General features: G+C 45.0%; 1 protein-coding gene across 1 annotated transcript; it reads right to left on the bottom strand.

Moving 5' to 3' along the window:
- Positions 1-258: 258 nt before the first annotated feature.
- Positions 259-63,182, bottom strand: LAPTM5 (lysosomal protein transmembrane 5). Its single transcript, XM_030219340.1, has 8 exons — positions 63,027-63,182; positions 23,689-23,782; positions 22,449-22,525; positions 21,325-21,453; positions 19,648-19,773; positions 15,411-15,503; positions 6,727-6,825; positions 259-3,187 (listed from the first exon to the last, which is right to left on the bottom strand). Exons 1-8 carry the CDS (start codon positions 63,114-63,116, stop codon positions 3,113-3,115), a joined length of 783 nt encoding a protein of 260 aa, XP_030075200.1. The 5' UTR covers positions 63,117-63,182; the 3' UTR covers positions 259-3,112.
- Between the last annotated feature and the right edge of the window lie 58,714 nt (positions 63,183-121,896).

The raw sequence follows: 121,896 nt of genomic DNA, 5'->3' as shown, positions 1-121,896 counted from the left end.
TTTGTAGACTTGCCGGCACATGAAGATTCACTAGTGTGTGCAGCACTCGTGCTCCCTGAAATTTCCAAATGTGGGGCATCGAGGTTCTGTGACCCCCATGAGACAAGTTTTGCAGATATTAAATTACGGATCATTCCCACCAAGCGCTCAGATTGAGAACAGAGAGTAATGGCATGCCAGTAATATCAGGGATCACTTTGAAGCGTGAGGCTTCAATCTTTGAAAGCTTATCTTGGTAAGAAGAAAGAGAGAAACAGAATACATCAAGCTGTTTATTCAAAATGAAACTTTGCTCTACAAATTCACACATCAGAAGCATTGCAGACTTTGATAATTCATCTCTAACAGCCTTTAATTCAAAGATAAAACCTGACCTGCACTAGAGATGGGCAGCCAGAAAGTGTTTGTGTGGTGTTGTTTACAGGAATTTTCATTTTATTCATTTTTGTTAGGCCATTATGTCGTTTTGTCAGTTTCTGATAATAGTGTGCACACTGGAAATAGTGCTCATTATATGGAAAGAAAGGTACACTATTTCAGAAAGAGGGCACACTATTTTCCTGATTTGTGCATACGCACTAGTTTGCACATGCACAATGGTGGCAATTCCACTATGGGGAAATAGTGTGCATTATTGCTGGAATAATGCTCAGTATTTCCATATAGTGTGCACTATTTCAGAAACAGAGTACACTATTATCCTGATTTGTGCATACACACTAGTTTGCACATACACAATGGTAGTGATTCCACTATGGGGAAACAGTATGCACTATTGCTGAAATAATGCTCAGTATTTCCATATAGTGTGCACTATTTCCACATATCCCCTCAATCTATAATCTTGCACACATAGTTTAATGCTTAGCATGCAAAATTAAGCATGCAGGTTATACACCAGGGCCAGTTATGTATGGAAGTTAATTACCTAATTGGGTGTGAATTGACAGTAGCAACCAATAATCAGCAATTAATGAAGTTAATTGACACTAATTGGCCTTAATTTGCAGTTATGCATAAATTCACTTAGGATCTTTTTAATAATGTTACCCCTCGATATTCAAAGCTATATAACTGTCTGCTGACTGGTTAAATAGCATATCAGTGTCTAACCATGGTTATTCAGTGGTTGATAATCAGTTATCTCCTGCTAAATATCCTTAGTTAGTGGCTAGCTGCTAACCGACTAGATCGCATGACATAGCCAGTTAGGTGCAAATATTGAGCGCTTAACCAGCTATGTTCAGTGGTTAAAATAGGCCACATAAATACCCGGCCTATGTTTAACAGCTAAACAGTTAACTGGTTAGCGCTGAATATCGTCTTAACCAGCTAATGTTTTAGCAGTTTAAAAAACCCTGGATATTCGACGCCTTTTCCTGGAAATGGCCTGGCATGAAATATCTGCCGTCGGATGGCAAAAGTGCTGCCCTCTGCTGGCTGAATATCAGGCCCTTATTGTCTAAATTGTATAGCATATAACTGTGAGAGGGGCGTGGCCATGGCAGGGGCGTGTCACACACTTATGTGCCACATTTAGGCATGAGCATTTACATCTGCCGTAGAGCTAGCGTAATGGCAATCGTTTACTTGTCATTGTAGAATTCACACGTAAGGATATGACGCCAAAAACTTCAGCAACAAAAAAAAGCGCTATTCTATAACCTGCGCTCAAAGCTAGGTGCGGTTTCTAGAACAGCGCTTACACCTGGGAATCGCTGCTAAATTTAGGCCCAGTCGTTTGCACCAACGGAAATGTGGTACAAATGTGCATACCTCAATTAGACGCATATCCCCTTCATGCTATAACAACGTGTATAAATGTTAGAAACACCCCCGTTCAGCCCATGACATTTCCATACCCCCTTTTTGAACTCACGCATAAAATTTAGGCACGGATCTCATGCCTAAATTTAGGTGCATATATTTCAAGTAAATCTAATTAGTGACAATAATTGGTTAACAAGCCAATTATTGATGCTAATTAGCTTGCTGTTCAATTAAACTGTGCGCGTAATTTTTAATGACTTTTATAGAATGTGGGGGTTAGTGCACACACTTTAGCCCCCGGATTCTGTTCAGGATGCTAAAACATAGGCGTGCAGATTTGCACCTGCTGGGAAGATGCGTGTTCAAATCAATTAGATGAGGCATTAGCAATCAATAATTGGCACCGATTTGGATTCGCACGCATATCTTGCTATGAGCGCTTCTATACAAATGTGCACCCAAATCCCATGGCATGGGAGGGGCACAGGTGGGTCGGGGCGTGGGCGGCTCCGGAAATTTGCACACAGCGTTACAGAATACCGTGGACGCATGCCCAAATTGTGCGCTAGGAATTATACCTGGTTTCAGCAGGTGTAACTCCTGGAGCCCGAATTTGGGTACGGGAACTGACGCTATGTACTATCCAATAAAGGTTACTCAACTCAGAGTACTGGGCACTGATTTTTACAAACACACAAATTTAAGTGTTTTTTTTTTCTGTTTGATTTTGTTGGTAATGGCTTCCTATGCTGTACTTATCCTGTAAGGGGCTGTGTGAGGAAAGCTTGTGTCTTATTGAACTTAATAAGCCACTGTTACATAACAAGGTGGTGTGTGGGTGGGTGTGGGTGTGGGTAGGTGGGTGGGTGGGTGGATGTGAAGCTTGCATTCTGTTTGGTGGGGCAGAATGTTTGTGTATGGGGGGCAGGGGTGGGAGGAGGAACTTGGACTGCAGAGTTGCACATCTTCTATGGAGGAACATATCTCTTTTGTTTCAAGCGTTGTCCACCCAGCACCTTCCACAAGCGTGAAATTCACAGCGATAAATTGCTAGCTGTACAGCAGACCCTCTGGAGAAAAAGGAGTCCTGCTTTACCGCATGTCACGAAACCGCGCCTATCAGAGCAACACGGCAGCCCACGGCCTCGCAGTGGCTTCCCAAACAAGGCATGCTGGCATTCTACCATCCAAGACATAAAAACATTAGAAATGCAGGACTCAAAGCTGGTGGGTGGAGAAGATTTTGGCACCGTGGGGGCTGCACAGATGGCAGTTTCCTCAGTTCATGCTGGAAAATGCTTTTATGGCACAGGTGGTGAGGGAGGAGGCAGATGTATGCAACTTAAACAGCTACGTAGGGAGGGGGAGGTTCTTTGGAAGGTAACTTCATGGCTTCCTCGTACGATGGCAGCACGATCTGCAAAGTGAAAACAATGATAAGGGTCACTCCACCATCTCCTAAAACATGGTGTGGTTTGTTTTGCTACTCACTTCCTTTCAATTTCCAAAAGTTATAAGGCAGGTCAGCAAATTAGTAGAGGATTGTGGTTGCCATATTAACCCACTATATATATATATATATATATATATATATATAGGTTACTATGCAACTTTGGAAGTCTATGTGCTTTGAAAATGAGCCTCTATGTGCCCTAGGTGTTATTCTATAAGGTAACATAGTAACATAGTAAATGACGGCAGATAAAGACCTGAACGGTCCATCCAGTCTGACCAACAAGATAAACTTATTTTACATGGTATGTGATACTTTATAAGTATACCCGAGTTTGATTTGTCCTTGCCATTCACAGGGCACAGACCGTAGAAGTCTGCCCAGCACTCTTCTTGTGCTTAAAGTTCTGAAGATTCTAGAATCCTAAATAGTTACAAGATTCTGGAATCCCAATTAGTAGCAACATTCCATGTAGAACCCCAAAGAATAACATAGAGGGGCATAATCGAACTGGGCGCCCATCTTTAAGGGCTTCCCGGCGAAGAGGTGGGGCGTCCCGTATTATCGAAACAAGATGGGTGGCCATCTTTCGTTTCGATAATACGGTTGGGGACGCCCAAATCTCAACATTTAGGTCGACCTTAGAGATGGCCGACCTCATTTTTTGCCTATAATGGAAACCGAGGACGGCCATCTCAAATACGTCCAAATCCAAACCATTTGGTCATGGGAGGAGCCAGCATTCGTAGTGCACTGGTCCCCTCTCACATGCCAGGACACCAACCGGGCACCCTAGGGGGCACTGCAGTGGACTTCACAAATTGATCACAGGTGCATGGCTCCCTTACCTTGGGTGCTGAGCCCGCCAACCCCCCCCCAAAAAAAAACCCACCACCCACAACTATACAACACTACCATAGCCCTTAAAGGGTAATAGTGGGCACCTAGATGTGGGTACAGTGGGTTTTGGGTGGGTTTTGGAGGGCTCCCATTTACCACCACAAGTGTAACAGGTGGGGGGGGGGATGGGTCTGGGTCCGCCTGCCTGAAGTGCACTGCAGTACCCACTAAAAACTGCTCCAGGGACCTGCATACTGCTGTGATGGAGCTGGGTATGACATTTGAGGCTGGTATAGAGGCTGGAAAAAAATGTTTTTTAATTAGTTTTTTTGGGTGATAGGGGGTTGGTGACCACTGGGGGAGTAAGGGGAAGTGATCCCCGATTCCCTCTGGTGGTCATCTGGTCAGTTAGGGCACCTTTTCGAGGCTTGATCGTGAACAAAAAGGGACCAAGTAAAGTCGGCCAAATGCTCATCAGGGACGCCCTTCTTTTTTCCATTATCGGCCGAGCATGCCCATTTGTTAACAACGCCCCCGTCCCGCCTTCGGTACACTGCCCTTGCAACGGAAAGCAGTTGAGGACGGCCAAAATCGGCTTTCGATTATGCCGATTTGGGCGCCCCTGAGAGAAGGACGTCCATCTCCCGATTTGTGTCGGAAGATGGGCGCCCTTCTCTTTCGAAAATGAGCTGGATAGTAACATAGTAAATGACGGCAGGTGAGATAGTACCTTACTGTAAGGGGGTGTAGATATGGTAGGGGCATGGGCCAGCTATGGGCATGTCTCCCAGTTACGCGCATTGGGGCTGATATTCAGACTGCGGGATGGAGCCCTGCTAACTCCTGCAGTCTGCAGTCAGCCCGGATATTCAATGTCGGACTGTTTCCGGAGACCGGCATTAAATATCCGGTTTATTTTTAGCCGGTTGAAAGTTAACTGGCTAAGTCGATATTCGAAGATAGCTGGTTATCTTTAAACTGGATAAAGATATACCAGCTTTTTAAGTGGTCAGATGTGGGGATAGCGACTATATCACGCGATATAGCCAGTTATCTCCTAGGCGCTAATTGTGAATATTCAGCGGGGGATAACAGTGGGCACCTGGTTAACTGTCCCCCCCAGTTATGCCTCTGAATATCGGTGGTACTCAGGTAACCCCCAGACCCACATATTTAGTGCCGGCACCCAGTTAATGACCGATTCTGGTCTAATTCAGTCAGCAGTGGCCAGCGTTTAAAAAATTGCTGACAAGATTCCAGCTCCCGAAGTAGCTGCTGACTTTTTTAGGTTTCGATTTTAATGTGGTATTGATCATATTTAAAGGGATAATGCTGGCAACACTGGATCAATAAAGACCTTGAGAGAGGGGTGGAGACCTCGAAGATAATGATTTTGGAATCTAGAATGCCAACGACCAAATCCTGATTCTCTCACTGGATTTCACACTACTATTACTATAAATCATTTCTATAGCGCTACCAGTCGTACGCAGCGCTTTACAATTGAACATGAAGAAAAGACAGTCCCTGCTCAAAAGAGCTTACAATCTAAATCAGGACAGACAGACAGGACCAATAAGGATAAGGGTAGGACAGACAGACAGAAGGACACATAGGTAAAGGGACTATTGAAGAGAGGAAGACAAGATAAAGGTTACGAGCAAGTGACAAGTTAGGAGTCAAAAGCAGCATCAAACAGGTAGGCCTTTAGCCCGGATTTGAAGGCGGCCAGGGATGGAGCTAGAGGTAACGGCTCAGGAAGCCCATTCCAGGCATAAGGTGCGGCGAGACAAAAGGAACAGAGTCTGGAGTTAGAGATGGAGGAGAAGGGTGCAATTAGGAGAGATTTACCTAGTGAACGGAGTTCCTGGGAAGGAGTGTAGGGAGAGATGAGGGTGGAGAGGTAGTGAGGGGCAGCAGAGTGAATGCACTTATAGGTTAATAAGAGGAGCTTGAATTTTATACGGAAACAGATAGGGAGCCAGTGAAGTGACTTCAGGAGAGGGCTGATATGGGCATAACGACTTTGGCGAAATATTAGTCGTACAGCAGAATTTTGAACATATTGAAGAGGAGAGAGGTGGCTGAGCGGAAGACTTGTGAGAAGCAAGTTGCAGTAATCTAAGCGAGAGGTGATGAGAGTGTGGATGAGGGTTTTGATAGCGTGTTCAGAAAGGAAAGGACGAATTTTGGCGATATTATAAAGGAAGAAATGACAGGTTTTAGCAATCTGTTGAATATGGGCAGAGAAGGAGAGGGAGGAGTCGAAGATGAAGATGCTTCTAAGAACCTGAGACACCTACTTAAACTGTAGGATCTTTGAAAGAAGACTTGTTAGTACCTTTAAGCATTCAAACTCAAGGCATGTGAGCCTTCTTTAAAAGCTTACGATTTAAGCAAGTGCGATGAGACAGATCTGAGGGAAAGAGAAGGGACAAGAGCAGAAGACAAGAGAGAGAGGTGGAGTGGGGAGAGAGAGAATGGTATCATTTGATTTTCATAAGATCATTGGGGAGGAAATGCAACCAATTTCCCCCAGCATGTCTGGAGAGACTCAAGTTTCAGGGTGAATTGCTTTCAGTGCAAACAAGAGACTCTGTCGCAGTCCTGCACCACCTAATCGTACTAAAGAAATGATAAATGTATTTCCCTTAACTTCTCACCTTTTCAGGATCACAAATGTCAGGGGCAACCTTCACCATGGCTTTCTTGCTGACTTTGATGTACTTGAAGCATCTCCAGACACAGCGAAGCATGTGAACCTGAAATTTGAAGAAACAAAAGAACATTGTAAGCCCGCCAACACCTCCTGGAGAAGGTCACCTCACACACAATCGACCGCAAAAGGGGAGGAGCAAGAACATTATCGTTTGTTTACTATACCATCACTTATTGCATAGCAGGCAAGAACAGTTTACACGTCAAAAACGTACAACAACATACAATGTAATTTAAGCTAGGAAATCCATTATACGATAGGACACAACAGACAACTTCCGTACTGAAGATAATATCACTACATTAGTCATACACAATTATCTAATTATCTTTTACTAAGGTGCGCTGAAAAATGGCCTGCAGTAGTGTAGATGAGTGTTTTGGGTGCACACAGAATCATTTTTTAGCGTACCTACAAAAAACGCCTTTTTTTTTGCTAAAATCGGATGGGCACGTCCATTTTGGGTCTGAGACCTTACCGCAAGCCATCGACCTAGCGTAAGGTCTCACGTGGTAACCAAGCAGTAATGGTCTACGTGCATCAAATGCCACTTGACGCACGTAGCTGCCACGCGCCAGAAAATTAAAAATATTTTTCAGACGCCCATAGCGGACACGCGCCAAAATTGAAATTACTGCAAGGGCCACATGGTAACCGGGCAGTAACTCCAATTTGGCGCACATTGGGTGCACGTAGGCGCCTACACGGCTTAGTAAAAGGGTCCCCTAATGATTTAAGTCTCCTTGTATAGTGTAAAGCATTTTTCATACCTGTATGGTCTTCCTACTCAAATAATGCTATATTTAAAAAGCTGTTTGGTAAATGTAAGGTTTCAGAGATTTACGGAAAAAAGGCTGAAGCACGGGTGGATTCCCATCTAGCCCTTGAGGGTGGTGGGATCAACTAATCTATTGTCTGTGAGTGAACAGAGCATTCGCGATGGTGTGTATGGAATAGTTAAGGTCGCAAGGTAAGATGGGGTAGCTGAATGAAACGCTTTTATATGTCAAAATTAGAACCTTAAATTTTACTCTTAAGTCTATTGGTATCTAGTGAAGACGACGTAAAAGAGGCATGGCTCTATCGTATTTTGAGGAAAGATTTTTTATTTTTTATTTGTTACATTTGTATCCCACATTTTCCCACCTATTTGCAGGCTCAATGTAGCTTACATAGTACTGTAAAGGCGTTCGCCAATTCCGGTATGAACAAATACAGTAATGTTGTGGTAGAATAAGGTTCGTGTGTACAGACACGTTAGGGAATCGTAGAGAGGAAGAGAATCGTAGAGAGGAAGAGTTATTATATGTCCATTACGAGCTTTGGTTTCGTTGTGTTGCAGGGTACAGGCATTTAAGTTGGGTCGGTAGGGTATGCCTTTTTGAACAGGTTAGTTTTTAACGATTTCCAGAAGTTTAGGTGATCATAAGTTGTTTTCACGGCTTTTGGTAATGCGTTCAATAGTTGTGTGCTTATGTAGGAAAAGCTGGATGCATAGGTTGATTTGTATTGAGTCTTTTGCAGCTTGGGTAGTGGAGATTTAGGTATGTTCGTGTTGATCCTGTTGTGTTTCTGGTTGGTAGGTCTATGAGGTTTGTCATGTATACCAGGCTTCGCCGTAGATAATTTTATGAACCAGGGTGCAGATTTTGAAAGCAATACGTTCTTCAATTGGGAGCCAGTGCAGTTTTTCTTGGAGGGGTTTGGCGCTTTCGAATCGTGTTTTTCCAAATATAAGCCTGGCTGCCGTGTTTTGAGCAGTTTGAAGTTTCTTTATTATTTGTTCTTTGCATCCTGCATAAATTCCATTGCAGTAGTCTACATGGCTTAGTACCATTGATTGTATCAAGTTGCGAAATATTTCCCTGGGGAAGAATGGTTTCACGCGTTTGAGTTTCCACATTGCGTGGAACATTTTCTTTGTTGTAGATTTCACTTGGTTCTCTAGTGTGAGGTTACGGTCGATTGTAACACCGAGAATTTTCAGGCTGTCTGAGATAGGGAGGGTATAATCTGGGGTGTTTATGTTTGTGGGTTTGTTCATATTGTATTGGGATGAGAGGATGAGACAGTGTGTTTTTTCTGTGTTGAGTTTTAGTTGAAATACGTTTGCCCATGAGTCCATGATATTCAAGCTGAACAAACAGTTGAATTGTAATTAATGTCCTGTCCAGATACTGGAAGTTGTCGCTAAGGATAAGCATGTCTTGTGAAAGAAAAGGGAACTGAAAAAGATATACATCCTTAACCTCATATCCCCAGATCCTTCAGCATGCAGATGTCTAACGTGTGCTAGCTGCAAAGAGAGTTCCTTATTCTAAAATAGCCAGACTCTTTACTGGAATTGTTTACTGCTGCTGAATTTTGCCTTGAATCTCCACTGACCCACTGATTTTAGCACAACATAACCTGAACCAATGATTAACAATAGTTTGTAGCTTATGATTTGATGTAACTCTATGGACAGGTTAACCTATGACTTAATACGTTTTTTTCAATATAAAGGGTGAAATGATTATGTGGAACATGTGACTCTCTCCCTAAGGCCTTTGCTATATAAAAACCCATCTGTTCAAGCAAGCCTACCCAAATGTCCCAAACTAATCCTATGAACCCATCTACCCAACACATATCCAGAAGACAACGACAAAGTCCCAGACTACATCTCCCAACAAACTTCCCTATGCTTATCTCGTATCCCATCCCCCTCCTGCCCCCTCTACCCCTCCTCCCATGCTCACCTACCCTTGACCATTCTCTCCCAACTCGATTACCCCTTTCCCAATACTCACCCACCCCTTGCTCACACCTCCCTTACTACTTTCTCCCTTGCCCTTCTCTACCTACCTATCCCTTTTACTACTCTGCTATATTTAACTTATATTTTCTCTAACAATACTCTGTATTCCCTATTACTATGTAAGCCGCATTGATCCTGCTTTGAGTGGGAAAGTGCGGGGTACAAGTGTAATAATAAATAAATAAATATACTATCAGTGGGTTGTGTGTGTGTACACGTACGTGTGTACATGTGTACCTGGTGCAGAGATGACTGTATATTTTAATTCTAAATGCTTAGAAGAAGCTTGAACAGAAAGAGGCAGTGGTGTGCTGGAGGCGGCTTGGTCCGGCTCGCAAAAGCCGCTTGTTAAATTTTGACAGCTCTTGCGAGCCGGTTGTTCTTGGGGGCGAGCCGGCTCCATAACGGGAGGTAAGCATGGCAGGAGGGCGCCATCACAGGCCATGCTTACCTCCCCTCCTGCTCCCAAACATGTCAGCGATTGTCCTTCACCCCCACCGTCCCCTCCTGCTCCCATCCATCTTTTTTATTACCTCTCCGTTGAAGCGCGCGTTATTTAAAGCCCTGCTGCCCGTCTCCAGCCTTCCCTGTTTGCTTCGATGAGTTCGTTCGTGCCCTTAGTCCCGCCTTCTGACGTCTTAACCGTGATTGGATAGCAGAGCCGGTAGTGGGAGGCGGGGCTGGAGGTTGGGAGGCGGGGATAGTGCGGGGCAGACTTATACGGTCTGTGCCAGAGCCAGTGGTGGGAGGTGGGACTGGAGGTTGGGAGGCAGGGATAGTGCTGGGCAGACTTATACGGTCTGTGCCAGAGCCAGTGGTGGAAGGCGGGGATAGTGCTGGGCAGACTTATACGATCTGTGCCAGAGCCGGTGGTTGGGAGGCGGGGCTGGTGGTTGGGAGGCGGGGATAGTGCTGGGCAGACTTATACGGTCTGTGCCCTGAAGAGCATAGGTACAAATCAAAGTAGGGTATACACAAAAAGTAGCACACATGAGTTGTCTTGTTGGGCAGACTGGATGGACCGTGCAGGTCTTTTTCTGCCGTCATCTACTATGTTACTATGTTATATATGTAGATGAACCATTGGTCTGACCCAGTATGGCTAGTCTTATATTCTTAGGACAGTTTAGGAAAAAGAAAACAATCTTAATAATATAAGTAATAATAGTTTCCTGGGAAGATTTATCAGCACTTCTCTGTTTTAGCTATCCCGTCAGATTTTGTCTAGAAACAATGACAGTTGAACAAGAATTTCATTAAGATATACAGCCACATTATCTAACATGAAGCCTGGGCTCCCATCTGACTGGTGGACAGATGTAGACAATCAGCGCAAGAGAGGAATCAGATATTGTGGTTTGCCTCAGCAGAACAGACTGGATGACCCCAGACTGAAATTCATTTGAAATGTATACACTCTGGACTAAGGGCAGATGTTACAGTCTATCAATACCTGTAATAGCTGTTAAGGGCAGGTTTCTCTGGTCCAGATACTTCTAGCCCCTATTCTTAAGAAATTTTCAAATGTTGTCTCTCTGAAGCAGTGGCGTACCAAGGGCGGGGCGGTGGGGGCAGTCCGCCCCGGGTGCACGCTACTGGGGGGTGGGGGGGTGCCACGCGCCTGTCAGCTCTGCTGGTTCCCTGCTTTCTCTGCCCCGGAACAGGTTACTTCCTGTTCCGGGGCAGAGGGAGCAGGGAGCCAGCGGAGCCGAGAGCTGCGCGGCTGCTCCCCGCAGGTAAAGATGCACCCGGGGGGGGGGGTTACATTTGTACCTTGCGCTTTCCCACTCATGGCAGGCTCAATGCGGCTTACATGGGGCAATGGAGGGTTAAGTGACTTGCCCAGAGTCACAAGGAGCTGCCTGTGCCTGAAGTGGGAATCAAACTCAGTTCCTCAGTTCCCCAGGACCAAAGTCCACCACCCTAACCACTAGGCCACTCCTCCACTGTTGCTACTATTTGAGATTCTACATGGAATGTTGCTATTCCACTAGCGCAACATTCCAATTAGAAGTCGGCCCTTGCAGATCACCAATGTGGCCGCGCAGGCTTCTGCTTCTGTGAGTCTGACGTCCTGCACATATGTGCAGGACGTCAGACTCAGAAACAGAAGCCTGCGCAACCTTCTACATGGAATGTTGCTTGTGGAATAGCAACATTCCATGTAGAATCTCCAATAGTAGCAACATTCCATATAGAATCTCCAATAGTATCTATTTTATTTTTGTTACATTTGTACCCTGCGCTTTCCCACTCATGGCAGGCTCAATGCGGCTTACATGGGGCAATGGAGGGTTAAGTGACTTGCCCAGAGTCACAAGGAGCTGCCTGTGCCTGAAGTGGGAATCAAACTCAGTTGATGCGCTGGGGGGGGGGGGGTGTCATTTCGCCAGGGGGGGTCTTGCTGCACCAGGGGGGGGGGGGTGCGCATCGGCGATCCACCCCGGGTGGCAGCCGACCTAGGATCGTCACTGCTCTGAAGTTAATTCTATGAAAAGGCTCCTTTTGTTACTTGACAATCAGCTGCCTATTTGACACCTATTCTAAGAAGGAAAGCAGATGCCTGTTTCTCTTTTGTAAAATATTAGCGTAACACAGAGCTTCCCAAACTGTGGGTCGGGACACCAAACCCCCTAATTCTATAAAAGTCACCAAAAATTGCATGTGCATTTTAATTGAATAATGAGCTGATTAGCGCCAATAATTGGCTTTTTAACAAGTAAATGTGGGGTACAAATGTAACAAATAATTATTATTATTATTGGCATTAATTAGATTTAATTGGAACCAATGCACATTCATTTAAACATAGGAATACCGCCTAACTTTTACGCGTGAGTAAATAAAAGAGCACAGCCCACACTAGCCCACTCCTCAAGTCACTTCACTGGCTCCCTGTCCGCTTCCGCATACAATTCAAACTTCTCTTACTGACCTTTAAATGCATCCATTCTGCAGCCTCCCATTACCTCTCCACTCTCATCTCTCCCTACATCCCTCCCCGTGAACTCCGCTCACTGGACAGATCTCTCTTGTCGTCCCCCTTCTCCTCCACCGCTAACTCCAGGCTTCGTCCCTTTTCCCTCGCGGCACCTTATGCCTGGAATAGACTCCCTGAGCCTGTACGTCTAGCTCCATCTCTACCTGTTTTCAAATCTATGCTGAAAACCCACCTTTTCACCACTGCTTTTGGCTCCTAGCCACTACTCAATTGCCTCCCCTTGTTCCTTCTTACCCAGTACTTTCCTCGCCCTTAATTGTCTTGTCTGTCTGTATTATTTTTAGATTGTAAGCTCTATTGAGCAGGGACTGTCTCTCTGTGTCAGGTGTTCAGTGCTGCGTGCCTCTGGTAGCGCTATACAAATGTTAATAATAATAATAGAAATGGGAGCATCATGGGCCGAATGGGGGTGTTCCTAGCAATTATACATGTTGTTATAGAAAAAAAAGGGGGGGGGGAGTTGCATCTAATTCAGATGTGTACATTTGCACCACATTTCAGTTGGGGCAAAGGGCCACACCTAAAGTTAGGCACAGCTCCTGGACATAAGCCTCGTTCTACAAAGTGGAGGAGTGGCCTAATGGTTAGTGCAGCAGGCTTTGATCCTGGTAACCTGGGTTCAATTCCCACTGCAGCTCCTTGTGACCTTGGGCAAGTCACTTAGGGGTCCTTTTACTAAGGCGCACTGAAAAATGGCCTGCATACATAGGCACCCCGTATAAGAGGCTTGGGGAGGCTAAGCCTCCCCAGCCCAACTGTGACCTTCTTCGCCTGCTGCCCCCACCCCGCGACGAGCTGCAGGCTTCCCCGCTCCCCAGGTCGTCCATCCCGTCTGCCCTCAGCTCCCCCCTAGCCCTCGTTTGCTTCCTGCCGCTGCCCTACCTTTAAATATTGCATTTTTCTTCCAGTCGCGGCGCCATTATTAAAAGCAGAAGCAGGCTCGGCTCCAGCCTTCCCTCGCATGGCTCCGCCCTCTTCTGACGTATTTCCTGTTTGCGTGAAGGCGGAGCCATGCGAGGGAAGGCTGGAGCCGAGCCTGCTTCTGCTTTTAATAATGGAGCCGCGACTGGAAGAAAAATGCAATATTTAAAGGTAGGGCAGCGCAGGAAGCAAACGAGGGCTAGGGGGGAGCTGAGGGCAGACGGGATGGACAAGCGGGGGATCGGGAATTGGGGGGGGCTGGAAGTTAACATTGCTGGATGGAGGGGAGGGCAGGGGGGAGAGGAGGGTTGCTGGACATGGGTGGATGGAGGGAAGGACAGGGGAGAGGAGAGTTGCTGGCTGGACAAGGGTGGATGGAGGGGAGAGGAGGGTTGCTGGACATGGGTGGATGGAGGGGAAGGGAGAGGAAGGTTGCTGGACATGGGTGGATGGAGGGGAGGGCAGTGTTTGGAATATGTCCACTTTGAGAATCAGGTGCTCAACATTAAAAGTTTATATTTATTTACTTATTTATGGCATTTTATCCCACATTAATTAGGGTGTTTTGTGGCTCTACATGAGAATTGTGATGATATGATCCCTTGTTTCATATTGTTGACGGTCTGCATTTTCCGTATGGGTGGTATTTTGGTGTATTAGGTTCTGCCCAGTGTAATATTTATGGTACAGTAAGGTTCTGAGTGTGTTTTTGCACAAAGTTGTGCATAGTGTTTTGCAGTTGAGTGATTGTGGTTAGAATATGCTTTGAGCAACCACTTTATTCTTTGACATATGATACATATCTAATATCTAAATTTAAAAAAAGGTATTGTGACTTTTATTTTTTTTTTCTGTGTTATCAGACAATTATGGATTTAAGCCCCACCCCCTAACCCCGCCCCTTTTAGCCTCCCCAAACAGTTGGGCCACCGACTGCCTATGCCTGCATATGAATTGGACATGCGCAGGACCATTTTTCAGTGCACCTGCAAAAAAGGCCTATTTTTTTGGGCCGAAAACGGACGTGCGGCAAAATAAAAATCAGCGCGCATCCATTTTGGGCCTGAGACTTTACCGCCACTTAGCAGTAAGGTCTCACAGATTAACCGGGCGGTAATCGTCAGTGTGTACACTGCTGATCACAGGCCGGTTAGTGCCACGTGGTGGAAAATAGAAATCAGCGCTGCCCGATTACTGAAGGGTTAGTGCCTGCGGAAATATTTTTTAAATATTTCCACTAGCGCGGGAAACGGTGCGTGCTGGGGCTGGAACTACCTCTGCTGCCCTTGTTGGGCTGGTGGTTTACTCCAGATTGGCGCATGGTAAGCTAGTGTTGGGCTTAATGCAACTTTGTAAAAGGGCCCCTCAGGGCAGTTATGCACATAATTGCAAACTTGTGCCAATTGGCAGCAATTAAAACCAATCAGAGCCACTAATTGATTAAGGTCAATTAGCATCTAATTATTCAATTACATTACATGTGTAACTGATCTTATTCTATAACTGGGGGGAGGGCAGAACTTTGTGTGCTAAACATCAATTTTGACGTGCAAGTTTATAGAATGAGGGTGGGTGGGGGGAGGAGAGGGGGAGGAGGAGGGGAGGAGGAGGGAGGTGGTGGGGGAGGGGCAGGTCCTGGAACTCGGAGGGAAGGGGTGCCTGGAACTCAGAGGAGAGGGAGGGAGGCAGTTAGGGAGGGGGCCCTGGAACCTTGCTAGCGCCCGTTTCCTTTCTGTTGGAAACGGGCCTCTTTTACTAGTTGTATATAATACACAGCACACAATTTTCAAAAAAAATCCTCTTTGATTGATGCTCATCTATGGGACCTCCTCAGATTGGGTGAAATTAGTAAGGGATCACAATGCACATCCAGAACAGTTTTACAGGGCCAGTTTGAATCAATTACCTTGAAGGCAAGGACCACGAGGAACAGAAGGGTGAGAAAGACCAGAATCTTGGTAGATTCGCTCGCAAGCATTTTCTCGTTGGGAAAATAATTCTGTGAAGAGAAATGAGCATGCATTAATTTATTAATTCGTTTATTTTTATAATATTTCAAGATACTTTACGAGACAACTCTTGCCTCAGAAAAATCATGAAAAAAGCATATGAAAAGAAAAATAGGCAATAATGACATAAAGAAGAATCAAAGGCTTCCTACGTTTATCTAGCCCACAAAATAGTGGGGAAGGGGGGGACACAGAGACGGAAAATAACTGGGAGCTTAGCAAGCATAATAACACCAGAAAACCAACTGTAAGCAGGTATCTTAACAATTGCACCAAACCATATTATGAAAAGATCTAAGCTGTAAAGAAAACATACAGTACATTTTCATACTTCACCACACACGTGCAAGAAAATCTTAATCGAAACACTATGCCTAGGGCAATGTCTCTTGGCGTATTGCCAAAAACAACTTGGGCCTCTCCTGGGTAGCCCTGGAGAGATCAGGAAATATTCATACTTTCTGTCCCTCAAACCAGGGGCGTAGTAGCCAGACAACAGATTTTGGGTGGGCCTAGGCAAGAATTGGGTGGGCACCAAGTGTTCTCCCCCCCCCCCCCCCACTCCAAAAAAAATTATCTCAGTTGGTGGGAAAATGCTTCTTTCCACCTTGGCAGCAGGCCTGCACTGAAAACTGAGCATGCGCAGGTGCCGGTGTCGTGGAGAGTAGCGTTTTCGTTACCATCAGGGGGAAATCTTCAGCTGGCGGAGCTTGGGATTCCCACCAGTTACCACTAAACATGTGCTACTGTTGGGTGGGCCTGAGCCATAAATGGGTGGGCCCTGGCCCACCCAAGCCCACCTGTGGCTACGCCACTGCCTCAAACAAACTCGGAGTCTTTCGAAAATATAATCACATCAGTGAGTTCAAGTCCTATTTAAATACCAAGGTAAGCAAATAATGTAGCTCTGTCCACCGCTGTTGATGCAGCCCAGAGGTGTCCAAACGAACCCACCGAGGCATTCATGTCATTCCCAGGGTCTTTTACAATAGCTGGCTCTTTCTTCCCTTTACCTACTGGTCTTAAAGCTTTAGAAGGATATTCTAGAACCTTCACAGGAAATCTCTTAAAGGTTTCCAATGGTGAAACTTGCGTTCAATTTAAGAAAGTTCAATATGCAGAAATTAAGATGCCTCACTTGATTCTCCTAATTCTCCATTCCTCTTTATCTTGAATCACGGCTACTTGCACTTCTTTATTTTCCCAGTCTCTTCCTTCATTGAGTTAGCTTGTTCTTGAAAATCTTTAACGCTTCCTTCATTAGCTTGAGCCAACATTTGAACAGATTGAACCAAAGTAGACGTTCCAAAGAACACTTCTGTGTTGTATCTTCTAATCAGACCAAAACCTCTCCCAATGTCTCCAGCGTAAACGCCTAAGAGGACAATGAAATAGGGGGATACAGTCAAGGCTGCACCTTGATCTGACTGCATTGTTACTGATCTTGTGGCTCCACTCGATTTTGTAGGCTAAACCAGAGCCTCCAGCATCCCCCGCAACAGCAGTAGGAGGTGCTACTTCACTTCTCAGCAACTCCTCCACTGACGCGGTAGTCTGCATCTGCCAAAGTGATGGAGGAATCTGGTCCTAGGGGATAGTGATGATTCTCCTGAAGGTAGAAACTCTCCTTGCATCTCACACTAAGCTGGGACTTCCTCCAATCCACCCGCTTCGGGAGGACATATGAGTCAAGTTTCTGTTCCACTACTGGGGTAGAAGTGGCCTTGGGGGGAAAGACCCTCACTTTCCCCTTCTTTTTTCAAAGGCATAACCTCAAAGGAAACAGGGTAAGGCAGAGTGTTCTTTCTCATGCATCCTCACAGTCGGCCATCTCCAACCCCCAGAAATGAGTATTTATTGGTAGGTTTTCTCCCCCTCCTATGAGACTCACCATTGCCCCTCCTGTTCTAGGTCTTTGTAGCAAACACCCATAGAGCTGGCACAGCTGTGGTAAGCATAGACACCAGCTCTTTGGGTGCTTGAGTATGCCCAATATGGACCAAACTCCATTACTCTGAACCAGTGGCGTAGCCACAGGTGGGCCTGAGTGGGCCAGGGCCCACCCACTTAGGGCTCAGGCCCACCCAACAGTAGCACATGTTTAGCGTAGCTGGTGGGGATCCCAAGCTCCTCCAGCTGAAGACTTTCCCCCTGATGGTAATGAAAACACTACTCTCCACGATATCGGTACCTGTGCATTCTCAGTTTTCAGTCATGCCTGCTTTAGACTGCCAAGGTGGAAAGAAGTGTTTTCTCACCAGCTGAGATATTTTTTGGGGGGGAGGGGGGGAAGAACACTTGGTGCCCACCCACTTCTTGCCTAGGCCCACCCAAAATCTGTTTTCTAGCTACGCCCCTACTCTGAACAGGAAGCATTCACTTTTATTGAGTTTAGCACCCCCAATCGTTTTGAAAAGTTGACTCCTATATTGGTAGTTCAGAGTTGGGACATTGATTTAATTTTGTAAAGGTCACTGGGACCCTGACTTACATTTCCCCATATTCAAAATTAAATTGTGTTCTTTTCTGGGTGGTGGGACATTATAACCATGGAAGAAGTAATTTTTAAACTGACTACACTAAGCATATTCTTTGCAGACTGCTCCATGTGACTTTTTCAGTGCTTGCAAGGGAAAGGGAAATAGGACACTGCCTTTCTGTGGTTTTTGCAACTACATTCAAAGTGGTTTACATGGAAGGGCATAATCAAAAGGGACACCCAAGTTTTGCTGAGGACGTCCTTGCAAAACGTCCCAATGGAGGGGCAGGGAAACCCGTATTATCGAAACAAGATGGACGTCCATCTCTCGTTTCGATAATACGGTCGGGGACACCCATATCTTGAAATTTAGGTCATCCTTAGAGATGGTCATCCCTAGACTTGGTCGTTTCTGATTTTCGGCGATAATGGAAACCAAGGAAGCCCATCTCAGAAACAATCAAATGCAAGCCCTTTGGTCATGGGAGGAGACAGCATTTGTAGTGCACTGGTCCCCCTGACATGCCAGGACACCAACCGGGCACCATAGGGGGCACTGCAGTGGACTTCATAAAATGTTCCCAGGAACATAGCTCCCTTACCTTGTGTGCTGAGCCCCCCAATCCCCCCCTAAAACCCACTACCCACAACTGTACACTACTACCATAGCCCTTACAGGTGAAGGGGGGCACCTAGATGTGGGTAATGTAGGTTTCTGGTGGGTTTTGGAGGGCTCGCTGTTTCCTCCACAAACGTAACAGGTAGGGAGGGGGATGGGCCTGGCTCCGTCTGCCTGAAGTGCACTGCACCCACTAAAACTGCTCCAGGGACCTGCATACTGCTGTGATGGAGCTGAGTATGACATCTGAGGCTGGCATAGAGGCTGGCAATCAATATGTTTAAAGATGTTTTTTGAGGGTGGGAGGGGACCACTGGGGGAGTAAGGGGAGGTCATCCCCGATTCTCTCCAGTGGTCATCTGGTCATTTTGGCCAACCTTTTGTGCCTTGGTCATAAGAAAAACAGGACCAGGTAAAGTCGTCCAAGTGCTCATCAGGGTCGCCCTTTTTTTTCCATTATGGGTCGAGGACGTCCATGTGTTAGGCACGCCCAAGTCCTGCCTTCACTATGACTCCAATACACCCCCTTGAACTTTGGCCGTCCCTGTGATGGAAAGCAGTTGGGGACGTCCAAAATCGGCTTTCGATTATACCAATTTCAATGACCCTGTGAGAAGGATGCCCATCTTCCGATTTGTGTCGAAAGATGGGCGTCCTTCTCTTTGAAAAGTGAGCCTGATAGCATATACAGGTACTTATTTGTACCTGGGACAATGGAGGGTTAAGTGACTAGCCCAGAATAAACAAGGAGATGCAGTGGGAATCAAACCCCGTCCCCCAGGATCAAAGTCTGCAGCATTAACCACTAGGCTATTATTTGCACACAAAGTCTAAGGTAATCACAATATTGACCAGTGAAAAAGTTATTGAAGGTATTCTTCATAACCTGTCCATTTTTTTGAAAGCTGTTAAATTCTAAGAAAACTACTATATTGAATTAAAAATGAAATTTTGCAAATCATTGAGCACGGAATGGGCACATGAAGACATGACCGGTGGAAGTGCCACACCTGGCAAAGAGTTGATCATCACCTACCATATGGTTCATAGACTGGAAATTCAAAAAAGGTGGGATCTCCATGTAGGAACTGCAGAGGGTTAACAGGATGAGGCAGAAATCCAGGACCTGCAGAGCGAGGAATGGGCTCCATAAGCGTCTGGTCTGTACGAGAAATGAGAGTAAATTGAGCTGGTGTCTGCTTTGTAGGCAAGATCTATGCAGGTCACATTCATAACTACAGTTTGCATTCATCCTTAGGCTGAAGTTCTGGTAGTTGTGATGATCCTAGGAAAGACTGGGCATTCAGTAAGTCATGATACTTTTTTATTGAACCATCAAAAACAAATTTAAAAACGTTGCAATCCATGAACTTTGAAAGCCATATTGGTCCTTTCATCAGATGAACCCACAACTGGTGAAGGGATTTATGGGATCTTGAAACTATGTTATCATCTTAGATTAGTCTAGTAAAGGGCATCATAGTCTACTAAAAATCCCAGTAAGTTCCACAAAGTACATTTAAGGCAAATTGGAGAATATATTTTTTCACTCATAAGTACATAAGTATTGCCATACTGGGAAAGACCAAAGGTCCATCAAGCCCAGCATCCTGTTTCCAACAGTGGCCAATCCAGGTCACGAATACCTGGCAAGATCCCAAAATAGTACAAAACATTTTATTTTGCTTATCCCAGAAATAGTGGATTTTCCCCAAGTCCATTTAATAATGGTCTATGGACTTTTCCTTTAGGAAGCTATTCAAACCTATTTTAAACTCCGCTAAGCTAATCGCCTTTACCATATTCTCTGGCAACAAATTCCAGGTCTTTAATTACATGTTGAATGAAGAAATATTTTATCCGATTCCATTTAAATTTACTACATTGTAGTTTCATTGCATGCCCCCTAGTCCTAGCATAGTTGAGTTGTAGAACTCATTGCTGGAGGATGTGATAAAAGCAATTAGTGTAGCTGAGTTTAAACAAGTTCTTAGAGGAAAAGTCCATACACCAGTACTAAGAAAGTTTGGGGGGAGACCATTCTTGTCCCTGGGAGTTAGTAGCATGGAATCTTGCTACATTTTGGAATCCTGCCAGAAGGGCTGGCCTTAATGGTTGTGGGGCCCTGTGTGGACCAGTTTGGGGGGCAAGACATAGGGTGGGGGACCCTATGTCTTGCCCCCCCCCCCCCCCCACACACACACACCTGGGATACACTGTCTGCCTGCCTCATTATACTAGACCCTCCTTCTCTGTACATACCCAATTTTCATGAAATTGAGCATGCAAGGGGTAGCCCTCCCTCCCTCACATGCTGGTTTTTCGAGCATGCAAGAAAACTGAGCATGTGCGGGGCACAGCGTAGCGGCTCATGGAAGGTGCCACTGACTACCAGGTCATGGGTGGTGGAGTGTCGGGCCCCTTGGAGCCTGGGGCTCTGTGCAGCTGCCTCTGCCATTCCTGCTTAAGGCCAACCCTGCCAGGGACTTGTGATCTGGATTGGCTACCATTAGAAACAGTACACTGAGCTTGATGGACTTTTGGTCTGTCCCAGTATGGTGATTCTTATGTTCTTACTTCACCTCATTACTAGTTTGACTAAGGCTGTCCTATCTCTATTTACCAGAACAGAAAATCTTGTTTGAGAAAGTTACGTCAACATTTGGCCGTGCACCCAGAAGTTTTATGAACTATTGTTTTTTTATTGTTTTACCAAGGGTTTTGATGACGTGAACTTTACAAAGATGGGAACGTGCATGTAGAAACTGCAGAGAGTCAGCGTACTGAGGAAAATATCCATGGTTTGCAGAGCCATGAATGGGATGAAATGACGCTCACGGTTCTAGAAAAGAGAAACCAGAAAAAAAGCAATTTATATCCTCCAATGCATCTTCTTGCATCTTAACAAAGTCAACCAAGCTGAAAGAAATCCAGAGGTCTGTACGAACCAACTTCCTCAAAACTGATTGGAATGTAGCATTTTAAGACTTAGTTGCCCGAACACATTATACTGTTAACTTTCCAAATGTCCTAAAATTGTAAACATTGACTAGGCTTTAAATGAATGTCAAATTTCGATGCAAAATTTACAATCATTCTATAACTGACTAAGGAGAAAAAATTCCCTCCCTCCCCCCCCCCCCCCCCCCCCCCCAGTTTGTCTTTATATAGTGGGTTCTCAAGTCTGATTGCTTGAGGTTTGAGGCAGTGGCGCTCCTAGGGGGGGCAGTGGGTGCGGTCCGCCCTGGTGCACGCCGCTGGGGGGGTGCCACGCACCTGTCCGCTACGTCGTTCTGTGCTCCCTCTGCCCCGGAGCAGGTTACTTCCTGTTCCGGGGCAGAGGGAGCATGGAAACGAATGAAGTGGACAGGCGCGCGGCACCCCCCCCTCCAGTGGCGTGCACCCGGGGGGGGTCCTTCACCGGGGGGGGGGGTCGCGCTGCACCCGGGGGGCGGGGCGCCCCAGGTGTCAGCCCCCCTAGGAACGCCACTGGTTTGAGGTGGATGGTTTCCTCAGGAAGGCAGGAGATTTTGGCGGGAAATTTGAGGCGGGAATGTTCGTTTGTTAAAGTTTGAATTTTGGCAGGGTTCATTATTTGCTGTTAGCCACATTGAACTCGAGTTTGTTCGGGATAATGTGGGGTCTAAATGTCTAAATAAATTATGGAACCTACAGCATTAATTTCATTGGATAGAATCGCAGACTACATATACCAGACTGCTTTGGGATAGACGTTCAAAGCCAGAGCAGGCCAAAACGTCTTCCTCATGGAACTGGCAGCTCTGTAGGTACAGTACATATTTTCCCTTCCTAGGAGAGCAGCACATCCACACATACCTTCATCACGCCATACAGCAGGGTGGCACTGATCAGAAACAGCAAGATGATGAGCAGGAAGCCAGATGCAATGTCCGCTGCACAGAAAGCCAGAAAACTTCAATATTAGGGCCAAAATTGTCAGACCAATTCACGCAACAAAAATACAGTCATAGCTAGTCAAATGGCAGTCTTTAGAAATAAAGATCAATAAACAAGCTCCAGGCAGTGGTGTATCTAGGTTGGCCGCCCCCCAGGGCAGGTTGCTGCTAGACCCCCCCCCCCCCCCAAAGCACATCACACACCTTCCCCCCGAAGCGCATCATCCTCACCATCTAGGCTGCATGGAGCAGTCACATGGCTGTCAGCTCCACCGGTCCCCTGCCCTGGAACAGGAAGTAACATCAGAGGGGGCAGGGAACTAGCAGAGCGGACAGCCGCATGACTGCTCCATGTACCCCCTTGCTGCCTATACCCAGGGTGGACTGCCCCGCCCTTGGTACATTACTGGCTACGGTGTCACCTTTCCATCCAAAACCTCTACTATTCCATCAGCCTGGCCATGGGTGTGGAATGGGCGGGTCATGGCTGTTTCTAAAGTCTATGCGCATTGTTATAGAATACACCCAGTTCGCGCCTAATTTAGGTGTCAGCACTTACACCAAGTTTTACTTGGCGTAACCGCCCACAACTAAATTTAGTTGTGCAGATAGGCACTCGGAGTATTCTATAAAGTATGCCTACATTTAGGCATACTTTATAGAATGCACCTAAGTGTATTTTTTTTGGCGCTAATTTATTTAGGCGTGATTTATAGAATCTAGTCCTTAGCGGCTAACTGGCTATATCACGTTTTATAACTGGCTGTCCACAACATTTCACCACCTAACTTTGGTGGCCAAATCAGGCCATCCAAACAGCAGGCCTATCTTTTGCCGCTACAAACTTGACCAGCCAGCGCTGAATTTCAGCTTGTCTGGTTAAGTTTAAACCGGCCAAAAGTAAACCAGATATTCAATGCCAGTCACTGGAAATGGTCCAACATTGAATATCCAGCCTCACCAACGACCATGGGAGTTAGCTGGGCTTCTTCCCATGGTCCGAATATCGGACCCAAAGCGTTTTGCCTGGGCACGTCTCTAATGTAGCACTACAAACCCACATTCAAATGTATTGTTGCTCAGACGCAGTTTAGAATAGGGTGAATAAGCAATAAACAGGATGCTTCTTTTTCTTCTGTTTCTGCCGTCCACAGACTCACCGATTTTATAGTAGGAATTGCTGGTAATTTTGCAGTATCCCTTCCCATTGGCCACTTCCAAAGCGTGCTCGATCAAGAACAGCACACTCATTGCCTGAGGAAACAAATGAAAGAGTAGCAAATTTGAATGTGTATAAGATGCAATCTAATTATATTCTTTGGGGGGAGATGGTCATTTTTTATACTACATATATAAATATTGCATGCATGCTTCTTTCTGTGCACCTAATAGCAAATTTCTGACTGGAAATATGAACATACTTCCAATCTGCAAATTACCCCAGGAGATGAATCTACTTACATTTACACCTGCTTTGCTTTATACCATGCATGATTTTCTGGATTAATTTATGTGCATATATGTATATTTCCAAAGTATATACATAAATGCGAATCTCTTCCCAGCCCCAGGAACTCCTCTGCTCAGTTCATGTAAAGTTACATTACACAAAGTGTATGTGCCTCACTTTATATGCGTAGCAGGGAAGAAATGTTATAACTGTTTCTCTTTGTGCATAAAGCATTTATTTATATACAGAAATGGCATTTAAAATTGTCCTTTGATAATTACCTTATTTGGCAGCCTGAACCCCTAGAGGTAATACCATGAGACTACCACTAGAGGTCTGAGGCCACCATTTTATCTAAGGGGTCCTTTACTAAGGTGTGCTGAAAATGGCCTGCGGTAGTGTAGGTGCGTGTTTTGCCCTTGCGCAGAATTATTTTTCAACGCATCTGTAAAAAATGCCTTTGGGGGGCGAAAATGGACATGCGGCAAAATGAAAATTGGCGTGCATCCATTTTGGATCTGAGACGTTACCTCCAGCCATTGACTTAGCGGTAAGGTCTCACGTGTTAACCGGGCGGTAATGGTCAATGCATGTTGAAATGCCGATTAGCAAGCACGCCAGAAAATAAAAATATTTTCTGACGTGAGTATCGTACCCCATCAAAATTGAAATTAACATCCGGGGCACGCGGTAGCCGGGTAGTAACTGCAAATTGATGTATGTTGGATGCACATAGACGCTTACACGCTTAGTAAGGGAGCTGCCAAGGCAGGAGCAGCCCTACTTCCTTCCCCTCCCCCAAAAGACCTCCATTAGACGCCATACTAGAGCAGATCTTGCAAACGGGATTGAGGGGCTGGGCCATGGGAATTTTTTAAAATCATCTGTCAGGCTCTTTAAAGGACAGTGGGCTTAGGGGCTCACTATCTTTCTTTTGCTGTGGCCAGGAATGCACAATATTCCCACCTGCAGCAATGCAAAAATAAATTTACCATGGGATTCACTAATCTAAGGTAATGAATGTTAGTGAATCCTGAGGTACAATTTTGTGTGGTAAAATAACAGATGTCTCTGTTTTCAAGCAAGCTGACTAGTTAGAACAAGGCTCAATTCCATAAAATGTTCCCTCTTGCAGTGCTCCAGATTTCTCCTCCTGTTTTAAAAATATCCTGAACAATTATCAAATAAACTTTAGAGTATACTCTCCGGACAGGGTAGGTACAGACTTACATAAATTCCTTTTCCAGACGCTGTTCAATTTCACACAAGAGAATAAGGTGCATCTTACATTACAATGTACTAAATGGAGAGGCACAGAATGGCCCAGGGAAGACAGTGTAGACCAAAAGCCAGGGAAACTCCTACTTGTAGGTTCCATTCACATCTCTGCCTCTGACACTGAGGGGCCCCTTTACTAAGCTGCTGCGCAGGCACGTAATCATGCCCAACACACATCAATTTGGAGTTACCGCCCGGCTACCAAGAGGCCCGGGGCGGTAATTTCATTTTTTTACGTGTGTCCGCTGCGCGCACCGGAAAATAATTTTTATTTTCCTGCGCATGACAGAAACCAGGCAATAATTGTCATTCTATACACGTAGATGATTACCACACGGTTAGCACACAAGACCTTACCGCTAAATTGTACGTGCAGCGGAAACCGGGCAGTAATCCTCATTCTATGCACGTAGACAATTACCACATGGCTATTACTGCTAAGTCAATGGCTGGCGGTAAGGTCTCAGACCCCAAAGGGACGCGTGCTAATTTTTCTTTTGCCGCACAACCATTTTCAGCAAAAATATTTAAAAAGTCCTCTTTTACAGGCGTGCTGAAAAATGGATCTGGGCATGCCCGAAACACATGCCTAAACTAGCGCAGCCCATTTTTCAGCGCACCTTAGGAAAAGGACCCCTGAGTTACTTGAATGTGGGAGAGTGAGCATATTTTTACTGATTTTACTACAGATAGTAAGCAAAACTAATTACTAGTATTTTGCTCAGCTTTGATCTTCTTTTGCACATCCTAAAAGCAGCATGGAGCACGGAGAGAAATTTAAAGATTCCTGAATTTGTGCTGTTGAAAGAGTGTTTCCTATGAAACAGACTTTTATGAGAACAACAGGACAGCCTATGTTCAAACTATTAACTTCCTTTTACCTTCTATTGCGTTTAGGGCTCCTTTTACAAAGCCACGGCTAGTGAATCCTTTTCGGTACATGAGAGGAAGCCCATTCAATTCCTATATTTACAAAGCGTCAGTAAACCCAACGCAGTCTTACTGAACGCTAAGTTGGGACTACCACCGGCCTGTGACCACCAGCAGTAGCTCCGCCTTGAGCTTGCGCCATTTCCAGGGGAAAAAGAAAACCCGCTGGTAATCGGACATTGCCATGTGCTGCCCGGTTACTTCCGGCTTACCAGGTGGCGGTAAGGGCTCCCCGCCACATAGCCACGCGGTAAGAGTTCTCTTACCGCACGGCCATGTTTGTCTGGGGACCTTTTTACCCGCTGCAGTGAAAAGGGCCCTGGAGCGTGGGAAAAACAGTCCCCCACCGCTAGCACACAGCCCGTTTCCCCATAGCTTGGTAAGAGGACCCCCTTCTTCTACCTATACCTCCTTCCTTTTGCCATTTTTTTTAATTCTTAAAAGTGAGCGTCTTTTAATATTACGTTACATTAGAACTTATATTCCGCTAGTTCTAAGCAGGTTACAATAATAGCAGACCAGACATTATCTGGGAACTACATTAAATGGATGAATATATATCAGAACTACTCTCAGCTCAATTTAACATGATTTCAAAACAAATCTACAAAATAGTAAAGTTTTTAAACCATTTTCTGAAATCTAAATAAGAGAAACCCAAATAATTTCAACAAATTCTATTCTACGCTTAGCAGTTTGATATGAGAAAAGAGAGTCAACTGTTTTTAATCTTTTCTTACTCTTTACAGAAGAGAGACTAAATACATCGATAGTCTCAGAACGACAAATTTGGCCTGTTTCACCAATGAGAAGTGGTCATACATATACGCAGGTGCAAGAGCAAACAAAATTTTATAAAGAAAACAAAAAAAAATTATTAAACTGCAGTCTGGCATCGATAGAAACCCATATGAACAAAAGAACATAAGAATAGCCACATTGGGCCAGAATGATGATCCATCTAACCCAGCATCCTGCTTCCTTCCAGCAGTTGGCTAATCCAAATCACAACTACCTGGCAGAAACCCAATTAATAGCAACATTGCATGCTACCAATCCCGGGGCAAAAAGTGGCTTCCCCAATGTCCATCTCAATAACAGACTATGGACTTTTCCTCCAGGAACTTGTCCAAACAGTTTTTAAACCCAGATAGGCTAACTGCTGTTACCACATCCTCCAGCAACGAGTTCCAGTATTGTAACAATATACTGAATTTCTTACTCTGCTAATGTTAATTGATATTATAACATATTGTAAGCCACATTGAGCTTGCAAATGGGTGGGAAAATGTGGGATACAAGTACAGCAAAATAAATAAAGAAATATTCTTCCCCTAGCTCACACCTCAGCTGCCTGTGCTGTGCTCGTGTGTTATGCATCCACCTGTATAATGACTACGTGAGAGGTGCAGAATTCGGATCAGCACGATGATGTGTGCATGCATGCATAACTGTTCAAAAACCGGAACCGTTAACGTCTTCTCCGGTGTTACATAAAAAGAAAAAGGCCAGTGAGTTATTTAGAAAGAATTGTTTCCAAAACAGTACAAAAGCCACATGCATGCCAGCATCCTGTTTATCGGGAGGTTATCAGCACCTGCAAATCACTGCGTTTCAGCTCAGTAAACTGCATGCCTGAAGGACTGATATGACACTGTCTCTTCATTACTACTACTACTATTTAGCATTTCCATAGCGCTACAAAGCGTACGCAGCGCTGCACAAACATAGAAGAAAGACAGTCCCTGCTCAAAGAGCTATGTAATAAAAGTGAGCCAAGTATAGGACAATCAAGCCATTGTGACATCACTGATGAGGTTGGCTCTTATTGGTGGCCTGAGGCATTATGACATCACAATATTAGCTCTGGTTACAAGAGACTACTACTACTACTATTTAGCATTTCTATAGCGCTACAAGGCATACGCAGCACTGCACAAACATAGAAGAAAGACAGTCCCTGCTCAAAGAGCTTACAAGCTAATAGAGAAAAATAAAGCAAGCAAATCAATTAATGTGTAGAGGAAGGAGGAGAGGAGGGTAGGTGGGGCGAGTGGTTACAAGTCAAAAGCAATGTTAAAGAGGTGGGCTTTCAATCTAGATTTAAAGATGGTCAAGGATGGGGCAAGATGTAGGGGCTCAGGAAGTCTATTCCTGGTGTAGGGTGCAGATCCGAGAAAACTTTAAGAACACAGCAAATACAAATACCATTGCATCAAAGGGAGAAAGCAGGTCTTGATATGGAATAGGCAGGGCTGGCTCCACCATCAGACAAATTAGTTGGTTGCCTAGGGCTGGAGCTTCTGGGGAGGAGGTCTTCACTGTCAGACAACCATCAGCACATTCTTTTACTCACAGAGTGGGTGGGTAATTTTCAAATAGCCCGCGTATTCGAATGAATAGCCGTTTATCTGGCTATATGGCTTTTGAAAATTACCCTTACTCGTATATAGAAAACAAAGTTTAATATTTAAAAAGTGTGGGGCCTGATATTCAGCCTGCGGTAATCCGCGTTTTGCTGCCGGCCGCTGGTGTTATCCCGGAAAATTCAATGCCAGGTCACGTCCAGGCTCCAGCATTGAATTTCTGGGTTTACAGAGCGGGCGAAAACATAGCTGGGTAGCTGCAATATTCAGCGCTTAACCTGGCTAGGAGTTACCACATAAAGACAGGACTGACTTTTATGTGATCCTATGTATGTGGTTACCATGGCAGGTTAAGAGCTAAATACTTACAAGCCAAGTGCTCTCCAGAACACCCCCAAAGTAGCCAGCTTTCAGTTCAGAATAACTGCAAGATTAAGTGCTGCTGAGTATGACCAGTTAGTCCCAACAAGTGATTTAACCAGCGAGGAGCCACTTCTGGCCATTTAAATCGCTTTCAATATTGACCCCGTGATGTCCATCTAGTCATTTTTACAGGTTTGTTCAGAGATGGGTGATGTTGGGCTAATCATGATTATTGAGTTTGACTATGAAAATCTTAGGGGAATCCTAGGGGTATGAAAGATAATTGAAGGGGCCGGCTGAAAATTCACTTACTACTACTACTACTACTTATCATTTCTAAAGTGCTACTAGACGTACGCAGCGCTGTACACTTGAACATGAAGAGACAGTCCCTGCTCGACAGAGCTTACAATCTAATTAGGACAGACAAATAAGGGATAAGGACAAAGAGTAGCAAGATTCTAGAATCCCAAAGAATAGCAAAATTCCGGAATCCCAAAGTAGCAAAATTCTGTGCAGAATCCCAAAGAGTAGCAAGATTCCGGAATCCCAAACACTACTACTACTTATAATTTCTATAGCGCTACTAGACGTACACAGCGCTGTACACTTGAACACGAAGAGACAGTCCCTGCTCAACAGAGCTTACAATCTAATTAGGACAGACAAACAGGACAAACAAGAGATAAGGGAATATTAAAGTGAGGATGATAAAATAAGGGATCTGAACAAGTGAATAAGGGTTAGGAGTTAAAAGCAGCATCAAAAAGGTGGGCTTTTAGCTTAGATTTGGAGCTTGACCTACCAGCTCAGGAAGTCTATTCCAGGCAGCAAGATAAAAGGAACAAAGTCTGGAGTTAGCAGTGGAGGAGAAGGGTGCAGATAAGAGAGATTTACCCAGTGAACGGAGTTCCTGGGGAGGAATGTAGGGAGAGATGAGAGTGGAGAGGTACTGCAGAGTGAATGCACTTATAGGTCAATAAGAGGAATTTGAACTGTATGCGGAAACGGATAGGAAGCCAGTGAAGTGACTTGAGGAGAGGGCTAATATGAGCATAACGACACTGGCGGAATATTAGTCGTGCAGCAGAATTTTGAACAGATTGGTGGCTAAGTGGGAGACCTGTGAGAAGCAAGTTGCAATAGTCTAAGCGAGAGGTGATAAGAGCGTGGATGAGGGTTCTGGTAGTGTGCTCAGAAAGGAAAGGGTGAATTTTGCTGATATTATAGAGAAAGAAACAACAGGTTTTAGCAGTCTGCTGAATGTGCAGAAGAGATGGAGGAGTCGAAGATGACCCCAAGGTAAGGAGCTGATGAGACAGGAAGGATGAGAGTGTTATCCACAGAAATAGAGAATGGGGGAGGAGGAGAGGTTGGTTTAGGGGGAAAGATAAAAAGCTCATCCAGGCAGCAATGTCAGACAGGCAGGCTGATACTTTGGACTGGATTCCTGCTGAGATTTCTGGTGTGGAGAGGTAGATCTGGTAGTCATCAGCGTAAAAATGATACTGAAAAGCAAGGGATGAGATCAGAGTACCAAGGGAACAAGTATAGATGGAGAAAAGAAAAGGTCCCAGGACAGATCCCTGAGGTACACCAACTGACAGTGGGATAATACCTTTGCACCTGCCCTGGGAATAGGATAAGGATGTTTTAAAATGAAAGGGTCGAAATGACATCCGAAACAATGTTCTATTTCATTTCAGTTGTTTTAACTCACATTAGATCATTCTAGCTCACTAAAATTACAGAAAGGAAATGAAGTGAAAACTAAAACGAGGAAAAGTCCAGAAACGATTAGAAAACGAAACCAAAACAAACACCCCTAGAACAGGACCTGAGTTCAAATCCTGCTGCTTTCACCATCCTTGGGGCTTCTTTATTAAACCCCGTTCTCCCCAGGATTCTATATATCACACCGAGATTTCTGCACGGAAATTGAAGCGTATTCCATAACAATGCGCATAACTTAATTAGGTAACAAGCTAATCAGTGCTGATAATTGGATATTAACAAGCAATTATCAGCAGTAACTGGCATGAATTAGAATTTGCACGCATTACTTGCTAAGCGTATTCTGTAACATGGTGTGTGTAAATTCTAAGTCGCACAGTTGAAAAGTGGGCAAGGTTATGGGCATGAAATGGGGGGGGGGGGGGAGTCGTGGGTGTTTCTAAATCTAGGTGTGTTGCTAGAGCATACACCGGCTCCACGCCTAACTTAGAAGTCGGGATTTACAACAGGTTTTACTTGATGTAATTGACCACAACTACATGGAGGGGCCCTTTTACAGAATGGCGGTAAACCCAATGTGGGCTTACCGCTCGCTCCTTCGGGACTACCATCAGCCCAACCAGGGGTGTAGCCAGACTTCGGCGGGAGGGGTATCCAAAGCCCAAGGTGAGGGAGCACATTTTAGCCCCCCCCCCCCCCCCCCCCGGAATCCCAAGGAGTAGCAAGATTCTGTGAAGAACCCCAAAGAGCAACAAGATTCCGGAATCCCAAAGAGTAGCAAGATTCCAGAATCCCAGGCATACTACTACTACTACTTATCATTTTTATAGCACTACTAGACGTACGCAGCGCTGTACACTTGAACATGAACAGACAGTCCCTGCTCGACAGAGCTTACAATCTAATTAGGACAGACAAACAGGACAAACAAAATATAAGGGAATATTAAAGTGAGGATGATAAAATAAGGGTTCTGAACAAGTGAATAAGGGTTAGGAGTTAAAAGCAGCATCAAAAAGGTGGCCTTTTAGCTTAGATTTGAAGACGGCCAGAGATGGAGCTTGACGTACCAGCTCAGGAAGTCTATTCCAGGCATATGGTGCAGCAAGATAAAAGGAACGGAGTCTGGAGTTAGCAGTGGAGGAGAAGAGAGCAGATAAGAGAGATTTACCCAGTGAACGGAGTTCCCGGGGAGGAATGTAGGGAGAGATGAGAGTGGAGAGGTACTGAGGAGCTGCAGAGTGAATGCACTTATAGGTCAATAAGAGGAGTTTGAACTGTATGCGGAAACAGATAGGAAGCCAGTGAAGTGACTTGAGGAGAGGGCTAATATGAACATAACGACACTGGCGGAATATTAGTCGTGAAGCAGAATTTTGAACAGATTGAAGAAGAGAGAGGGACAGAGACTGATCAATATTCAAAGTGATTTAACTGGCCAGAAATGGCCGCCAACTGGTTAAATCCCTTGTTCAAGGCTATCTGCTAATTTACAGTGGTACTTAACCTGTTATCGCTCCTGAAAATTAGTGCTTAGCACCTACGTGAAAACCAGCTATTTTGGAGACGTTCCATAGGCGGAGTCAGTACTTGTCCGGTTAAGTGCTGATATTATGCACTTAATTGGCCAATAACCACATCAATGGTACCACATAAAAAGCGGCCCAATCTTTATGCATCAAACCATGGCCACCCTGGTGTGCTGGAGCGGGCTCTCACGGGCTTGCAAGAGCCGTTTGTTGCGTTTTTAAGAATTTTGGGAGCCGGTTGTTAAAGTAGCCCCCCTCCCTCCATGACTAATTTAACGACTGTTTCCCAAAATGTGAGCTCAGGCCCTGCTCCTTGTTTCCAGCTCGGAGCAGCACACTGGGACTTCTTTCGCATGCGTGAGAAGTCCCAGCTTGCTGCTCAGGGCCAGAAGCAAGCAGCGAAGAGTGTCGGAAGTTCATTTATTGGTTGGTGGGGCTCGGCATCCCTGCCAGCAAAGGTATACCTAGCGTGCCTGCACGAGGGCGGGGGGGTAGAGAGAGACATGTGTTGCCCCTCCAGTCCACCTCTGCCCCCCCCCCCCCCCCCAACAAATTGCGGAGCTGGCTATGCCCGGAGAGGAAGCCTGTTGTTAAAAATGTTCCAGCACACCATCGCATGGCCAGTTACATTCTGAATATCAGCTTAACCAGCTATTTTGTTAGCCGACACTGTGTAAATCAGATTTTCAATGCCAAAGCCCAGACACAACCCAGCATTGACTATCCAGGAATAATGCGAGCCATGGTCAGCAAAATGCTCACTGTTGCCAGCAGAATATTTATGCCGGAAAGTATAAAGCTGTCTGTAACATGTAAACTGTTTTGGTTGTATCACAGCTGGACCTTCAGGACTGAGATAAATAGAGTCCTTTAATTGTGAAAAAAGACCCAACACGGTCTGTGTTTCAGCGTAAAAATGCCCCTTCCTCAGGGGTCCAGATTGTTCTTATAGATACAATGATACACGATTGGAAAAACCATCCAGTTAGGTTATATTGCCCAAGGCGAAATAATTATCCACGCTATCATGCAGAACGCCATCAGTAAAAAACCGTCAACATGTTGGGTCATTTTTCAGAATTAAAGGACTATATTTATCTCAATCCTGAAGGTCCAGCTGTTCCTTTTTTTGCTATTGTTTGTGTTTGAATGCTGTTTTTACCCTCTCTTTTGTTATCTTTTAACTTGGTTTGTATCACATGAAGCCGGTATATCAAGAATCTAATAAACATAAACATTTTAGATACTTGATAGGCAGACTAGAAATACTCTACAATTTGACAAAACTAGCACTCGGGGCCCCACAGAGAAGCAGCTAATCCCCAAACTACGGTTCCCAGAAGCGCTTGCAAGCAGGAGAGAGGAGGGTAGCCCCAAAAGGGTGGAACGGATTTCCAACCCCAGCAGGGGGAGCAGTGGCTTAGTGCTAAGGGAGCCAGTTACTCCCTTCCCCACTAGAGGGAGAAGGGGAGGTGAAGCTCATATAATTCCCTCCAGCTGTGAGAGGGAGAGAGATTTCTGGGTGGCTCCCAGCCCCCAGGAAGAGGAGGAAACTGATTGAGAGAGAAGCTGCCACGGAGTAGGTGGAGGACGGAAAGGGCCTGCCACTGGAGCTTCCCTGGGGGGGAAGAGTAAGCTGCCATGAAGTGGCAGAATGTAAATGTAGCCCTATCCAGCAGGGGTGTGGTGCTGTGAGGTAGGAGGCAAGCTGCCAGCCCTGTTTGGTACAGGGTCCTCCGGGGTGCTGTGAAGAGGACAGGGGCATTAAGTAGTGGTTTCCTTTGAAGAGACTGTTTGTGAAAGGGTTGAATTATTGGGATGTATAGCAGTGGCGTAGCCAAGGGTGGGCCTGGGTGGGCCCGGGCCCACCCACTTTGGGCTTAGGCCCACCTAGTAGCAGCACACCTATGATGTGGCTGGCAGGGATCCCCAAGCCCCACCAGCCAAAAACTCCCAACAACTGTCCCTCCTGCATACCTTGTAAATAGCAGATCTTCGCCTGCAGCGAGCAGCAACTGATACATAGTATTCACACCGGCCCCGCAGCCTTCCCTCTGATGTATTCCCGCCTATGCGGAAACAGGAAGTTACATCAAAGGGAAGACTGTGGGGCCAACATGAGCAGTGTGTATTAGTTGTTGCTCGCTGCCGGTGAAAATCTGCTATTTAAAAGGTATTCAGGTTAGGGGGGTGTTTAAAAGATCATATGACATGCAGGCAAGAGAGGGAGAGACCAAATCACTTGTGGGACAGGGCGGAGTTCTGCCCACCCATCTTGGGCCCAGGCCCATCCAAAATTGGGTGTCTGACTACGCCCCTGATGTATAGAAGAGCAGGCTGAACTTTGACTGAGCCCTTCTGAGGGAGAGGGGAAGGTAGTGCAAAGGAAGTGGGCCTGAACTGTTAAGGAACTGAACGTTGGCTAGAGTTTGGAACCCAGCCTGAACCCTGTTTGTGAACTGCATTGCAATTTTGAGAGTGGAACTGAATTAAGAATAAAGCACTTTGGTCTTAAGTCTATATGGCCGTCTGGTGGAAACCTGTGAGCCTAACAGGGCTGCCGGCCCCAACCCAGAGTGAAGGAAGCGGACCCCTTTACAACAAAAATAAATACATAGTCCAAAGAACCTGTTATGAAAAGTCGTGCACCAACCCACTCCCTTAAACTTCGAATATTGACATCTTCAGACAAACGGTCACCTGAAGGTGGAGCCAATGATCTTTTAAATGTCACTACATGATTTCAGTTATGAAAACTCACTTTTTAAAAAATGCAGATCCGAGAACATTTGCAGATTGTTTACCGAAACCCTGAATATCATTGTATAAATAATATAATTATTTATAGAAAACCCACTACCAAGTGAAATGTTGAGAAAGAAATGCTGAGAGACCGTACATCGGAAAACCATGTGGTTTTTGCACTCGGGTCTGCAGCCTGATCGCAAGATGGAAAGAGGAAGAGAGAGAGAGGGGGTGGAGCTTCGATTCTGATGGGAGAGGGGCAAGGGGTGCTTATCGAAGCACAGCAAGAACGAACTAGAAGCAATGAACATTTGTTTATATTGCGTGAGAGGCTCTTGCCCTTCATTATTCTCTTTGTATGTGTCTAAATATAGCTAAAGAAAACTAAGTATGAGCAGCAGGACAAGGTTTATGACTTTAAAAAAAATTATATTGCTTTCCCACCATCATCAACATTTGAATCTGTTTGAGTTCAGCTCATTTTGGGAAATCAGGCTTCATGCATTTTGCAAAAACTGACGATGTTATATTTCTACTGGTTTTCTCCTGTTGGACTCCTGACACTACGTAAGTATTGCCGCACTGGGACAGACCAAAGGTCCATCAAGCCCAGCATCCTGTTTCCAACAGTGGCCAATCCAGGTCACAAATACCTGGCAGAATTTCAAAGTGTAGCAACATTCCATGTAGAACCCCAAAGAGTAGCAAGATTCTACAATTCTAAAGAATAACAAGATTCCATGCAGAATTTCAAAGTGTAGCAACATTGAACCCCAAAGAGTAGCAAGATTCCATTTAGAACCCAAGTACATAAGTATTGCCACACTGGGACAGACCAAAAGGTCCATCAAGCCCAGCATCCTGTTTCCAACAGTGGCCAATCCAGGACACAAGTACCTGGCAAGATCCCGAAAAAGTTCAATTCATTTTTATGCTGCTTATCCCAGAAATAGCAGTGGATTTCCCTGTGTCAATTTAATAATGGTCTATATGGACTTTTCCTTTAGGAAGCCATCCAGACCTTTTTTAAACCCCACTAAGCTAATCGCCTTTACCACATTCTCTGGCAACGAATTCCATTATTGTTCCATATAAAACTGTTTTCAGATCTGAAGAATCTGCATCAGAGGGGATCAGGACATGACAATGTTTGAGTGTGGACCTGTGAATAGAGGTCCTGCGCAGACAGCGCAGTACTCAGCCCTCTTTAAGCTTTGAGCCCAAGGGGCAGTACAGCAGCAGTGATGACAGTAGTAGGAAGCCAAGAAGGAGGAAGGGAAGAAAGGGAGATGTTGGATATAGGGTTGGGGTATAAAAAGAAAAAACAGATAGTAACATAGTAGATGACAGCAGAAAAAGACCTGCATGGTCCATCCAGTCTGCCCAACAAGATAAACTCATATGTGCTACTTTTTGTGTATACCTTACCTTGATTTGTACCTGTCCTTTTCAGGGCACAGACCGTGTAAGTCTGCCCAGCACTATCTCCGCCTCCCAACCACCAGCCCCATTTCCCACCACCGGTTCTGGCACAGAGATGCTGGCCACCTGGGCGGGGGGAGGGGACAGGGAGATAAGGGAAGATGCTGGCCACCTGGAGGTTGCAGGGAGGGGAAATGGAGATGTTTGACACCTGGGGGTGATTACAAGAGGAATGAGAGATACTGGACTACAAGGGCTTATGGAGAAGTAGAATATAGGCAAGGGAAGAGAAGGAAGATGCTGGAAGATGGAGAGCAGTAGGGCCTTGAGCCACCGGGGGAGGGGGCTGCACAGTTGAAGGTTTACTTAGTTCATCAAATTCCCATGGGCCGTCCTTGTCTGTCAGCAGTGCCTTTGCAGCATCTCCAGCCCCAGCAGAGCAAAAGGCTCTTTCAAGTCTGGACATCGACAATTTCCCTAGTATTTTGCAAAAGGCTGGCTGAACAAGGAGCCTTTTGTAAAATATATATAAGGGCACCGGGAAATACACATATAAAATGCAGCACACACAGTGGGACCAGCTATTTTTAAAATAAACACGTTCAAAAGAAGAAGTAACTGTGTTCAGGGTTTTGAACCAGTGTCAGCACTTATGTGCCAGATTTTACAAGACCAGCCAATGAAGAAGCGGAGCAAAAAACATAACGCTTGTAAATTTTCAGGTGGTTTTATCCACCACAGAGGTCATCACAATGGCCCCTTTGTGCAAATCTCAAGCCCGAACAAGCAGGTAGCTAAGACTTGTGCATGCTTCAGAGCAGGTCGTTTAAAGTAAGAATGTATTGTCACTGAAAAATTGGAAACACTTGCATACATTTCCATCCCACCCAAACACAACCACAATACACCCTCTTGTGTGCTGCGGATCTATATGTATCAATAGCGGCTTCCTAAAATAGCTATTTATTTACTTATTTTGCAACATTTGTATCCCGCATTTTCCCACTTATTAGCAGGCTCAATGTGGCTTACTAAATACCGTAACGGTGAACGCCAAGTACGATAGGTATTAAACAATACAATTAGAAAAAGGGTCAGGTAAGGTAGGGGTAAATGGTTACAATAAGGGACAAGGAAATAAGAAATAAAATGTCCATTGCAATGCATGTAAAGATGCATTGTAGAGCTGAGGCTTTTAAGTAGAATCAATAGGGTCATGTAGAATCATTTAGGCATGTTGGTCCATTAAATCAAAAAGCCTCCAAAAATGACCTCCTATAGCTGACTATCCAGCTTATAATTGAAAAGAAAAACGCCTATATTGCGACCCAAATCGGGAGATAGACGTTTATCTCACAAAAACGAATAAAGCGGTATAATCGAAAGCCGAATTTGGACGTTTTCAACTGCACTCCGTCGCGGATGCGGACAAAGTTGATGGGGGCGTGTCGAAGGCGTGGTGAAGGCGGAACTGAGGCATGGTTATCGGGCGATCAGAGATGGGCGCCTTTCGCCGATAATGGAAAAAAAATATGCGTTTTTAGCGAGAATTTAGGGCACTTTTCCTGGACCCTGTTTTTCCACGAATAAGGCCCCAAAAAGTGCCCTAAATGACCAGATGACCACTGGAGGGAATCGGGGATGACCTCCCCTGGCTCCCCCAGTGGTCACAAACCCCCTCCCACCACAAAATATGCCGTTTCACAACTTTTTATTTTCACCCTCAAATGTCATACCCACCTCCCTGGCAGCAGTATGCAGGTCACTGGAGCAGTTATTAGGGGGTGCAGTGGACTTCAGGCAGGTGGACCCAGGCCCATCCCCCCCCCCCACCTGTTACACTTGTGCTGGTAAATGGGAGCCCTCCAAACCGCCCCCCAAACCCACTGTACCCACATGTAGGTGCCCCCCTTCATCCCTTAGGGCTATAGTAATGGTGTAGACTTGTGGGCGGTGGGTTTTGAGGGGGATTTGGGGGGCTCAACACCCAAGGGAAGGGTGCTATGCACCTGGGAGCTTTTACCTTTTTTTTTTTAAAGTGCCCCCTAGGGTGGCCGGTTGGTGTCCTGGCATGTGAGGGGGACCAGTGCACTACGACTCCTGGCCCCTCCCACAAACAAATGCCTTGGATTTATTCGTTTTTGAGCTGGGCGCTTTCATTTTCCATTATCACTGAAAAACAAAAACGCCCAGCTCACAAATTGTCGAATAAAACATGGACGTTTATTTTTTTTGAAAATACGGTTCGGTCCGCCCCTTCACGGACCCGTTCTCGGAGATAAACGCCCATGGAGATAGACGTTTTTGTTCAATTATGCCCCTCTGTGTCTATGTTTCACAAAGTGTTTTGTCTCAAGTCTCCTCACCCAATAGACAACCGAGTCAGAACTGTAGCTTAGCTCCAGGATGCTTTGGCTATTGGTGCACGAGGTATAAGACTCTGATCCTGGAACCTGTTGAACTTATCTTCAGTCCCAAGAGGCAATGGCTGGAACAAGTGCAACTAAGTGTGCTGTCATGTGCGATTGACCTCAAGACTGACTGCTATTGTCATAAGGCAATTTGCATAACTAGCGTCAGAAGCCCCTGGAGATTCATATGCAGATATTTTTGAAGAAATGTGTGAGCTCTGCCACACCTGTTCAGACTTTGATGAGCGTAGCCTTTAGCTGAAGTCTGTCACTTGTTCCCTTTTCACTCTGAAAAGTCCCAGAATGTGCTTAGTACATAAGTACATACGTTTTGCCATACTGGGACAGACCTATAGGTCCATCATACCCAGCATCCTGTTTCCAACTGCGGCCCATCCAGGTCACAAATACCTGGTAAGTTCCCAAAGAGTACAAAACATTTTATACTGCTTATCCCAGAAATAGTGGATTTTCCCCCAAGTCCATTTAATAATGGTCTATGGACTTTTCCTTTAGGAAGCCATTCAAACCTTTTTTAAAACTCCGCTAAGCTAACCGCCTTTACCACATTCTCTGGCAATGAATTCCAGAGTTTAATTACACGCCCTTGGAGAGAACTGCCACATCATAAATCCACTTAACTGACAAGAAATGGTATTGGGCATGGAAGCTGATGATGTGACATTTACAGGGTCAATTCTATAATTAGGCACCTGTGGTTAGGCGTCCCTTTGCACGCAAACACACGTCAAAAAGTAGCACTTACCACTATTCTATAAGTGTGTATAAGTGCTTTAACACACAAATGCAAGAGAGGTGTCCTTGTGGGCAAGGCATGGGAGGGGCACGGGAGGGTCTCCCAATTATGCTCATAGGGCCCTGTTTACAGAGGCGTGCTAACGTTTTTTAGCATGTGCTAAAAATTAGCGTACGCTAACCGTGTGGATGCCCATAATGTTCCTGTGGGTGTCAACACGGTTAGTACACGCTAAAAATTAGCGCTCGCTAACCATGTAGACGCCCATAAGAATATTCCCCCGGATTCTATATAGCACGCCTAGAGATCTGCACCAATATCAGCGCAGAGTCTATAACAACATGCGCAAGCTAATGAGCACTAACAGCACTTAATAATTAGCACTAATTGGCACTAATTAAAATTTAGGCGCACAACTCACTAAGCACATTCTGTAATAAACTGCGCCAAACTTGTAATGCATGCAGGCAAAAAGGGGAGCAGTTATGGGTGGGGATGTGGGCATTTCGTGTGTGTTCCAGAATTCACATACGTAGTTATAGAATATGGCCCAGTGCGTGAAAATCTACTCACTGGGATTTATGCCACATTTTTCTCGCTGTAAATGGATGCACATAGATTTAGATCCTGAGATATCAACCAAGCTTAGGGGTCCTTTTCCTAAGGTGCGCTGAAAAATGGCCTGCGGTAGTGTAGGCGCATGTTTTGGGAATGCGCAGATCCATTTTTCAGCACGCCTGCAAAAAAATGCCTTTTTAAAAATTTTTTGCCCAAAATGGATGTGTGGCAAAATCAAGATTGGCGCACGTGCATTTTGAGTCGGAGACCTTACCGCCAGCCATTGACCTAGCGGTAAAGACTCACGCAGTAACCGAGCGGTAATGACCTACGCACGTCAAATGCATCTGATATGCGCGTCTGAAAATTGTTTTCAGATGTGCGTATCGAACGTGCACCAAAAAATAAAATTACGGCAAGAGCCACACGGTAGCCTGGCGGTATCTCCGTTTTGGCACTTATTGGGCACACGTAGACGCTTACGTGGCTTAGTAAAAGGTCCCCTCATTTTGTAATGAGGCGCCGATTATTGAATACACTTAGTTGACACTAATTTCAGCGCCAATTATTTAGGTGCCATTAATACAATCTCCTCCATTATTTATTTATTTATTTATTTTACATTTGTACCCCGCGCTTTCCCACACATAGCAGGTTCAATGTGGCTTACATAGAGGGGCATAATCGAACACGAACACCCATCTCCATGGGCGCCTATCTCCGAGGACAGGTACGCAAAGGGGCGGGACAGACCGTATTTTCGAAAAAGATGGGCGTTCATCTTTTGTTTTGAAAATATGGTTGGTGCCGGGCAAATGCATCGGATTTGGACGGATTTGAGCTGGGCGGTATCGGTTTTCAGCAATAATGGAAACCGAAGGTGCCAAGCTCAAAAACGAACACATCCAAGGCATTTGGTCATTGGAGGGGCCAGGATTCGTAGTGCACTGGTCCCCCTCACATGCCAGGACACCAACCGGGCACCCTAGGGTGCACTTGTAAAAAGTAAAATGAAAAATGAAAATACCTCCCAAGTCCATAGCTCCCTTACCTTGGGTGCTAAGCCCCCCAAATGCCCCCCCAAAACCCACTCCCCACAACTCTACACCATTACCATAGCACTTATAGATGAAGGGAGGCACCGAGATGTGGGTACAGTGGGTTTGGGGGGGGGGGGGTTGGAGGGCTCCCATTTACCAGCAAAAGTGTAACAGGTAGGGGGGGGGATGGGCCTGGGTCCACCTGCCTGAAGTCCACTGCACCCACTAACAAGTGCTCCAGGGACCTGCAGTGCTGTGATGGAGCTGGGTATGACATTTGAGGCTGGCATACAGGCTGAAAAAAAAAATAAAGTTCTTTTTTTTGGTAGGAGGGGGTTAGTGACCACTGGGGGAGTCAGGGGAGGTCATCCCCGATTCCTTCCGGTGATCATCTGGGCAGTTGGGGCACTTTTTGTGGACTTGTTCGTGAAAAAAAAAGGGTCCAAAAAAAGCGGCCCAAATTCTCGCTTCTGCCGCCCTTCTTTTTTCCATTATCGGCCGAGCGCCCCCACCTCTCCTCGGCCGATAAACATGCCCCAGTCCCGCCTTCACCACGCCTCCGTCAACTTTGTTCGTTCCCGCGACAGACTGCAGTTGGAGGCGCCCAAAATCGGCTTTCGATTATACCGATTTGGGCGCCCACGGGAGAAAGGCGCCCATCTCCCGATTTGGGTCGAAATATGGGCGTCTTTCTCAGGGCCGTGCCTAGGGTCTCCGACGCCCCCCTGCAGTTGGCCTCTCCGGCGCCCGCCCCCCCCCCCCCGAAAACGAGCGCTACACTACCCGCGCTCTTCTCCCCAGATCCTTTTTTTTGTTTGTTTAAATTTACCTCTCCGGCGCGTGGCAGCGTAGGCAGCGTTAGTGAGGAGGCGGCGTTCCTCCGCCCCGACGTGTCTTCCCTTCGCTGTGTCCCGCCTTCTTCTGACGTCAGAAATGACGTCAGAAGAAGGCGGAACCGAGCGAAGGGAAGACACGTCGGGGCGGGGGAGCGCCGCCTCCTTCTCACTAACGCTGCCTACGCTGCCGCGCGCCAGAGAGGTAAATTTAAACAAAAAAAAAAGGATCTGGGGAGAAGAGGGCGAGGTAAGCATGGTGCGGCGGGGTGCCCCCCAGAGGATGGCGCCCTCCTGCCATGCTTACCTCGCTTACCGCGTCGGCACGGCCCTGCTCTTTCTCTTTCGAAAATAAGCCTGATAGTAAATAGAATTGCAAGGTCTTGTAAGGAAGTATTACAACTGAAATAAACATGATAACAGAAAGGCCTTAACAATAAGTGGGTTAAACAGATAAGATAAGCAAAAGTAAAACTACTACTACAAATCATTTCTATAGCGCTACCAGTCGTGCACAGCGCTTCACAATTGAACATGAAGAGACAGTCCCTGCTCAAGAGAGCTTAAAATCCAAATCAGGACAGACAGACAGGACAAATAAGGGACAAGGGTAGGGCCGACAGACACATAGGGATAAGGGGCTATTGAAGAGAAAGATAAGATAACGGTTACGGACAAGTGAAAAAGTTAGGAGTCAAAAGCAGCATTAAACAGGTGGGCCTGAAGCCCGGATCTGAAGGCGGATAAAAGGGCATAATGTGGGGAAGATGGTGAGGAAAAGACTTGGGATAGGCATGAAGGAGATTGGAAGACACGATCTATGATATGATCATCAGCAGTGCCGGAGTCTTGTGGGTAGGGTTAAAGGTCATGGGCATCCACGTGGTTAACGCACATTAATTTTTAGCACATGTTAAAATCGCTGGCGTACCTTTGTAAACAAGGCCTATAACTTGCAGAATCCTGTGAATTACACATGCCCCTGCCTAATTTAGGAAGCCACTGTTAACGCCAGGTCTATGACTGGCAGAACTTCAAACACCTGAATGCAATCTGTGCCAATACTGGGTTACGCTAGAATTCTATAATGGCGGCAAAAGCAGTACCCGATCAGCCTGTGCTTGGAAAGGTAGCCAGGTGGCAGCTGTAATGTACAGCCTCTGGTGAGGCCTCATTTGCAGGCAGATGATCAAAAGCAAACGCCGGCGCTAGAGGCTGTTAGCGCCATACTAGTGCCGGCGTTTGCTACCGCCCCATGATCACAGCCCTCGAGCGCCTGAAACAACGCGCTCGAGGGCTCAAAGCACAAGTAGCATGCAAATGCATGCTAAACAGGGCTCTTAGCGCAAGTAGCTTACAAATGCATGCTAATCAGCGCTTAACACATTCATCCCCATTGATCAGCGACCAGCGCGCCAAAGATTGGGTCGCTGGCTGCGACAAACCCTACGCCAACTCTGAGCTGGCGTTAGGGTTTGCAGATCATTGGGGAGGAATGGTGAGCCCTGTCCACCCATTCCTCCCCTATAGCAAACCTGCCAGCGAGGGCAGTTGAGGACGTCCAAACTTTGGACGTTTCTGCAATGGACAGTTAAGGACGTCCAGAATTGGATGTTTCTATGAGAAAGACGTCTTTCTCATAGAAACATCCAATTTTGGATGTCCTTAACTGCCCCGTCGCTATACCTCTGACACCCCCTTGAAATTTGGCCGTCCCTGCAACAGGGCAGTTGAGGACATCCATCTTCCGATTTAAAGATGGGCGTCCTTCTCTTTTCATTGGTCTCCAGCCCAGACCTGTCAAACAAGTGCGGGAGGATTGTGCTGAGCGCATGCTCAGGCACAATTCTCCCGCACTTCTACCCCATCATCAGAGATAATTGCGCTGCTTAAATTTGCATGCATTATCTCTGAGCATAGGTCTAATAGCGCCCCACGCTGTTTGGAACAGTGCGGGGCTTTTGATCATCTGCCTGTTGGAGTACTGCTTGCAGTTCTGGAGACCGCACCTACGGAAAGATATAAACAGGATGGAGATGGTCCAGAGGGCGGCTACGAAATTAGTAAGCGGTCTTGAATGCAAAAATTACAGGGACAGGCTTAGGTACCTCAACATGTATACGCTGGAAGAGAGGAGGGAGAGAGGAGACATGATAGAAACATTTAAATATCTCAAGGCATTTATGTACATGAAGAGAGCCTTTTCCAAATGAAGGAGAGCTCTGGAATGAGGGGGCATATGACAAAGTTAAGAGGGAATAGGCTTAGGAGTAACCTAAGGAAGTATTATTTCACAGAAAGGGTGGTGGAGGTGTGGAATGGCCTCCCAGTGGAGGTGGTGGAATTGAGGATAAGCATGTGGGATCACTTAGGAACAGGAAGAATTAGGGGTTACAGAGGATGGGCAGACTGGATGGGTCATATGACCTTTATCTGCCGTCATGTTTCTATGTGAAGCCCTAAATTACAGTGAAATAGCTAAAAAAAAAAAACCAAGTACTACCCCCAAATCCCTGCTCTCATTTCAGAAACCGGCACCCTTTTTATGAACAAATATTTTATCATATTCCCAAATCTACTCCCTTTAACCAGTGTCAGAGTACTGGGTGCTGTAGCCTTATAGCCCCCCCCCCCCCCCCCCCCCCCCGCTTAATTCATTTTCAGGTTCCTTGTTCCTTCTACTCCAAGATTTTGATAATTAAACTCTACAGTCATGATAATTCTACAACAATCCTATAAAATGCATAATTGGACATCTTGCTTTTAAATATTAAACACACACACACACACATAATGAGGGGTATTTCCAAAAGTCACTTATCTAAATAAATGTCCTGTTTGAAAATTGTCTCTCCCCTCCCATCTCTGCCCATGTCTGATGGTTTTTTTGAGTTTGTGAGACTCTCAGGACTTGTTGCTTTGCTTTCATCACAGCAGTTTTTTGCTGGCCCCTACAAGCTGCCACCCTAGGCAATTGCTAAGCCTTGCCTAACGGTTAAGCCAGACCTGGCTCTGGTGCTTCCCTTCCACTGAAAAATGTATCTTGTGCACTATTGGAGTAAAACTGTGTGCAGGTATCTGTAAAATCTTTAAAGCGGTTACATTCACATCCTCCCCGGAGAAAAACTTTCTCAAAAATAGGAGGAGGGCAACTCTTTTTAAGCTGCCCATGCAGAGATGTTCCTGGAGCTTAGTTTGCATGCAGTGTGGTGGAGCTCTGATATCTGAGCATATTTTATAAAATACTAGCCGTTAAGCCCGTTAAAACGGGCGAGATTTGTGTTTTGCAAAATGTAATAATTCTCACCTCCATCCCATCCATGGCCAACAAACCTCCTCTCTCCCCTGCCCTCCCCTCCCCCGATCCATGTCCAGCAACCCTGCTCTCTCCCCTGCCCTCCCCCCCATGTCCAGCAGCCCTCCTGTATCCCCTGGCCTCCCCCCCCCCCCGTCCACCAACCATCCTCTCTCCCCTGCCCTCCCCCCATATCCAGCAACCCTCCTCTTTCCCTTGGCCTCCCCACCCCCCTGTCCACCAACCCTGTTCTCTCCCATGCCCTCCCCCCATGTCCAGCAACCCTCCTCTCTCCCTTGCCCTCCCCCCATATCCAGGAACCCTCCTCTCTCCCCTCCCCTCCATCGATCCATGTCCAGCAACCCTGCTCTCTCCCCTGCCCTCCCCCCCATGTACAGCAGCCCTCCTGTCTCCCCTGCCCTCCCCCTATATCCAACAACCCTCCTCTTTCCCTTGGCTTCCCCCCCACCCTGCTCTCTCCCCTGCCCTCCCCCCATGTCCAGCAACCCTCCTATCCCCCCTGCCCTCCCCCCATATCCAGCTACCCTCCTGCCTGCAGCATTTCCACACGGAGGTGAGAGGCGCTGTCATGTCAGTGCAGGGGGCCCGATACAGAGGGGGGCGGGAGAGGCGGCAATGACGTCGGGGATGGGGTGTGGAGGTTGGTCTGCCGGCGATGTTATTTCATCTCCTCCAGGCTCCAGCGGCAGCGTCCATTTCCCTCTCTGTTCCGCCCTCTGACGTCATCACGTCTTGACGCGAGGGCGGGACAGAGAGGGAAGTCTCTACTGCGCATTTGCCGGTGAGTTGGTCACTTGTCATTTATATGTTTGATGGTTTCGATTCTATATATGACGCCTGAAAAATCCATGCCTAAATTTTATAGAATCGGCTTAAATTTCCACGCAGTATCTAGAATACGCCAAGTGCCTCTCCAAACAAATTTGGTCACGTCCATTTAGGCCAGGTTTTCCTTGGCATAAATCACAACTTGGTCTAAATTAGGAACAGATTGGGTGTATTCCATAATAGTGCTCATAGTTTCTTAACCCATCCATTCCACCCCCATGGTCACACCCCTTTTTAACTGCATGCATTAGAATTTACGTGCACCACGTTATAGAATACGCCTAGAAAGTTGTGCACATAAATTCTAATTAAAGCCAATTAGTGCCGCTAATTGGTTATTAAGTACTAATTATCTGCACTGATTGGCTTGTTAATCAATTAGGTTGTACACGTAATTTGGCCACATGGCCAAATTAACAGGTATAACTTGAGGCGCCATAACTTAAGGTCCCACCTCCCGTGGGAGGTGGTGGAGATGAAAACGGTAACAGAATTCAAAAATGCGTGGGATAAACATAAAGGAATCCTGTTCAGAAGGAATGGATCTTCAGAAGCTTAGCGGAGATTGGGTGGCAGAGCCGGTGGTGGGAGGCGGGACTAGTGGTTGGGAGGCGGAGCTAGTGCTGGGCCAACTTCTACGGTCTTTGCCCAAAAAAGGGCAGATACAAATCAAGGTCAGGTATACACATAAAGTAGCACATATGAGTTTATCTTGTTGGGCAGACTGGATGGACCGTTTGGTCTTTCTCTGCCGTCATCTACTATGTTAGAATTTGGGGGTTAGTGCATGGCCAAGGTAACAGTTACCACACTGGCTTAACAATTAGAGTGCACTAATTCATGTGCAATGAGGTGGGAAATGGCTGGATTATGACTGGCAAATGGACTGGTCCTTGTAGTTTGCTCAGGGAAACTTACTGGGTGCTGTCACTGCTGTAGATGGCACAGATACTCTTACTGACTCTTCAGTAAGAGGTGCTGAGTGCATCAGCCCTATATATCAATTTATTTATTTATTTAGATTTTGCTCACACCTTTTTCAGTAGCTTCAGTAGTAGCTCAAGGTGAGTTACAATTTCAGGTAAACTGGATATTTCTCTGTCCCAGGAGGGCTCACAATCTTGGTTTGTACCTGAAGCATTGGAGGGTTAAGTGTCTTGCCCAAGATCACAAGGAGCAGCAGTGGGATTCGAACCGGCCACCTCTGGATTGCAAGACTGGTGCTCTAACCACTAGGCCACTCCTCCACTAGCAACATTCTATGTAGAAGCCCGCCCTTGCAGATCAGCAACGCGGCCGCGCAGGCTTCTGTTTCTGTGAGTCTGACGTCCTGCACATACATGCAGGACGTCAGACTCACAGAAACAGACGCCTGCGTGGCCGCATTGCTGATCTGCAAGGGCAGGCTTCTGCATGGAATTTTGCTAGTGGAATAGCAACATTAACATTCCATGTAGAATCTCACTATAAGGGATACTTTTATTAAGCTGTGTAGGGGCCTACGCGCGCCATGTCAATTTTGAGTTACCGCATGGCTACCACATGACCCTTGCAGTAATTTCATTTTTGACGCACGTCTGCTATGTGCGCCGGAAAATATTTTTATTTTCTGGCACGTGGGTGGTAATCAGCATTTTACGCACATAGACCATCATCGCCCGGTTACCTCACGAGACCTTACTGGTAGGTCAACGACTGGCAGTGAGGTCTCAGACCCAAAATGGATGCGTGGCAGTTTTCATTTTGCCGCAAATCCATTTTCAGCAAAAAATTTTTAAAAAGGCATTTTTTACAGGTGCACTAAAAAAATGATTCTGTGCATGCCCAAAACATGCGTCTAAGCTACCACAGGCCATTTTTCAGCACACCTTAGTAAAAGAATCCCAATATGGGAAGATTCACCACACAGGCCTTGCAGTTCCCATGCATTAATTTTAGAGGCTCAAGGAAACAGTTTTTTTAGTTTCAGCCAAAACCGAAACTACAGCCAAAACTTTGCCTAGTTTCGGCCGAATCCAAAACCGAAACTGAAAACTAATGTTTGGTTGTGTGAATGTGAACCAATGAGTTCCACCGGGGATTGTCAGAGCTTGCCGTCGGCAGCTCACTGTTAAACCCATAGGAGATTATTATGCTCCAATCCCAGGACTGCAAGCACAGGCTGACAACTGGGAGAGCCGTTTTAACAAGGACTTCCCAAAAAGTCTGGCACATTTAGGTTCCGAAGTCAATGCAGATGTAATTAAATATCCTCTGAGACGGAAACTTTGTGAGAATGTGTAACCAAAAAAAAAAAAATTCAAGATTACCAGTTTTTTATGCTTACCCAAACTGTGCACAAACAACAAGAAAAAAGCATTTTGAGATGTTTCCCATTTTGTATTCAGTTATAAAATTGATTAAGGACAAGCATGATATGAATTCTTACTAAAATAGGGTAAAGGAGTCCAGACACTGGTCCACACTGCGGACATTAGACCAACCTGAAGCACAATCCAGAAAAAAAAGCCCATTGATGTTACTGAAAGCTCTAAAAAATTACAACCAAGAGCATTTCATTTCTCAAATCATCTACTAGAATAAAACACACCCTCAACGTTCTGAGGACAAAGGTTCTGAACTCAAAGCACAACGATAAAGGGTTCGTAACTTCATGGTGGTGAAGCCATCCCACTATGACTTTGTGCCCCGCCCTCACATCAAACGTCATGACGACAAACGAACCCTTTAACGTTGTGCTGTGACTTCAGAAACTTGGCCCACAGAACGTTAAGGGTGACAAAGAAAGAATCGCAAACAAGCAGGGGGGGGGGGTACTCCTCCCCCTGGATGTCCAACACCCACCCCAAGCGCCGCCCTCCACCCAAAGACAAGCACGAAAAAGCACAAAAAACAAGAAGCCCCGCTCCAACATGCTGGAGGTGCAACACCCACCCCCACGCTGCCCCTCCACCAACCCACCCACGAAAAACAAGGAAACAAAAAAAGCAAAGCAAAACCCACCCCCACCCCTACCCACCCACCCACTGACGTGTAGCTTTGCCGCCGGGGAACCCGAAACCCCGCAAGAACAAGTCCTGTCTTCTGACTCCGGCGTGATCTTCAGCATTACTAGCCTCTGCAAGCAGGGCTTCTGTGCGTCTGACATCCTGTCAGACGCACAGAAGCCCACCCTGCACAGGCTACCAATGCAGAAGATCACGTCGGAGTCAGCACAGCACACAACAGAGGAATTCTGCAGGCGGGATTTCGGGTCCCCCGCCAGCAAAACTACAAAACGGTAGGGTGGGATGGCGGCGGCAGGGGGGGGGGGGGCGGCATCGCGCGGCAGCGGTTGTCTCGCGCGGAGAACACTCCAACGAAAACCCTGCTAGCGCCCGTTTCATATGTGTCAGAAACGGGCCTTTATAACTAGTTTTCTAATATTTAAACTTCATTTCATTGTAATATCATTTCCCTACTAACACTATAAGTTGACCAATACTTGTGCGCATGAAAACAATCACTGCAGGTTTCTTTCTCATAGAATATCTTCTTCACGCCACAAGTTTGATTAAAATGTGGCATCTTCATCATACCCAACAGAGGGGTCCTTTTACTAACGTGCAAAATCATTTTTAGCGCACCTGTAAAAAATGCCCTTTTTAAAAAAATTTTAAGATAATCACCCGACACAGACTGTGTTTCACCCACAAGGGCTGAGTCAAGGGCTGTAAAAATAGCAAATAATAATGAACCAAATTAAAAACATCGATAAAAAAACGTAATATTGCATAAAAGTATACACAGAAACATATTATATTGATTGAATAAAATAAATATAAATGCTGGCCACCGCTGGCTTGGGGATAGGGGGTGAAGAAACCAGTTTCAGTAGCAGTCAGTGCTGAAAGAGAAGTGGTTTTTTTAGCACTATACTTCTTGAGTTTATTCTACAAATGTAGTTCTGTTTTGGATTTTCTGGCTTTCTTGTGAGAAATTACTAATGAAGTTTGTGAAAAAAAACCTCAAAAAGCATGTGAAAAAAACACAAAAAATAGTCTAAACAAATATTAGGACACACTAGTAAACATTTAATTATCGGAAGGTTTTTTCTGGCCAATGATGAACATAAGATCGTTTTGATCTGGTCAGCTCTGTTGGATTGTTGTAATCTAGGAATTCTGTGAGGCCTTTTCCTTCCAGAATTTAAAGGGATTGTATTGTGGTTGTCCCTGGTTCCATGCAGAACTACATCTAATATAATAATTTGCTCCTTCAACGTTCCAATGTGTCTCACTGGGTTCGTAACCATCTCCTGACGTCAGGCACGTAGGCTTCTACTGTGGGAGAGTGACGTCAGGAGATGCTACTGTGGGCGACTCTGTCTCGCTGCCGCTCTCCTCCGCAACCCCACGTCCCTCTTGCTTCCCGCTCAGGTATTGGTGCCGGTCGTTTTATCTTCACTTACCAAGACAGGGTTACGGCGGCCGCCAGCAGTGGTAAAAGGTGTGCAGCCTAGGCCCCTTTCTGTCTCTCAGTTGTGGTCCCACCCTTGCGGAAATAGGAAATGAGGACGGGACCACAGCTGAGAAACAGAAAAGGGCCAAGCCTGCACGCCTTTTACCGCTGCTGGCGGCCGCCATAACCCCAACGAGGTAAGTCAAGATGACTTTCAAACTTCTTAGGGAGGGGGCCTGGAACTGGAAGGGAGGAAGGGAGGAAGGAAGGGAGGGATGACGACCCTGGAACTGGGAGGGAGGGAGAGAGCCTGAAACTCGGAGGGAGGGGGGACCCTGAAACTTGGAGGGAGGGAGGGGGACCCTGAAACTCAGAGGCAGGGAGGGAGGTGGGGGAATCTTGAACTCGGAGGGAGGGGACAACCCTGGAACTCGGAGGGAGGGAGGGGATGACCCTGGAACCCACAGGGAGGGGACGACCCTGGAACCCGGAGGGATGAGGATGACCCTGGAACTTGGAGGGAGGGAGGGGGGCACACACTCTCAATCTCACACACACACACTCTCTCACAGACACACTCGCACCTAGTCTCACTCTCTCTCTGTCACACACCCACACACTCGCACATTCACTCTCTCGCTTTCCCACATAGTCACTCTCACACACACTCTCTCAAACATACACACTCTGCGAAAACCTTGCTAGCGCCCATTTAATTTATTTCAGAAACGGGCCTTTTTTACTAGTCTATATATATAAGACATTGTCATTCAGTGGAGGTTTATTTTGAGTGAAGAATCTAGCGATTTTATATTTCCACACCCTACTGATTTTTTTGCTTTAGTGCATGAAGTAAGTGAACCACTTGCCGCATGGCCATTTCGGGGGAAGGGGGAGCAATTACCGCTACCCACTGAGGTAACCCGGTGGTAACCGGGCAGTGATTACTACCGAGTAACTGGTGCAGTAAAAATAGGGTCCTATTTTCCCTAGCGCCGGAAATGCCACACTCTGCCGGCACCTGCGTTGTGCCGGTGGTCGTTCCGGATTGCCGCGCTATAAGCCTATGGTGGACTTAACGCTGCTTAGTAAAAGGGCCCCTGAAAAAGTCCACTCCTCCCTACATACCATCTGCCTATGAGCATTTTCTTCATGAAATACAAATTTGAATTGTCACATTTTTCCACTAAGGAGGACAGTCAGTGAAATAGACTACGGGCTTTCTCAGGCAGCTCATTTGCACACACCATGTCATGCTAGCATGATTATTTTGAGGCATTTGTCAAAAAAAGCAGAGCAGATAATAAGAATCACATGGAGATAAGTGGAACATCAGGAAGTGATAAGAAAAAAGGCTCTCTAGGGAAGTCGTGCAGCTAGATAAGTGCAACAACGTTTATTTCATCTGCCGCTAACATATGTCTTTTGAAATATTGCTAGAAACAGTTACTGCCCTTTGAAAATGCTGCTGCCCAGGCATGAAGTATCATTACAAAAAGTGACAATGAAAGTGATTCTATGTAAGCCACATTGAGCCTGCAAATAGGTGGGGAAATGTGGGATACAAATGTAACAAATAAATAAATAAATCTGAGATTCTACATGGAATGTTGCTACTATCTGAGGTTCTAGATGGAATGTTGCTACTATTTGAGGTTCTACATGGAATGTTGCTACTATCTGAGGTTCTAGATGGAATGTTGCTACTATATGAGGTTCTACATGGAATGTTGCTACTATCTGTATTTGTTTACACCGGAGTCTGCAAACGCCTCTCCGGTACTATGTAAGCCACATTGAGCCTGCAAATAGGTGGGAAAATGTGGGATACAAATGTAACAAATAAATAAATAAATCTGAGATTCTACATGGAATGTTGCTACTATTTGAGGTTCTAGATGGAATGTTGCTACTATATGAGGTTCTACATGGAATGTTGCTACTATCTGTATTTGTTTACACCGGAGTCTGCAAACGCCTCTCCGGTACTATGTAAGCCACATTGAGCCTGCAAATAGGTGGGAAAATGTGGGATACAAATGTAACAAATAAATAAATAAATCTGAGATTCTACATGGAATGTTGCTACTATATGAGGTTCTAGATGGAATGTTGCTACTATATGAGGTTCCACATGGAATGTTGCTACTATCTGTATTTGTTTACACCGGAGTCTGCAAACGCTTCTCTGGTACTATGTAAGCCACATTGAGCCTGCAAATAGGTGGGAAAATGTGGGATACAAATGTAACAAATAAATAAAATAAAATAAAACTTCCTGAGGTATTGCAAGGACCGGCTACAGGGCTGTGCCTAGGGTCTCCGGCGCCCCCCCATTGGCACCGCGCCGCAGCCCCCCATTGGCACCGCACCGCTGCCCTCCCGTTGGCACCGCACCGCCACCCCCCCATTGGCACAGCGCCGCCGCCCCCCCGTTGGCACCGCGCCGCTCCCCCCCGAAAACGATCGCTACACTGCCCGCCTTCTTCTCCCCAGATCCTTTTCCTTTTTTTTTTTAACTTTAAGTTTTATTTATTGTTATAACAAAGGTAAACAACTCAACATACTCATAACATCCTACATACAGTCAATAAAATATCTTGGTTGAACCATACGTGTAAAGTTCCCTCCCCCCCCCCCCCCCCCCCCCACACCCCCTCCAGCCCCTCCTCCCCCCTAGTACTTAGTCTCGGGAACCTACTTACTGCTAACTGAGTGGTTACAAGTAAATACATCAGAACCAAAATTACAATACTTTGGGGCACCCCACAAACTAAACAGCAACCAGCCCCTCACCTCCCCCCCCCCCAAAAAAAAAAAAAAAATTCCCAGTGATCAGATATAGAGGGCGCGTACACTCCTCCCTCCTCCAGCTTCTCAACTAAAATCTAAGACAGCTTCCCCTACCATACTAGTCTTCTTCCCTTCGCTAAGTGTCCCGCCTTCTTCTGACGTCATTTCTGACGTCAGAAGAAGGCGGAACACAGCGAAGGGAAGACTAGTAGACACGTTGAGGCGGGGGAGCGCCGCCTCCTTCTCACTGACGCTACGCTGCCGCCAGACAGAGGTAAATTTAAACAAAAAAAAAAAGGAAAAGGATCTGGGGAGAAGAGGGCGAGGTAAGCATGGTGCGGCGGGGAGCCCCCCCCCCCCCCGAGGATGGCGCCCTCCTGCCATGCTTACCACCTCGCTTACTGTGTTGGCACGGCCCTGACCGGCTATAAGGAAAATCATCCCTATGTATGGGTCAGCGGGACTGGGTGCAGGAGGAAGGAATGTTCTGCCTTCCATAACGTAGCAACTCGTACTTGATTTCAATCTACTTGGCACATGCCCTTCTTCTTATCACATACTTGCACAGGGGCCCTTTTACAAAGTGTCAGTAAGACCAACGCAGGCTAACCCGAAACTACAGCCGGCCCAGCAGAGCTGCCGGCGGTAGTTCAGCCTCGAGCATGCGCCAACATTTTTTTATTTTATAGCATGGCGTTAACCTAGCGGTAATTGGGAATTGCAGCGCACTGCCCGGTAACCACCTGGCTACTGTGGCAGCCCTTACCGCCACTTCAGTGGGTGGCGGTAAGTGCTTCCCTGGCATGGCCACGCGGTACGAGTAATATTGCCGCATGGCCATTTTTTTAGGGTCTTTTTACCTGCTGAGGTAAAAAGGGCCCTGGCGTGCAAGGAAAATGGCCTCCGCTGCTTTTCCCGCAGCTTGGTAAAAGGACCCCACAATGGGGGCCTTTTTACTAAGTTGTGTAGGTGCCAACGCATGCCCAGCACATGCCAAATTGCAGTTACCACCCAGTTACCACGTGGCCCTTGCAGTAATTTCAATTCTAGCGCGCATCCGCTACATGCGTCTGAAAAAAATTTTTTTATTTTCTGATGCATGGCAGCTATGCGCATCAAGTGGCATTTGACGCGCATAGACCGGTCTCAGACCCAAAATGGACGTGCAGCAATTTTCATTTTGCTGCACGTCCATTTTTGGCAAAAAAAACGCATGTTTTGTAGGTGCGCTGAAAAATAATTCTGCACGCGCCCAAAACACGTGTCTACACTACCGCAGACCATTTTTCAGTGCACCTTAGTAAAAGGACCCCAATGAGACTTCCTATAATAAGTTTAAGGCAGACTGAAAATCTTTGGAGTCAGTACTGAACATGATTTAACTAGGCAGGAGAGCCTCCTGCAGTGGCGTAACGAGAGCGGCTGCCACCCGGGGCGGTTCACCGCTGCGCACCCCCCCCCCCCCGGGTGCAGCATGACACCCCCCCCCCTCGGCGCATCACCCAAGCCCCACACCCCGAGTGCATTCTGGCCTGACGTGTGCACGCCGCTGGGGGGGGGGGAGGTGTCGGTTTCGCTGGTTCCCTGCTCCCTCTGCCCCGGAACAGGAAGTAACCTGTTCCGAGGCAGAGGGAGCACGGAACCAGCGGAGCCAACACCCTCCTAGCGACGTGCACCCAGGGCGGACCACCTCGCCCTTGCTAAGCCACTGGCCTCCTGCCTAGTTAAATTGCACTGACTGGCTCTAGAGGAAATATTTAGTAGTATTTAATGGTTCAGGCATGTATCGATGTAATTGAAACTTGGACCCAGGAATGCCAATTGAAACTGACCTTGAGTGAAATAAAAATGTCGGTGATAGGTTTGATCAATTGTCATTCGGCAATAGGAATAGCTCTTAGAAACAACACCCTTCCTTTTGAACTTTTCATAAAGGTATTAGGAATCACTATTGGCCTGGCACTTTCTTTCAAGACACACATCAATTTATTATTTTTTTTAATGTTTTTTAAGTTAAGACAGTTGCGAAGCACAGGGTTTTTTTTGAGGGGGTACTTGGGGGTACTGAGTACCGGCACATTTTCCATTGTCTACTACAATTGACCCATGGTCCCCAAATTATAATGAAAGAGCTCAGGTTCAATACACCAATTCTGCCTTGCCATAGATTCTGTGACTGGTTGCAGGGGGCCTGGCTATTGTGGGGTGGGTCCCTAAATGATCACCCCACCCCTGAAGGGTGGCCTGGCATTTGAGTACCGGCACCTTTTTTGCTAGAAAAAAACACACTGGCAAAGCATAAGAAAGTTGTTTTATTTGATCATTTTAAACTATTGGTCCAAACCTTTATCATCATCACTCGATTGGATTATTGTATCATTTTGTATGTAGGTACCAGAGTTACATTGCTTAAGCGCTTGCAAACACTGCAAAACACAGTGACCAGAATGTTGTGTCATGCTTGGAAAAATGATCGAGTGCTCCCTTTGTTGAAATACTTTACACTAGCTACCAATTGAGGCCTGTTTATTTTTTTAAATTAAGTCAGTGCTTGTCAATCTTTTTCTGGCCATGACCCCATAACATTGGCCAAATAAAACTGTCTGACCCTCTGGGGCTGCAGAATAATGATGCACCCATGGATAACCCATCCAGCATGTACCCCATCTGGGAAGCTCTGAATTAAGTGCTTTTATATTTCAAATATTAAACAGTTTGGTTCCTTCTTGCTTGGTCCCTCATGTTATCAAATCTTTATTATGTCTTGATCTGTGTGAAATAAAAAATGATAACAATCTTTTTTCCCTCAGCAAGCAAGATTAAATCTAAGCAAGCTTTAATTTCTTATCAGGCAGTGATGCTCTAGGAGATTTTACCTGCAGATCTAAGGATAAATATCATTTATATGAGTTTTTGCAAGAAGTTAACACATTTTTTATTCCAAAAAGTTTTAGAAATTTATCTTCTTGATTTATTGTATACCGTTACAGCCCAATATTTGATTGGTCTTCTTACATGTTATCCAGAATGAACAGTATTTCTTGTAATTGCAGAATGCCAGTATAATATAGTATTATATTATATTATATTATATTATATTATATTATATTATATTATATTATATATTAACCATAATATGACGTATCTGTATAATATTATTCCTAAAGCTATGCACATATATTTATTTATTTGTTGCATTTGCATCCCACATTTTCCCACCTTTTTGCAGGCTCAATGTGGCTTACATATTACCGTTATCGGCATTAGCTGATTTCGGTCTGAACAAATACATGGTTTGAATGAATACAAAGTGAATATATGACAGATATGTGCATATTGTGCCTTAGAAAATTAACCCATAGGGAGCACACACACATTTACGATAATGAAATAAACCGTGGAAATGAAACAAAATGTAGAAAATGCTGTTTTTTTTGTTTGAAATTGATTTCATTGTTATCTTCAAATGACTGCACCCCTCCAACGAAAATTTTGCAGAGCAAAGTCAGTTTCAATGTTTCCTAGCCAAGTGCCAAATTTGTAATATCTATCCCCAAACATTCAAAAGAAACACAGACAAAAATCATAGCAAAAGTTGAGAAGTAATAGGCTGAAAATGAGAAGCCCGCAGGTACTCAAGTTTACCTGGGGAAAATCAAAGATCACAGCACACTCCATAGCAAAACCCAAAGCAGAAGAATTTAATTTCCAGTGCCCCTGAGCAAATACATTTTGAGCAGTGTCCTAGCTGGGGACTGTGCTACCAATCATCGGTGTGGTTTGCTCTACGCGCTTAATAATTCCCATTTTCTGTTCACTTAGGGGCCCTTTTACTAAGTCACATAAGTGTCCCAACGTGCGCCAAAATGGAGCTACCGCCTGGCTACTGATTGGCTCTTGCGGTAATTTCATTTTTGGCGTGCAACCAATACGTGCAGTCGAAAAATAATTTCTATTTTTGGATGTGCGTACCGGGCACGCGCCAAGTGGCATTTCACGCGCGTAGGTCATTACCGCCCGGTTACCGCGTGAGACTTTACCGCTAGGTCAATGGCTGGTGGTAAGATCTCAGGCCCAAAATGGACGCGTGGCAATTTTCATTTTGCCGCACGTCCATTTTCGGCAAAAATGTTTAAAAATGCATTCTTCAGAGGTGCACTGAAAAATGATTCTGCACGCGACCCAAACACGCGTCTACACTACCGCAGGTCATTTTTCAGCGCACCTTTTTTAAAAGAGCCCCTTAAGGCCCCAAATTTGAAGGCTGAAGCAAAATCAGAGCCAAAATAGATGTGCAGAGAGGGCAGGCAAGTCAGTTTGCCTGCATAACTCTGAAGCAGCTTGTGAGGAGAGGGAAAGCGGCAGGGCAGGAAGCTGAAAAAGATTCTATTGCTTTTTATATATTTAGAATTTGCGCACACTTTTTTCAGTAGTAGCTCAAGGTGAATTACATTTAGGTACACTGTGTATTTTCTTGTTGGGCTCATATAATCTAAGCTTGTACCTGAGGCAATGGAGGGTTAGGTAACTTGCCCAAGATTACAAAGAGCAGCAGTTGGATCTGAACGAGGCGCCTCTGGATATCAAGACTGGTGCTCTAACCACTAGGCCACTCCTCCACTCTGCCTTTAGCCATTGGTACCAGCTGTTTTTTCAGGTGCTTCCCACTTTCAAACAGTTCATACTGAGGCAACGCTGCCTAAGTGAGTTTCATAGTGCTGACAGATATGGCTTGTGCAAGGCAGGAAGCACGCTTCTATGCTTCAATCATCATCCTGTCCTGATTCCTTCAACTTTCTACCGCTGACAGGCTTCTATTGCTAACATAAAACATGGAAGAATTCTGGGTGCTTTCCACTGCATTTTAAAACCAGTCAGCCAATAAACAGTGGACAGCAGGTGACTAACCACAGATCAGTTGTAATGTCGTAGCAAGATAAAAAATCAAGGGGACTTTTTACTAAGGTGTGCTGAAAAATGGCCTGCGGTGGTGTAGGTGCAGGTTTTGGGTCGTGTGCAGAATCATTTTTCAGCGCACCTGTGAAGAATGGCTTTTTAAAATGAAATTACCGCAAGAGCGTCGCCATGCAGTAACTCCATTTTGGTGCAGCTTACTAAAAGGGCCCCAAGTCTTCATCAGTCAGGATGCAATGGACATATCAAGGTTAAGTCTCTCTGTTCTAAATATCACCACAATATCAAAAAATGAATTCCCAGCCAATCTCTGGTAAAATAACAAGAACAAAATGAAAAAAAAACAAAAATCCAGAGAATATATTAATGGAGACTACAAACAGTGAAAGGATTGACCCAAAAATGTTCTACAATAAATGTTTTGAAAAAGATTTTATATATATATTTGAAAATGATGTTATAAATATGTGAGAATCTCCATCGGACAAGTTTCACTACTTTCAGTTAAGACACTATATACAATCTTTACCATGGGAAGATCTGGCTGAAGATGTTCAAGAGGAATTGGCCACAGCTTTCTCACTGACAGCACAGCAGAAGGTGCCTCTCAAATTCCATCATAGGCATATTCGTGATACGGCAGAGGAGCTGGACTACAAGAAATTGCTACTCATGTGGCAACAAGATATACCAATGAATCTTACTCTATCTCAGTTTAAGTCACATATAATCACGATGCGAAAACAGACAATGATGATATCCCATTGGGAGACTCAATATAAAGTGGCGCTACGGCTGTATATATCTCCCCGAAGGGCCTTTCATATGGGGCTCTCTCCTTGGGGAGAGTGCCCTAAGTGTCGAGAGCCGGGGGCTACCTTGGGGCATATGCTGTGGTCCTGCAGAGGTATAACCCAATACTGGAAGGATATAATACAATGTGTTTCAAAAATATGGTCAGCAGGGTGGAAATATGATCCAGGGTTACTATTGGGACACCCGATACTAATTCACCCCATCCCAGCAGGACTAACAGCTTTTGTGAACAAATCTATCATTGTAGCTAAACAGGTGATCCTATCTGAATGGATTACCCGACATTACCCTACATGTTCACGATGGAGAGCCCGCATGATTGCACTAGTGCGAGTTGAAAGGATGGCAGTGACAGACTTTAAAGCTCAAACAGGACTGCAATTTCAGAACATTTGGAGCCCATTCCTTAACACGTTGTCCTCACATGCTAGAAGTAGACTGTTGAATTTTTAATGAGACACATAGCTGGACTCAGAATTTGGGGAGGGGAGAAGGGACTGCGGGAGGGAGGGAAGGGAGGGATGGGAGACAGAGGGAAGTTGGGAAGGAATGTTTAAAGAAATAAGTATCTGCACATTATGGTTTTGTATTTGCAATGTTTCTTTACTCAATAAAAAAAAAGATTAAACATAAATATGTGAGAATCATTGAGAAGATCTCAGAGTATAAACTCACCCAAGCGAGGATATACTGAAGTGAATGACGTCTCTAAGGGTAGACAAGTTTCTCGATCATAGAACTTCTCTTTATTTTTTAATAACAGAATACTCACGATTACTTTATTATTTGGGGATCACTTATAGCACGTGGGTGCATTTGATTAAAAAATAAAGAGAAGTTCTATGATCGAGAAACTTGTCCACCCTTAGAGACGTCATTCACTTCGGTGTAGCCTCGCTTGGGTGAGTTTATACTCTGAGATCTTCTCAATGATTCTCACATATTTATAACATTATTTTCATATATATATATAAAATCTTTTTCAAAACATTTATTGTAGAACATTGTTGGGTCAATCCTTTCACTGTTTGTAGTCTCCATTAATATAGTCTCTGGATTTTTTCATTTCACTAAATATAACCACGACATATGGACGGAATGTAACTGATAATAACAGGATCAGTCCACATTGACCATTTGCTTCATTAATGTGAACTCCTGCAGAGCAATTCTATAACTTGGCACCTTCCACGTTCAGAGGTGCTAAAAATGGCATTTCTTTTTTATTAATTAAAGGGGATAAGTTATCAATGTGGGCTACTGTTAAGACATGTTATTTTACTGTTAACCCCATATCCATAACTAGATTTCATTGCATAAAATAGGAGTTGTGCTAAACTAACACGAGATGGTGGTAAAATAACACATCTTAACGTAAGCCCACATTAATAACTTCACCCCCTTACTGTGAAGAGTTCCAGTCTCTGGTAACCAGAGCTGATATTGTGATGTCATAATGCCTCATTCCACCAATGCCTAAGAGCCAACCTCATCAGTGATGTCACATGGTTTGATTGCCCTGTATTTGACTCACTTCTGATACTGTGATGTCATAATGCCTCATTCCTCCAATGCCTAAGTGCCAACCTCATCAGTGATGTCACATGGTTTGATTGCCCTGTATTTGACTCACTTCTGATACTGTGATGTCATAATGCCTCATTCCACCAATGCCTAAGAGCCAACCTCATCAGTGATGTCACAATGGCTTGATTGTCTTATACTTGGCTCACTTTTATTACACATAGCAGTGATTTTGATTTCTAGAGACATTTCTTTTTTCTTTAATTAAGGGGGAAGTTATCAACATGAGCTACCATTAAGACAAGTTATTTTACTGTTAACCCTAGTTATTAGTAGCTAGGTGATCCTTTTACTACAATCACTAAAATTTGCAGTTACCACAGTTAACATAGGATTTTAGCACATGTTAGCAGCAAATGTTTTTGTAGCTTCTTTTGGGGGAAATTTCTCAGTATTTCTATTGCAGGTTGTGCATTAATGTTCCCATTAGTGTAAGGTACCTTGTTACTATGTTACCTGCTGAGAGCTACCAAGGGATTAGTTATCGGCTTCTAAGCAGTCCTATGTGTTAGGCAGTTACTTACCGGTATCTGTAATGTGCTAGCTGGCAAATGGTTCCATGTCCACTCCCTGCCTATGCCACGCCTACTGAGGGAAAAAATCTGAAAATGCAGTTTTATGCGTGGCAACAAGCTAACTATGGCAAATGCCCTTCCTGCGGTTGTGCCATAGCCTGATTCCATACGTAAACCACTCATTCAGGGTGAAGTTGTATAAATGGCACTCAAAATTTGGCATTGAAAAAAATTGGTGCTGAGTGGTATTCCAAGATTGGCGCCTTTTATAGAATAGCCCATAGCACCGGGATTCGCTCCCAACATTGGGCACGAGGAGTTACACCAACTGAAACCAGGTGCAAATCCCAGCTTGCAAGCTGGACGCCTATCCCCCAAATTCTATAGCACGGCGAACATTTTAAGGAACCTCCCCTGGCCTGCCCATGCTCCTCCAACACACAGGAGTGGAAGACATAAGTACATAAGTATTGCCATAATGGGAAAGACCAAAGGTCCATCAAGCCCAGCATCCTGTTTCCAACAGTGGCCAATCCAAGTCACAAATACCTGGCAAGATCCCAAAAAAGTACAAAACATTTTATACTGCTTATCCTAGAAAAAGTGGATTTTCCCCAAGTCCATTTAATAACGGTCTATGGACTTTTCCTTTAGGAAGCCGTCCAAACCTTTTTAAAACTCCGCTAAGCTAACCGCCTTTACCACATTCTCTGGCCAAACACAATTTCCTTTCGGTTGGTTTGATCTACCCATGCTTCTCCCATGGCCACACCCCCTTTTCAGATCCACATGGCAACTCTTATAAATGCTATTCTATAAATGAGCGTGTAAGTGTGTTTTTGCTTGGATCGGTCGTTTCTGCACTGTTTCGGCGCTTGCAGCCATTAGAATTCAGCGCAGAAGTAGTACCTAATGTTCAGCACCATAAATAGAATTTCCCCCTAAAGGTTCAACCCCCTTTAGCAGAAGGGTCCCTAGATCTCATTGCATACATGAGACCTGTGCTAATCAAACACAAGTTAGTGGTAAATGAGCAATGAGAGGCCAAATTGATCATTCCCCCCTTAGGACTGGATTCTGTATATGGCGTCCAAAATGTAGGAGCATTGGAATAACTATTCCATAAAGCATGTCTACAGTAAGATATGGTTTATAGAATAGTACATAGGCCGGGGGAATGTGCGTACATTTAGGCACGGCTGTTTACACCACTGAAAACCTGGTGTAAATACCCACGCCTAAGCATAAGCTCATTCCCCCAAATTCTATAACAACATGTGTAAATGTGATTGACACCCCCAACATACTTATAATCCTCCCATGGCTGCGCCTCCTTTTCAACTACACACGTTGGACTTTACATGCGCCTCTTTTTAAAGTTTGCCTAAAAATAAGCCCATGTAAACTCAAAATTATTGCCAATTAGTGATGATAATTGATTTTTATCAGCCAATTTTCATCACTAATTGGCACGTTACCCAATTGAGTAGCGCACGTAACTATGAGACATCTTGAACACTAGTACTTTCTAAAACTGCATTACCAACGGGAAATTATTTTTCTCTCTTTTTTCTTCCATCCATTTCCATGTTTTTTTTTTTTTTTTCCTGTTTATGTGATTTGACTTTCTCTTTTCACTCCTTTGTCCCTGTATTCCTTTCTATAGAAAATCAGTAATTTGGGGTATCACAACAGAGTGTTTCCTTAGAAGGGGAGAGGGGAAAATGTGACAACCATCTGGTCTACACTCCATAGCCTAAAGGTTGAGAGTTTCAACCACAGTCAGGTAAACTCACATAGGAAAACAAAGCTAAATTAAGCTGCTCGGTACATCTCAATATATTTCATTTCTTGAATCAGAAGATGAAAAGCTTACCATGTGATAGAAGGCCAACGCAACCATTGAGGTCCTGATATTAAAGCAGCAGCAGCATTTCAGAAGCTCCTGGGACGTAGGGGAGGCCATGCTTGCAGGTGGCTGCTGTTTCTCCAATGCTGTTCAAACTCTAGACGTGTGAGATCTTAAGCAGAAGAAGAAGGGAGGGCAACTCACCCGAGCACTTGGTTTCCTTCCTGGTGGCAAAATATGTCAAATCATCTTAAGCAGTCTCATGACTCACTGCAGATAAGAAGTTCAGTCCCCAAACACAAGAGGTGTAAGGAAAAAAAAACCACTATAGAAAACCAGGGTGCCGTTATCTCGCTCAGGCATCTGCATTCTTACTGCAAAATACAAAGCTGATTAAAAAGTTTATTTGTACCAAACTGCAATTATATATAAAAAAAAAAAACCTAACGTTTGTTGAAACAGTTGGAAGGTAAAGTTTTAGTGATCTGCATTTTTTTTACATTGTGATTGCTTTAAGAGGCACTTGGCAGTCTTTCAAAATTCACTTGGTAGATAGCTGCAAAATATTGGGCCAAATCATTATGCCGGACGTTTGACCGCTCCAAGCTCCACACCTTGTTTCTTGTCAAACCCCTCCTCTCTATCCAGTATTTTTTTGTTTGTTTCCCATTCAGGGATATGAATTTAGCTCATATCATTCTCAGTAGTAGCTCAAGGTTCAAGGTGAGTTACATTCAGGTGCAGTAGGTATTTCCCTGCCCCCGGAAGGCTTCCTGTCTAATCCCCCAAGGGTCCTTTTGCCAAGCTGCATAGGCCGTTTTTCCTATGCACCAGGGCCCTTTTTACCACAGCAGGCAAGAAAACTCTTTCGCCAGGATTCCCAAAGACCGGATCACAGCAGTAGTAAAAACGAAGCAAAGTTTCTTAAACAATAAAATGACTCGACACAATGTTGTGTTTCGGCCAAAAGGCCTACATCAGGAGTCTATGGATTGAAAACAATATATTTATTACATTTGTATCCCACATTTTCCCACCTATTTGCAGGCTCAATGAGGCTTACACAGTGCCGGAGATGCGATTGCAGACTCCGGTGTAGACAAATACAGAGTGATGTAGAGATAAGATAAAGTTCATGTGGCATAGCCACATAAGGGCGTCATACACGGGAGAGTTGTGTTGTGTTCATACCGTATTTTGGTTTTGTTGTGATGCAGCGGTCAGGCATTTATGTTGGGTTGGTAGAGTATGCCTTTTTGAACAAGTAAGTTTTTAGTGTTCTCCAGAAGTGTAGGTGGTCGTACGCGGTTTTCACGGCTTTTGAGAGTGCGTTCCACAATTGAGTGCTTAGGATTTGAATGCCAATCTGGCTACACACTATTCTGTAACAATGGATGCCTAAACTGGATTGCGTGCTACTCAAAAGGGGGCGTGGCCATGGGAGGGGCATGGGCAGGTCAGAGGCATTCACAAAACATGCAGGCACAGTTACAGAATAACACGGATCCGCACCCATTTTGCACGCCAGGATTTACACCTTCAGCTGGCATAAGTCCTTGCGCCAAATTTGGCACTCAACACTAACGAGTGCTCTTCTCGAAGTGCCCTTTATAAACTAGCATTGAGCACTGAATTTTATCGGCACTCAATTCCCAGCCTCGTTTATAGAATCTGTGCTATTACGCTCAACTATCCATCATCCATCAACTGTAGTGCCATCATTTTAGGCATGATATATAGACTGTAGCCCTAAACGTAAAGTTGGGTGGCCAATTTTACAGAATTAGGGGGTTAGGGGGTTAGTTACATTGTCCATTTTTTTTTACAGTAGTTTAATTTCCTCTGTAGAAGCAGAAGGCACCATTCCATTATTCTCATTCACTATTTTTAGCTGAAATTTCTTGCAAGATGCCTTTTCTACGGAAACAGAAGGCTGATGCCTTATGTCAAACTATTTTGATTTCTACAGCTTTACATTATACCTTAATGGCACCTATAACACAGAAATCAACAGGAGGTATCTTCTGAGTTGATGCTACGAGAGAAAGATGATGAAAAAGAACGAGTAGGATGCTGACAAGATGTTACAAGAGGATTCAAAGGCGGAGATGGAGATGTCGGTGCAGCATTTCAGATCAAAGTTCTTCTTAAATTATAGTTATTTCCTCAGGGAAATAATGAGGGAAAATCTTTTTTTGAATAAGACCCTTTGTGGCCCTTTTACTAAAGGGTTGGCGTGCGGCAATCCAGAACTACCGCCGGGCTACCACAGGAGCCCAGTGGTATTTCCCCCCCCCCCCCCCCAGCGTGTGCCATTTCTGGTGCTCCAGAAATTTTTTTGATTTTAGTTGCACAGGAACTTAACCGACGGTAATTGGGTAGCGCCACATGCTGCTGAGTTACCACTGGGTTAGCAAAGGAGCACCTACCACCATGGCTCCCCACCAAAACAGTCATGCGGTAAGTGGTTCACTTACTGCATGACCATTTCTTTTCATGAAAAATGGACAGCCTTTTACCCGCTACCAGTGGCGTAGCCAAAGGTGGGCCTGGGTGTTTAGGGCTCAGGCCCACCCAACAGTAGCATACATATTAGCGGTAGCAGGTGGGGATCCCAAGCTCCGCCAGCTGAAGACTTCCCCCTGATGGTAATGAAAACTCTATTCTCCACGATTCCGGCACCTGCAGTTTTCAGCGCATGTCTGCTGCAGACTGCCAAGGTGGAAAGAAGCGTTTTCCTGCCAGCTGAGATTTTTTTTTGGTGGTGGGTGAAGGGGAGAACACTTGGTGCCCACCCACTTCTTGCCTAGGCCCACCCAAAATGTTTTCTGGCTACACCCCTGCCCGCTACGGTAAAAGGGGGCCTCGTTGTGTGTAAAAAAACACGCGCTGACGCTAGCACAGGCTAGCACAGGTCCCCTTTTCCCACAGCTTAGTATAAGGGTCCCTTTATCTAAACAATTTATTATATCCTTAATTAATGCATCCCTTTTTAATTTGTCTATCGAAGATAAACTGTTTTGCTCTTAAAAAGTACAACTACAGATTTTCCATTAGAGGACATTATTCAGAAATAAAGTAATTAAGGTCTTCTATATTCTCTATAATGTCCACTCCTTCTGCTCCCAACCTTTCCGACCCCACCATCTTTTTCATTAGCAATAGACACATTTAAATGGAAGTACAGGATCAGATATTTCCAGTTAAAATAAAGACCTCGTTCATAGACTGAACCTGGATCCCCCTGCAAAGCAACCTTTTATATTTTCTTCTCCTTTCGCAATCCAGACAGAGTCCCTCTTGTCCTCAACCCAATCGGGCCATTCCCATAGCATGCAAAACCAAACAGAATCTGTGGCCTGCATTGTCCTGTTTCTTCCAGTTCCTCAACAGTCACTGAGGACCATTGAATGTTAGCATGCTGAATTCCTAGAATGAAATTCTCGTGAGTAACCCCTTTGACTGGTCTGCATTTCACATATCTTTTCGAAGAATCCACAGAAGAGACAGAAGCAGGTCACAGACTCCAGGTTCAGTAGGAAGTGGATCTACACACAGGAATCATGAAGCGGATTGTATAGTACAAAAAAAAGTCTGAATTTGCTTCTTTAAAATCCTGTGTTGCGCACCCTGGAAACTTGTAAGGAGACTGTCAATCTTTTTGAACATCTTTTACACAGTCCACTTTGTCTAATGTGCTTAAAGCAATAATTGAAAAAACCTTTAAAAAATAAATAGCAGCCATTCTCACCTTTTCAAATATGTCTCTCTACTACCAACATGATAGCACCAGAATTTCTGTAAAAACAGTGTTCTATTTACATTGCAAGTGCATCTGTCAAAGAGCCTTAAAAGCTAATTCTCATGAAAGCCAACCTTGCAAAGATGAAAGTATTTTTAGCTGGTCACAAGGGTCTGCTTTAGAATACTTGCATCTGTTCCTGCAGAAGCATGGAGACTAGCGGTCATGACATTTCATCCATGCTCTTTTTCTTCCTTATCTCCTTCTTGGAGGTTAGCAGTCATGACGTTTCATCTATGCTCTTTGTCTTCTCTATCTCCTTCTTGGAGGTTTGCAGTCATGACGTTTCATCTATGCTCTTTGTCTTCTCTATCTCCTTCTTGGAGGTTAGAAGTACTGACATTTCATCCATGCTCTTTGACTTCTCTATCTCCTTCTTGAAGGTTAGCAGTCGAGACATTTCATCCAAGCTCTTTTTCTTCTCTGTCTCCTTCTTGAAGGTTAGCAGTTGTGACGTTTCATCCAAGCTCTTTTTCTTCTCTATCTCCTTCTTGGAGGTTAGCATTCATGACATTTCAACCCTGCTCTTTTCCTTCTCTATCTCCTTCTTGGAGGTTAGCAGTCATGACGTTTCATCCATGCACTTTTTCTTCTCTATCTGCTTCTTGGAAGTTAGCAGTTGAGACATTTCATCCAAGCTCTTTTTCTTCTCCGTCTCCTTCTTGAAGGTTAGCATTTGTGACGTTTCATCCAAGCTCTTTTTCTTCTCTATCTCCTTCTTGGAGGTTAGCATTCATGACATTTCAACCCTGCTCTTTTCCTTCTCTATCTCCTTCTTGGAGGTTAGCAGTCATGACGTTTCATCCATGCACTTTTCTTCTCTATCTGCTTCTTGGAAGTTAGCAGTTGAGACATTTCATCCAAGCTCTTTTTCTTCTCTGTCTCCTTCTTGAAGGTTAGCAGTTGTGACGTTTCATCCAAGCTCTTTTTCTTCTCTATCTCCTTCTTGGAGGTTAGCAGTCATGACGTTTCATCCATGCACTTTTTCTTCTCTATCTGCTTCTTGGAAGTTAGCAGTTGAGACGTTTCATCCAAGCTCTTTTTCTTCTCTGTCTCCTTCTTGAAGGTTAGCATTTGTGACGTTTCATCCAAGCTCTTTTTCTTCTCTATCTCTTTCTTGGAGGTTAGCATTCATGATATTTCAACCCTGCTCTTTTCCTTCTCTATCTGCTTCTTGGAAGTTAGCAGTTGAGACGTTTCATCCAAGCTCTTTTTCTTCTCTGTCTCCTTCTTGAAGGTTAGCATTTGTGACGTTTCATCCAAGCTCTTTTTCTTCTCTATCTCTTTCTTGGAGGTTAGCATTCATGATATTTCAACCCTGCTCTTTTCCTTCTCTATCTCCTTCTTGGAGGTTAGCAGTCATGACGTTTCATCCATGCACTTTTTCTTCTCTATCTGCTTCTTGGAAGTTAGCAGTTGAGACATTTCATCCAAGCTCTTTTTCTTCTCTATCTCCTTCTTGAAGGTTAGCAGTTGTGACGTTTCATCCATGCACTTTTTCTTCTCTATCTCCTTCTTGAAGGTTAGCAGTTGTGACGTTTCATCCAAGCTCTTTTTCTTCTCTATCTCCTTCTTGAAGGTTAGCAGTTGTGACGTTTTATCCAAGCTCTTTGTCTTCTCTATCTCCTTCTTGGAGGTTAGCAGTCATGACGTTTCATCCATGCACTTTTTCTTCTCTATCTGCTTCTTGGAAGTTAGCAGTTGTGACGTTTCATCCAAGCTCTTTGTCTTCTCTACCTCCTTCTTGGAAGTTAGCAGTCATGATGTTTCATCCATGCTCCTTTTCTCCTCTGTCTGTTTCCTTTTACCCTTTCTTTCTCTAATTACCTTTTTCATGGTCAGATTCTGAAAATAGAATGAAGAAAAATGTTAGCAGTTAGAAACCATTAAAGTCTGTCCTTTAGTTCAATTGGGTAAATGTCATGTCTTTTCTAAATGTCATGGGCTTTGATTGGACAATCTCACCCTTTGCACTGATGCCATTGTGTTGCACATTAGGGATCAGCTGTCATTTGCAATGATATGACAAATGCCAACAACATATCTCATGTCATTAACACACGAAAATGAGCAGAAAAAAGTAGGGCTGGATGTTAATCACAGTTAACGCAACAATTAACGCATTGGGCATGATATTCATCCAGCGGTGATCAACTTTTTGCTGACCGGAAATTCAAATCTGGGCCATGACCGGGCAACAGTGTTGAATTTCCAGTATATGGAACCGGCTAAAACAGAGCCGGTTAAGTGCAGCTATGAGGAAACGCAAAGTGATAGGACTGCATTTTCCCCCAATATTCAGCGTCATTTGACTGGCCAGAAATTACCACTGACCGGTTAAATTTCGTTTTGGAGGCTAACTGCGAACATTCAGTAGAAGATAGCTGGTTATCTTTGCTGAATATTTGTGGTTTACGCCTACTGCTAAACCAGCCGTGTCATGTGACTTATCTGGTTAGGTGCGGATATTCAGTGCCAGACCGGATAAGACTAGTGGTTGAAGGGGACCACACAATATGAAGTCCTATCTTTGACCACTATAACTTAACTGGTCTGCTACTAAATATCAGCTTAACCAGTTAAGTGTTTAGCAGCCCAAAAATCCCAGATATTCAATGTCAGTCGATGGAAATGGCCCAGCATTGAATATCCGGGTTTAGAGATGGCAGTGGGCAGTCAAAGCTCTCCCAGCCACCGGCTGAATATCAGCACCTTTATGCAGTTCTATTTATGTGGTTATCTTAGCCGGTTAAATGCTGAATCTCAGCACTTAACTAAGTAGTGACTCCACCCCCAAAACACCACAAAATAGTCAGTTTCAGATTAGGTGCTAACCAGGCCATTGGATAAGTGCCGGTTAGCCATGGAGAGCCTTCTGGCCATTTAAATTGTTTTAAATATTGAGCTTGTTATTTATTAGTCATGATTTAAAAAGTTAATCACAGTTAATAAAATTAATCATGCTGCACAATCTCCCAGCCCCCCAGAATTCCTCCTCTTCTCCCATGCATGGCCCAGCATCTCTCCTTCCCCTCCCTGCCCCACTCATAGCTGGACAGTTCTCTCATTTCCCTTTCCCCCAGGTGTACCTTAAAATCAAGTGTTCCCTCTGTCTCCAGCAGCCTTAGCGATACTCGTACTCTGCCAGCAGCCTGCACTGGGACTTTCCCTCTGATCCAGCCTGCCCCTTCTGACACAACTTCCTGTTTCTGCAGGGATGAGATGGGTTAGAGGAAAAGCCTCACTGCCGGCTGCAGATAGCATGTGTGTATTGCTTCCGGGGTCAAGAGGAAGGAAGCCTGGTTTTAAGGTATACCGGGGGGAGGGGGGGGGCTAGGAATTGAGAGAGCTATCCAAGGAGGGGGAGATTCCACGTTGTGTGTGGGGGTGAGGGAGGGAAAGAAGGAGTGATGCTGAACTGAGGGCAAGAGGAAAGGAAATAGAGGGAAAGGTGCTTCACTGCGCGCTGGGGGGGAGAGACAGATGATGAACCTGGGAGTGGGCAGAAGGGAGATGCTGCACAATTAGAAGAAGGAAAGAGAGAGGGAAAGATGTTGGATTCAGAGGGAAGGAGCAGGGCTGGTGTTAGACATTCAGGGTTCCAGAGCAGAAACCGGAGGGGGGGGGGGGGTCCGAAAACTGGCCATCAGCCTATGCAGCTTGAGGCAGTATGGTATGGGAGCCCAGAACAATTGCCCTGTTTGCCACTCCCTAATGCCGACCCTCGGAAGGAGCGAAGAAAGAGAGAGAGATAATGGACAGGGGTGAAGAGGGTGGATGGAGGGAGAAAGAGATATTGGACCTATGGGTGGAAGGGGGGAAGGAAGGAAGAAAGAGAAAAAAGTTTAGGACTCAGGAAGGGGTTGCAGATAGGAGGAGGAACGGAAGAGAGAAACAGAGAGATTGGATCTGGGGAGGAGGGAGGAGAGAAAGAGAGAGAGATTGGATCTGGGGTGGAAGGAAGGGCGGGAGGAAGGGAAGAGTGGAAGAGTTGGACTCAGGGCAAGAGAGGGAGATATTGATCCTTTAATCAGTGGCATGGCTATTGGGAGGGGAGCTTGGCACCCTCCACTTTGGGCTCAGGCCCTCTCCAAAAGTGCAGCAACTGTTAAAAGGCTGGCAGGATTGGAGAAGTGGCCTAGTGGTTAGGGCAGTGGACTTTGGTCCTGGGGAACTGAGTTCGATTCCCACTTCAGGCACGGGCAGCTCCTTGTGACTCTGGGCGAGTCACTTAACCCTCCATTGCCCCATGTAAGCCGCATTGAGCCATGAGTGGGAAAGCGCGGGGTACAAATGTAACAAAAATAAAAAATAAAAAAAGCCCCGCCGGTTGAAGAAATCCCCCTACCCCTCATGCTGCTTCATGAAGGAAGTCAGCGGCATGCTTCCAGCGACCAATGCTGGCACTCCTCAAGGATGCTTGGGGTCTGAGAGTGCCCGCATTGGTAGCTGGAGGCTTGCTCCTGAGTTCCTCGCTTCTGAGGCAACACGAGGTGGAAAGGGGCAGCTCAGGCAGTCGATTTCTTCAGCTGGTGGGGCTTCAAGGTATGATACCTAACACAGCAGTGGGGGGGGGGGGGGGATAGAAAATGCATGGCTTCCCCCATTCCTCCCCTGAATCCCGCCAAAAAATGGACTGATACCTACATACCTGCCCTTAATCATGTGATTAAACGTGATTTTAATTCAAAGAAGGCATAGTCTTAACGACTGTATCCCCAAAATCAAAATGAAAACTAACCAAAGCAAACAATGCCGGAAACACAGGAAATGAAACAAACATTTGGAGGCTGCCCATTTCTATGGTACATTAATTGAACAAACTATCTTTCAGAGTTTAAAAAAAAAAAACAGAAGACACCACCTGATAACTGCTTATCAGATGACCTATAAAGGTATCTCCCATGAGCTATCAGAAAAGAAACCGTGTGAGAATTAATCATATCTGTAAATCCTGGTCTCATGCGGATATCCTTTTAACATCAGCAGGGATCTAGGTAGATTTTCTCAATCATTTTATATTTCCATTATAATAGTCTTAGGGCACTGAGTGCAAGCTTCAATGTGCAAGAAATTATTTTTCATGGACTGAAATGAGGGAATATTGCGATTTCACCTAGTCATTGAACACTCAAATTAGCCCACTTGATCTGTGTCCTGTTCAAGCTTCATTTAGTTGATCAGAAACTACTGGAGGTGCAGTTTTAATCCAGACTGGTTTTACCTGTCTCGTGAACGAACAGGGATGTAAAGATGTTCCATGTATGCAGTGACAGACAGAGCACAGTACTGCTGAAGAACCTCGATTTGGTTCCATGACTAGTGACATTATGGGCACAGAAAAAAGTCAAGAGATCATCGAAATTATGTATGCAGGAGCAGCTATGACGGCTGCCTGCTCGGTTGCTAATTCCCACTGCTGCTGTAGTCTCCTGCCTCTGTCTCCTGTGTATCGCCAGCGGCATGACTGCCCTTAGAAATAACTCAAATGAGAAGATGCTGAAGACATCAGGGGGAACTGGATGCTGGTCAGACTCACTACTACTACTACTATTTAGCATTTCTATAGCGCTACAAGGCGTACGCAGTGCTGCACAAACATAGAAGAAAGACAGTCCCTGCTCAAAGAGCTTACAATCTAATAGACAAAAAATAAAGTAAGCAAATCAAATCAATTAATGTGAACGGGATGGAAGAGAGGAGGGTAGGTGGAGGCGAGTGGTTACAAGTGGTTACGAGTCAAAAGCAATGTTAAAGAGGTGGGCTTTCAGTCTAGATTTAAAGGTGGCCAAGGATGGGGCAAGACGTAGGGGCTCAGGAAGTTTATTCCAGGCGTAGGGTGCAGCGAGACAAAAGGCGCGGAGTTGGCAGTAGTGGAGAAGGGAACATATAAGAAGGATTTATCCATGGAGCGGAGTGCACGGGGGACAGGGGGGAAGAGAAAGAGTTTTCAAAGAGGAAAGGAAGGAAGACTAGAGAGAGATGGAGAGAGGGATAGTGTGGGGAAGAGAGAGAGAGGGGGGGGGGTCAGGGCATGGAGACAAAGAGAGGTGAGGTGGGGAAAACAAGGAAGGAGAATGGAGCAGGAAAAATAAGAGGTTGTGCTGAAGGTGAAGTCTCGTTTGTTTGGCACTATCTCACCCCCCCCCCCCCAACAACAACAACAACCACCAAACGTTATTCTGCTGCCCTTATCCTGCTATCTCTTATCTCTCTGCAGCTAATCTGTGGCTTTCAGCTGGAATCTATTTTTAATTTAGCAAACTTTTACTAAAACCATTTTCTCTAGTCAGCTAGTGCATAGTACAAAGCTTACAGTGTCAGTCAGAGAACAGGTAACCAATTCTGTGATAACATCACCAAAAGAAACAATTTACTCTAGCCATGTGTAGTGCATTTTAAAGTATCATCAGAAGGCAGGCTTGTAGTGGAAACCCAAAGCTCTCACGTGGTTAGCGGTTCGTGCAAAAGCCTGAAAAGCAGGGGGAACCGGTTTCAGCTTCCATTGCAGCTCCTTGTGGCTCTGGGCAATTTACTTAACCTTCCATTCTCCTAGGTACAAAAAAAAAAAAGTCCCTGTATGTAAACCACTTTGATTGTAAGCACAGAAAGGCGGTATATCAAATTCCATTTCCATCCCCTACATGACCAAAGTGCTTTCTGCCATTATCAGGACATACAGTGAGAGCTACCATGAATGAAACAGGTCTTATTTAAAAGCCAATAGCACCAGGAGGAAATCTTTCAGAGGCCTGTGACATCTTATTGACTAGCCACTTTTGTACCTGATTGGGGTATATAGAGGCAAATCAGTGGTAGGGGAAAACGATGCTGGAAGATCAAAATGCTTATTTTGAAATCCTCTCTTGGACTCGGAGAAATATGGCTGCAGAGCAGATTCAGGCTCGGTGGTGGTTTCGTTAATGGCACCACAGCGCCCTCTAGCTTTCCACAGCTAAACTACATAAAATACATGACATGGAGCTAAAGAGCAGATATACAGTCAGGTTTCAAAGCTGCAGTGTGAAATAAGGGCATATAAGTCAGTGGTTCCCAAACCTGGTCCTCGAGGCACCCCGGCCAGTCAGGGTGTCAGGATATCCACAATGAATATTCATGAGAGAGATTTGCATACACTGCCTCTCTCATGAATATTCGTTGTGGGTATCCTGAAAACCTGACTGGCTGGTGCAGGGGCGTAGCTACAGGTGGGCCTGGGTGGGCCCAGGCCCACCCAATTCCAGTCCAGGCCCGCCCAGCGCCAGCCCCAGAACCCATTGCCGGCCACTGCTGCTTTTCCTATTGAGCAGCAGGGCCGGCGCTACAAAAAAGAAGAAGCGCTAACGGCGCTAAGGAGTAAGGACGAGAAATGTTTAAAAAAAAAAAAAAAAGCGCGGCACCCGCAGGCACTGTCTCGGCAGCGGCAGCCTTGAGGCATTGGCTACTGAGGCATTGGCTGCTGGCTCGCAGGCTCCTCCCGCAGACGGGAGGAGCCTGCGAGCCAGCAGCCAATGCCTCAAGGCTGCCGAGACAGTGCCTGCCGGTGCCGCGCTTTTTTTTTTTTTTAAACATTTCTCGTCCTTACTCCTTAGCGCTGTTAACGCTTCTTCTTTTTTGTAGCGCCGGCCCTGCTGCTCAACAGGAAAAGCAGCAGTGGCCGGCAATGGGGGCTGGCGCTGGCATGCAGGGCGGGCCTCGTCGAAGAAAAGAGGAAAAACATGGAAGGATGGGGAGAAAAAGAGGGAAAAGAGATGGAAGGATGGGGAGAAAGAGGGAAAACAGATGGAAGGATGGCAGAGAATGAGGGAAAACATGGAAGGATGGGGAGAAAGAGGGAAAACAGATGGAAGGATGGCAGAGAATGAGGGAAAACATGGAAGGATGGGGAGAAAGAGGGAAACATGGAAGGATGGGGAGAATGAGGGAAAACATGGACGGATGGGGAGAAAGAGGGAAAACAGATGGAAGGATGGCAGAGAATGAGGGAAAACATGGAAGGATGGGGAGAAAGAGGGAGAAAGAGGGAAAACATGGAAGGATGGGGAGAAAGAGGGAAAACATGGAAGGATGGGATGGAAGGATGGCAGAGAATGAGGGAAAACATGGAAGGATGGGGAGAAAAGATAGAAAACAGATGGAAGGATGGGGAGAGAAAGGGGGAAAACAGATGGATGGGGAGAGAGACTCTGGATGGAAGGATGGGGAGAGAAAGGGGAGAGACTGGAAGGATGCAGAGAAATGTGAGAGACTGGAAGGATGTGGAGAGAGAAGGGACACTGAACAGAAAAGGGTAGAGTGATACAGAGACACTGGTTAGAAAGAGGGAGAGAGACATTAGATGGAAGGATCAGGAGAGAGGATAGATGGATGGAAGGATGGGGAGAGAAAGAGGGAAGACGCTGGATGGAAGGGTAGGGAGAAAGGTGACACTGGACGGAAGGATGCAGAAAGAAAGAGGGGAGACTACTGGAAGGATGGGGAGAGAGAGGGGAGACTGGAAGGATGGGGAGAGAAAGAAGAGAGCTGCTGGATGGAAAAGGAGAGTAGTGAAAGACTGGAGAATAAGAGGAAGGGGCATGGGGAGAACAAGGGTGAGAAAAAGATGAAAAGCCATAAGTAGATGAAGGAAATTAAAGAATGGATAGGAAGAATGAATTAAATCAGGACAGAGAGAGAGAGGCAGAAAAATATTGAAGAAAGCAAAGAAAAAGGAGAGAAAAATGACAAATGGCCAGGAAACCCTGGCAGAAGAGTTAAGCGAAAACGAAGGAAAGCAGAATCTAGAGACTGGGAGCGACACAATGAGAAAAAGTAAATGGCCATACAAGAAAGGTAAAGAAAATAATTTTATTTTTAATTTAGGATAAAGTAATATGGTACCTGTGTTAGTGAAGTTTCAGAGCCCAATACTTCCTTAGGTCAGGCGAGGATACCGTAACAGCATTATACTGACCTGAGGCAGGAGGTTTTGGCCTCTGAAAGCTCATTGAAAAGGGTGTTAGGCTATTAAATAAATTTTCTGAAATCTGATGCACTGAAAAGCAGCACTTTACCCTGTGTGACAAATGCATCTGATTAGCATGACTAAATTTTGCTGGGGGAGGGGGGTAGAGAGAAAATTTTGTGCCCACCCACTTTGGGTTCAGGCCCATCCAAAATTGGCAGTCTGGCTACGCCACTGGGCTGGTGTGCCTCCAGGATCAGGTTTGGGAACCACTGGCATAAGTAATAGGTGGGCCTGGGCCCCTCCACTTTTCCCTAAAGCCTACCCTGAAGTCAGGTGCACCTTTGTATAGTCCCCAAGCTCCACCAGCTGAAGGTATCTGGAGCCCCCTCCCCTTCCCCCACAGTCAGCTGTGCAGTGAACTAAAAGCATGCAGTAATCAGCAGCAGCACTTTGACTACTACTACTACTTATCATTTCTAAAGTGCTACTAGCAGTGGTGTAGCCACAGGTGGGCTTGGGTAGGCCAGGGCCCACCCATTTATGGCTCAGGCCCACCCAACAGTAGCACATGTATAGTGGTAACTGTTGGGAATCCCAAGCTCTGCCAGCTGAAGATTTTCCCCTGATGGTAACGAAAACGCTACTCTCCATGATACCTGCGCATGCTCAGTTTTCAGTGCATGCCTGCTGCCAAGGTGGAAAGAAGCATTTTCCCACCAGCTGAGATATTTGGGGGGGGGGGGGGGAGAACACTTGGTGACCACCCAATTCTTGCCTAGGACCACCCAAAATCTGTTGTCTGGCTACGCCCCTGGCTACTAGACGTACGCAGCGCTGTACACTTGAACATGAAGAGACAGTCCCTGCTCGACAGAGCTTACAATCTAATTAGGACAGACAAACAGGACAAATAAGGACAAAGAGTAGCAAGATTCTGGAATCCCAAAGAGTAGCAAGATTCCGTGCAGAACTCCAAAGAGCAGCAAGATTCCGGAATCCCAAAGACTACTACTACTTATCATTTCTAAAACGCTACTAGATGTACGCAGCGCTGTACATTTGAACATGAAGAGACAGTCCCTGCTCGACAGAGCTTACAATCTAATTAGGACAGACAAACAGGGCAAAAAAGGAATAAGGTCAAAGAGTAGCAAGATTCCGTGCAGAACTCCAAAGAGCAGCAAGATTCCGGAATCCCAAAGACTACTACTACTTATCATTTCTAAAGCGCTACTAGATGTACGCAGCGCTGTACACTTGAACATGAAGAGACAGTCCCTGCTCGACAGAGCTTACAATCTAATTAGGACAGACAGACAGAACGTGGACACCCCCGTTCAATTGACCACCTATGCAGCACTTTGTGCATGCACTGTTCTCATAGGAGCACTTCCGAATGTGCCCACCCATGTTAACTGTGCACCCTCCCCCCCCCCCCAAAAAAAAAAAAATCATTTTTGGCTAGACCACTGGTGTGAAAAACCAGAGGTGAGAAAATGTACAGTCATTTTGCTTGTTCTCCAAGCCCTCGGCTGAGATCTTCTCCAAAACCTTCATCCTCATGAGTCACAAAAGACTGATGGGCTCATTTTTGAAAGAGAAGGGCGCCCATCTTTTGACACAAATCGGGAGATGGGCGTCCTTCTCCTAGGGTCGCCCAAATCGGCATAATCGAAAGCCGATTTTGGGCGCCAACTGCTTTCCGTCGCGGGGACGACCAAAGTCACTTAACCCTCCATTGCCTCAGGTACAAACTTAGATTGTGAGCCCTGCTGGGACAGAGAAATATCCAGAGTACCTGAATGTAACTCACTTTGAGCTACTACTGAAAAAGGTGTGAGCAAAATCTAAATTAATAATAATAAAATAATAGGGAAGATCCATACATAAGTCCTAATGACTGCCAATTAAATGCTTGTAAATGACAATAATTAAATGTTAGCACCTAATTAATCAGTTTACAACTGATCTGGGATTCCCACCCAAACTTGCATGTCCAACTTTTGGGGAAACCTATACAGAATCCGCTGGTATGCATTTTTGATTTTGTAATCTGCTTAGAAGTTCTAAATAATGCAGAATCTAAATTTTAAAAATATCATAAAATGCCCAGAAGAGCCCCCCCTCCCTTACACCAACCAAGCAGCAATGCATATCAGTAAAAGTAAGACTACCTTTCCCCCAATATTCAAAAGCATTTAGGGGCCCTTTTACTAACGTGTGCTGAAAAATGGCCTGCGGTAGTGTAGGTGCCTGTTTTGGACGCACGCAGAATCATTTTTCAGCGCACCTGTAAAAATGCCTTTTTTTCCCATTTTGACCAAAAATGAACGTGCAGCAAAATAAAAAATTGAGTACATATCCATTTTGGGTCTGAGACCTTACCGCCGTCCATTGACTTAGTGGTAAGATCTCACGAGTTAACCAGGCGGTAAAGGTCTACGCGCATAGAATGCCTTTTACCTCCAGGTAGCGCCGCGCGCCTGAAAAGAAAAAGTAATTTCTGGAACACATAGGGATAAGCATCAAAAATAAAATTATCACCCGGGCCGCACAGTAGCTGGGCGGTAATCCCAAATTGACGTGCATTGGGCATGCATAGGTATCTACACAACTTAGTAAAAGGGCCCCTTAACCAGCCAGGATCAGCACCTGGCCAGTTAAATGCCCCATAACAGGTTATTCATCAATTTTCAGCCCCACTTTAACGACTATATTTGGCTGTGTGAATATGTGGGATATCTTTGACCGCTTAGAAGATAAACAGCTAAGCAGTGGCGATCCTAGGTCGGCTGCCACCCAGGGCAGATCGCCGCTGCGCACCCCCCCCCCCCCCGGGTGCAGTGGCGTCCATCCCCCCAGGGTGCAGCATGGCAACCCCCCGGCGCAATGACACCCCCCCCCCCCCCCCGGTGCATCAAGCCCCCCCCCCCCCCCGGTGCATTTTTAGCTGCTGGGAGCAGCCGCGCAGCTGTCGGCTCCACTGACTCCCTGCTCCCTCTGCACCGGAACAGAAAGTAACCTGTTCCGGGGCAGAGGGAGCCAGGAACCAGCGGAGCTGACAGGCGTGCGGCTGCTCTCTGCACCCTCCAGCAGTGTGCACCCGGGGTGGACCGCCCCCACCGCTCCCGCCCTTGGTACGCCACTGCGGCTAAGTCTGAATTTCAACAAAGCCGCTTATCTTCTAACCGGCCCAAAATAAACCAGCCCAGCATTGTATATTCAGATTTATCGGTGACCGCGGGGGTTAGTCGGGCTAACTCCCCCTGTCTGAATATCAGCCCCAACATGCCCAGCAAAGGGACACCTTTCCTTTCCATTAAAGCTATGCTAGTTCTGACCTGGTGACATTTACAAATGAGAGCAAGGCTCCATTCATAACCTGCCACGTGGGACTTTCAGAGACCACAGATGCCAGTCAAGAACATAAAACCTCAGAGACCACAGATGCCAGTCAAGAACATAAAACCTCAACGTTTTATAGGCCAGGGCAACATCCCTATCTTCAGGCTGTTCAAAACACAATGTGATGCCAGCCAGAGAGGCTTTATTAGAGGCCACTTAGCATCTACAGCTGTTAAATGTGTTCAAAAAACAAGTTGCTTTCAAAAGACTCATAGAAAGAGCTCATTTGGAGACCGAAGCTCAAAACTTACGCCAGCACTAAGAAGCAGTTTAGAGCCTGATTTGTACAGGCGTTATTGTGCGCAGAATGCTCAAAGGGCTGGAGCATAGGTGTTGATGTGTGTGCTGAAAACACTGCCGAAAAATTGTATTGAAATGCATTTAAATGGATGCATATGAGGCTTTGAGGATCTGGAAAGAAAGGGATTTTGGATTTAGCGCATGCATTTTCCAGTTGTAGCTCAGGGTAAGTTGCATTCAGGTACAGAAGATATTTTCCTGTCCCTGGATGACTTCAAATCTAACAGGGTAAAAGTTCAGCAGCCACGGTCAATAATTGCTGCGGTGGTCACAAGATATCCGGATATTCAGTAACAGTACAGGGAGAATGGCCGGTGCTGAATATACAGATAATCCAATCGGTACCAGAATTTATCCAGGAAGTGGCAATATTCAGTCTACTGTGTGGATAACTTAGAACAGTCTTTTATCAGGAAAAGTCCCTGGTTCTGCCCACATTCTGTCCAAGTGCTAGATCTCTAGAGCAGAGACGTACGGATTTTCAGAGGGTCTATCCGGATAGTACAGGGCAGGTCTGTAAAGATATTCAGAGGGTCTATCCGGATAGTACAGAGGAGGTCTGTAAGGATATTCAGAGGCTCTATCCGGAGAGTACAGAGGGGTCTATAAGAATATTCAGAGGGTCTATCTGGATAGTGCCTATGAATTATTCTGATCAGCAGCACTTATCTGGATTCCAGGTGCTGTTATATAGATAAATGCTTTTGGATTTTGACCACTAAGTTTGTACTTGGGTCAACAGAGGGTTAAGTGACTCATCCAGGATCACGAGGAGACACAGTGGGGACTTGAACTGGGCTTCCCTGGCTCTCAGCCCTCCGCACTATTAGGCTGCTCCTCCGGTAGAGAAGTAATAACCATCCAGATCAGTGATCTCAGCTCATAGTAACAGATTCCAGGCATGTTTAGGATTGATTTAGAGGGAACCAGCAGGAAAATGATTGGCGTCAACATTGATTGCATAAGCTGTAACTCAAATCGGCATAAAATCGCCATAAGGATGAGGAATCAAAATCTCTGTGCGGGACAAACCACCATGTCAACATGTTGGTTGATTGACTGAGTTGGCTCCTTAGGAGGCGTTTCTTATGCCGAAATACAGCCCGTGTTGGGTTATCAATAAAGCATACTTGTACCATTCTTGAAAGCCCTTTGTGCTGCTTTTTTGGACTGTTCGTGTTGTGTACTTTGACCCTCTTCGTTGTATGTTGAATTAATCTTTCACATCTGCGCACCGGTTAACTGCTTAGATATCGTTTGATCATTGTCAGTATATCAAATAAAGTGAATCATAAATAAAGCATTGACTGGTGGGAAGCACAGTAAAATTCTGATCGTAGCGGTTCGGAAAGCCCCATTCACTGGAATGGAGGACAGATGTTTCAATCAAGGCTGTTCTCTCTTATCATAAAGGAAAGAAAACCCCCCTGAGCTCTGGTTTAGTAGAAAGAGAAATACTTCATCTGATAAGCATTTGAAGGAGCAGGAGTCATCATACCTCAAAGATCTGAGGTTCATCCTTACCCCCCCCCCCTCCTCCACCCAAAATACACTCCCCTATCACTGCCAGTGATATCTGTAAGCACAGTAGAAAGAGAAGACATGAGGATTCACATACCGTCATTGCTGTAGACATAATGGATTCATGACTCATTATGAGAATTGTAATTTTGTTTAAAGTTATCAGGAGACATCACTCCAACGGCCTATTCTCAATATTTCTAACGTCTCCAGCGGCATCTGCTATCTTATAGTAACTGATGTGAATACAATCGCCACTTGACACTTCCTGAGAAACTCCCCTGTGGAAATCCCTGTCATAAATTCTCCGTGTAGAAATTGCTTCCTTCAGCGTTGCAGCCACATCTGTAAGTACAATTTCATTTGCCTTCTTTCGAGGCAAGAATGGGCCATCTTTGCTCTGTTTCTCACCATAGGACATTCTTAATCTATCAAGAGGGTCTTGTGAGAGGACAATTGTCAAAGGCACCAAAAGCGGGTAGGTGAGATTATACTAACCCATATTAATAAATCCCTGCAGGTTAGTTTATCGAATTCATTTGTGCCACCGACACTAGTTCTGATCCTGGGCAAATCATTTTCGTTCCCATTGCACTTCAGCTTCCCGTGTAGATTCTGGGCATGTCAAAACACAGTTCATTGTGCCTGCACGGCAGAGGCGTAGCCAGACAACAGATTTTTGGGTGGGCCTAAGCAAGAAGTGGGTGAGCACCAGGGCTTTTTTGAGGGGGTACTTGGGGGTACTGAGTACCGGCACCTTTTCCATTGTCTGCTAAAATTGACCCATGGAACCCAAGTTTTAATGAAAGAACTGAGGCTCTACACACCAATTCTGTCTTGTCATAGATTCTATGACTGGTTGCAGGTGGCCTGGCTATTATGGGGTGGGTCCCTCGGTGATTACCCCACTCCTGAAGGGTGGCCTATCATTTGAGTAGTGGCATCTTTTTTGCTAGAAAAACAACACTGGTGAGCACCAAGTTTACTCCCCCCTACCACACCCAAAAAAAACATCTCAGCTGGCGGGAAAACGCTTCTTTCCACCTTGGCAGTCTGCAGCAGATATGCACTGAAAAACTTAGCATGCACAGGTCCCAGTATCGTGGAGAGTAGCGTTTTCATTACCATTAGGGGAGAAGGCTTCAGCTAGCCGAGCTTGAGATCCCCACCAGCTACCGCTAAACGTGTGCTACTGTTGCGTGGGTCTGAGCCCTAAGTGGGTGGGTCCTGGCCCACCCAGGCCCACCTGTAGCTACACCACTGCTGCACGGAGAGCTTGGCTTATGGCACTATGCAAATTCTGAAAAAAAATCTTTTAATGTTTCATCTTTTTATTGGTGATACGACACAAACAGAAGTCAGAGGTGTAAGAAAACCATGATACAAGGATACACATGTACTTTGTGGTACATCTGGTGGCATCGTTACCCATAGCAAGACAGGCAATATGACTTATTTGGATGATTCCTTCAGGAATGCACTAAATAATTTGAGGAAGAATGATTAGATGTGAGGTGGTCCTGTACTGTGGGTTCCCATTGGGGAACAGCTGTGTAGTTCAATTTGGTTGGTCATTGGACGTCAAAGTGGACCACAAATGCTAAAATGACAGAAAATCAATGATTTCTTGCAGGCAAATTCCACTGTCACCACACAGATTTCATTCCGAAAGCAAGACCCAACAACATCCAAATTTATTTAGCAGCACATCAAGGAAAGTTCTCCATTACAATTACTTGTCTAATACAGCTCCAGAGACAATCATTGCAGAGTTATGTAAGCATTTCCAACCTCAGGCTTTAAATTATATTACTTCTTGATTGCACAAAGCTCTTCACAGTTTTAATATCATCAGGCCTTCATGTTCACTAGGTTATTAAATTAATCTCATCTTAGGCGAGAATGAGGTAGCTGGGAAGATTCTCTGTCACGAGAAGCAATTTTTCTCAGCCTCACACTTTTACATGGTTTTCTTTTATGCTAGAAGCAGCTCTTTTCTTGGCCTCGGATTTCCCCAGTTCTCCGCTGAGGTTGGCTCTCTTTCTGGGATTAACAAGTGATAGGGTGAAGCCATGATTTGAGTGAAACAGAACAGTGAGGAGATATGATAGAGGTCTATAAAATACTGAGTGGAGTGGACAGGTAGACGTGAATCGATTGTTTACTCTTTCCAAAAATGCTAGGACTAGGGGGCAAGCAATGAAGCTACTAAGTAGTAAATTTAAAACAAACTGGAGAAAATAGTTCTTCACTCAATGTGTAATTAAACTCTGGAATTGGTTGCCAGAGAATGTGGAAAAAGCAGTTAGCTTAGCAGAGTTTAAAAAAGGTTTGGATAATTTCCTAAAAGAAAAGGCCATAAGCCATTATTAAGATGGACTTGGGAAATGTCACTGCTTATATTTCTAGGATAAGCAGCACAAAATCTGTTTTACTCTTTGGGATCTTGCTAGGTCTTGTGACCTGGATTGGCAACTGGAGGAAACAGAATACTGGGCTCGATGGACCTTCGGTCTGTCCCAGTATGGCAACGCTTATGTTCTTGTGTAGCAAATGAATCCCCACCCCACCCTGTCTCTGTCCCCACCCCATCCCCGCAGGCCCCGTCTCCATCCCTGCTCCGTCCCCACAGGTTCTGTCCATGGGCGTAGTTTGACTGTTTCATTTGGGGGGGGGGGGCAAAAATGGGGCAGAGCATATTAGCATATTCATTTGCATATATATATTCAAATGAATATACTAATATGGAGGAAGGAAGGAAGGGAAAAAGAGCTGGCTTTTTTTGGGGAATAACCATAATTCTCCTCCTTCCTCTGCCCTCCGCTCCATGTCCATCAACTTTCCATTCTCCCCCTGCCTTCTCCTCCATCCATCTCCAGCAAATTTCCTCTCTCCCCTGTCCCCTCCATCAATCCCTGCTGTCCAACAATTCTTCTCTCTCCCCTGCCCATCCTGTTTCTTTCCATCCCCTTCTCTTCCCCTCCCCATTCTATCCAGCGTCTCCCTCCCCCTTCAAAGCATCTCCCAAACGACAACGTGGATGCAGCAGCAGCTCACACAGGTTTGCTTGCTGTGTTTGTGAATGGCGACGGCTGCACGGGGGAGTGGAAATGGCTTCCTTACTTACAGACTAGATAGGCCTGGCTCACTCCACTCCCGAAGCTGCAGCGGCGAACGGGCGGGCGGGAAAGCAGCAAACAAGCAGCCACGCTCAACTCCGTCCTTCGCTTCCTGAATCCAGCCCTCCCTCTGCGTCCCGCCTTCCTCTGATGTCATTTCCTTTGGGGCGGGCGGGACGCTGAGAGAGGGCAGGATTCGGGAAGCGACGGACAGAGTTCACGTGGCTGCTTGCTTGCTGCTTTCCCACCCGCCCGTTCGCCGCTGCGGAAAAGAACTCATCTTCGTCGTTTGGGGGGGCACTGCCTCCCCTCGCCCCCCCCCCCCCCCAGTCTACGCCCATGGTTCTGTCCCCGTCCCCACCCCATCCCCGTGGGCTCTGTTCTCATCTGCAGAAACCTCAAACACTTATGATTTTTTAATTTAAATCTTTTTATTAAAGTATAGAAAGGAACAATATGCTGTGCTTCTAGTGTGTATAAATTACAAATAGAAAACAATAATAACATTGAACAGCTATAATAAGTCCTCAAACCACCACCACCCTCTACCCTTCCAACCCCAACAACAGCCAACTTCTACTACCCCAATGAATCCTAATCTACCCTGTTAAAGTGTCCAAGGGGAGAAATATGCCCTATGAAGCACTGTTATGATTTTTTAATCTGTGGATGAATAAGAAGTCATCAACAATCTCAGGATTCAGTCTAGCTCTCCTGTCTTCCACAGTCCTTCCTGCAATAAAAGATGTCTTCTTAGAAGATGTGCTGGTATTATTATTATTATTATTTGTTGCATTTGTATCCCACCTCTTTGCAGGCTCAAAGTGGCTTACAATACATCATGAGTAGTGGAAGAATGTTAGTAATATAAACATTTAGTATTGCATGATCTTGGTCGGCATGATGATAATTCAAAGTAGTAGTATACAAGCAGATTTTAGGAAACAGTTCTGAAATTAAAGAGGCGAGTTGTGTAGTGTAGGTTCACTTGGGTTGATCTTTTTGGTATGCTCTTTCAAAGAGATGGGTCTTCAGTAGTATGCGGAAGTTCGTTATTTCGTATATCGATTTCAAGTTGCGCGGCAGTGCGTTCCGTAACTGTGTGCTCAAGTAGGTGAAGTTTGACGCATGCATTAGTTTGTATTTCATTCCTTTGCAACTTGGGAAGTGTAGATCAAGGGATGTACGGGATGATCTTTTGGCATTCCTAGGTGGTAGGTCTATTAGGTCAGACATGTATGTACAGGGTCCCCCATGCAAATTTTGCTAGCTGTAGACAGCATGTTTGCTTATTTTTCCCAAAAATAAAAAATATTGTTGTCAGCATCAAACAAACATAAATAACAGTCCAGTTCATTAACAGGTTTCAAAGTAGAAAGTGACTCGGGGACAAAGCTTGTCCCCATCCTCACGGAGTGTCCCCATTCCCGCCCTGTCCCCATGGGATCTGTCCCCACCCCGTCCCCGCAGGCTCTGTCCCCGTCCCCATCCCCGTAGTTACCGCGGGCCCCCATTCCCGTGTTATTCTCTAATTGGAGTGGAGGAGTGGCCTAGTGGTTAGGGTGGTGGACTTTGGTCCTGGGGAACTGAGGAACTGAGTTCAATTCCCACTTCAGGCACAGGCAGCTCCTTGTGACTCTGGGCAAGTCACTTAACCCTCCATTGCCCCATGTAAGCCGCATTGAGCCTGGCATGAGTGGGAAAGCGCAGGGTACAAATGTAACAAAAATAAAATAGATACTATTGGAGATTCTACTTGGAATGTTGCTACTATTGGAGATTCTACATGGAATGTTGCTATTCCACTAGCAACATTCCATGTAGAAGGCTGCGCAGGCTTCTGTTTCTGTGACATCCTGCACGTACGTGCAGGACGTCAGACTCACAGAAGCAGAAGCCTGCGCGGCCACATTGGTGATCTGCAAGGGCCGACTTGTACATAGAATGTTGCTAGTGGAATAGCAACATTCCATGTAGAATCTCAAATAGTAGCAACAGTGGAGGAGTGGCCTAGTGGTTAGGGTGGTGGACTTTGGTCCTGGGGAACTGAGGAACTGAGTTGGATTCCCAGCACAAGCAGCTCCTTGTGACTCTGGGCAAGTCACTTAACCCTCCATTGCCCCATGTAAGCTGCATTGAGCCTGCCATGAGTGGGAAAGTGCAGGGTACAAATGTAACAAAAAAAAAATAATAATTGGAACCCAGTTATATTGCTACAAATAACTATTTACTTAAATAAATCTAGCCTCAATCGTCCAGGGTGAGATTACGATAATATCCAACAACCTCTTTGGACGTCTCATCGTTCCATACATATACCACAGTTCATGGGCTTTTGACTGTTTTCGAGTGATACATTCCCATGTGCATATTTAGACCAGGGAAATAAAACAGCAGGTGTTCATTCAATTATCAGATATGCGCATGTTGCGTTTTCCTGTACCAGTACTGGGCAGCTGCTTTTTGCATGCAAATGTTGGGGCTGCTAATTTTACATTGCTTTCCATTAAAAATTGGGGCAAGGTATAAAGGCTAAATGAGCCTGTCTGTGTACATTGCAAACAAGGAGAGAACAGACAGGTTAATGTTTTGAAAGACAATTGTCTCTCTCTGTCTCTTCCCTTCCTCCTGACACTCTCTCTCTCTCTCTCTCTCTCTCTCTCTCCTTCCCCTGACCTTCTCTTTCTCTCTCTCCTTCCCCTGACTTCTCTCTCTCTCTCTCCTTCCCCTGACCTTCTCTCTCTCTCTCTCTCTCTCCTTCCCCTGACCTTCTCTCTCTCTCTCTCTCTCTCCTTCCCCCTGGCTCTCTCTCTCTCTCTCCCTCTCTCTCTCTCTCCTTCTTCCTGACTCTCTCTCTCTCCTTCTCCCTGACTCTCTCTTTTATCTCTCACTCTCTCTCTCCTTCCCTCTGACTCTCTCTCTCTCCTTCTCCCTGACTCTCTCTTTTCTCGCTCACTCTCTCTCTCTAACTCTCTTTCTCTCCTTCCCCCTGGCTCTCTCTCTCTCTCCCTCTCTCTCTCTCCTTCTCCCTGACTCTCTCTCTCTCCTTCTCCCTGACTCTCTCTTTTTCTCTCTCACTCTCTCTCCTTCCCTCTGACTCTCTCTCTCCTTCTCCCTCTCTTTTCTCGCTCACTCTCTCTCTCTAACTCTCTTTCTCTCCTTCCCCCTGGCTCTCTCTCTCTCTCCCTCTCTCTCTCTCCTTCTCCCTGACTCTCTCTCTCTCCTTCTCCCTCTCTTTTTCTCTCTCACTCTCTCTCTCCTTCCCTCTGACTCTCTCTCTCTCCTTCAACCTGACTCTCTCTTTTCTCGCTCACTCTCTCTCTCTAACTCTCTCTCTCCGTCCCCCCCCCCCCCTCTCTCCTTCCCCTGACCTTTTCTCTCTCTCTCCGTCTCCCTGACTCTCTCTTTTTCTCTCACTCTATCTCTCTGACTCTCTCTCTCTCTCTCCTTCTCCCTGACTCTCTTTTCTCGCTCTCTCTCTCCCCGTCCCCCTGACTCTCTCTCTCTTTTCAATGAAGAAATATTTCCTTAGGATACTCCTGAGTCTGTCCCCTTTCACCTTCATCCTCTGCCCCCTCATTCCAGAGCTTCCTTTCAATTGAAAGAGACTGGCCTCTTGCACATTTATGCCATGGAGGTATTTAAATATCTCTAGGATATCTCCCCTCTCCCACGTTTCTTCCAAAGTATGCATGTTAAAACCAGTTCTACTGCTTCACATTGACATGAATTTTGACAGTGGCTTTTGCAGGAATATGGACCCACTGGGAAGAACAGAGTCTACAAACTCATTTCAGATACGCAACTCATGTCTTTCAAATGGGAACAGCTTTTTCTGCCATCAACCCAAACTGGGTTTGAACTTTCTAACCAGCCAATTCACAAACTCGTCCATTTGCTATAAATGTTTCTTATTTAAGTTGCAAAATAACATTTTTGAAGCAGTTACAGCAAAAAGAAAAAAAAAAGAGCTAAGTGGCTTAATTTAAACATTTTCAATCTCAATTAATATGAACTGCTTAGAAAATAAAATTAATACATTTTCAATATATTGTAATGTCTCTCCACTGTATTATTTATAAGTTCCTGCTATCTCAAAGCTAAATGCAGTACAATATTTCATTAAGGAAGGGGAGGGGGGGGGGGAACCATTTCTCTCCTGTGTAATCAGGTTCCCACAACTTTAAAATAACATTTACATTTGAAAGATTTCACTGAATTAATTTCAGACTGAATGTAAATACAGCACCTGGATTTCTCCCCAAAGAGTAGATTTTTTCCTGGATTCCTCATAAAGAACCCCTCAAGCTGAGCACTGGGGGGGGGGGGGGTCTGGTAGTGTAGGGTTAGGGGACGGCCACTTGGCTGTGATATTCAGCAGCAGTAACCACTTAAGTGTTGCTGAATATTGGATACCAGCTCGCTCAGCAGGGTTTAACCGGGCAGGAGTCTCTCCTGCATGGTCGAGCCCGTTTGAATATTGACCCCTTTTTAAATTATTCATTAGGGTATTCTGAAAACCAGACTGGTTTTCTGCGACTGCCCCCGTCACAGAACCCTCCAAATTTTGGACGTCCTCAACTGCCCTCGCTGGCAGGTTTGCTGTAGGGGGGAATGGGGGGGCCTGCCAGCATGCAAATGCACGCTGGACAGGGCTCACCATTCCTCCCCAATGAGCTGCAAACCCTAACGCCAGCTCGGAGCTGGCGTAGGGTTTGTCGCGGCCAGCGACCCAATCTTTGAATCGCTGGTCGCTGATCATTGGGGATGAAAGCGTTAAGCGCTGGTTAGCATGCATTTGCAAGCTACTTGCGCTAAGAGCCCTGTTTAGCATGCATTTGCATGCTACTTGCGCTAAGAGCCCTCGAGAACGTTGTTTCACACGCTTGAGGGCTCTGATCATGGGGCGGTAGCAAACGCCGGCGCTAGTATGGAGCTAACAGCCTCTAGCGCCGGCGTTTGCTTTTGATCATCTGCCTGTTGAGGACCAGAGTTTACGGGGTGTGCTTTGGAAAGCTTTTTCTTTCATTTCTTTTTTGTATTGCTTCCAGGTTTTTGGTGCTGTTGTTAATGTGTTTTTTAAGAAGTGTTTCGTTTTGCGTGTTCTTTTCATTATTAGCACACTTTAAGAGAGACTACTACTACTACTACTTAACATTTCTAGAGCGCTACCAGGGTTACGCAGCGCTGTACAATTTAACAAAGAGAGACAGTCTCTGCTCAAAGAGCTTACAATCTAATAGATAAGAGTGAGACAAATATAGGACAATCAAGCCATTGTGACATCACTGATGAGGTTGGCTCTTAGGCATTGGTGGAATGAGGCATTATGACATCACAATCTCAGCTCTGGATACCAGAGACTGAAACTCTTCACTCTAAGGGGGGAAGTGGGCCAAGTATAGGACAGTCGAGCCATTGTGACATCACTGATGAGGTTGGCTCTTAGGCATTGGTGGAATGAGGCATTATGACATCACAATCTCAGCTCTGGATACCAGAGACTGAAACTCTTCACTCTAAGGGGTGAAGTGGGCCAAGTATAGGACAGTCGAGCCATTGTGACATCACTGATGAGGCTGGCTCTTAGGCATTGGTGGAATGAGGCATTATGACATCACAATCTCAGCTCTGGTTAAATCACTGCTATATGTAATACTACTACTACTACTTAACATTTCTAGAGCGCTACTAGGGTTACGCAGCGCTGTACAATTTAACAAAGAGAGACAGTCCCTGCTCAAAGAGCTTACAATCTAAAAGACAAGTGAACGGTCGGTCCGATAGGGGCAGTCTGGATTCACTGAACGGTAAGGGTTAGGTGCCGAACGCAGCATTGAAGAGGTGGGCTTTAAGCAAAGACTTGAAGACGGGCAGGGAGGGGGCTTGGCGTAAGGGCTCAGGAAGGTTGTTCCAAGCATAGGGTGAGGCGAGGCAGAATGGGCGGAGCCTGGAGTTGGCGGTGTTGGAGAAGGGTACAGAGAGGAGGGATTTATCCTGTGAACAGAGGTTACGGGCGGGAACGTAAGGGGAGATGAGGGTAGAAAGATAGTGAGGGGCAGCAGACTGAGTGCATTTGTAGGTAAGAAGGAGAAGCTTGAATTGAATGCGGTATCTGATCGGAAGCCAGTGAAGTGAAGAATAGTGCATGGTATTAAGAACAATGAAGAAAGCTGGATATTTTTCTGTTGTTACATTTTGAAAATGATACGAGATGACATCAGATATGTTGTTGATGCTTCCTGTATTATTGAAAAGAGAAAGCAATCGAGAAAGGGTCATAAGAGAGGGGTCCAATATGAAAGCTTGGCCTGGGCCACTAGGAGTGGTGATACAGCACTGATCATGTTAAATGGGGTTCTGCTGTTATTAGGGCAGTGGATGTAGGTGAATGACATAATAATGGATATCCAGGATAAAGCGAATGAGCATGCAGTAGGCAGTTTGTAAGTAAAGTGCACCCCCTGCTGGTTCTTCCATGAAACTGATTTTTGTGTGATTATTTGCAGAATCCGTGTAGGATCAGTCCTTGCTAAGGCTGCCAATTGGATCCATATTCACAGGATAGTGCTGATCCAGTCCTGGGTTTACCCGAGTGCATGCTGGGACTTGGTGTCTTGCTTTGCTTGGGGAATGCAATGGGGAGCTCAGAACTACAAGTCCCTGCGTGCAACGGGGTAAACCCAGGTCGGGATCAACCCTGTCCTGCGAATATGGACGTACAGAGAATTATCCACATTTTGGAAACACACTGGGAATGGGAACACAGAACCTGCAGCAACAAACCAGTAACATATAACTTAGTAGATGATGGCAGATAAAGACCTGTACAGTCCATCCAGTCTGCCCAACAAGATAAACTCACAGGTATGATGTGATACTGCAAGACTGCCTGGCACTGGTCTTGTTCTCCAGTTACTGAAGCTACTACTACTACTTAACATTTCTAAAGCGCTACTAGGGTTACACAGCGCTGTACAGTCTAACATAGAAGGACAGTCCCTACTCAAGGAGCTAGCCATGATGAGGGCACAGACCATAGAAGTCTGCCCAGCACTGGCTTTGCTTCTCAATTACTGGTGTTGCCATCTAATCACCGTAAATCTGGTTTGGTTCCATTCTTTCCATACAGGATTCCCTTTTGTTTACCCCATGCATTTTTTAATTCCATTACTGTTTTCATCTCTATCACCTCTTGTGGGAGGACATTCCAAGTATCTTCCACCCTCTCTGTGAAAAAGTACTTCCTGATATTATTCCTGAGTCCTTTCCTCCCCCCCCCCCCCCCCTTTCCCTGGCAACCTCAATTCATGTCCTCTAGTTCTACCACCTTCCCATCTCTAGAAAAGGTTTGTTAGTAAATTGATACCTTTCAGTGAAATGATCCTGAGATTTAGAGGTAACGCGAGCTGCAACCTGGAGAGAAAAGAGGTGCTGGTACTGTGGTATCATTCCAACTTAATGCTGCCTTTTGGGGGAGAAGAGAACAAGCAAGATGATCACCTCAAACCCCACATTTTCAGGGATCCTGTGTAAGCCCCCATCCTCTATTTATCTGCCCAACATCACTTTTTTTTACCGTGCATGCTTTGGACCGGTAGGAGCAGGCAGAAATGTGGAGGCTCAGCTGACCCCTTCACTCTTCCCCCAACTCTTCAAGGATCTTCCAACAGATTCGTTTTGGACCCTGCATCTCCCTAGGGTCGATCCTTTATACACAACATTTTTTTAACTTTTATTTTTATGAATTTAAACATTACACTAAGTACATAGTACATAAGTATTGCCGTACTGGGAAAGACCAAAGGTCCATCGAGCCCAGCATCCTGTTTCCAACTGCGGCCAATCCAGGTCACAAATACCCAGCAAGATCCCAAAAATGTACAAAACATTTTATACTGCTTATCCCAGAAATAGTGGATCTTCCCCAAGTCCATTTAAAACAGTCTATGGACTTTTCCTTTAGGAAGCCGTCCAAACCTTTTTTAAACTCCGCTAAGCTAACCGCCTTTACCACATTCTCTGGCAACGAATTCCAGAGTTGAATTACAAGTTGAGTGAAGAAAACCTTTCTCCGATTCGTTTTAAATTTACTACATTGTAGCTTCATCGCATGCCCCCTAGTCCTAGTACATTTGGTATAGAAAACAAGATGAAGTAAGAAATACATTAATAATAGTAACCACAACAAAAAAAACAGCGAGGAGTTATTACTTTTTGATATCAAGAAAGCATTTAAATGAACAGGCTCATAAAAAATATATCTAACTTAATTACACATTTATCAGGGAAAATCAACCAAATAATCCGCCAAATTGTAATACCCTAGATCTCATTTCAAGAAACAATCTTCATCTCTTTTGGGTTACACGAGGTACATCCGAAATACTCAAACTAAACAATTCAGAAATCTTTCCTCTGTAAATAAGCATAACATCCAGTCTCTATCAGGTTCTAATACAAATTTCACTGTCAAGGTCACAGGAATGCTTCTGGATCTTCACCTGTAATAATCTGAGTCACATTTAATTCATCAAAAGAAACATCCATCCCTGGTGCAATTTCTTGATCCGTAGGTTTCTTAACTACTAATGGCAAATAATACGGCTTTACTATAGGAAGACGGGATCATTCTGGTATCTTCAAAACTTCAAAAAAAAATAACGTTTAAGAGTTAATAATAGATCAACAGATGCAACTTTTGGAAAGCTCACCAAGTGAAGAATATTTTTACGTAAGGAATTTTCCAAATGTTCAAGTCTTTGGTGTATCACCATATTATCTTTTACCAGTGCAGCATGTGAATCAGGAATGGTTTTAACCTCAAGTTTAGCAGAACTCAGATCTTTTTCCATGGATGAAACTTTTTGCTGAATCTCAACCAATGTCCCTTGGTCCACACAGGACTGAGAGGCCATTAGTTCCAGCTTACTTGAAAAAGAAGTATTCAACTTAGTCAAAGCCTCCCAAATAACGCCCAAGGTAATCAGTTTAGGTTTACCCAACAAAGCCAGCTTTAGAAGCTCAGCTAATAGCTGCTCCGTACTCACTACTTTCCTTGACTCATTGACCGTTAGGGTTAGCGGGTCCTTCACGCTGCTGGAAACAGATGACCCCCATCGTTGGCACTGCTGCTCTGACTTCATCCTCCGCCAATGCTGTCAGGCGAGCAGACTGGCACAGAGAGTGCTGGCTGTTTCTTCCAGCTCTGGCGCTGCGCCTCCACCAGAATGGCCAGGTTCTGCGGCAGGTCACTTGCTTCCAGACTCAGAGTGGTGTCTGCGTCAAGCGACACCTGTGATCCAGGTCCTTGACTGCTCACTGCAAAGCGGTCCATTGGGCCCAAGGCGACTGGAGTAGGCTTCTCTGCGGGGTAAGTCCGAGTCTGGCCCCTTCTCTCGCCCATAAGGGTAGAAATTTGTTTGAAAAACTGAAGAAAACTTGCCAAAGAATATTTAACAGCTGCAGGTTACAGCAGAGAGTGTTGCAGACATGCGATCGCCCCCAAATTTGTCTTTTTCATTGACTACATAAGCAAGAATGTAGATTTCCTATTTTGCTGGTGGAAAGAGGATAGTGAAAAGGTGCCACAATGGGGAACATGAATGCATTTATCCAGAAAACAAGCAAAGTGCAAGGAAGGACACAGCAAAACTCTCCTCCAATATTCATCTAGAGAGGCTAATTCAATCCCTATGCCCACTCATTCCAACCCTCCTCTGCATTGCCAGAGATTACAGCAGGCTGTGAGGACAGTTTCAATGAGGTGGATGGATACCTGTCCACTAAAAACTGGAGTTCATCACCAGCCCAGTTCATATTTGTACCCTGGTCCACAAAATCGTTTACGGCAAAGCCCCGGTCTATATGTCAGACCTCATAGACTTGCCAACTAGAAACACAAAAAGATCAGCACGCACATTCTTGAATCTCCGTTACCCCACCTGCAAAGGAATAAATATAAATCCACATATGCAGCCGATGCGCCCCGCCCCCCCGGTGCAGCACCCCCCAGGAACAGCGAGACGCCCCCCCCCCGGCGAAAGAACCCCCCCCGGGTGCACGCCGCAGGGTGGGGGTGCTGCGCGCCTGTCGGCTCTTCGTTTTCATGCTCCCTCTGCCCCGGAACAGGGAGCATGAAAACGAAGAGCCGACAGGCGCGCGGCACCCCCCCAGCGGCGTGCACCCGGGGCGAACCGCCCCCACCGCCCTCCCCTTGGTATGCCACTGCACATATGCATCCAGCTTCTGCTACATAAGCGTGCAACAGTGCAACGCACTACCAAAGACGATGCACGACCTAGCAATCTTCTGAAAACTACTGAAAACCAACCTGTTCAAAAAGGCATACCATAATGATCCATCCTAAATACTAGACTACTAGACTCTAAATGAACTAGACAAAACCAAAATCTCCGCACCAGACTGATAACCTACATGATACTAATGAAAGTTACGCAACACGCACTACCACTTTATTTCACACACCGGAAATGAACTTTCTATATTTGACTGTCTAACTTATTCTATATTCACGAACTTCAATGTAATATCACTGTGTATTCTACTTTACCATTTATACACCTTAATGTAATATCGCTTGTATTTCTCTATCCGGAAATGGCGATCGCCATCACAGCATAATGTAAGCCACATTGAGCCTGCAAATTGGTGGGAAAATGTGGGATACAAATGCAACAAATAAATAAATAATACAAGCCATGAAATGAAAGATTGCACACCTCAGCCAGCAGTGGAGAGGTCTTCCTTTTAGAACTGTGTCTAGGCTGTGTCTGAATCCTGTTCAGAAGGAATGGATCCTCAGAAGCTTAACCGAGATTGGGTGGCAGAGCCGGTGGTGGGAGGTGGGGCTGGTGGTTGGGAGGCGGGGCTAGTGCTGGGCAGACTTCTACGGCCTGTGCCCTGAAAGTGGCAGATACAAATCAAGGTAAGGTATACACAAAAAGTAGCATGTATGAGTTTATCTATTTTTGTTATATTTGTACTCCGCACTTTCCCACTCATGGCAGGCTCAATGCGGCTTACATATTGAATACAGGTACTTATTTGTACCTGGGGCAATGGAGAGTTAAGTGACTTGCCCAGAGTCACAAGGAGCTGCCTGTGCCTGAAGTGGGAATTGAACTCAGTTCCCCAGGACCAAAGTCCAACACCCTAACCACTAGGCCACTCCTCCAACATCATCCAACATTATATTGTTGGGCAGACTGGCTGGACCGTGCAGGTCTTTTTCTGCCGTCATCTACTATGTAGGCATCTTGGGAAATGTAGTCAAGCTATAGCATGTTCCGTAAAATGTAGATTGCACTTTGAACTGCCACAACTGTCATGCTTTATGAGCACTCTGTGCTTGGGGTGCCAGTGACACTGTGAAACTGGGGCTCAGCTGGCCACATAAAAATTTAATTGTGGCTAAGTAAAATGTAAAAAAAAATCTAAAATCATCTACTGGGAAAATTATTTTCAGTTTATCACTGCCAGGAATTATTAAGATTTAAATTAAAAAGGCAAATATCTCCATTGAACCAATAACTAACACCGATACCGTCATGGAAACAGAGAAAATTCACCTTCTTAACAGCTGGAGGCTGACTTACTGATATATATACCTGTCAACCCATACTAAAGACTTTCGCATTGAAATGCTGTTTGAAAAATTGTAATCCTTATCGAACCATGAATAATGTCAGATAAATCATGAAAATAATGCATTTTATAAAACTGAACATTGCTCTCAGCCAATCGGCTTTCATCTATCGTGGCAATTAATAGGAAAGAGGCTCATTTTAAGATTGAAACTGACAGGCAATTTTAAGCAGGAAATGGTAAAACCAATGGGAAAAATCTTCCCAGTGTTCACTTTTGATCAATGTCGTCAGTGTTTCAGTTGTGCGGTGTTTGTGTCGAAAGAACAATGAATAACATGAGAGAGAGAGAGAGAGACAGAGAGAGAGAGAGAGAATGGCGTAAAATTTCTGTACAGAAAACCACAATAAAATGTCACATCTCATCAGTGGCATAGCCACTGGTGGGCCTGGGTGGGCCGAGGCCCGCCCAGTTAGGGTTCAGGCCCACCCAACAGTAGCACACATTTAGCTCAGCCAGCTGAAGACTTCCCCCTGATGATAACAAAAACACTGCTCTCCACAATAGTGGCACCTGCGCATGCTCAGTTTTCAGCGCATGCTTGCTGCAGACCGCCAAGGTGGAGAGAAACATTTTCCCACCAGCTGAGATATTTTTTTGGTGTTGGGGGGAGAACACTTGGTGCCCACCCACTTTTGCCTAGGCCCACCCAAAATCTGCTGTCTGGCTACGCCCCTGCGTCTCATCCACTGGAAACTTGGTAGCCACAACGTCACTCCACCAGAAAAGCACTGGAATCCTAACCCTAAGGGATCTGTTTACTCAGGCGTGGTAAGTTTCTGCATTTACCACACCTTAACTGCAAAAGTTAAGGTACAGTTTGTGAAAGACTGTCTAGTAAATGTGGAGTGTCTGCCCTGAATGTCCCCCTGATTCAATCCCCCCCCCCCCACACGCAGACACACAATCCGCCTTGATCTAGTCCCCCTCATTAAGCACCAACCCCTACCCCCCACACATTAGCACCGGTTAAATCCTCAGAGAGGTTGGGCGTGGAGGGAGGGTCATGGTATGAGGTTGGGGGGGGGGGGGTTTGATCAGGGTGGGGTCCATGATTAGGGTATGGGGCCTTAATCGGAGAGACTGGCATCCGCAAGGCTAAGCATTGGGCCATAGGGTAGCAGCTGCATTACCAGATTGCGGGTAATGTGGCATTAAGGCAGGCCATGCATTTGGCAATCATGACAGCTAGCACATGGGACCACCCTGTACATGTTAGCTGTCAGTGGCAGCTATGTCCTTTCTCTGCCCATGACCTGCCCCTCCCCACAATAAGCAGCTAGCATGGGATTTTTACCACGCTGGTTGGTTTTAGCGTGTAGCAACTGATAGTGTGGGTCTGCACTATTTAACTGCCAGACAACGAAACTCAAGCCTGAACTAGAAAAATCCCCCAAATCCCAACTCTCTATACTTGACTACCAAAGTCTACTCTACCACAAATGAAACTCTAACGCAATACCACTGTATCTCTAACTCCGAATATGAACTCTTTATACTTGACTGTTTAATCTACTATGCCAATCATGATCTCTAATGTAATACCACTTGTATCTCTCACTCCGGAAATGGCGATCGCCATGACGGAACAATGTAAGCCACATTGAGCCTGCAAATAGGTGGGAAAATGTGGGATACAAATGCAACAAATAAATAAATTTATTAGGATTTATTTACGGCCTTTTTGAAGGAATTCACTCAAGGCGGTGTACAGCAAGAATACGTCAAACATAAGTAATAGACAATTACAACAGTAAAAACTTTCAAGCTAGGGATGGGAAAGTCATTAACAATGGCAGAAGAAACAGCAGAGACATTTCCTCTGTCATTTCAGTCACTGGCAAACAAAAACAGGCAGGAAACAAATCACGGCCAATACACATTAAGAATAGATTTTTTTTTATTTTTAATAAATGTATGCGCTAATTATTACTCCATAGCTTCATTCTTACAAATTACAAATTGCATTTACATATACTTATCAGCATTATTGCCAAACCATTCGAATACCCAGTCGATATTGCTTCGACCAGATATTCCTAATACTCAACCATTCCTTCCATTGTGCTCTCTGTATTGATCACTGCTGTGTCCATCCAAATCCTTTTAAAATCCTTATAGCTCTTTAATAACCGTGAATCCTTATGATGTTAAGATCTATGATTCCTGGTATTGTAATGTTCATACATCCATTATATTAAGGCCATCACACTAATACACAAGATCATCCATGGAGTATCACCAAGTTACATGGTCAATCTATTAGATCTTCCATCCAGAAGCAGGTCAACATCTTCAAGGACATACCTTAACCTGCACCTTCCCAATTGCTGAGGACTAAAGTATAAAACATATCATGCATCTAACTTCCCCTACCTGGGATCCCAACTCTGGAATGCTCTACTCAGATACATTCGATCAACTAGTGAATACCTTCCCATCTATTCAAACAGATTTACCCGAAAGACTTGACCCTACCATAAGCAAACATAAGCAACCCATCTATTTACTGGTTCATCTAATCATTAACAATAATGACTCAGAAATTACCTCCTACCAATCTTCTTACCCTCCATGCCCTTCCCCTACCTCTTCTTCATCGCTCCACTTCCTTACCTATCCCTATCCTTTCTCTCATACCTCTTTTATCCCATTTACTCCTTGTTCATTTGTCCTACCACATACCTCCTTTGTTGATTCAGATACTACAGATTGTATTCTCTTGTTACTATGTAAGCCGCATTGAGCCTGCGATGAGCGGGAAAGTGCGAGATACAAATGTAATAATTAAATAAATATCCATTGTTACTGTTAGCCTCATCCTTGCACTAAGTTAGAACGGCTGGTCTCCAAAAGTCTCAGTTCTGAAGCACACCACCGGGACACTTTTTCAGACTGACAATGAGACTTACAAACTACATGGATCAAGAACTTATAGAGGGGGGTCTTTTACAAAGCATAGGTAAGCACAACGCTGCGCCGGCAATAGCTCTGCCCCGAGCATGCACCATTTCCGGGAGAAAAAGAAAACCCCGGAAATGGCTTGTGCAGCGGTAACCCGCCGGTAATCGGGCATCATTGCCACCTCAGTGGGTGGCGGTAAGGGCTCCCCACCACATGGCCATGCGGTAAGAGTTCTTTTACCGAATGGCCATGTTTCTCTGGGGGCTTTTTACCTGCTGTGGTAAAAAGAGCCCTGACACATGGAAAAATGGCCCCCGCCGCTAGCCCAGGGCCCTTTTTCCTGCAGCTTGCTAAAAGGTCCCCAGAGATCTCAAAATGAAATCCTGGCATGTATCCCATGAGTTCAAGCTCCACCTCAGTTCAAATCCTCACGCAGCAGATGAAGGGCGAATTTCAAAGAGCCTTGTCTGCTGGTAAACACCAATTTACTTGTGGAAGGTCACTTATCTGCTGGTAAACACCCATTTACCTGTGAAAGGTCACTTATCTGCTGATAAACACCCATTTACCTGTGGAAGGTCGCTTATCTGCTGGTAAACACCCATTTACCTGTGGAAGGTCGCTTATCTGCTGGTAAACGGAATGGACTTCCTGAGCCTGTACGCCTAGCTCCATCTCTACCTGTTTTCAAATCTATGCTGAAAACCCACCTTTTCACCACTGCTTTTGGCTCCTAACCACTATTCAATTCCCCTATCCTTGTTCCTTCTCACCCAGTACTTTCCTCGCCCTTAATTGTCTTGTCTGTCTGTATTTTTAGATTGTAAGCTCTATCGAGCAGGGACTGTCTCTCTGTGCCAGGTGTTCAGTGCTGCGTGCTTCTGGTAACGCTATACAAATGTTAATAATAATAATCTCAGCTAGGGTAGGAGTGGATAAACATGTCCTACTGCAGTATGTGCAGCCCGAGTCAATCCATTTACCTGTGGAAGGTCGCTTATCTGCTGGTAAACACCCATTTACCTGTGGAAGGTCGCTTATCTGCTGGTAAAAACCCATTTACCTGTGGAAGGTCGCTTATCTGTTGGTAAACACCCATTTACCTGTAGAAGGTCACTTATATGCTGGTAAACACCCATTTACCTGTGGAAGTTCACTTTGAAAATTACCCTCTTCAAGATCCCTTGGGCTGTAAACTCTACATCTATCTAGATTTACATAAAGACATCCTGGATGAATGAAATATGTTCTCCAAGCACTTGCATTAAAAGTGTAATAATAAACAGAGATAAGTTGTCCAGCTGAAATATTTTATATATCTCAAGAAAACTGCAGATCTAGATATAATGGAACCAAACTATATCCTTCATGCAGAGATAGGACTACCTGTTGCAAGGTTAATATTTTATTTATCTGCTATATTCATTTCAAAGATTTTACAGACTACAAACACCTCAGCCTAAGGTCACAGGCTTCGTGTATTCGATTTTCATGCTGTCTTCCAAGAAAAACTACATCGTCGTAGCATAGCCCCCCCTCTCATGTGGTGAGCAAGTATTAAAGGAACTTATGAGAAAATCATCCTTATTGAATGAAAATAAAATTTACAGTGAACCATATTAAACAGTGTACTGGCCATATTGGACCCACCAAAAACATTTATAGAACATTCGCACCTATTCATGCTTCAGTTCCAGTAAAAATCAAACCAGCTTAGCAATAGCGTGTGCTTAGCAGCATTTTTCAAACGTTTTCACAGATGCTACTCTGTTTGTTGCTGCATAATCGCTTCCTATTTCTTGGACAATCCTTCTTCTACCCATCCCGATCTAGCTTAGCTGTTTTCCAAGAGTGGAGGAGTATTCTAATGATGAGATTAGTGGATGGAGAACCAAGGGAAAGAAAAGCATGTGGGCCTCAAGAATGGTATGAAGAACGGTCTTAATTCTAAGACCCGACACGGGCTGCGTTTCGGCAAATGCCTGCTTCAGGGGCCTACAAAATGAACATTAACACATAAATACATGGATTTTGCGGCACCATTGAGTCCTTCTCCTCTCCTTAGCCTGAGAACCAAGGAAGCCAGAATTTAAATCCCACCATGGCTCCATATGATCTTGGGCAAGTCACTTAGGAGCCCTTTTCCTAAGGTGCGGTGAAATCTGGACTTAGCATGTTCTAACACGGGACTTTCTCAGGAGCTAAGCCCTAGATTTACCAAGGCATTAAAGTATGGTATTTTCTTTTTTCTTCTTTTTATTTTAGGTTGTATACTAATGTTCCCATTAGTGCATGGCACCTGCAAAAAAAATACAACATAAGTACATAAGCACCGCCATACCGGGAAAAGACCAAGGGTCCATCAAGCCCAGCATCCTGTCTCCGACAACCTGGCAACCCCCCCCCCCCCCCCCCCCCCCCCCCCCAAAAAAAAAAAACACTTAATTCTTAATAATGTTCAATGGACTTTTCCCTCAGGAATCTGTCCAAACCCCCTTTAAATTCCATAAGGCCAGCTGCTGTCACTACATTCTCCAGCAACGAGTTCCAGAGTCTAACTACACGCTGAGTAATGAAAACCTTTCTCCTATTTGTTTTAAATCTACCATATTCTAGCTTCATCTTGTGTCCCCTGGTTCTATTATTGTTTGAAAGTGTAAACAAACACTTCACATCTGTCCGCTCTACTCCGCTCATTATCTTGTAGACTTCTATCATATCACCCCTCAGCCGCCTTTTCTCCAAGCTGAAGAGCCCTACCCTTCTCAGCCTTTCCTCATAGGGAAGTCGTTCCATTCCTTTTATCATTTTCGTCGCCCTTCTCTAATTCCTTTATATCTTTTTTGAGATGCGGCGACCAGAATTGGACACAATATTCGAGGTGCGGTCGCCATAGTATAGAAAATGATGGACCTACAGGAATCAAATCCAAGTATCAATACAATAGTAACACTGAATCCTGTTTTGAAGGGAGAGATATGATGGCGCGCTGGAGGAGTGGGAAGTACCGCCAGGCTGCTGCGGTAGCCCGACGGTACTTCCTGTTTAGCGAGCGGTAAGCCTGCAATGGACTTACCGCCGCTTTGTAAAATGGGCCCTGGATGTCATATCAACTTTAGCAATGTCTTTCCGTTTCTTTCTGCAACCTCTTCCACATTTTGGATTTCTTAACTTCTCCTTTGGTGTCTTTTATGTACTGTCCATGGAGTGGTCTATTGTGCCACTTTGGGAATTCTTACTTGTTCTTGCTGTAGACCTGCTTGTCTTCTATGGTCTTGCGTCTTGTTGATTTATTCTCATCACTAATCTTAATGTAGGCAGCCAGACCTTATTTCTCCTCTTCTGCTGTTTGTAGCACCTACAACAGTCCTGTTCCACCTATAATGCGGGGAAGAGAAAGCTTGTAAACATCACATTAGGGATGCAGAACATGATTGATTGTCATGATCTTTCACGTTTTTCAATCCAATGTTTCCATTTCTGCGTACGTCCAATTCACAGTTCCTGCACTATATCTTATTTATTTATTTATTAGGATTTATTTACTGCTTTTTTTGAAGGAATTCACTCAAGGTGGTATGCAATAAGAATAAATCAAACATGAGCAATAGGCAATTACAGCAGTAAAAATATTCAAATAACAATACAAAGTATGGCGTGAGTATACTACTTACAATGTCAACACAATGCATAATAGAACATTTTAATTGACAGTGAAGGGTATAAGCAAAGATGGAACCTAGAAAGAGAGTAAGAGGAGTTAGAAAATAAGGTCATAGAGATAGTTAAATATTATCTCAGCTAGGGTAGCAGTGGCTAAACATGTCCTGCTGCAGTATGTGCAGCCCATGTCACTCCTTGTGTATGTGAGTGAGACTAACAAGTTAGTTATTTCTTCCATTAAAGGCTTGGTTGAAGAGCCAAGCTTTCACCTGCTTCCCGAAGTAGAGATAGTCTTGTGTTAAGCGGAGCCTTTCAGGCAGTGCATTCCAGAGTGTGGAGGCTACTCCAGAGAAGGCTCGCTTGTGGGTATATGACAGCTATCACCCAAATATTGATGGCCATGAAGGTATTTCCATCATTAAGTTTAGCTTTCAGGAGTTTCCTAAACCTTCTAAGATATTCTTCAGTGATCGTGTTCTTTACCATGGTATGTTTGATATTATCTGCCTGTAGAAAGCCCAAATATTTTTAGGCTCCGTCACTGTCCAGGTCCTTGATAATCTTATTATGGGGCATTTCTATACCTTCGATGTCAACCATTTTTCCCATTTTCATGGGTAGGGTGGTGCATTTGCTTAATACAAATTCCATGGCAATATCTTCACCGAATATCCAAATGGTATTTAGCAACGATTTGATTTCAAGTTGTGATTTTCCACACAGCGTCAAATCATCAATGTACTGAAGATGTGAAACTTGGGGGGTTGTCTTTCCAGTCTGGTGGCCTAAGCAGAAGCGGAGCTAGGTTGACGGCGCAGGGGGGAGCGAGAGCGGACTTCTGCCGGCACTGGCGCACATTTTCAATCCAACACATTGAGAAAAAATAGGCGCCGGAGATGGCAGAATTCCGTTTAGGGGAGCGGCCGCTCCCCTGGCACCCCTCCCTGGCTACGCCACTGGGCCTAAGGTGTCTTGCTCAGTATAACTGACAGTGGAATCATAGTGAACAAAAACAACAAAGGTGAGGGTGAGTCTCTCTGAAATATTCTTTCCTTATGTTTATCTGGTCCACTTCACTGCCAAAGTTCTGTCAGTTCTGTTTTCCATTGACTCATTGCTTTCTGCCCAAATGGTGCGATATTTTCACTCACTCCAGTTATTTCCAGGCATTTCAAAGTGTGGCAAGGAGCCGAAGGCCTTCAAGCGACATTCAAGTTTGTTTTTTTGACATTTGCAGTTTTCCAGAACCATTGTATCAATCAGAAGCTGATCTTTAGTGCCTCTAGTGTTTTGACGGCTTCCTGTTTTGTTGCACTGGAAGCAAATTGTTTCTTTCCAAGTGGTCCTGGACTGCGTCTGCTATTATTCCTACCAGCAATTTGAACAAAGTTGGCAGATAGGTTATTGGCCTGTAGTTGTTTGAGACAGTCCCAGTTGCTGGGTCTTTTGCAGGACGTGGGTCTTCCCGGTTGTCATCTAGTCTTCCATCTGCCCTCCTTGCGGTATGTTGTTCAGCTATTCTCAGATGTAAGCTGGTCAGTTGTTTGATTCAGAAACCATGCAATTGGCTTTTTTATGTGCTATCCAATTCGTGAACTTTTTTTGCCACTTTTTTCAGCTAGTTTCTAAATGTTATTATTAACCCTTCCATGGGTTTTCTTTTTTTTTTCCCATATGAATCGGTTTAATGGAACAACCAGGATTAAACTAACAGATGAGCAACTTGCAACAGTAACATACTTGGTAGGATCAATGAGGCAGACAACTGAAAAGCAATAACTTGAACTGTCCCAAGAGAAGCTACAACAACTGGAACGGTCATTACCGTCAACAACTGGGGTGGTCACTACAGTCAGTATGACTCAGAAACATCAGTAGGAGTCCAGGAGTGGTTCTGGGCTGTAGCCCTTGGACACCTTCTCCCCCTGGTGTGGATCACATTGTCCAGTCAACGATCTTCCATGGGTTTTCTAACCGTGACAGTTTCCATTTGTTTTTAACCTTGCAGCTTTCTTGTTATAATCTAAAGTAGAGGAGTGTGGTAGCCGTGTTAGTCCACTCTTAAGGTTATCAATAGAAATCAAACAAAATAAAACATGGAAAAGAAAATAAGATGATACCTTTTTTATTGGACATAACTTAATACATTTCTTGATTAGCTTTCGAAGGTTGCCCTTCTTCGTCAGATCGGAAATAAGCAAATGTGCTAGCTGACAGTGTATATAAGTGAAAACATTCAAGCATTACTATGACAGACTGACAGGGTGGGAGGATGGGGGTGGATAGATCCCCATGCATACCTCCTACCCACCCCCCTCCTCCCACCCTGTCAGACTGTCATAGTAATGCTTGAATGTTTTCACTTATATACACTGTCAGCTAGCACATTTGCTTATTTCCGATCTGATGAAGAAGGGCGACCTTCGAAAGCTAATCAAGAAATGTATTAAGTTATGTCCAATAAAAAAAGGTATCATCTTATTTTCTTTTCCATGTTTTATTTTGTTTGATTTCTATTGTTATAATCTATATTGTTGTTTCACAGGCTCTTCCCAGATTTAACCGTCTCTTCTTCATCTGGCTGTTCAGTTTCTATTAGCTTCTCCACTGATGTTCTGGTAGAATCATCTTTGATTTGCCTGTACTGGACGATTCTGATCTTATATCTGGCAACTTTCTTAGGGGTCCTAAGGTGCGCTGAAAAAATGGCCTGCGCAAGCGTAGGTGCGGGTTGTGGGCGCACTCAGCTTCATTTTTTCAGCGGGCCTGTAAAAAAGGCCTCGTTAAAATTTATTTGCTGAAAATGGACGTGCGGCAGAATCAAAACTGGCGCGTGTCCATTTTGGATCTGAGACCTCACCACCAGCCATTGACTCGGCGGTAAGATCTCACGCGTTAACTGGGCGGTAATGACCAGCTGGTCATGGCCGGCCGTGTTCCACTAAAAAATTTGTGGATAGATGGTTATGTTCAGTGTGTTTTTGCTAGCAAAAAAGGTGCCGGTACTCAAATGCCAGGCCACCCTTCAGAGGTGGGGTAATCACTGAGGGACCCACCCCACAATAGCCAGGCCCCCTGCAACCAGTCATAGAATCTATGGCAAGGCAGAATTGTTGTGTAGAGCCTGAGCTCTTTCATTAAAACTTGGGGACCATGGTTCAATTTTAGCAGACAATGGAAAAGGTGCCGGTACTCAGTACCCCCAAGTACCCCCTCAAAAAAAGCCCTGGTTATGGTGCATTTAACTAGCCAGGATTGCCACCTGGCCAGTTAAATGCACCATAACTATCTATCCACGAATTTTAAGTGGAACACGGCCGGCCATGACCCACTGAAAATTCATGGCTAACGGATATCTGGTTATATTGCATGATATAATCAGCTATTTGTTGATTTTGAGTGCAAGTTTGGTGGTCATTTTGGCCTCATGAATACCAGGCCTATCTTTGGCGGGTTCAAACTTAACCGGCCAATGTTGCTTATCAACTTGGCCAATTAAGTGTGAACTGGCCAAAAATAAACCAGATATTCATTGCTAGTCACTGGAAATGGCCCAGCATTGGATATCTGGGGTTAGTGTTGACTGCGGGATGGGAGTTAGCTGGGCTAACTCCCGTGGTCTGAATATCTGGCCCACTGAGTTTCTCTTAGCAAGCCTCTTAGCATATCCCAGTTCATCTGTGTTACCATTGCTGAACTGTAGATGTCCTGGTTGACTTGTTCTAAATTTGTTGATTCGATAGATTCAGGTCATTTGGTGGTTGCACGTACCACATCATTTTTCGCAGTGCAGACAGTCTATGATGTTGTTTTGGTTCCCTCATGTGTTCTAGGATCTGTTTCAGTTCCTATTTCTGAGTTAACTGGTGATCTTGTGCTCTTTGTGCCTGAGAGGTTTCCTGGGGTTGAGATGGTGAATGAGTCCTTCGACTTCGGCTTCCTCCACAGCTGTTTCACTTGTTTCAGGCTGACTGTTATGTGGCACTTATTCTTGTATTTCTTCTTCATCTGAACTTCGTCTAATTCCACATTCTGTAAAAACCTTTTTTATCTGGTGATGAATCACCTCTGATCTGCTAGGTGCTGTTCAATTATTTCTGAATCCAGATGTTTTTCTCAACACAATTCAAACATTCATTTTAAGTAGCCAGGTTTTATGGGTCTGATTTGTAATAGTAAACCATAATTTCTCTATTTTCAGCAATCACGTATTTTTATTGAGTTTATGGATGTTCTTCCAGTAGATCTGCTCAACTGAAGATCCTGAGTCCTGTAGCCTATTTGTCACCAGATGCCAAGGTACTCTAGCAAATGACACTGTACTTGTTGTTCCTAGGTGATGAAAAATCTGGTATTAGATTTGTTTTTCTTGTTCACACCATATTTTGATGGATTTGAGATACTCTTAGTCTGACTTCTCCCCAGAGGTCGTTCTGATTCGTAGAAACTCACAAGCCCCTCCACCACAGCAAGGTGGTGTCCCTTTGAAGGGTTGATTATTATTATAAATGGCACATAATATAAACCAAGATTTGTCAGGTATCACTGGAGAATTCAAGCTTCATCCACAAACTTAGGAATTATCCAGGTATGATTGCAAAGTATAGCTTGAACCCAGCAAAACTATTTTTTTAAGTTCATTTTTATCAAATCTGAAATTTCGAGGTTTTGTAGAGATGTATCCAGCCTTGATGTAACACTGCACAAGGCTCTTACAACACTAGGGATAATCTGATACAACTTGTTCCAGAGTCTTGCCATTTCTGTTGTCAGATCTTAATACTTCATTAATTTTCCCGATTATTATTATCTATTTATTAATATTATTATTCTCACCTTTATTTTGCATCGTTCTTCCTTCAGCTACATCTAATGACCTCTTGTCCTTGAGCTTGTCACTCTGTAGAGCAAGCGTCCTCCATCTATCAGTTTATTTCAGCATTTACTGTGAGGGCAGGGGTTAAATATTCACCGGGGAAAGAGCTCTTCGGTCATCAAAAATGATTCATTTGTCAAACTGCATCAGAAAGAAAATTAGGTTTCTAAATTCTGCCAGCAGAGGGAGACAAAGAATAGAGAAAAATCCATAAAAGTTCTCTTCTGTACCTGGCCTTGAGTTCTTGCTTGGTGTGACGCAATGTCTGCACTATTTCCTACTGCTAGACTTCTTAACTAGTATCATTACGGTGGATTTTGTGCATTTCCCCAGAGGGTTCATTTAACTTCTGCTCAGAAATGAGCCTTGACAGGCAGTGATTGTTATTTCCATTTTCAGGGGTTTGTTTACCAGAATCTGTGATTAAAATTACCCATAGTCATTTCCCCAACTGGGGTATTAATGGGGGTTAATTAGCAAGAAACAATGCAAGTCTGATTGATAAAAGAATAAATTCTTTAAGTAGGTCTTTGTCTCTAAAGAGACGAGCCTTATTTTCACAAACTTTGAGAAGTGTCAATTTATGCAAATTGGTTAATAACAGATGCTGGGTTTGACCTTTGAGACACTATCAGGAATCAGTACAAACTGTTGCTTAGAGAAGACTTTGGCACAAAATAGATTTCACATAATGGACGTTATACAGAGAACTTTTCAGACCTGTTTTGCTGCTGCAGAATGCCGGCACTTTCTTTGGGATATAGTTTTGAAACGTCCTACCCAGTTTTCCAAAAGATGTAGGGGCTGATAGTCTGCTGACGTTTACTGTGCAGCAATGACTCCTAACCAGTTAATGCCCACATGAAATTCAGCGACACTTAACCAAATAGGTGCCACTGAACATAGGAGCCAACTTTTCAAAATGATTGGGGGTGCTGAATTTTTTTTTACAGGGGGTGCATTCTCCCCTCCCTGTCTCCCTCCCCCTCGTCCCCCCTCCCCCTCCCCTGTCCCCCTCCCTCTCCCCTCCCCCTCGTCCCCCACCCCTCCCTTCCAGACCTCCCTCCCCCCCAGTTCCAGGCCCCCCCTCCCTCCCTCCCTTCCTCCCTTTGAGGTCCAGGGCCACCCTCCCTCTGAGTTCCAGGGGCCCCCTCCCTCCCTCTGAGTTCCAGGGTCCCCCCTCCCTCTGAGTTCCAGGGTCCCCCCTCACTCCCTCCCTCCCTCTCAGTTCCAGGGTTCCCCATCCCTCCCTTTTCCCTCCCTCCCTTCAAGTTCCAGGCCCCCTCCCTCCAAATTTTATAAGTCATCTATTTTACCTCATCGGGGTTAGGGCGGCAGCAGCAGTAAAAAGCATGCAGGCTTGGCTCGGTGCTTAGTTGTTTTCCCTTCTCTATCAGCTCTGGTCCCACCCTCATTTCCTGTTTCCGCAAGGGCGGAACCAGAGCTGAGAGAGAGAGAAGGGAAAACAACTAAGCACCGAGCCAAGCCTGCATGCTTTTTATCGCTGCTGCTGCCGCCCTAACCCCGATGAAGTAAAATAGATGACTTTTAAAATTTGGAGGGAGGGGGCCTGGAACTCGATGGGAGGAGGGAGGGAGGGAATGAACTTCCGGTGGGTGAACGAACTTCCAGTGGGTGAAATATTGGGGGTGTTTGAGCACCCACAGCACCCACGGAGTCAGTGCCTATGCCACTGAATATCATGTCTGACCGCCGTGGCACAATCTGGGTAATACCGGGGCAATCTGGGGGTGAAGCACTAAAGGGACCTTTTACAAAGCTGTGGTAAAGGGGGACCTGCGGTGGTATTGACATGTGGATTTGCCTCACACCAAGCAGTGTTTTGTTTTTTTTTTAAAGGAAATGGCTGTGCGGTAAGTACAAACTTGTCACGTGGCCATTTCCTGGGGGAGTCCTTACTGCCTTCCATTTAGCCTGGGTTAGCCTGGTTACAGTGCTAATCCAGTGGTAACTGGGCAGCAATTACCGCCAGGTAAGCCCACAGCGGTAAAAAATTTTTTTTTTAATATTTCTGGTCATGCCGGAAATTATGCACGGTGGGGGTGGGGGGGTGGGGGGGCGGCATTTCCACCGGCTCCTGTGGTGGCCCAGAGGTAGTGCCAGATTGGTGCACGCTAATGCCACGGTAGCTCTAATGCGGTGTTGTAAAAAGGGCCCCTAAATGAGCTGAAAGTCATCAGTGCCCGGACATTCAATGTAGAGCAGAGAGGGAGTAGGGAAGGTAGGCTCTTTCCAATCAGTGAAGGAGACGTATGGATGATAAAGACTTTATTGAATAACATCAAAGATGACTCAACACAGCTGCTGTGTTTCAGCACCAAAGCGCCTGCCTCAGGAGTCTTATGATGTGATGTTAGATCATAACGTTGAGCACAGAAAAATAAGAAGTATTTGACACGGTGGGATTTTTTAACCCACAATTGGAAGAAAGCAAGCAAACTTTCATGCTTCACAGAGACCGTTTCAACAGTCCGTGAAAGTTTGTTTGCTTTCTTCCAATTATGGGTTAAAAAAAATCCCACTGTGTCAAAATACTTCTTATTTTTCTGTGCTCAACATTACGATCTAACACCACATCATAAGACTCCTGAGGCAGGCGCTTTGGTGCCGAAACACAGCAGCTGTGTCGAGTCACCTTTGATGTTATCCATTAAAGTCTTTATCATCCATATGTCTCCTTCACTGATTGGAAAGAGCCTACCTTCCCTACTCCCTTCTCTGCTCTACATTGAACCGTTGTCCATAGAGATCCAATGCACCTCCACCTCCATGTGGCTCTTCCCATATTTCCCGGACATTCAATGCCAGTGTGATGATAAGTATCCAGACAAAAAGGACCAGGTACAAAGTAGTCCTAACTTGCCCAAATGTCTATCCAGGTACAAGGTCTGAAAATCAGCAGAACCTGAATAACTTGCAGTGGCCACCCAAGACCTGGAGATTCGGTGCTGACAGTCAGCCCTTAAGTGGCCAGGTTTACCACAAAAATGGGACTTCATAAAAGTCTGTCCTATTTTTTGGCCTCTTTTACCAAACTACGCGGGGACAACATGTGCCAAAATGGAGTTACCAAGAGCTACCGCGTGGCTCTTGCGGTAATTTCATTTTTGGTGTGCCTCTGATACGCGTGTCTGAAAAATATTTTTCCGGACGCGCGTATCGGCTGCACGCCAAGTGGCATTTGACGCGCGTAGGTCATTACCGCCCGATTACCGCGTGAGTTTTTACCACTAGGCCAATGGCTGGAGGTAAGGTCTCAGACCCTAAAATGGACACACGGCAATTTTCGGCACAAGTTTTAAAAAGGCCTTTTGTTACAGGCGTGCTGAAAAATGGATTGGCGCGTGTCCAAAACCCACGCCTACACTACCGCAAGCCATTTTTCAGCGCGCCTTTGTAAAAGGATCCCTCAATGCTTAAAACTCACTATTTTGGACCCCTGACATTTTCATGTGCTGGTTACGCTTGAGTATGATGGACAAATGCAAAGCAGTCATCAATGGTTTTACAACTGCGATCTAGTTTGTTTATTTCTTTCCAATCGAGTAATTGTCGTTCTTTCCTTTTTTTTTTTTTAATCAATTAGTCTGTACAATTAGCCTTGACTTGGTCTCCCAAATTTGGCGGTATAGAAGATTGTTCAAGAAACCATAGCATGGACCTTACACATGGCTTTCTCAATTCACCAGGCAAGCATGAACCGTGTCCGCATCGGTAGACTCTCAATAGTTCTCTACTTTAAACATTCACTCACTTAATAGTCAATTACCTTCGACGTTCCCTTTATCCTTTACCATCTGATTTCTTCCATACCATTTCCTTGCTTTTCTTTTCCCTTCCTTCTTCCCTGTACCCTTTCCTGCTCCCCTCCCTCCTTCCCTTTTCCCTGCTTCTCTCCCCTCTTCTTCCCTGCCTCACTCTCTCTCCACTCCTTATTACCTACCTCAGTCTAATTATGTTTATTTTTATATAATACTTTAAATCATTGTTAACTTCATAATTTTATTAACTTCATAATTTTGTGATTTGTTACTATGTAAGCTGCATAGAGCTTGCGATGAGTGGGAATTGTGCGGGATACAAATGTAATAAATAAATAAATAAATAATAGACTGTGGAGAAACGGTGCGCTCTGATTGGCTGAGCAGCAACAGCTGATCTGCAATGCTCATTAGGGGAGTTGTTGTCCATTCAGCATTTGCAGTCTCACTGATTATTCATTATCTCCCTGACAGATCCCCAGAGGGAGGGTGGGTGGGTGGGGGGGGAGGGGCGAAAAGCTCTTCCTTAAATACATCATCTGAAAATGCTGGCATTAAGAAGCAATGCAGAGGGAAACCTGTGCACGAATCTAGGAGAAAGCAACTGCTCGCTCTGCAGGAAAACAGAGACTTAACTGTTGTCTCATATTTGAGTGTATGCCAGGAACCAGAATTCAGTTTATATGCATGATCACACCTTAATGAATTCAACGGGGAAATTAAAAGATAACTAGAAGCTAAGACATAGGTCATGCATAGATTTGTAGTATCGATGATGATAGTCAGTGGCTCAATATCTGACTAAGGTTAACTGGACGAGTTATCCAAATAACTTTAACCAGCCATTTTACAACATTCAACCATGACTGTGTACAGCAAGAATAATATGGATATAGGCAATAGACAATTACAGCAGTAAAAATTAATTAACATATAACATAGTTCATTTATTTATCACATTTATACCCCACAATTTTCCCACATGTTTGCAGGTTCAATGTGGCGTACATTAAACCAAAAAGGCTATCGCCAATCCGGTTGTTATATAAATACAATAGATTGTAGTAGTCAGCAAGGAATGAAAGAATAGGGTGTGAAGAAAGGAGGAACAGGGGTGGTATGATTCAGACGTTCAAATATTTGAAAGGTATTAATCCGCAAACGAATCTTTTCCGGATATGGGAAGGCGGTAAAACGAGAGGACATGAAATGAGATTGAAGGGGGGCAGACTCAGGAAAGATGTCAGGAAGTATTTTTTCACGGAGAGGGTGGTGGATGCTTGGAATGCCCTCCCGCGGGAGGTGGTGGAGATGAAAACGGTAACGGAATTCAAACATGCGTGGGATATGCATAAAGGAATCCTGTGCAGAAGGAATGGATCCTCAGAACCTTAGCTAAAATTGGGTGGCGGAGCAGGTGGGGGGAAGAGGGGTTGGTGGTTGGGAGGCTAGGATAGGGGAGGGCAGACTTATACGGTCTGTGCCAGAGCCGGTGATGGGAGACGGGACTGGTGGTTGGGAGGTGGGGAATACTGCTGGGCAGACTTATACGGTCTGTGCCCTGAAAAAGACAGGTACAAATCAAGGTAAGGTATACACATATGAGTTTATCTTGGGCAGACTGGATGGACCGTGTAGGTCTTTTTCTGCCGTCATCTACTATGTTACTATGAAGGGAAAGTGGGTAAAGGTAAGAGAGTCCAAAATGGTCCATTTATATGCTGTTTTGCAGGACTTTAGGTTTTATATTGGATCGTGGGGGTAGGCCTTCCGGGAAAAAGGTCGGTCTTGAGTAATTTCCTAAAGTTGAGATGGTTTTGAATAGATTTGACAGCTTTTGGCAACGCATTCCAAAGTTGGGTGCTGATGAAGGAAAAGGAGGAAGCGTAAGTGGATTTATATTTGAGGCCGTTACAGGTAGGATAATGGAGATTTAGGAATGAACGGTATGTGCTTGATGTATTCCTGGCTGGAAGATTGATTAGGTTATTCATGTATCCTGGGGCTTCCCCATAAAGAATTTTGTGGACTACGGTGCAAATCTTGAAGTTAATTTCGTTCCTTTATTGGGAGCCCATGCAATTTCTCTCGAAGGGGCTTGGAACTTTCAAATTTGGATTTACCAAAGATTAGTCTTGCTGCTGTGTTTTGGACAGTCTGAAGTTCCTTTACAAGTTGTTCTTTGCATCCTGCGTATATCCCATTACAGTAGTCTAGGTGACTTAATACCATTGATTGGACTAGATATCGGAATATTTGTCCAGGGAAGAAAGGTTTTATCCGCTTGAGTTTCCACAATGAAAAAAACATTTCCTTAGTTAGCCGTTTCGGTGCCGTTTCGGTGGTCATTTCCTTTTGAATATTGGGCGGCATGTGCTTGTGTAAACAGAAGGGAAGTTTATTGCTGAGATTTTTAATTTTGTTGGCAAAGTTCAGCTGTGATCACACCTGAAGAAGGGTTCTAACTAGTTTTTAGAATACAAAGGCCACAGGTTTGTTTGTTTTTTGACACTCCTGTCCCGTCCCCAGCCAGCGACCTGGTTTTATAAGGTTTCTTCTGTAGCAGTCGTAGTATCAGGCAGCAATTCAGACAGCCTGCTAGTGACAACCCCCACGTTTTCTCTCTGACATAACTTCCTGCTTCCGCATAGGCAGCAGTGTTGCCAGGTGGGCGGTTTTCTGCGACCCGCCTCGGGAAATTTTTGCCCGCGGCGGGTTGCGGTTTTTTGGGCTTGTTTTGGGGTCTGTCGGCGGTTTTTTTAGTGGTTTTTCGGGCCACGGGGGGCGGGGCTAGTGGCGTTTTGGGCGGGGTTAGTGACATTTTGGGCGGGGTTAGTGACGTTCTGGGTGGGGCTGATGACGGGGAGGAGGGGCCGGTGAATGAAGAGGCGGGGCCGATGACGGCGGGGGCGTAGTTGATGGCGGGGGGCGGAGTGATGACGGCGGGGGCGGGGTTGATGACAGCGGGGGTGGGGGTGTCAGGGGCGGGGTTTGACTTTGGGCGGGTTTTGGGCTGGTTTTGGGCTGGTTTGGGTGGGGAAAAAATTTTCCACCTGGCAACCCTGATAGGCAGGAAGCATCAGAGAGAGGGCTCAGGCTGGTGCCACCGCTACAGGAAAAAAAGGCGAGAGAAAAACAGACAGGCTAATTTCCCAGTTTGTGTATCCAGATACCATGGGAAAGTTAATGGAGCCTTAGGGTCCTTTTACTAGATGTGCCGAAAAGCGGCCTGCACTGGTGTAGATGCGTGTATTGGACATGCGCGGGTCCATTTTTCAGCACACCTGTAAAAAAGGCCTTTTTTGGGTAGAAATTGGACGTGCGGCAAAATAAAAACTGGCGCGTCCATTTTGGGCCTGAGACTTAACTGCCACCCATTGGCCTAGCAGTAAGGTCTCAAGCGTTAACTGGGTGGTAATGGTCTATGCACGTACAATGCCAATTACTGCCCAGTTATTGCAGCGATTAGTGGACACCTGTAAAAAATGAAATTACTGCCTGGGCCACGCGGTAGCCGGGTGATAGTTCAAAACTGACACGCATAGAAGGCGCATAGGCGCCTATGTAGCTTAGTAAAAGGGCCCCTAAATCTACTTTAACTAGGCCGTACATTGTTAACTGGCTGAATTGCGGTGAGTTCTTGGGTTTGATGTTTGTGTTCCTCTGGCAGTTTGCTAGTTCTCATCACAAATTTTAACCAGATTATTACATAGTGAAAATTGGGCAACATTCAGATTGTGTTCATTTGGTGTGAAATCATTACTTTGTCATTTAGAAATGTGTAATGGCGAGAGTCTATTATAAAGGAATTTAGGCCTACAGATCGGATGCAGTGGAAGGATGTGATCACCATTGGCACTGTTGTGGATGTGGGGAGGAGGGGCAGGCGTATGGATGTTAAAGTTGTTGTTTCTGAATGCATGTTATTTGCGGCTAATTTCATAATCTTTGAAGTGTATTGTTGGCCTTTGGCCAACTTGTGTCTTTGATAAAAAATATTCAACTATAAAAACACAACAATTAAAAATGTAATTTTGAACTTTAATCACAATCTTAATACTTAATTAAATGATAAAATATATTTACTTAAAAGACTTATAGCGTGCCTTGACAATTTTTGCGCCTTGGTGTGCCGCAAGATGAAAAAGGCTGAAAATCACTGGAATAGTGACGAAGGGCAGTTGTGTACATAACCAGTAAGACAAATAGCCTATTATTGCTCGGAAACACCAATTATCAGTTTGTTATTAAATTAATTTATGCACACAACTGACCCTTATTCTGTAACTTGTGGGCACAACTTTCCACTTAAAGATTGGGGTTTAAAGGAGGAATTGTAGGTTAGTGTTAGGCAAAATAAAAATATAAAAAGCAATTTTATCAACTAATCTCCATAGTCTTTTCCACTTAGTTTTACAATCTTTGTACTACAGCATTAACAGATAGAATCTAGCAGGCCCTTTTACTAAGCCGCGGTAGGCTCTATACGCCTGTATCGTGCATCAAAATGAGACTACCGCCAGGCCAACGTGCCCTCCTGGCGGTAATTTCAGATTTGGCGTGCGCCCATAATGCCTGGATGAATTATTTATTTATTTCCTCCTTCGTGCACCAGTTCCGGCAATAATCGGCACTTGGCACGTGCCAACCAGTCACCTCGTGTGTAGCGTGTGAGCCTTTACCGCTAGATCAATGGGTGGCGTTAAGGACTCAGACCAGTTTTGGCCACGCGCTGGTTTCATTTTTACCGCAGGCCCTTTTCCCGTCCCATTTAATACAAAAAACATTATTTGTAGATGCGGTAAAAACTGGCCCAGCACACACCCAATACATGCGCCTACACTGCCGCAGTCCATTTTTTACCGTGGCTTAGTAAAAGGACCCCTAATTTAGGCTATTTGATAGTAAGTTCTCTGGGGCAAGAATCTACCTACTGTGCATGAATGGGAATTGCCTTGAGCTCAAGTTTCAAAAAAACCAAGTAATAGGTGGTTAATAAATCTGAATCCCTAGAATGCAAAACAATCAATATAACCTTATCGACCTCCCAACCAGAAACAGTTTGACGTCTTACCATACTTACCTTAATTTGTGCAGCGCTGCGTATGCCTTGTAGCACTATAGAAATGCTAAATAGTAGTAGTAGTAATTTACACCTCCCCAACTGCAAAAGTATTAAGTACAAATCCTTCTATGCAACCAATTTTTCCTTTCTGGGTAGCCAGTTTTGGAACGCTCTACCAAGACCAATCCGAACAATCAACGGCCTTTTGCCCTTCAGGAAAGCATTTGAAGACCTATCTATTCAAGGAAGCCTACCCTAATGATTCAACTAACTAAAACATGACCACATGATTTTTACCAACGATTATTATATATTGATCATGTTTACCATTATCCTTATTGCTATTCCCAATCTTTTCCTCTCCATCTTCCTACGCCCACCTCCTAACGCCCATTTCCTTCTGCACCTCATTCCTCCTATGTTCAATTTACTTATCCGTTAACCCCACTAACACTACCTTTACTACAAATTGTATTTTCTTTTCATGACTTGTAATTCTTCTTATTGCTACTACGTAAGCCGCATTGAGCCTGCCATGTGTGGGAAAGCGCGGGGTACAAATGTAATAAATAATAATAATAATATGAAAGATTTACTATACAAATCTGTTTTGCAAACACAGTGGGTCTTTTACTAAAGCTTAGCTCGAGTTATCTGCAGCAGGGCCCATTTTATTCCTAAGTAATACGATGGTGGAGCTGGCGCTAAAGAGACTAATGGGGGTAGGTCCTTGAGACAGCTTGCCGTTGCAAGCGAAACATGCGTGTCGGACAGTGATACCCCCGAGTCCGACAGATAAGATAAGTGTTTAAAAGTTTATAAGATATAAAGCATTGTCGAAGTAGCCTAAAATAGGGCTGATGAAGAAATTGATGTTTATAGGGGTCGCCACATAAAGCCCGAGAGGGTGGTGGACGACACACATCACTGAGGCATTCGAAAATTGAATACTATAGTAGAATGATATGGACTGTAAATAAAGATTGAATAACGCCTAAAGAAAATCAGAAATATTTGTAGATAGGGGATTGGTCTAATCAAGTACTATACTGTATATTTTGAGACCAGTCCTATTATTAATCGAATTGGCCATTTATTAAGTATTGCATTAGTAAAAGACCCCCCACAGTGGCAATCAGAGGGGCTGGGGTCTGCTTCCTACCGGAGGTCTTCCGCTGTCAAGATAGGATTAGTGAATTAGATTGATTGGTCATAAGTTGGTACTTTTTAAAAATCATTTTTCTAGTGGGAAACTTCCAGTTCACTTAATAATAGGAAATGAAAAATGCTGGATTTAGGATCCAGCATCAGTTGGCCGTCTTTCTTCTCCAAGCCAGTAAAAAACCAACACCCTAGTATAACCATGAAGGCCTTATTCTGTACACTGCACCTGCAGTTGGGCAAGACATTAAACCAAGGTCTTGTTTCCCCTGTGAAAAAATTCAAGCTAGTTACAGCATATAAGTGCTGACTGAAGCCCACATACAGTAATTAGATTGCACATTTTTACCATTTGAATACTAGGCAAATGTTGAAATTAACATTAATGTAATTGCAACTTGCTGCACTGTTTGTCCTCAGAAATTTGTGATAGGATTTTTCTGCTGCACTGGTCCAAGATAGTCAAGTATGAATACAGCGCAAACCTCAGACAATTTTTATTGTGCAAAACGTCCATTTTTGGTCACAAAAAAGGCCTTTTTTGCAGACAGTCTGAAAAATGGACCTGCGCGCATCCAATACACATGCCTACAACAGCGCAGACCATTTTTCGGCCCACCTTAGTAAAAGAACCCCTAAGTGCTGAATATTTATTGCATTTGTTACATTTGTATCCCACATTTTCCCACCTATTTGCAGGCTCAATGTGGCTTACATAGTACCAGAGAGGCGTTTGCAGACTCCGGTGTAATCAAATACAGCTAGTAGCAACATTCCATCTAGAACATCAAATAGTAGCAACATTCCATCTAGAACCTCAAGTAGTAGCAACATTCCATCTAGAATCTCAGATTTATTTATTTATTGCATTTGTTACATTTGTATCCCACATTTTCCCACCTATTTGCAGGCTCAATGTGGCTTACATAGTACCAGAGAGGCGTTTGCAGACTCCGGTGTAATCAAATACAGCTAGTAGCAACATTCCATCTAGAACATCAAATAGTAGCAACATTCCATCTAGAACCTCAAGTAGTAGCAACATTCCATCTAGAATCTCAGATTTATTTATTTATTGCATTTGTTACATTTGTATCCCACATTTTCCCACCTATTTGCAGGCTCAATGTGGCTTACATAGTACCAGAGAGGCGTTTGCAGACTCCTGTGTAATCAAATACAGCTAGTAGCAACATTCCATCTAGAACATCAAATAGTAGCAACATTCCATCTAGAACCTCAAGTAGTAGCAACATTCCATCTAGAATCTCAGATTTATTTATTTATTGCATTTGTTACATTTGTATCCCACATTTTCCCACCTATTTGCAGGCTCAATGTGGCTTACATAGTACCATGGAGGCATTCGCTAACTACTACTACTACTCAGGGGCGTATCTGGAATCCGGCAGTAGGGGGGGCCAGAGCCAGAGAGGGGGGGCACATTTTTGCCTCCCCCCCCGCCGCCGCTGCCTCTCTCCACCCCCCTCCCCGCCGTCAACCCTCCCCCGCTGCTTACTTTTGCTGGCGGGGGGCCCCAACCCCCGCCAGCCGAGGTCCGACCCGCAGTCTTCATATTTCGTCTTCCTCCGTGGCCATGCTGCAAGGAAGTAACGCTGCAGTGCTGCTTTGTTGAATCCAGTTCGGAGTCTGACGTCGCAGCACGTTGCATGGCCAAGGAGGAAGACGAAATATGAAGACTGCGGGTCGGACCTCGGCTGGCGGGGTTTGGGGCCCCCCGCCAGCAAAAGTAAGCAGCGGGGGAGGGTTGACGGTGGCGAGGGGGGCCAGGGTGAAATCTGCGGGGGCCCAGGCCCCTGTGGCCCCACGCAGATATGCCCCTGGTCCCGACTCCGCTCCAGAACACCCCCCCCCCCAAAAGAGCTGGATTTCAGTTCATCACTTACCGGTTATTTTCAGCAGTTAACCCCAAACAGGTGATTTAACAGCAAGGAGCTGTTTCTGGCCAGTTAAATCGCTTTGAATATTGATCCCCTATATTTTTATCTTTAAAAAAAACTACTTCAAAACTCAAAAATGTGTAAACATGAGACTTAACTTGTACTCATAACCTACACATTCAGGACCTCCCGATGATGTCCAGCTTTTCCCAGTTCAATTATCACTGCATCGAGGCTCCTTTCGGACCACAACACTATTTCCCCTGGATTCTATAAAAGGCGCAGCGAGTAGCGGGAGTTAAATTATATACACGCCCAATTTGCATGCACTACTCAACTGAGTAGCGAGCAAATTAGTCATGATAATTGTCCGATAACAACCAATTATCATCACTGATTGGAATAATTAGAATTTACGAGCGCTTCTTTTTAGGCGTATTCTAAAGTTGTACATTCCAGCGCACGTAGCTGAAAAGGGGATATGTTGGGGCCCTCAACCAAATGTATGCATGTTGTTATAGAATTCGGGGGAACATGCATACATTTAGTTGTGGGCATTTTCACCAGGTTTCCAGTGGCGTAAATGGCTGTGGAGAGTAGCCTAGTGGTTAGTGCAGCGGACTCTGATCCTGGGGAACTGGGTATGATTCCCACTGCAGCTCCTTGTGACTCTGGGCAAGTCACTTAGCCCTCCATTGCCCCAGGTACAAAATAAGTACTTGTATATATGTAAACCGCTTTGAATGTAGTTGCAAAACAAAACCTCAGGAAGGTGGTATATCAAGTTCCAGTTCCCTTTCCCCTAAATGTACATGCTTTCCACAGCCTATGCTCTGTTCTATAAACCATGTCTTCCTGCAGATACAGTTTCTAGAATAGTGCTAGGTGTGTTATTCCAATATACCTACAGTTTGGAAGCCATGTAGACAGAATCTAAGCTCTTTACATGTATTTTCTCATGCTGAGTTCTCCTGGAGTGGAGGAGTAGCCTAATGGCTAGTGCAGCGGACTTTGATCCTGGGGAACTGAGCTCGATTCCCACTGCAACTCCTTGTGACTCTGGGCAAGTCACTTAACCCTCCATTGCCCCTGGTACAAAATAAGTACCTGAATATATGTAAACCGCTTTGAATGTAGTTGCAAAAACCTCAGAAAGGTGATATATCAAGTCCCATTTCCCTTTCCCCCTTTCCCTTATGACATCACAATATCAGAAGTGAGCCAAGTATCGGGCAATCAAGCCATTGTGACATCACTGATTAGGTTGGCTCTTATTGGTGGAATGAGTGGAGGAGTAGCCTAGTGGTTAGTGCAGTGGACTTTGATCCTGGGGAACTGGGTTCAATTCCTACTGCAGCTCCTTGAGACTCTGGGCAAGTCACCTAATCCTCCATTGCCCCAGGTACAAAATAAGTACCTGAATATACGTAAACCGCTTTGAATGTAGTTGCAAAATACCACAGAAAGGCAGTATATCAAGTCCCCTTTTCTCTTTCCCTGTGATTTGCTATTTTAACAGTGAGCTACTCCTCAAGCAGTATTGGATTGTATTCTTATAAGATTATAAACCGTACTATATATGACATCTTGGATTTCAGTGATGACACGGTTGATCCAACATGCCCATTTTCTTTTCTTTTTTCCTCCTCCCATTTGATTACAGAAAAATAAACTCTTATGAACTATGTTCGAGGCTAAAGCAGAAGTACTTTTTTAGCGGTCCAGAGCTAGTGAATGCTAATACCCAAGAAGTCATGACACTTTGATGAGATTTTACACATCCCGTATGGTTGCTATAGAAACTGAGATCTCTCCCTCTTAAATAGTAACTCTGAAAATAGGATGTCACACTTTCTAGAAATTTAATAAAATAGCTTTAACGGCACTCTTTCCCCGACAAGACCTCACAGTTTTCATTGAATCTGTTCTCTCTCCCCCATTATCTATTATATTCCTGATAAGCATGCTCCCTAGAAAAAGTAAATATTCCGACAGCTGCCTTCGGGAGAAGAACATGTCAGAGAATCCGTAGTTCTACCATATCCTTAACTTTGATATCGCCTGTTTCATTTGTATCCAGCTAAAAGTAGATCTCTCTTTGAAAAGTTGTGCTTCCATGGACGCAGTGATGTTCCTAGGTCGGCTGCCACCCGGGGCAGATCGCCGATGCGCACCCCCCCCCCCCCCCCGGCGCAATGACACCTCCCCTCCCAGCGCATCAACCCCCCCCCCCCCCCCAGTGCATTCTTGGCTGCTGGAGCAGGGAAACAGTGGAGCCGATGGGTGCAGCTGCTCTCTGCACCCCTCCAGCGGCATGCACCCAGGGCGGATAGCCCCCACTGCCCCGCCCTTGCTACGCCACTGCATGGACATGTGTTAAAGGAGCTTTCAGCCTACGGTTGTCAACTGAATCCAGATTTGTGCAACAGGGTTAATCCAGCCCTGGGTTTACCCCACTGTAGTTCTGGTTTCTCAATTGCTTTAGCTAAGAAAATCAAGACTACAAGTCCCTGTATGCAATGGGACAAACCCAGGACTGGATGAACCCTGTCAGGCGAAGGTGGATCCAGTTGGAAGCTTTCTTTCAGCCCCTTCTGCAAAGATCCTGCTGTTATAAGCAGGGGTGTAGCTACATGGGGCCACGGGGGCCTGGGCCCCCGTAGATTTGCCCCTGGACCCCCCTGCCAATGATCCTCTTAACCCCCCCTCCCGCCGCCAACAACCAACTTCTGTTTCTGTGAGTCTGATGTCCTGCACGTACAACGTGCAGGACGTCAGACTAGA

The sequence above is a fragment of the Microcaecilia unicolor genome, chromosome 11 (assembly GCF_901765095.1).
Source record: "Microcaecilia unicolor chromosome 11, aMicUni1.1, whole genome shotgun sequence".
Classification (NCBI taxonomy): domain Eukaryota; kingdom Metazoa; phylum Chordata; class Amphibia; order Gymnophiona; family Siphonopidae; genus Microcaecilia; species Microcaecilia unicolor.
The sequence above is the reverse complement of the archived record's forward strand: the minus strand, read 5'-3'. Positions and strand labels throughout refer to the sequence as shown.

Bases quoted from the DNA above. Each gene is read 5' to 3' on its own strand.
- LAPTM5 (XM_030219340.1), bottom strand. From the start codon at position 63,116: ATGGCCTCCCCTACGTCCCAGGAGCTTCTGAAATGCTGCTGCTGCTTT. The intron at 21,454-22,448 runs GTATGTGTGGAT...TCTCTTTTCTAG, and splicing joins TGCTGTATGGCGTGATGAAG to AACCGTGAGCGTCATTTCAT. The intron at 6,826-15,410 runs GTAATTGATTCA...TTCAAATTTCAG, and splicing joins TCGTGGTCCTTGCCTTCAAG to GTTCACATGCTTCGCTGTGT.